The sequence below is a fragment of the Armigeres subalbatus genome, chromosome 1 (assembly GCF_024139115.2).
Source record: "Armigeres subalbatus isolate Guangzhou_Male chromosome 1, GZ_Asu_2, whole genome shotgun sequence".
NCBI lineage: Eukaryota > Metazoa > Arthropoda > Insecta > Diptera > Culicidae > Armigeres > Armigeres subalbatus.
Genome location: NC_085139.1, coordinates 158904019 through 159048197, shown reverse-complemented (window position 1 = coordinate 159048197; position 144179 = coordinate 158904019). Strand labels below are relative to the sequence as shown.

The 144179-nt window shown below is 41.7% G+C and overlaps 5 protein-coding genes and 2 long non-coding RNA genes across 9 annotated transcripts in view; 3 read left to right on the top strand and 4 right to left on the bottom strand.

The window, feature by feature from the left end:
• The first annotated feature begins 27669 nt into the window (after window positions 1-27669).
• On the top strand, window positions 27670-94472 carry LOC134205417 (inhibin beta chain-like). Its single transcript, XM_062680646.1, has 4 exons — window positions 27670-27764; window positions 27830-28002; window positions 59238-59760; window positions 93801-94472. The coding sequence occupies exon 4, from the start codon at window positions 93822-93824 to the stop codon at window positions 94458-94460; it is 639 nt and encodes a 212-aa protein (XP_062536630.1). The 5' UTR covers window positions 27670-27764; window positions 27830-28002; window positions 59238-59760; window positions 93801-93821; the 3' UTR covers window positions 94461-94472.
• LOC134205416 (32 kDa beta-galactoside-binding lectin lec-3-like) lies at window positions 28008-44978 on the bottom strand. The gene is made up of 5 exons (XM_062680645.1): window positions 44637-44978; window positions 44030-44205; window positions 43717-43965; window positions 28427-28586; window positions 28008-28361 (listed from the first exon to the last, which is right to left on the bottom strand). Exons 1-5 carry the CDS (start codon window positions 44726-44728, stop codon window positions 28073-28075), a joined length of 966 nt encoding a protein of 321 aa, XP_062536629.1. The 5' UTR covers window positions 44729-44978; the 3' UTR covers window positions 28008-28072.
• LOC134205415 (tRNA-dihydrouridine(20) synthase [NAD(P)+]-like) lies at window positions 94466-96415 on the bottom strand. Its single transcript, XM_062680644.1, has 5 exons — window positions 96115-96415; window positions 95625-96047; window positions 95228-95564; window positions 94960-95168; window positions 94466-94873 (listed from the first exon to the last, which is right to left on the bottom strand). The coding sequence occupies exons 1-5, from the start codon at window positions 96275-96277 to the stop codon at window positions 94623-94625; spliced, it is 1383 nt and encodes a 460-aa protein (XP_062536628.1). The 5' UTR covers window positions 96278-96415; the 3' UTR covers window positions 94466-94622.
• A 14662-nt stretch (window positions 96416-111077) lies between these two features.
• Window positions 111078-111664, bottom strand: LOC134207897 (uncharacterized). Its single transcript, XR_009978443.1, has 2 exons — window positions 111393-111664; window positions 111078-111335 (listed from the first exon to the last, which is right to left on the bottom strand). It is a non-coding gene; the product is annotated as an uncharacterized LOC134207897 (long non-coding RNA).
• A 4573-nt stretch (window positions 111665-116237) lies between these two features.
• On the top strand, window positions 116238-127553 carry LOC134207895 (uncharacterized). Of its 2 annotated transcripts, none has more exons than XR_009978442.1 (4): window positions 116238-116406; window positions 116484-116793; window positions 117468-117623; window positions 127210-127553. It is a non-coding gene; the product is annotated as an uncharacterized LOC134207895 (long non-coding RNA). The 2 variants fall into 2 exon arrangements; XR_009978441.1 differs by having other exon boundaries at window positions 116239-116406; window positions 116501-116793.
• Window positions 127554-133115: 5562 nt separating this feature from the next.
• Window positions 133116-136570, top strand: LOC134207887 (run domain Beclin-1-interacting and cysteine-rich domain-containing protein). Of its 2 annotated transcripts, XM_062683906.1 has the most exons (8): window positions 133116-133262; window positions 133357-133614; window positions 133826-134460; window positions 134521-135498; window positions 135565-135732; window positions 135791-135988; window positions 136054-136207; window positions 136290-136570. In XM_062683906.1, exons 2-8 carry the CDS (start codon window positions 133372-133374, stop codon window positions 136464-136466), a joined length of 2553 nt encoding a protein of 850 aa, XP_062539890.1. In that variant the 5' UTR covers window positions 133116-133262; window positions 133357-133371; the 3' UTR covers window positions 136467-136570. The 2 variants fall into 2 exon arrangements, with proteins under 2 accessions (XP_062539890.1, XP_062539879.1); XM_062683895.1 differs by lacking the exon at window positions 133116-133262 and having other exon boundaries at window positions 133322-133614.
• Window positions 136571-140789: 4219 nt separating this feature from the next.
• LOC134206670 (uncharacterized) overlaps window positions 140790-144179 on the bottom strand; it is a 3664-nt gene continuing 274 nt past the window's right edge. The window contains exon 2 of the mRNA XM_062682397.1: window positions 140790-143903. Coding sequence (XP_062538381.1) covers window positions 140790-143903 — 3114 coding nt within the window. The remainder of the gene's footprint in view (window positions 143904-144179) is intronic.

The window sequence follows — 144179 nt, the reverse complement described above, 5'->3', positions numbered from 1 at the left end:
GTTTGTTTTTGGAGCGATCATATAGCCTTTACCGTATACTTAGTATACGAGAAAGGCAAAAAGGTATTTGGCCATAACTTCCGATTCCATAGTCCGATCTGGCCAATTTCCAATAGGAAACAATGGGACAGGATCCTGCGTCGGATGCAATTCGTTGCGAGCAAATCGGTTGAGGATAAGTGCCTGAAAAATGAGTGACATTTTTTACGCGATTTTTACGTATAAATTTGTATTTTGGCCATAACTTCCGATCCCATAGTCCGACCTGGCCAATTTCCAATAGGAAACAATGGGAAAGGATTCTGCGTCGAATGCAATTTGTTGCGAGCAAATCGGTTGAGGATAAGTGCCCGAAAAATGAGTGACATTTTTTACGCGATTTTTATGTATAAATTTGTATTTTGGCCATAACTTCCGATCCCATAGTCCGACCTGGCCAATTTCCAATAGGAAACAATGGGAAAGTATTCTGCGTCGAATGCAATTTGTTGCGAGCAAATAGGTTGAGGATAAGTGCCCGAAAAATGAGTGACATTTTCTACGCGATTTTCACGTATAAATTTGTATTTTGGCCATAACTTCCGATCCCATAGTCCGACCTGGCCAATTTCCAATAGGAAACAATGGGAAAGGATTCTGCGTCGAATGCAATTTGTTGCAAGCAAATCGGTTGAGGATAAGTGCCTGAAAAATGAGTGACATTTTTTGCGTCGTTTTGTGCGCACACACACACACACACATACACACACACACACACACACACACACACACACACACACACACACACACACACACACACACACACACACACACACACACACACACACACACACACACACACACACATCACCTCAATTCGTCGAACTGAGTCGATTGGTATATAACACTATGGGTCTCCGGACCTTCTATAAAAAGTTTGTTTTTGGAGCGATCATATAGCCTTTACCGTATACTTAGTATACGAGAAAGGCAAAAATACCGGCACCAAGTCTCGAACATGCGATCTTTGGATTTACAGGCGGATATTCTACTACATACTGCACATCTTGAACTGATTCGGATTTTTGTCCAACATAAACTACACAATTTATATCTTTACAACTGCTTGATACTTCAACAAGCCGTTTGGACTGAAGTGGTTTCGATTGTATTACGATTCACATAGGCATTCATTCGCACTCATATAGGATATTGCAAGGAGTATAAGTCATTACGAGTTTTTATTCACACAATTACGATTGATTTTCACTACGGTAAAAATTATCGTATACGATGCATTCAATACAACATCCTTTGACAATAATCTGACAAAGTTTGATATACAATACGATTCAGATTTTTGATGGACGCAAATGCGACTTTATTTGCTGTTTGTTATACGATATGTGGTTTACTGGGTACCAAGACACGTTATACTGATCTTTGTGTTTTCAATACATACACTGAAGGCCATCCAAAATGTTCTTGAGCTCAGGTCGTCATATCTGTAATCGAGTAGAAGAGCAAATCTTGTTTCAAATCAAGTTCAGGTCATCCTTCCCAGTTCAAAGTAATCAAATGCCTCATTTGAAATTTCTCTGCGAGCTCCGTAATGACATTCTAGAATGGGTGAAATTATGTGAAGTTCGGTTAGTAAGACCTACGCGACAACGGCCTTCAAAATGTTTTCGGCAGCTATCAAAACCCTTCCCAACAGATCCATGGATACCTGCCAAGAAACGTTATACCGATCTTTCTGCATTTCAATACATAGGTCGTCAGATCTACAATCAAGTAGAAGCGCAATGCTGGTTTCAAATCAAGCTCAGGCCATCCTGCTCAGTTCAAAGAAATCAAATGACTTTTTGCAAATTTTTCTGCGTGCCCCATAATGACATTCTAGAACGCGCGAAATGTTCTGAAGTTCAGCTCGTAAGACCTACGCAACAACGGCCTCCAAAATGTTTTCGGCAGCTATCAAAACCTTTCTCAACACATCCTTGGAGAAACGTTATGCCGATCTTTCTGCATTTCAATACACTGAAGGCCATCCAAAACGTTCTTGTGTTCAGGTCGTCAGATCTGCAATCAAGTAGAACCGCAATTCTTGTTTCAAATCAAGCTCAGGTCATCCTGCCCAGTTCAAAGAAATCAAATGACTTATTGGATTTTTTTCTGCGTGCTCCATAACGACCTGAACTCAAAAACGTTTTGGGTGGCCTTCAGTGTATTGAAATGCAGAAAGATCGGTAGAACGTTTCTTGGCAGGTATCCATTAGACTGGCCATGGAAACAAAAGGTTGTCGAATTCCACGGGCACCCCGCAGGATTGTGTCTTTTGGTGAGAAAATCAATCTCTCAAAATTTCAGCTGAATCGCTTGTTGCATAAGCTGGCGCATTTGGTTTGAAGTTTGTATGGGGATTTCAGTCAAAATATATAGGAAAATACACCTCAGTCACTCATTTGGTCTGGAAATTTGTTCTGATTGCTCGATCGAGCTCAGAATTACAAAATGGGGCAGTTGATATGCTACAAAACAATTTCACAGAACATTGCACGATGATTAAATGAACTTTTATATAGTTTTCGATTGATGCGATTCGATCAATAAGTCCAAAATTACACAATCCAGCTCCTAATAAATCAGTTCTACTAATCCCCTTTGAGAAAAGCTTGGGGTCTTGATTTTTGGTCAACGCTTTACTGAGAACGAGCTCTTTGAAGGAGGTGACGTCGTCCCGGCCTTTTAAGGGTTAATAAAAATTAAAAATTAAATGATTTGTTTTTCATGATCAATCATCTTGCCAGAAATTTTTGATCAAAAGTTGTCAAAAGATTCAACTAGGGTCATTTTTATTTTCAGTCAAGCTTCCATGAATCGATGATTTATGACTGAATATCGACTCATGGAAGCAATTTATGCCATATTTAAAAATATTTTCTGGGTTAATGTGACGGTCCTTTAAAAATAGTGTCATCTTGTTTTTTTTTTATGAATTGACTATAATTACAGATTTTTTGACCTTGAGGAGCTTTGTTGGTGACACACTAGAGTGGGGGGTCATGGTCATTTTTTTTCAAATCAATGGTTTTTCGAAACTATTCTGGGTCCCAAACAACTGTGCTGAGTTTGGGCCTAATTGATTGCTTCCTCGCTTTCCGCATTGCGTTTGATTTTTTTTTGTTGGGCATTCTGTGTTACTGAACCGCTACTGTGCCGAGATCTACATTGTGCTGTACAGAATCTATTTTGATTTTCCATTACTCATTATTGTTGTCGGTGCCAGTCCATCTCGTCATGAGTCCATTGTGTCCGTTTGTCCATGTCGTGCATCCAATAATCGTTGCATTGTTCAGTTGCCATTTATCCGGGTAACGTTGGAGGAATGCCTCCGAGAAGAACAAGTTGTCAGTCGTCATCAGGCAGCCGACGGTAAGGCGCATACCCCAAACGCCACCGCATGGGTTGCGGATCCGACGACTGAAGAGGTTTTGGTGGAGGGGCTGGGAATCGAACCCATGACCATCCGCTTGTAAGGCGAACGTGTAACCAACTACGCTACGGGACCCCCCTACGTTAGAAGTTTGTATGGAGATTAGTATGGGAAAACGTATATTTTCGCATTTTTACTTCTAGAGGTTTCAGTTCATCGTAAACCAAGGGGCACATTCCCGATCAATAATGCATAACAAAATTATAACAAGGGGAGTTATTTATTTCAGAAAAAATATTGTAACAAAATGTGTTATAAATTTTGCTAATTAGTTGTTAAAATAACAAAATTATATCAAAAATTCCTCTAGTCATAACACAATTAAAACAGAGGTTGATACCTCCATATCAACATTATAACAAACGTTGATATCATTTTTCTGTACAAAAATCTACTTTCAAGATAATTGCCTACATCACGGATAAAAATCTGGTACGCCCGAATAAAAAATACAATAGAATAACAATACAATTTATTGTAACACTACTATTAATAACATAAAATTGACTATAGATTCTTTTGTAAATGAAACCCTAGAAATACATTAGAATGCATTGTTATGAACCATTTACTCAAATGTAAATGAACTTTTCGCAATAGAATGTACGGGTTGTTAAGTATCGTAACTATACAAAATTTGAGATTTTTCCATACATTTTTTTTCGTCACACAATAGAGTGTATGGTTAATATATTGTTGAAATATGCGACCAAAACTGTTCAAAATACAATGGATTGTATTGTATTTGTATTGTAAAACAATACGATTTTTGATTTCTCAGTTATGACAGCTTTACTGTTTAACAATGCAATTTAAAGGAGAAAAATGCATATTTGGCAACATGAGGCAAATATTGTTATATAGTTTATATGCAATTTGAAGAAACGTTTCAAAAGTTATCAATGTATCAATCTTATGTACGGAAACGTTTCAAAAAATTGCAAGTATTGTTACATTAGAAAAATATGTTGATGTATTGCATCCTTAGTGTTGATACAATCTGTGCAACCATCAAGAAACAATATATCCTATTGTATACCGTACATGATATGGTAATTCAATTGTTTACACTATTGTACCAATGGTACAGTTTTATCCGGGCGCTACCACGACGGATTTCCATCCATAATGTAGGCAATTAACTATGTCCCAGCTATGTATTAATATCGGGCGGGTTCAAGTTATACTGAAGGTGATTACCTCCGATTTTGTTTCCAATATCTACAAAAAAATGTAGGCAATTATTTTGTGGAAATATTCATAACTAATGTTGTTATAATTTTGATATGAAATAAAACTGGCCGAAGACACATTTTTAGCGAATTATCTAATTATAACACACGTTGTTTTAAATAACAACCATTGATAGAATTAAGATATAATTTTGTTATGCATTCCTGATCGGGTTGCGTCAAAGTGTAACCCAAAGGAAGCCGAAAAACTCTGCTGAAGAAGGTACGTTGCTAGAAGAAGATTGGCTGTTCAAACCATGTGCGAAAAATCGTTTATTCTGCCAGCCCTTCCGAACTGCGTGGACCAGTATTTTAACTGAGTATTATTTCAAAATTATTGATCATATAGAGCAGCGGTTCTCAACCTGGGGTACATGTACCCCTGGGGGTACCTTCGTTGGCCCTAGGGGGTACCTCCGACAAAAATGCGTAATGGCGGACGTATTACTATTCCAATCAATTTTTATTTCAAAAATTCAAATTGTACATAATATGCAATGCGATCAATAAATCCAAATTGAATTCTGCCTTCCACAACCAGCACAATGCATAAAGGGCAGTGGTGGAAATCTGTGAACCTTGCTCACAAAACGAGAAGTAGGCAATGCAAAATACTCGCGAACAATTGTTTTGCCTTTTTCTTGCCTACCTACTACTCGCAGAGAAAACAAAAAAACGAACCACAAAAAATGTTCGTGAAGCTTCGCGAGTCATTCGGGTTGAATTGCAAAATGTCATAAAACAACCTAGGAACATGTTTATCACGGATGTTCAAGCAAGAACACCTTTGTTTATTGTTATTCTGTTTATCTCAAGTGAAAGTTATCCATTGTATTCGAAGTAACCACAAATACTCGCGACCGTGATTTTTACTCCCGAACAAAATATTGCCCTGCTTTTTTACTTTGCTCTGCCCGTACTCGCGAACAAAGCAAGCACCAGAAAAATGCTGGCAGTAGGTTCGCGCGAGTGTGGCATTTTTTGATAGGGCCAATTACAATCTTTTCTTACTTGTGAAGCGAGTATTTCCACCACTGATAAAGGGCTGCGGAACAAAAGATCGAACGAGCAAAACGTCGAATGAACAAAATGATTTTTTTTTTCACTAATGCTCGGTTGCTTCGTTGCAAGAGGATTAGAAGCATCCTTCTACGCATCTCAGAAGCCTTCTTCCAAGCAGCTTGAAGGCTTTCTTACAAAAGGCTCGGAAGCCTCCTGGGCACTTCAAAAGTCTCCTTTCAAGTGATTAGGTTGCCTCCTTTCAAGAGGCTGGCAAGCCTTCTTTTAAGAGGCTCGGAAGCCTCTTTTTAAGAGGCATGGAAACCTCCTTTCAAGAGGCTCGAAATCCTTTTTCAAGAGGCTCAGAAGCTCCTTTCAAGTGGCTGAAAAGCCTCTTTCCAAGAAGCTAGAAAGCCTATTTCAAGAGGATTGGAAGCCTCCTTTCAAGAGGCTCAAAAATTCCTTTTAAGCCTCCTTTAAAGAGGCTCGGAAGCCTCCCTCTCAAGAAGCTCAAAAGACTTCTTTTCTAGAGGCTCAAAAGCCTCCTTTTCCGGAAGCTTCTTTCAAGAGGCTCGGAAGCCTCCTTTCAATATATTTTCAAGAGACGCGGAAGCCTCCTTTCAAGAGGCTCAGAAGCCTACTTTCAAGAGGCTAGGAAGTCTTCTTTCAAGAGGCTCCAAAACCTCCTTCCAGGCTCAGAAGCCTTTTTCCAAGAGGCTCGGAAGGCTCCTTTCAAGAGGCTCGGAGGCCTCATTTCAAAAGGCTCAAAAGCATCCTTTCAAGAGGCTCAAAAGCCTCCTTCTAAGAGGCTCGGAAGCGTCCTTGCAAGAGGCTTGGAAGACTCCTTTCAAGAGGCTCGGAAGCCTTTTTCAAGGGGTTCGGAAGCCTTACAAGAGGCTCGAAACCTCCTTTCAAGAGGCTCAGGCCTCATTTCAAGAGGTTCAAAATCCCTTCAACAGACTCAAAAGCATCCTTTCAAGAGGCTCAAATGCCTCCCTCTAAGAGGTTCTAAAGTGTCCTTTCAAGAGGCTCGGAAGCCTCCTTCAAGAGGCTCGGAAGCCTTACAAGAGGCTTGGAAGCCTCCTTTCAAGAGGCTCAAACTCCTCCTTTTCTAGAGGCCCAGAATCCTCCTTTCAAGAGACTCGGAAGCCTCCTTTCAATTTCCTTTCAAGAGGCTCAGAAGCCTCCTTTTAAGAGGCTCAGAAGTCTTCTTTCAAGAGGCTCAAAAGCCTCCTTCCAAGAGGCTCCTATAAAGATGCTCGGAAAACTCCTTTTAACATCCTTTCAAGAGGCTGGAAAGCCTTCTTCCAAGAGGCTCGAAAGCTTTTTTCCAAAAGGCTCGGAAGCCTCCTTTCAAAAGGCTCGAAAGTCTTCTTTCAAGAGGCTCGGAAGCCTCTTTTCAAGAGGTTTGGAAGTCTCCTTTCAAGATCCTTTCAAGAGGCTCATAAACCTCCTTCCAGGCTCAGAAGCCTCCTTTCAATAGGCTCAAAAGCCTCCTTCCAAGAGGTTCGTAAGCGTCCTTTCAAAAGGCTCAGAAGCCTCCTCCTTTCAAGAGGCTCGGAAGGCTCCTTTCGAGAGGCTCGGAAGTTCCTATTCAAGAGGCTCAGAATCCTTCTTTCAAGAGGCTTAGAAGTCTACTTTCAAGTGGTTCGGAAGCCTTTTTTCAAGAGGCTTGGAAGCGTCGTTTTAAGCTGCAGAGGAAGCCTCCTTTTTAGTGGCTCAAAAACCGCCTTCAAGAGGCTCGGAGGCCTCTCTACAACAGGCTCAGAAGCCTCTAATGAAGAAAGCTTCCCTTCAAAGGGCTCGGTATTATTCTTTCAAAAGGATTGGAAATCTAATTTCGAAAGGGGGTACCTCAATTAATGCAAAAGTTCCAAGGGGTACCTCTCAAGAAAAAGGTTGAGAACCGCTGATATAGAGCATTGGAGCTAATGAGAGTTATTCGGAATCATTTCACATAGTAAAAATTCCAACAAGAAGGAAGTTTGGGTTTGACAACCATAGGTTGTCCGGTAGTGCTGGCAGAAACATTGATTTCTTGCATATGGTTTGAACAATCAATTTTCAAAGCTTAAGGTGATTATTAGGGGTGGTGGAAATTCGCGATTTCGCGGAAGCCGCGAAATCCGCGAAATTTGATGTTAGCCGCGAAATTTAAACATTTTCGCGAAATCAACCTTTCCCGTCAATAATTTTATTCCAATCTATTGCCTCAGTCGATTTCTTGACCTAGTCAATACCAACTCGACAAACAACGCATTTTTTGAAGTCCCGATTTTTTTTAAGTGCAAAGTCCGAAATTGATCGAATGTTGAGCTAAAATTAAATTGAAAAACAATTTTGTTTTTATTTCAAATTTTAAAAATAATTAGAGACGTAAAAATATGGATTCTTTAGGAAAGTTTATCCTAAACAAGAGAAATTATCGATTGCACCAATAAAATTGTATGACGGGAAAAAATCAATTTGACCGAAGCGTCTAATAAGATGAAGCAATACTACACCCAGGTTTTTTTTACACGGTTTGGTTTTAGTCGTTTAAGACCTTCAGCGTCAATGAAACAATGAGTTAACCCCACGAAAAAAATCACAAAAAATCAAAGAAAATTCAAGGGGTATTAAAAAAGCTTTGAAAATTCAGGTTAACCGAGAAATTAATGAACTCCAACCGTGTAAAAAAAAACCTGGGTGTACTCGATACCTACCACGCGATTCTGCCAACCGGGTTTAAAGTTTTTACGATCGGTCCGATTACTGGTTTCGCAGCTAGCGAAGTTTTTGTCTGTTGATGACCTGTTCGATGGAATTTTACAATGTGCAATCAACAAGGGTATGATACAGGATGAACTATCGGCCTACGAACATGCCGTTACGGAAATACAGGAAAATGCCGATCCACTCACGTTTTGGTTTGCAAACCGTGACCGCTTTCCTCAGCTCTTATAGCGGTGAAATATCTGTCTATTCCTGGAAACTCGATAGATGTTGAACGTAGTGTCAGCCAGTACAATTTAATCAACTTCCCAGCGACAAAAGTTGACGGAAAAAAAATTGGCCAACCAAGTGCTTTTGACCAGTAATGCAAAGAAATAATAAAAAAAAAATGAAATTAATAAACGTAACAATTTAAATAAATATGGAATCTACATTGTCTTTTTTTATTTTTTGGACCGAAATATAATTTACCGCGAAATTGCCGCGAATTTTCGAATTTTCTGAATTGGCTGCCCGCGAAATTTTGAAAATTTTGCCGCGAATTTCCACCATTCCTTAGTGATTATACAATCAAGCCATGTGGTGCATTTCAAATTCACCACACGGTTTTCTACTGCTATTATCAAATCTAGCGTATTAATGTATCTATTCAAATCTAGCGTAATAATGTTCGTACAATGCTGAAATTAAAGTCGATTGTTCAGCATAAGTAAGCAAACGATCTACGGATGCTTCATCCCCATGGGCGTTGAGGTTCTCTGAATTCGTGCTCTTGAAAAATCACTAGAAAAAGCACGTGGTTTCTAAGATGGCCGATTTGTGGCTTTGTTGTATAACCACCTTAATAACATTTCTTGTAGACCTTTCGGCTACGTACCTTCTTTGGTAAAGTCTTTCAGCATCTTTTAGGCTATATTGCTTACGTATTGGGTCACGTGATTGACGATAAATTGAAGCCGCCAGGGAAAATGTAAAATATACGTTTTCTCATACTAATTTCCATAAAAATTTAAAACGCGATGCGGAAAGCGAGGACGCAACCAATCGAGCCCATATTTTGCAGAGTTGATTGGGGTCCCAAAACGATTCAGAAAAGCCCTGATCTCACTGATCCAATTATGAGTTTTGGGTTTTTCCATACAACTGCGCCCCACTCTGACCCGTAATGCTGGGTAGACACCTTTACGTGGTGTGTTACGGGGTAAGATCTACCACGGTTACATTGCCAGCTACAGGCAAATCCTGACCCAACGAATACCTTCCTCATTATCCAACTCCGTAGTACTTATGAGGGTGTCGCTAAGTCGGTGGCCTCTCGTTAAGTAAGTACTACATCAACACTTCCTTCCTCTCCCTAGTTACGGTGAAGATGGGCGTGGCCAGGAGTAGTAATCCTCATGCTTTTGTTATTTTTGTTTAAGACTGGAATCAAGTACCACTCCCCTTCTTGATTTCTGATAGCATTCTAGATAAGGATCTCAAAAGAAAAACATGAGTATCACTAGTGTCCAATCTACGAATTACACCGTAACAATGCTAATGCTAATGCTAATGCTAATGCTAATGCATACAACTGCGCCCCACTCTACTACACACGTTCCTGAGAATGGGCTACGCCATTCAGGATACGATAATACGAAGACTATGACAAGTTTCATGAACTTAGCTATTTTACGAATGATCTGAAGACGAAACGAAACCTGAAGACATACAATGGCCAATCCATGAGATTTGGTTATGGTCATTTTTTACTAAAAGTAAGAAAATAAAAAGTTTAAGGAGAATCGTGTTCTTCATCATCTTCTTCTATGGTTCTATGGCGTGTTCTTCTAAAGTGGGTTTTATGAATTGATCACTTTTACATGTGATACCGGAGGGCTTTTGGTTGCTACTCACATCCGTGAGAATAAGTCTAGACCAACATTTGAAAAGGGCGTAACAGCCAAAATTTATTCCTTCTGATTCTTCGTCCACAATCATCACAATGGGTCACCACAATCATTTGTTACTCATCGTTCGAAAATGGACAACTTTTTTTTAAAAAAACGCGCTTTTCTATGATAAGTTTCATGAATTGTTGAAAATTCGCAGGGTCCGCTAGTTTTATACTAAAATGAGTTACATCACTGTTGTGCGTGAAAAAAGGCATATACTTCGGGATTTTATTTGCTATGCAAAAAGGGTAATTGGAATTCTTTCAAAATTGTATTTCATATTAATTATGAAAGTATGAAAAACTTGATTGAGCAAATCGAAAACGAAATGGCGACTTTGCAGTATGTATTTGTCTGCTGATGCGTTTTTCTACTGGCCCGGAATATAATTTGAAAAAATCTTTACCGATCGACTCCAAAATTTAACAATAATTGATTACAAATCGGTTTCCTTAGCGACGTACGTAGCAATGCTTGAAGGATATCATTAGCCTCCACTTGCGGCGCACTAGCCTTCTAGCCAAATCTTCCATACTGGATCCGGGGAAATTGGATGCCAATAGAATCGCATTAAGAATCTTACAGCAACATTTGAACAGGGCATAGCAGCCAAAACATGCTGTATTTGGTCTCATTGGTAGGTGCAATTGATTGATAGGTATTGATAGTCTGGCATTTCACTAAGGCTTCTTACATTATGCAAAGCAAAAAATAAGTACGTAATATTTTTTTAAAAAATGCATCAATTATTAACCTTTTACCAATATAATTCAACACACTTCTACTTCTACCTCCTGTAATAGTACTATAGTGTTACAACGGTTATCATTCCTCGTACAGGTGATACTTTGCAAAACTCACGTGCATGCAAGCTCATCGTAATATTGTCCCACTCATAGCATACCTGGTACGGAAAATACCCATCGCATTAAAACAAGGGGTCCTCCATAAATTGCACATAGGAGTATAGGATAGGATTTCAAGGAGTGTGACGATCCATTGACTACTTTCAGATGCCTCACAAAAAAACGACACGGAGGGGAAGGAAATGAGTACGGCCGATTTTTACGTGACGATCCTAATGGAGCTTGCCGAAACAAATAAAACATCTTGCAAACGTACAGCATTCCTCCGAGACCGTCCTGCGGGGAACTGAACCAAAATACGCCCCCGATTAGGTCATCAAGGATGAAGGTGAACAAATGGAGGCACGATTTCTTCTTTGTCGTTTTATATAGTTCATTAAATTATAGCTTATGAAAACTCAACATATGTGGCAACGAAGATTATTTTCTCCGATACACCTGCACGCGAAAAGGACGAAAACATAAGATGATGGAACGACTAAATAAGCGATCTTAGCTGATGATTGAGCATTACGTTTTTTTTTTTGGTCAAACGTTGATGTCGAGGAAAAAGTTTTGGTACTTAGACAGGGGTTAACAATTTAACATAATACGCCCATGGAAATAATTATAGCACTATAGCTGGTTTTACATACAAAATGGTCATGTTTGAGGATCAATATTTCGGTTTCTAGCCTATTTAGGATTTATATAGGATCAATATTTCGGTTTCTAGCGATTTGACCTGAGGCTAGGATGCAAAATATGTCCTTAATCTAATCACTAGAAATCGATATATTGATCTTTAAACATAACCATTTTGTATGTAAAACCAGCGATGGCGTTATAATTATTTCCGGGCTGTAGAAAAATATCTGTAAAGACATCAATGTTTCCACAAATATCAAACAGTTCAGATAAATAATATACAATATCCACAGGCTTATAACGCGTGTTGTACACGCGAGTATACTATAACAAACTAGTGGTCAAATTTCAAATTCGCACAACGGTAAATAAGAGAGAGATTAAAATAGGATTGAAAGAGATGGAGCGCAAAGAACGATAATAAGGTATGTTATAATTCTCAATTCCTCATCCGGCCATCCGGGATTACATCCGGCTGGAATGTTGCTTATAACTCAACACGAATCCTCCTTTGGGTTTTCTTAGTGATAACACGATAAGAAACTTAGCTGTGATTTTCAATTAACTACCAAACTTGCTTCGTATTCTGCTTGATCTCTTGTATGTTCATTGTTCACGCCTAACAACCCTAACAACCGGTAAAGTTTCATCCACTCATATTCTACAGCTTTTGCTAATCTGACATCTTCTGGAGACCACACCTTTGTGCCGAACAAAATCCAAGAAGAAGAGCGCCCAATCCTCTTGCCAAGTCCACAGTCTCCAACGCTCTGAAAAGCAACGCTATCTTGAGCCTGATTTGGGTAGTCGAGACGCCTTAGTACTGGAAGCCATACCTCAATCAAAACCTTCGTGTCGACTTCGGCGCCCAATGAAGCACCCACGGATGAAGAAGCAATGTATAGTGCCTAGGCGGCATCCAGCGGACGAAAATAACGTGAAGAGCATGTACAGATTTTCCGGTTGTCAAGACCAGCAACCAGATCATCAATTTGTCCATTTCGGAAAGCTAACGGCTGATAATAATGTTAATCGTGAAATACGAAGGCGCATCATCTGTGGAAGTCGGGCCTACTACAGGCTCCCGTAGAAACTGCGGTCAAAAAAGATTCACCATCGCAACAAATGTGTCATGTACTAGACGCTGATAAGACCGGTAGTCCTCTATGGACACGAAACATGGACAATGCTCGAGGAGAACTTGCAAGCACTCGGAGTATTCGAGAGACGGGTGCTTAGGACCATCTTTGGCGGTGTGCAAGAAGACGGTATGTGGCGGCGAAGAATGAACTACTAGCCCGCCCAGCTCTACGGCGAAGTATCCAGTATCCAGAAGGTATCCCAGTATCCAGAAGGTAGCTAAGGCCGGAAGGATACGATGGGCATAGAGTGTTGCAAGAATGCCGGACAGCAACCCTGCAAAGATGGTATTCGCTTTCGATCCGGCAGGTACGAGATGGCGTGGAGCGCGCGAGCGAGGTGGGCTGAACAGGTGCAGAACGATTTGGCGAGTGCGGGGCGCGTTCGAGGATGGAGAGATGCGGCCTCGAACCGTGTATTGTGGAGTCAAATTGTTGATTCAGTGTTATCTGTTTAGATGTAAGCCAAATAAATGAAATATTCTACCGCAACCAAATCGGTCCGGACGATAAGTCCAACCCAGCCTAGTAGAATACTCTTTCAGCTGAGCATCGCTAGCTGACCCTATATTAGGGCATAGATGTCGCTCTAGCTTGGCCCCTCTACGACTCTATCGATAGCTTCCTCGGAGGAAGGTACAAGTGGGTTTTAAGGTAGGGGCCAACATCCGGCATCTGGGACATCCCTTCCTCTGGGACATGTGCTAAAGTTCAACGAGGACATCCCAGTCGTTGGAGTTCGATCCCGTGGTAATATGCCAATAAGCTTACTTAAGGTGATTATACAATCAAGCCATGTGGTGAATTTCTAATTCACCACACGATTTTCTACTCCTATTATCAAAAGTTCAAATCCAGCGTAATAGTTCTCGTACAATGCTGAAATTAAAGTCGATTGTTTATCATGAGTAAGCAAACGATCTACGGATGTTTCATTCCCATGGGCATTGTGGTTCTCTTAATTCGTGCTCTTGAAAAATCACTAGAAAAAGCACGTGGTTTCCAAGATGGCCGATTTGTGGCTTTGTTGTATAACCACCTTAAATCTACCTACCTTGCAGCCCGCTACCAGGCATCGGAAATAAGGTGATTAGTATTATCTACGACTCCATCTCTCTCTCTCTTCCTCTTGGGATAAATAAATGCGAGGAAGGGTCCTTTGACCGAATGCCACTAGGCCGAAATTTGTTTGGTCGAATATACCATTAGGCTGAATGGGTCATTTGGCCGAAAGGGACATTTGGCCGAAAGGGTCATTTAGCCGAAATGATCGTTTGGCCGAAAGGTCATTTGGCCGAAGGGTCGTTTGGCCGAAAGGGTCATTTGGCCGAAAGGGCCATTTGGCCGAAAGGTTCGTTTGACCGAAAAGTTTGTTTGACCAAAATGGTCATTTGGCCGAAAGGGTCATTAGGCCGAAAGAATCATCAGGTCAAAAGGGTCATTTGACCGAATAAGTCATTTGAAAAGTGAGAAATTAGTAGTAAGAAGAAAGACGTTTAAATTTTCATTTCGAATTTCTCACTTCTCACTGTTAAAAAATGAGGAGTGCGAAGTGAGTAGTGAGACGTCTCACTATTTACTTTGCACTTTTCACTTTTTACAGTGAGAATTGATAAATAAGGAGTGAGTCACTTCTCACTCCTCATTTCTCACTGTGAAAAAGAGGAGCGCGAAGTGAGTAGTGAGACGTAAGATGTCTCACTCCTCACTCTTGATTTTTCTCTTCTCACTATGAAAAGTGAGAAGCGTGAAGTGAGTAGAGAGACGTCTCACTGCTCTTTTCGCGCTGCTCACTTTTGACAGCAAAAAGTTAGAAATGAGGAGTGAGAAGTGAGACGTCTCACTTCTCACTACTCATTTCTTACTTCTCACTGTAAAAAGTTAGTAGTGCGAAGTGGGTAGTAAGACGGCTCTTTACTCACTTTGCACTACTTACCTTTACAGCGAGATGTAAGAAATGAGTGAGACGTCTTACTTCTCATTCCTCACTTCTCACTGTGAAAAGTGAGTAGTGCGAAGTGGGTAGTGAGACATTTCACTACTCATATTGCGCTTCTCACTTTTGACAGTGAGAAGCGAAAAATGAAGAGTGAGAAGTGAGACGTCTATCTTCTCATTCCTAATTTTGCACTTTTCAAATGTCATATTCAGCCAAATGACCCTTTCGGGCAAATGACCAAATGACCTTTGCGGGGCCCTCCTTAGCCGTGCGGTAAGACGCGCGGCTATAAAGCAACATCATGCTGAGGGTGGCTGGGTTCGATTCCCGGTGCCGGTCTAGACAATTTTCGGATTGGAAATTATCTCGACTTCCCTGGGCATAAAAGTATCATCGTGTTAGCCTCATGATATACGAATGCAAGAATGGTAACTTGGCTTAGAAACCTCGCAGTTAATAACTGTGGAAGTGCTTAATGAACACTAAGCTGCGAAGCGGCTCTGTCCCAGTGTGGGGATGTAATGCCAAGAAGAAGAAGAAGAAGAAGAACCCTTTCGGGCAAATAACCCTTTCGGTCTAATTACCCTTTCGGGCAAATGACCGTTTCGGCCAAACGACCCTAATGACCAAACGACCCTTTCGATCAAGTGACCCTTTCGGCCAAATGTTCCTTCCGGCCAAATGACCCGTTCGGCCAAATGACGCTTTCGGCCAAATGACCCTTTCGCCTAAATGACCCTTTCGGCCAAATGACAATTTCGGCTAGACGGGTTTCCAACCAAGGTCCAATCTCTGTGGTGTCGATTTATTGGAACCTTTTGAGTCAGCTGACCTGATGTCGGTGAATGATGGCTTCCGAATACGCACAGGTCGTCTAGGATGCAGCTAAGGCGCCTCTTTCACAAACCAGCAGCCGGCCTGGACGTAAAACTCTCCGTTGGTGGTCGGACGTGACGCGTCAGCAAGGATCTCCGATTCGCAAGGAGTATGCCCGTCAGTCATCCAAGAAAGATAACGTTGCAAATATAAAAAAAAACATCACGAGTGCCATTTCATCATGCAAGAAAACACCAGAAAGCAATGGACTTTTTCGACTCCTTCAACTTAGCCCATCCCGCCGTCGAACTGTGAAGGAATGTAAACGCTCTCAGTGGAAGCCTTTAACCTTTACGTTCACGTTGAAGACCGCTCAAGGAGTATTTTGCCCACTTGTGTCGGTAAGCGTCTATCCAGCCGAACTCCAGAAGCTCATTATCGCCAGATCCCCTTCACTCGAGAACTTCCAAGTCCCGCCGGACTCGACTAGCTCCCCGTTCAACCAACTTTTTTCTTCCGCCGATCTGTTATGCGGGAAATCCTCTGGCCCAGATGGAATAGCGTACCCGATGGTGAACAACCATCCTTTCCCTCTGTATGCCTCGACATACCGCCCGATCTGACTGATCTTGCTAACCTCCTGCTTTTCCAAGTTTGTTGAAAGGCTAGTTGACCGTCGCCTATGCGGGAAACACGAAATCGACGAAGAATTCGGCTTCCAACAGCTTGGCTTGGTACGGGACCTGGACAAATTTCGCCGGTCTAAAAGACGTCCTTCAGAACGTCTTTGAAGATGGTGAACACCCCGACACCGCTAGTACAGTATCAACTCAGCGAATGGAAAAACTCGGCCAACATACTGGCTTTAGCTCGGAATTTCCTCAAGGAGCGATCATTCCAAGTCTTCATCGTAAATCGGTCCTCCGAAATCTAACAGGACTCAGGAAGAAAATGACGTACCCCAAGGGTCCTGGTAGTCACCTTATTTTTGGTCGCCTGCTTCTTACCACACAACGATTACGTCTTCTTTGACGGCGACAGCATTCTATTGGTCGTCGTCGGAGACACACCTGGACTCATAGTATGGAACGAGGAGCAGGCACTTCTTTATAGCAAATATAAATCACTCCATCGCAAGAGGCTTCTAGAGAGGAGACTATACGGAGGATCTTCGTAGATCGGTTTGCTGAGTTGCTAAACACGGAATTCAGAAACCATGAGTATCGCCACATCGACGGTTTCATTTCGAGGCAAAGCGTCATGTAGGAGTCACTGGTAGTGGTGTTGAATTATCTGTCCAAGCAATTCAGAAACCACGGCCCTGTTTATCACCGTCACTAAACTCTCCGTCAAACCGATCCTAGGGCATCCCAGGGCATTGTGGAGTGCCAGGTAAAGCTATAATATGGCTGGTGTCTGTTATCGAGGCCGGTTGACTCCAAAGCCAAGATTAAGAGAATCATTAGTCAAGATTTTGACAACCGGTGGGTGGCTTCCAAGCTATGGAAGGTTGAGGAATCAACAGTCTCCACGAACGATATTTCCAGCCACGGGGATCAACAGATCATCTCCCGTCTTCGGACCGGTCACAACCGATTTTCACATAACCTCGATGGTAGTCCATTCCTAACGTTTTGTAAAACATGTGGGGTGTTGAATTCCATCGAACATCTGATTTGCCGGTGTATGAAGTTTAACGTTTCCCGATCCAGCTACGGAATCTCCTCGTTTATCCGAATCGTGACTAATGCTTTTGTCAGCCTATCAGCTCTCGTCTGTTTTCTCAAAGACCGGTATATCAGAAAATTTAGTCGTTATCTTGGGTCTCCCGCGCATTCCAACCCGGGTGTTATTCTCATCCTGGGAATTGTGTTTTTCATGGGTTTTAGGACCCACCCCTCTCAGATTGAACAGAAATTAACTACAGTCCCTCATCCACATAAATTGTTTGATTTGATTCACACTTTCGCAAAGGCGAACTCTAGATTCCCATTTTCGGACGAATATATCTTCTGATATCACTGCACAGGAGGCAATCGAACATTTTCCCCCAATAGTGCGTTACACCCATCCAGGAATTTATTTGGAAGAAAAAAAATGGTTTTCGAAACATGATACTTCGTCCAGCGTCTTGTGTTTATTCGACCTGCTTTATTGCGGAATAATGTATTATCTGATTTTGATGTGCAAAGTTTAAATCCTCTTCAATTGAAATCTTTTATCATATTGCACTAAACCTTGAATTTGGAAGATCCCATTGTTGGACCTGAGTGTTGCTCTGTTTCAAGCCCTCTCCTTTTCGCCAAACGACAAGTGAAAAAAATCCTGCATCAAATTCACGGAAATAAAGAAAAAAGGAGACACCTGGCTATTTGTACCAACCATTTGATCTCGATTTGAGAATGCCTGTTCCAAAACATGGACGTGTTTTAGCTCCACCGCAAGGATTTATGAGTGGGTTTTTACTATGTAGCTTTATGTGTATAGTAATTTGCGTGCTGCCTCGTGTTCGTTGTACTATTTCTGCTGCTTCCTCGCACAAAAACCGTGAGCCAGACATGCATGATTTCCAGGCATTCAAGACGTACCACCGTACAATTGTGTGGGTGTGAAAATACAAAACACAGACCGCCGCGCCGAACAGCTAGATGGTGAGCGGAAGCCCTGAAATGTGATAGTCCACAGTCAGGGTCGTCCTTTACGACGTTTTCCTTTTCGACTTTCCACGGTCTTTCGCGCGCTCTTGCCACGAATACTCTACCACCCATCCACCCCATCGAGAAGCAACACACACATATGCAATGCTGAGTAGACCGTCCACCCGTCAACCGTTCCCTGAGATGATCATCCAATATGTAGGTCTCCAGCACCTGCAAAACTATTCCACATCATGGCCTTAGATTTCAATCACATAAATTGATTATGGCACATCTTGCCTACTACTCATGTGAAACGGATAAGAGAGAGGAAACGATAAATCCCATGCCACAAAAAAATAAAAGGCAAAGACGACGGTCTTGCCAAAGTCATCCGGAACTCCAAGGTCCGAAGCTAGACACACCTACACAGTCACATCTGTGCATGATTTCTATATGAAGTAATATATTTCACTAAATTTTCCAAAGGCCAAATCTTGTCTTGATACGAAACACAAATTTTCCAACCCCATTTTTCAATATTTAAATCACAATCACCACCTCAGGTCAATCATCTACTCTCCATGTACTCAGGATGCCATGAAAAATTCATCTACAAGGCCACTTGAACAACGGCTAATTTATCAGGCTTCCCTCCTAAGAACCTCCTTCCAATCGCATTGAGCTGGGTAGCAAACTACCTCACTTGGAAACAGATCTGACTTACTTTTGCTTGGCTGCTGTAGTACTTTCCGATAAATCGATCTAACCACTTCACTTCACTCTAATTCCCAAATCCACTGGATTTGATCAAAAATCTTAGCTTAAATTTTGTGTAAAATTGCACAATTTTATTGAGAATACACACACGCAAAAATGATATGTGGAGTTGATATGTTAATCATGCAACGGCTCAAACGAAACTGAAGTGAAAAAGTTCTCCAGCCTGGTAGCAAGAACCAGCTCAGCTGCTCCGTAGCTGTTGGCTATGTCGGCGAAGCTTTTCGGCACTCATTCCCGGCTCACTCGCCGGACCGAGGAACCGTGCGGGTCTGTCTACGGTTCCCTACACACGTATCTAATGTCAACAGCGCCCAAAGCGACGTCCTGATGGCTCTCTGCTCTCATGCGAAGGAGGAAAACAAGCGCTCATCCGGCCGGGCGGGAAGCATCGTGGAGCTGAATCCCATAAATCGAAGCATAATAAATGGGAATAGAAACAATTATTATCACTTCTATGTGCTGATAACTTAATGAAAATTTGCTGAACTTCAACATTTTAATCATCTTCTATGCTATCATCGACGAAGTAATTTTAATCCTAAAACATAGAAAAATGTATGATTGTCAGCAAAGAAGGACTATAAGTGTGAATCATCTGTTCCTGGGCAACAGTGCCAACGAATGGAATTTAAAGGACGATACTGTAAAGTTCCAGCTCTTCAACTGGCACTCAATTTCATTTCGATGTATTAGTGCCAAGAGCCACACCGGCAACACACCCCCGGTGCTGTCGATTTCCACGGCCGCGGTCGTGGGTGAGAGAGAAAGTTTTCCCTTCAGTGAGAGTGATTTCCAGTTGGCAGTCGTAAATTAGCTGTCCGTCGTTTTGTTATTATTCTCTGTGTATTCTTCTCGCCAGCTTTTACTACCAAGTGGGTTGCCGTTACTCGAACGGGAGAACCTCACACCATCTCGCTACACGAACACCGCCACATAGAAAGTTGGGCGACAATGTACACAAATGCACGAAGGCTGGTTTAGTCGCCGCATCAGCTGAGCAGAAGATTTTCCCGGGGTGGAGGAGGATGGTGTTTCGTTGCTGCCCGCAGAAGTTCATGTTACGTGAATGTTATGTAAGCGGTGGTGGAGACAGACGAACTGCTCTCGGTAAACCGCGAGGAGTTCTTTTCCGGTGAAAATATTTTTGTTTCACTCACCACCTAACTGGGCACCGAATTAGGTGGTTGACACGTGCTGTGCTGGAGATTGATGTTGATTCGATCAGCTAAATTATATTTGATTCGTGATTCTTGGGTGACGAGTTGAGCGAAAAAAATAATACGGTGGCATTAATTTAAAAACAATTAATTTTATATAGCTAAATTAATTTGTGTAAGATGATGCGGACGCACATAAACTAAGCGTCCATTAACAACAGGCACAACAAACCAAATGATCGAAAAAAAATGATAATAAATTTTATTATCAATAGGTACTCATGTTAAAATCGTATGAATTGTGGCAAGGTCAGCCATCATCACCGCCAAACGTGAAAACATGAGTACAAAAGAATAAAAAATACAACCCCCGTTCTATATAATTATTACCTGTGGATGGACAGACAGAAGGCTATTATTATTATAACGTAATAATATCTCACTACATCCCACGACATACCAACCGGCATTGTGATATTTATCGATGACAATAATATTTCTAATAGAATGCTAATAACCTATTCAGAATACGCCATTTATTATATGATAAAATAGAAATTGATGCTAATGCGCAAACAATCAATTTTATTTCTCCATTTTAACACGTAATAAAGTTTGTAATCTGAATATGCTGAATATGTTGTAATGAATGAAGCAATCGCAGTGGTTAATTCCTTTTATCGCGGCGTTGGCATGTGGAAACACATAACTAAAAACCCAGAATAATCCACCTAGCGGTGATGGTGCCTTTCTCGTGCATTATAAAACAAGAAAACACATAAGAATTACAAGAAAAGCACATAAGAGAGGTCAAAATTGCACTTAAGGGAGATAGATTCAACTATTTTCAACAATTCACATTTATTTGTGTTCATTTGAATGTTTTTGATTATGTATGTTTTTAATTAACTCCGGAACGCAATGGCCGATTTGGCCAATTTTCAATAGCAAAAAATTAGCCAAGATTCTGCGTCGAATGAAACTTGTTGCAAGCAAGATAAGGGTAAGTACAAAAAAGAGTGTCTCACATTTTTTGTATACCAAGTCAATTCTTCAACTAGTGGTAGTAGTGTAGGCGACAACCCGTTCACAAGAGATGGGTTGTTCAGGTCTCCGCCTAGGAGGCCAGATGCAATAGTCGGCAGCTCAGTGCGCAGCGCCAGCGTGGGTCACTTAACCATCTCCCAGGCTCCGCCGGTAGAGGTTATAGACGGCCCATGGCTTGTGGGGGCGATGAACCGCAAACGCGATGGGCTTTCGGCCTTCGAGGTGGCGACGGAACAGCTGGACGCCATCATCGACATTGCGTCATCAAAGCATAATATCAATAAGGAACTCAAGAAGAGCTTGCTGAAACTTCGAAAGGCGATTTTGGACGCCAAGCTGGAAACGGCGGTCGGGACGGCCAAGTGCGAACCCGTGAAATCTGTGGAGTCGAGGTCTACCCAGACTGAGGCCCAAGAATTCGCGGATTTGGGCAAGGTCGAATCGACCGAGGGCGTGCCAGCGAAGACGGTGGTGCCAAAGTCTACCCAGACTGAGGCTCAAGTATTCGCGGGCACGTCGGGGGTGACTGCTCCAACGGAGCAGACTCAAAAACGGGGGAGACAGTCTCCAGGGGATGAGCTCCCTGGGGGCCGCTCCAAAACGCGGAGGGTTACTACCTCGAACAAGGGTAGTGGGGCTGGGAAGCTGAACCCCGACCAGGTACCTCCAAAACCGGGGGAGGAAGAACCTGGAAAGGTCCGTCCACCCAGGAAAGACGGTGGTAAGGGGTTACGGCAGGCTGAGAGCTCTCAGCCGCCCCAGACCAGGGAAATAGAGGGGGATGACGCCTCCGAAAACGTTAAGGGCCGAAAAGAAGGCCCTGGTGAATGAGGGTAGCAAAAAATCTAGGGTAGGCACCAATCGCCCCAGGGGCGATGCTCTAGTCATCACGGCGGACGAGGCTAAGTACTCGGACGTCTTGAAGGCGATGAGGAGTGACGTCAAGCTCGGTGAACTCGGCGCCGACGTACGTCGAATAAGAAGTACCCGGATGGGCGAGATAATCCTCGAGCTAAAGCGGGGCGTCTCGCAAAAGGGCGCCGCCTACAAGAAGTTGGCGGAGGAAGTCCTAGGCGATCAAGGTGAGGGCACTCACGACGGAGGTGAATCTATGGGTTAAAGACCTGGACGAGATCACCGAAGTCGAAGAGCTCGTCACGGCACTGCGGCGACAGTGTGAAGTGGAGACGCCCACCGCAGCCGTTCGGCTACGGAAAGGTCCGGCAGGAACACAGGTAGCATTGGTTCGGCTATCTGCAGCGGACGCCTCCAAGGTAGTCAAGTTAGGGAGCGTCAAGGTGGGGTGGTCGGTATGCCCTGTGGGCATATATGAGCAACCCGAAGTTTGCTTCAAGTGTCTGGAACCGGGGCACAAGCAATGGGACTGCAAAGGCCCTGGCAGAAGCAAGCTCTGTCGACGCTGCGGACTGGAGGGACATAAGGCACAATGCTGCACGAACCCTCCCAACTGTTTGATCTGTTTCTGCAAAGCTGCGAACAGCAAGCACCCCATGGGGGGTTCGAAGTGCCCGGCGTTTAAGCGTGCTGCAAAATCACAGTGCAGGTAACGCAGCTAAACCTGAACCACTGTGATGCAGCCCAGCAACTGCTGTGTCAGACAGTTGCCGAATGGGGGACGGATATCGCCATCATAACAGATCCTTACCGGATACCCGCCAGGAACGGTAATTGGGTCACCGATGGGTCTAAAATGGCGGCGATATGGACAACGGGGAAATACCCAGTCCAAGAGTTGGTGTCTTCGACACACGAGGGCTTCGTCATTGCCAAAATCAACAGGGTCTTCTTCTGCAGCTGCTATGCGCCTTCTCGATGGCCTCGCCCGAGTGTCCGGTGTGCGCAGGTTTAGAGGAAACTGCGGAACACGTGTTGTTCGTGTGCCCGCGTTTTCGCACAATGCGTGACCACATGCTTGCCACATGTGGTCTGGACACTACCCCGGATATGGAGGCCCATATACAGATGTGCTCGACTTGCGGTTAGCGGCAGTGTATTGCTACTGGCATTGTGAAAGTTTATACTACCATTAGAATGTCAAAAGATGTGTAAAAATGCTTAGTTTGACTCCATACTATTTTACGTAGTTTTCGTCGAGCGGTCGTGTCTTGTACACAACCCTTGAATTTATTTAACCAGCCCGTCTACAATAATGCGATCAATTTTGTGAAGAAGTCAAGACGGAAATCTTCATAACTTTTAGCTGCGTGACTATCTTGTGGTCAAGCGGCACGAAGAAACCGAATAAGTGCAACGTTGTTCAATGTTATGACGAAGACTATGTTTTTTTTTCGCTTTTGAATATTGTCAGCACTGGTATTTTATTCATATTAAACATGTAATTTTCTGGGTGTACTTGACTCTTACGGCGTGTGTATGAAAAAAATTAGCATTGCCAAATCATTCACTGCGTAAAAATATAGAACAACGAACAATAGACGAACAACTTTTTTTTCTGAAACGGAAATTTTTAGTTGAAAACCCATTGATTATTTATCGCGTTCCCTGTAGAATGAGATTTCTGGATTTTTTTTATTCCAGAACCATTGTAGTTTTGTGACCATAATTTGAAGTGACCGTTTTGCTTCACTTTCTTTCATTTATCTAAGGGAAATAATCAAAACGAACAATGATCATAGTAGTGTAATTTTAAATGGCTTTACTAAATGGCGCGCTAATATTTGTCAAAACCACATAGAAGAAATGTGTTCCTTACTTAAACAACCAAAAATATCTCTATAGAACCACCCCATATAGGACCCGAATAGCGCACATGTTGCAATTTAGTTGTCGAAACGTGTATGTGATCAATTTTAGTCACATTTGAGTTGCTGCATTCATATTCGTTTCAAGTGTGATATCTGGGGAATGCCGTGAAAATATCTAACCTAAAATTTCCTAGACCGAGTATAGGGTAAAGTGCTCAATAGTGGACCCCCAACCAATAGTGGACCCTCCAGACATTTTTTCATTATTCCAGCACAATGGAAACATTTTGCTATGAAATTCCATCGGGAGAACCTACGTTACAGTTCTATGATTTGATTACATGCATTGGAAATGCTATGGAAAGTAAAAATAGATGATTTTTTACAATTCTATAAAAAATAAACACGAGAGTGTCCATTATAGGAATATGCTTCCCTCTGCACGACTGGTATCAAGAATGATGATGTCGCGTGCACCCCAAATTGACCTCACTGCGATAGGGCCTATTCGCCAGCACACAGAGGGACTTGCCGACGCGGTGCCTACGCCTGCCCCAGCCTTGACGAGGACCGCTTTCCGTCCTCGGGCTCGGAACCCGCCCGGTTGACCGACGCTGCGAAAGCGACGATACCATGTTGTTCTTAGCGCAGCCACTTGTTCGATAAAAGGATCGAGTTCGACCACAGGGCACCAGTATGACCCATGAAGCCGACTCCGAACCCTTGGACCACCTTTTACTTGCGCCTGAACTAGCCATTCCTCGAGTCCACGTGCCACCTTCTGTGTAGCTCCGAGACGATGTGGTCGATAGCTGATAAAACGGCGTTCCAGCCAACTTCATCTTCACACATCCTCCGGACTAGGTTGTCCGGGGTAGTGTCCAGACGCATTGGTCACGCATTGTGCGAAAACGCGGGCACACGAACAACACGTGTTCCGCCGTTTTCTCTAAACCTGCACACACTCGGGTAATGCCGAGTGTCCGAACCGGTGTAGATACTGTCTGAAGCAACCATGGCCTGTAAGGACCTGGGTCAGGTGGATAGTGATTTCCCCATGGCGCCTCTTGACCCACGTACCTATCTCCGGTATCAACCTATGTGTCCATCTACCCTTAGTGGAACTGTCCCACGCACGCTGCCATTTGACCATTGAGGCCAACCTGACAGTCCTACGGATGCCTCTCGTGCCGCGCATTTCGAAGCACTCTATGTCTTCACCGATAACGATGTCAATAGGCATCATACCGGTGATGACGCAAAGTGCATCGTGCGACACGGTACGGTACGCGCTCGCAACTCTTAGGCACATGATCCTATACGTACTTTCTAACTTCGTTCTGTAGCAGTTAATACGTAGGGCCGTGCCCCAAGCTGGCACCCCATACCTCAGTATTGACAGAGCAACGCTAGCCAGAAGCTTGCGCTTGCTGGCATAAACCGCAGAGCTATTGAACATCATTCGGGACAATGCCACTATAGCTGTGGAGGCACGCTTGCAGGCGTAATTGACGTGGCTACCAAAGCTGAGCTTATCGTCGATCATTTCCCCCAAGAGTTTGATGGAGCGTTCAGAGGTGACCGTGCAGTTGCCTGCCCTTATCACCGCTTGTTGCTCTGACTTTCGGTTGTTAACAACAACCACCTCAGTCTTGTGGTGAGCCAGTTCTAACTTCCTGGAACTCATCCACTCCTCCACAATTGCGATAGAGTGGGCTGCAGTCCACTCCACCTCTTCGATCGATTCGCCGTAGACCTCCAGCGTAATGTCGTCAGCGAAGCCGACGATTACCACGCCCACCGGGAACTTCAACCTCAAGACACCGTCGTACATGACGTTCCATAACACCGGACCCAGTATGATGGAACCTTGTGGAACCCCTGAGGTTATGTCAACACACTTCCGACCCGCCTCCGTGTCGTATACCAGTACTCGATTCTGGAAGTAGTTTCCGACAATCTTGTACTGGTACTCGGGAATTCCAAGACGCCGGAGCGCATCTGCAATAGCTGCCCAACTGGCACTATCAGTGGCGTAGCCAGAAAATTTGGCCGGGGGGGGGGTTTCTGAACATTATTTTCTTCGGGGTTATACCCTAAACCACCCCCGTGGCTACGCCACTGGGCACTATTGAAAGCATTCCTCACGTCGAGAGTCACTACTGCACAATAGCGAACTCCCCTCCTCTTATGCTGGATAGCTATCTCCGCGGATTTGGTAACCGACAAGATAGCGTCTACGGTCGACTTACCCTTTCGGAAGCCAAGCTGGTTACTCGATAGACCGTCTGCACCTTCCGTGCGTATCAACAACCTGTTGAGGATGACCTTCTCGAGCACCTTCCCCGCCGTATCAAGCAGGCATATTGGTCTATATGCCGACGGATCCCCGGTGGTTTTCCTGCCTTTGGCAATAGGACCAAGCTCTGCCTTTTCCATGCTTCAGGGAAGACTCCCTCGTCCAGGCATCTCTGCATGACAGATCTGAACATCTCGGGAGCTTCAGCAATGTCCGCTTTGATAGGTTCGGAATACCATCCGGTCCTGGCGCCTTACCTACACTAAGGGACTGTGCAATCCCCGCAAGTTCCGCCACAGTTACTCCATATACAGATGTGCTCGACTTGCGGTTAGCGGCAGTACATTTCATGTATTAAAAATTATACTTAGTTTAAGACAACAACGTGACACAAATAATGCTACTCCACTTGTTTAATTGACTGATGGCATTTCACATTTGAATGCACTGAGCTGCTTTACGTAGTTTATGCCACAGTGTCTTGGTTTTTGGTCTAAAGTCAGGCAATAATTCAAAACGCCTAGCGAAATCCACATGTGCAACAACATTCGCTTGCCGGAGCACCGAGAGGTGCTTTCAATTAAATTATTAATTATTCATTAATCATATCGATAATTAATATTATGTAAATATTTAATCCCGATCGTTAATCGTTATTCATACTCCAAACGTTTTATTCGTTAATCGTAATCGTTAATCATTGTCAAAAATAAATATAACCATTAATCATAATCTCTAATCTTAGAGTTGCCAGTTGATTAATTTAATCATAACAAATTTACTCATTCATTGGAAGCTTTATTCATTAACGCTCCGGTTTTACCCTATGCCAAGTAACTTTTGTTCTAGCATTTTTCTCAAAGGTGATTCCCTCCCCTCCTATTGAAATCTTTGGAAAAAAGTCGTGGGCTTGACTTGAAAAACAAATCTCGCATTTTGTATCATATGGGCATTTCTACAATGATCGATGTCTCTTCGTCAATGTTACTTTTAAAACAGTTGAATTATTAACGAAGAAATAAATCGATGAAGAGAAAAAGATTTGAAATTTTTATTTTATTTCTCTTTGAAATATTGAAATTAACATAAATTCGTGATAATTTGAACGATAATTGATCCCGAATTGCTAGAAGGAATAAGCTTTATCTGATAATTCTAAAATTACTGAACATATATGAAGCTTTTACATTTTTCAGCAATTTGAATGCGAGATAAACGAGTTTAGGGCAACAAAATATAGTGCTCTTATACTAATAGACATTATCTACGACATCTTGAAGTCAGACCTATGTCTGGGGTTTTTTCCCTTCGAACTGCTGTGCACAAGAAGTTTCTTCCCAATTCAATCGGAATAACTAAACTGGCTCCTAGTAGGTATGCATCTTCGTCTCGCACAGAGCAGCATGCATGAAATCACAGATTTTATTTCCCTTTTCCAGACATTGTGGCGCCGAGTTACGCATGAAGCACAATCAAAATCAATATGCGGCTACAGTTGCCAAAAGAATAATTCGAGGCACCCGCAGTTCTTTCTAGGCCTTCGAAGAGCACACACGCAGCATCCAGAAGAAATGGATTTCGAAGAAATTACTATACACTCACACACCAATTGGTAAGTAGCTTAATTAAGAAATCATATCCATATAGTTCGAGTAATTATGTCATTTGCAATCGTCAATCAATTAGAAAATTTCCACTTCCGGGTGGGAATAGCTTTCGAATCCCTCACAATCCGGTACTCCCATATTCAAGTGGTCCACATTGGTTACTTCAAGTTGCATACCGTTGATGCACTGCACTTTGAACCCATTCAGGATGTCCAATTGATTAGCGTTCCGATAAGCGTACGCCTCGAAGTAACTGCCATTGACCGCAAACTTGAACTCACCATCCGCCATGGCGATTGCCAACTTGAATTGCTGATCCATCACGAATGGGAAACCTCCGCTGGTCTCCTCTTCACGGCGGAACCTAAAAGGTTTCAAGGAATTTGATGATTATTAGTGAAAAAAATTAAACACTGTCATAAAATCTACTCAAGTGTTTCGGTGTGCGAGTTTCGAACAACCGTGTAGAGGGGATCGAAACGTGGATTAAAATGCAGTGCCTGGCGTTTGGTGCCGTTTTCAGTGAAACGAATGATGAAACGACCACGAGGGTTGCCAAATGGTATGGCAGTGATAATGATTACATGTCCTGTGAATAGATTGAACATAATTAAATAAGAAATGTTAGATAGGGAAATATGGACCTTTATTTCAAGATTTACATGTTTACTCATATATACAACATTTTTTATTCCTGTAAGGTACACCGGGGCAAGTTGAAACGGGTTTTTCAAAGTTGAAATTCGAAGTGCTGTAAAAAAAATCACCCTTTGATATATTTTGAATCCGTTTGCGGTGTTTGCTTGTTCGGGCCAAAGATTATACATAAAAAATAAGCAACCTTAACAAACTACATATTTTATAAATATTTTGTATATTTCAATTATTTTTTTGCGGGGCAAGTTGAAACACTGCGTTATATTCACACATAAGCTAATTTTGCCGTATTAACCTTTTGTCTGTGCTCTGGGTTAAATACAATTTTATTAGTTTTCAACCGATTCTCCTAATTTTTGATAGTTTGGTAAAACTCGCCGAAAACCTACGTTGTCTGTGCTCTGGGGTCAAATTGACCCCAAATTGAAATTGCTATAACTTTTTTATTGTTTGACCAATTTTGGATTTTTGGGCACTTTCGGAAGATAATTTAAGGTTGGCTATAGGTCGGCGGATACATTTCGTAAAAAAGGGTACAAAAACAGTGAATTTTTTTTGCTTATTTTACTTATATCTGAAAATCCTACCCATTTTGAACTGCACCTTTAAAAAAGGTTATGCAGGAAGGCGTGTGCTTTGACATGAGTCATTGATTAGTTTAGAGCTTGGCCGCTAGGTGGTGGTATACTCGAATTCATTATATTAGACTACTTAAGTAATCCCGATATATGTAATTTTTTCTCATTGTAAATATCCTTATCGCACAAATTTGAAATTTGTTAAGATGCCGTCTTTGACATAGGGAGTTTGTGGTGGGAATGGACTGTCGTGTGTCGGAAAAAATAATTAGGAAATTTACAAATAGGCGGCGCTAGTGTACTTGCAATATTCTTGCATGTTTAAAATATTGCTTTAGCTTGCGATCCCTCATACCTACACCAAAGTTGTATTCGGCATACCTACACCCAAGTTGTATTCAGGATGTCCAGGACTATAAAGCGATGCTCAATATAATGAGCACTTCTTCCAAGATGCGGCGCTAGTGAGCTGTTATATTTGAGTATATTGTTCCATGCGATATCTGATGTATTTTGGTTTGTAGCATTTTTGACAAATATGAATGTTGTGGTAAAGTCCATCAAAAGTTTTCTTTGTATTCAACCTGCTCCAGCGATGCTGCAAATAATAGAATGCGTTCACAGAATATGTTTTAGGTCATCCAAGAAAACCCTGGAATTAAGGCCTTTGGGTCTACATGCGTAACCCAAGATCAGCCAATTTGCCACCTATTTGTAAAATTCCCAATTATTATTTCCGTCACAAGACAATCCATTCCCACTAGACGACCTTTGCTCAAAACGCAATTTTAACAAATTTTAAATTTGTGCGATAAGAATATTTACAATGAGGATAATTTTATATATCAAAATATCTTGAGTAGTCTAAAATAATGAATTCAAATATACCACCACCCAGTGGCCAAGTTCTAAACTAATCAAAGCACACACCTTCCTGCATAAACTTTTTGAAAAGTTGCAGTTCAAAATGGTTAGGATTTTCAGAGCCTAAAAATTCACTTTTTTGTAACCTTTTTCACGAAAACCCCTCCCCGCGATGTACCCGCCCACCTATACACAATCTTTGGTTACAACTTGAAAAATGATTAAATTATCTTTCGAAACAGACAAAAAACCAAAATTGGTCAAACAATAAAAAAGTTATAGCAATTTCAATTTGAGGTCAATTTGACCCCAGAGCACAGACAACGAAAGTTTTTTTGAGCACAGACAGAAGGTTAATAACAAAATGTATGTACTCAGTGAGACTCAAGAAACACGAGGTTGAAAAGGTGACTATAATACTGCCAGGATTCGCAAGTGTTCCATGTAAGACACAACATCCCCTTCGTCATAGGGTGCGACGCAAATGCACATCACACCGTATGGGGAAGTACCAATATAAACACCAGAGGTGAGTACCTGTTACAGTTTCTCTCTTCCAAGAACATTGACATTTGTAATGTTGGTGACAAGCCCACGTTTGAAAACTCCATTCGTCAGGAAGTTTTGGACTTGACTCTATGTAGTCGGTCTATCTCTGATAAAATAAAAACTGGCATGTTTCTGAAGAAATATCAATGTCAGACCATAAACACATCATCTTCGAATGGGAAGGGGGTCTAACGATGGAAAAAACGTTTAAAGATCCTAAGAAAACTGATTGGGAATCCTACTCAGCTATCCTACGATCCGAAGAGTACATCATAGAAAGTCACATCAAGTCCATAACACAATTGGAAAATGCGTCCAAATCCATTAAAAACAAAATCCTTAACGCCTACCAAGAGAGCTGTCCAACGAAATCAACTAGTTCGAGTAAAGACGTTCCATGGTGGAATAGAACTCTTGAGAAGCTTAGGAAAACTGCGCGTAGGGAGTTCAACCGTGCTAAGCGAACCGGCGATTGGAGCCTATACAGAAAGGCCCTGACGAACTACAACAAAGAAATAAGGTCAGCCAAACGGAAATCGTGGATTCTAATGTGTGAAAGCATAGAGAATACACCCGTAGTGGCCAGACTCCAAAAAACTCTTTCAAAAGACCACTCCAATGGTGTGGGTAGCCTCCGAAAGACGGATGGTTCGCTCACTGTAGAGCCTAGCGATACACTGAGCGAATTGTTAAAGATCCACTTCCCTGATTCAATCCCTGAGTCGAGCATCGGCGACCAAGGCACTGGAATTGCTGTCTCAGATCCACAAGAGATCCAATCATGGGTTTCTGGATCTAAAAAGATGCAATAAAGGTTGCAAAGGAAGCTTTCACTCGGGCCAGGGGTTGAGAGGGCTGTGAGATCTTTCGAGCCATTTAAGTCTCCTGGCATGGATGGAATATTCCCAGCGTTGATCCAAAAGAGGAGAAATCACTGGTTCCACCCTTGGTTGAGATTTTTAAGGCGAGTCTGATTTTGGGGCACATACCTAACGATTGGCGTCAAATCCGGGCTGTCTTCATTCCGAAGGCAGGCAAGAGAGATAAAACCAACCCCAAAGCATTCAGGCCGATAAGTTTATCCTCTGTAATGCTCAAAATTATGGAAAAGGTACTATGCGAGTATATAAATCACAAATTTATGAAAGCAATGCCTTTGTCAAAAACCAATTCGCTTATCAAAGTGGAAAATCTACGATCTCGGCACTACATACGGTAGTTCAAAAAATCGAAAAACACTTAATGCAAAAGAAATTGCTCTTGTAGCATTTCTTGATATTGAGGGCGCATTCGATAACGCTTCTTATTCGTCTATAGGGTCAGCAATGTTGAGGAGAAAATTCGACCCATGCATTGTTACCTGGGTACATGCTATGCTAGCTAATCGGAAAATCTCCTCTGAGCTTAGCGGTTCATACATCACTGTTAAAGCAACAAGGGGTGTCCGCAAGGCGGAGTGCTTTCTCCTTTGTTGTGGTCACTGGTGGTGGATGAGCTTCTAGACAGCTTAGAGAGAAGAGGCTTCGAAGTGGTTGGATATGCTGATGACGTTGTCATTATTGTACGAGGAAAATTCGAAAGTGTTATCGTGGAAAGAATGCAATCTGCCCTAAATCACACTTTTTCCTGGTGTCAAAAGTATCAACTAGGCATAAATCCTACAAAAACTTCCATTATCCCTTTCACCAAACGGAGAAAGGTACAACTGAAACCCCTTTTCTTGAATCAAAAACAATTAGTTTATTCAAGTGAAGTAAAATATCTAGGTGTCATACTCGACGCAAAGCTTAATTGGAACTCTCATCTCCAATCAGTTGTGCAGAAAGGTCTCAATACACTTTGGGTTTGTTCAAAAACCCTTGGTAAAAGATGGGGCCTAAAACCAAGTATGATTATGTGGATATATAAAACCATTGTCCGTCCCAGGACAACTTACGCTTCCCTTGTCTGGTGGCCTAAAACTAATGAGGCTGCTGCAAGGGCTAAGCTCAACAAAATCCAACGCACCGCTTGCATAGCCATCACTGGTGCAGTTCGTAGTACACCCACTTTGGCCCTAGACGCAATGCTTCACCTGCCCCGGTTAGATCAATTCATAAAGCTGGAAGCGGAAAAAGTGCTCTAAGGTTAAAGAGAACAAAACACTGCTGTCGGGAGACCTTACGGGTCACCTCAGCATATTAAATGAATTTGCCATAAATCCCGCAATAGGAATTTGTAGTGACTGGATGGAAACGGTAGTCAATTATGACTTACCTTACGATGTGTTCATTCCTTCCCGCCAGGAGTGGGAAGGAGGTGGACCCAGCGTTCCAACAGGCTCTATAAATTTCAGATGGTTCGAAAATGAATAATCTGACAGGATCCGGAATCTATGGCCCTACAACAAAAATTTCTGTCCACTTAGGACAGTGGCCCACAGTATTTCAGGCGGAAATATATGCAATATTAGAATGCGTGTTATTATGCCTGAGGAGAAAGTATAGATTTGCAAAAATATGTATTTTCTCTGACAGCCAAGCGGCACTTAAGTCGCTTAATAACTACACTTGTAACTCAAAGCTAGTGTGGGAATGCATTCTGGCTTTGAAAAACTTATCCATACGCAATCGGATCCCAGGACATACGGGTCTAGAGGGAAACGAGATTGCTGATGAGCTAGCCAGGAATGGATCTAATGAAAGGTTCATTGGCCCTGAGCCCTTCTGCGGGATCTCAGACTGCTCTGTAAAAATGGAACTGAACAAATATATGGTCAGTCAAATCACATCAAACTGGAATGCACTTCCCCATACGAGCCAATCCAAAAGGCTCGTAACGATTAACCCCAAGAAAACCCAACAACTATTAGGTCTCAACAAAAGGGATCTCAACATCTACACCGGTCTAATAACTGGACACTGCCCCTGCAGATACCATCTACAAAAGATCGGAGCAATCCAAACCTCAAATTGCCGCTTCTGTGACGAGGAGAGACAAAACATCAGAACACATCCTCTGCTATTGCAGTGCACTCACCCAACGTAGGTTCAAAGTTCTCAGCAAGCCCTTTTTAGGGCCTGCTGACATATGGATCTTATCCCCCAAGGACGTGGTTGGCTTCATAAAGCTAGTCTCGCCAGAATGGGGGAGTCACATACTGTAACTCAGGATCTCTATTCATCAATAATAGATGGTCTTGAGTTCAGTCGATACCAAGGTATCTCAGTGACAAACATGTTACTGAGATAACTTGCGTATTTCACAGCAAAAGGGTATATCACAATAGTCCTAAAATCTGGACGCAGTGATCTTCACCCGACAAACGAGGAGGATGTAAGATTTGACGATTTTGATTTTCTTTCAGAAATTAGCTTAAAATTGTCTCCTGTTTAAGAAAAACTAATAAAATAGTATGTTTTAATTTTCTGAGAGTCAATGCTCAAACTGCTCACTCTGCTCCGTAGATTGAGAATCTCAAAACTGCAGTTTGAACATGACCCCTTTTCATTCATTGTAGGAGAGTTGCATTCATGCCAGATAGGCCGGTATTTTTCTAAATTTATTTTCAGAAGTTTGCATGTTTTTATAAATTTGTGTTTTTCGAATGTATGTATTTACGGACCATGTTGAATTCTGAAAAAAAAAACGTTTTAAATCTTTGTTTTAACTTGTCCCGCACCACGCTTTTCTATTTGCCTCGAAGAGTTGAACATGCGGAGCAATATCAAAGAACCAAAATATAAAAACTAAAACGGGTCTTTCATCTATTTTTCATAATCATTATGCTTATTCAATATTGAATGATTACCTACCGTGAAAATTTGATGAAAAAACTCTTCCAAACATTGTTTTGAGACCTGTTTCATTGGCAGGTCAAATAGTTGGTTTGAATTTTGCAAAAGGCGAAAAATAAACAATGGCAGGGATTGTTTTTGAAAGCTGCAATCTTCCGGGAATAGCAGTCAGAAGGTGCGTTTAGGGGAGTAGTTTGTTGAAAAAAATAATCAGAGCATTCGGTCATTTCCTATCTAAAATACAGCTTCCGTTTCAACTTACCCAACATTTCAACTGTACCTGTACCCGGTGTACCTTATATCTTTTCAAATAACATGCATAGGGACTATTCTACAGGCTTTATAGTCGTAGCTCACTTTTAGTCAATACTACTGTTTTTGTGATGGCAGGCGCAAGAGCTTTTTTAGTCTCAGTTGATGACCCTATAACCAGAGACCGGCGGAGTGAAAAACTGTCGAAATGGCTACGTATGAAAATGCATGAAACCGTGAAAATAATACTGGCATCACATGAACTTTTTGCTGGCTTCTTATGGATGCAAAATTACGGGCTTGGTGGTCATATGTCTACCGCTTCTGCCTCATACGCAGGAGGTCGTGGGTTCAATCCCATGGCCGTTCCATTCTCCTACTTTGCATCTTTTCACATGTTTCTCATGTTCTAGCAATCGCTAGAACTGGAAATGGGGTTTCATACCATTTCTATCTTCTATCCCCCTATAACTACAACTTGATTAGTTCTAGCAGGTAACTGTTAGAATTCGAAATGAGCGAAAAAGTTCGTTTCGGCATCGAATTAGAATACTACACCACCTTTTCATTACTATCACATTGGCAACCCGTTAACCAAAACGAACCTCTGCCATAAAACCTAACCCCCAGATTCCAATAAAATTCCCCAGGAACTCGTGGCGAGTGCAGAGGTGTTCTCGGCTTGCGGTGGGCGAGTGACTGCATCATCTATTCCTTCCCATCCCCGATGACCGCGAGGACGTGGCCAGCGCCGTTATAGACTTTCCAAAATACTAGATCACATTGAGGTTAGAGTGCAAATCCCATGTTTCCATCCATTGGTTCCCTGTGCAATTGCGATTGTTCTGGTCGATCACGGAGTAGCAACTACGAAATACACGGTCATCATTAGAGATGGGCGCTCCGCTCAGGAGCTGTTCCAAAGATTCGCTTCCTTACATTGAGCTGATGAGCCATGGATCTTTTTTAAAGAAGCCCAGCTCAGCAGCTCACTTTAAATTGATGAAATCATTGTCAAACACGCGCCTAGAGAAACTCCTTCAAGCGTACGCATTCGAGTACGCGCGCTGTTGTATTTTGTACAGCACAAACGAAAATACCACGCTCGCGGTGCACAACACAAGCGAGCTTGTATGACCATTCCAATCCAGTACCGCGCACGTGCTGATCGTTTATTATTTGCACCTCAAGCACCATCAAGCCAAGCGACAGCAACAGCTAGCCAAGCAACAGAAATCATTTCTATGCCGCAGAGAGGAAATACACAAGCAAAAATAATCTAGCTTGCCATCTATTTCTTAACCCATACCCACATACTCGGCGCTACGAACGGACGCACAAAAGATACCTAGTACGAACCAGAGACGTTGTTTATAGATAGAGACCCGCAAACAGTGAAGCTGAAAGTACCAAACGAACCGTCAAACGCGGTACCAAACGAGCAAAGTAAACAAACATTACCAATCGGTACTAAATGCAAGATAGGTATTGTAACCAACATTATAGAAATTATATAAAAGTTTGAAAACTTCAGTATATGAAGATGTTCTCAGAGTTCTCTTAGCAAATTTATATATGGTATTTAATCATATTTATTGTTGAATATAAAGAAATGGTGCTAAAGAAGAGAAAATATGTAGCTGGAGCAAACAAAATAACTGCTCACACTGAGAGTCACTTCAAGTTCTCACAAATTTTTATGTTGCCTATCGCACAGATTTTTTTTGTCTGCTGGCCGTGAAGCCAGAATTGCTTTCATTCTCTCCGCGTGTCTCTATATAATACCATCGTCTCTGGTACGAACTAGAAATACTAGAATAAGAGATCGGCGAAGACGCCATCTTGTTTCCAATCGAACCGTCAAAAGCGGTTCCATTTCGACTTGTTTACTTTTTGCATCCATAAGAAGCAAGCAAAAAGTTCAAGTGCTGCCAGTATCATTGTCACGATTTCATGCATTTTCATACGTTGCCATTTCGACAGTTTTTCACTCCGCCGGTCTCTGGTTATAGGGTTGCTAGTACGAACGAACCATACCAAGCAAAAGATCCGAAGATCCGAACAACAACTACTCTCAGTTCCGCTCATGTCGTCGTCCAGCTCGAAATTGCTGTAGCATGGAAGCGAGAGCTGCGCCACCAGCTCAGATCCGTGCGACACGGATCTCGATCCGGATCAGCGCGACCGATTCTAGCGAGCAAACCGTGTGGTTCAAACGAACCGAACTGGGAGCTGTGTCTTGCACGGAGCGGATCTTTTACTTGCGACGGGTTTTCCCGCCCGCATACTGCTACATGTGCACTCGGTTTGTTTGTTTTACTCTCTTGTTTTTAGTTCTCTCGCATTTCGGGAACCAATATAGATGAATGGGCTTGCTTGAATGAAAATGTCAACTACGCATGGTTAGAAGGGTTAGAAGCGCGCGCAAACAAGGCATTGATTTACTGCACCCAGTATGAAGAGGAAACTTATGACACGTGATATGGTTCATATACATATCAGAGATTAGCGACTGAATTATTCAAATTAACGATTTGAGAAACGTTATCAACAAAATGTAACTTAGAATTATTAATAGAAAATAATGTTGAGTTAGTTTTTGTATAGAAATAAATGTGATGGTTCTAAATGAACTCCTGGACTTCAAAACTAGATGGTCAGAAAAAGCGTAATAAATGTTATTAAAGCTATGTCCATTTAGAATCCGGAATCATTTATTGTATTGCAGCGGCACGGAAAGTGACCGCTGCAAGAATTCTTTTACACCGGTTTGTCTACCTAGGCGCCCACTTGCTGTGGTATAAATTTCACGAAGTTTCGTGCAGCGTATCAAAAATTATTCCAGATGGAAGCCGAAAGGAGAGAAAAAAGTCTGCACACCCACGTTGATAATCCTGTCATCGACGATGGAACCTACGTCAAAATGGATTTCGGACAGCTTCCTAGCCAAAAATTCTACATGGTGACGGCACGAGGAATAGTTCCTGCGAAATTTAAGTTTGCTTTTTGGACAAACTTGCAAAAAAACGGATGATTTTGGCAAGGGATATGCAACTGTGGGGCAAAGACCTAAGTGTTTGTGACGAATAAGACGATGGACTCGAAGCTGTACAAGGAGGAATGTCTCAAAAACCGCGGTCGACCTTCCATAACGCCCATAAAGGTCCCGTGAAGTTTTGGCCAGATTTGGCGAGTTGCCACTACAGCCGGGAAGTCATCCAGTGGTACCGTGATAATAACGAAGATTTCATCGATAAAAACATAAATCCACGCAACTGCCCACAGCTCCGGCCCATCGAGACATTTTTGGCAGTAATGAAGCGGAAGGTTAAGAAAAGTGGAAAAAGTAGAAAAACAGCGGGACGCGACTCAGATGACCAAAATGTGGAACAAATGTGCCAAGGAAGTTGACTCCGGAGGTGTGCAACTTTTGATGAGAGGAATAAAGAAGAACGTGTGAATTTTCATTAGAAACAAGAAGAAATTATTTGTATCATTAATTTTTCCTTAAAGTACAGTGAATTACCCTTGTTTTGATGTATTAACCTTATTTGTACGTCAATCCGTTACCGAGATACAGATGATTTTATTATTCCGGATTCTAAATGGACATAGCTTTAGTTTAAAATTGTCGGTTTTTCAATAAAAATTATTACCTCACTGTAGCTTAACATTTAAAAAATTTCAAAGTGAGGTAAATAGATGAATGATGAATGAATGAATAAATTAAAGAATGACATAAATTTCTCAAATTTTTGAACAATAATTGAAATAATAATATTAACAATTATGTTTTAATATATGTAGCATTAAAGAACTGAAGAGCTGATCCAAGGAGCTGACTCTTTTCAATGAGCTGAACGGATCAGATCCGCTCACTGCAATGAGCTGTTTTGCCCATCTCTAGTCATCATGCTCATGCTCAAGCTCATTGCTCATGCTCATGCTTCTTATGGATGCAAAATGTAAACAAGTCGAATTGGAACCGCTTTTGACGGTTCGATTGGAAACAAAATGGCGTCTACGCCGGTCTCTTATTGCAGTATTTACTAGCAACCCTATAACCAGAGACCGGCGGAGTGAAAAACTGTCGAAATGGCAACGTATGAAAATGCATGAAATCGTGACAATGATACTGGCAGCACTTGAACTTTTTGCTTGCTTCTTATGGATGCAAAAAGTAAACAAGTCGAAATGGAACCGCTTTTGACGGTTCGATTGGAAACAAGATGGCGTCTTCGCCGATCTCTTATTCTAGTATTTCTAAGTATTTACACAAAGTTTTTTTTCTCCAAATGATCATATGTCAACCGATTCTAAGATTTTGACCTCGACGTTTTTATGCACGATAATTATTGATCACTATAACTCGTCGTGGCAAACTACGACAGCATGTTTGAAACGTGTTTTTAAATGCAGGTAAATATCCCAACAAACATTGGAGGTGGGTAAAGCGTTTATATGACCAAAAATAGTCTTCTTCGGGTAAAAAACTAGCTTATTCAGCTAAAATTGCTTGTTGGGATGGTTGCTTCAAGGATATAGCTTTCTCAGTTTCTGGGTTGATTGGAACGTTTAAATTTTGAATTGCCCGACGTTTCGGCATGATGTAATCTGCCTTTTTCAAGGTAAAATTACAAAAAAGAACATTGCACATGTAGTTCACTTATCCCTTAACAATATTATTGAACAAACCTACTGTAAAAATTTCGCTAAATCCCAACTTATTTTGGAGAATAAAAGCAACACTAGTTTTACCTGAAGTTCAAATATAGATAGTAGAATCTATAGATGAGCGAAATCATGGTTGGGTTCGTTTTTTTGACCGTGTACCAGGCGCTTATGGCATCACACCCTTTAACATTTTTATTGAAATCGTGACGTCATGCTCGTTTGGAGACACATTTGACAGTTCGTTTGGAAAAGGGGATTTATCTTCGCTCATCTATATATTCCACTATCTATAAGTTCAAAGTATAGCTTGTTTAAATTTGAGAAAAAATACATATCTAAGACTGAAATCAGGAGTGATTCAGTTTCATTCCAAATTTTCCAAATTTTCAATTAAATGAAATCATCACGTTGGCGCCAAGAAAGGCGCCGTAATTGCAAAGTGGATTGATTCGTAGATAAAATGACGCATTCATACTCCAAAACAATTGGAAAATATTTGAATCTCGTGATTCAATCGTGGTTCAAATTATAGACACTATAGGTTCCATAGACGAGCTGAGGAGGCGAGTGTAGCCAAACGAACTGTCAGTTAGTGTAGCCAAACGAGCATGACGTCACGATTGCAATCCAAGCAACGGAGCGTGTGACGTCAAATTCACGTGGTACACTGTGAAAAAGTGGAAAAACACACTTAATCGAAATGACCCAACCGTTCCTCCGCTCGTCTATGGAACCTATAGTGTCTATAGTTCAAATCTGCAGAAAATAGAACGGAGCGTTATACCAGTTTTATTTTTTTGACATTTGACTGGTATAAAAAATGAATCTAGAACTAGGGTGACCATATGGTATCCTAAAGGAGGACATGTCCTCCTTTTTCATTAAAAACCCGATGTCCTCCTTTTGCGCTAAAATGTCCTCCTTTTTGGAAATTTTGAAAAAAAAAACAGTTGCATGAATAACTATTGCTGAAAAAATCTAGTTTAACAAACAATAATACAACAGAAGTCCATTCTGCAACAAGACATTGAACACGTTTGCGTTTCTGTTTTTTATTCTGAAATATTTTCCTTTAAGTTTTGGCATAAAATAATGTAATAATGGTGTAGTGGGTTTGACTGATGTTGGTGTATCGTCAGGATAAATCTAAAACATTCGTTTTGATTATCCAAGACTGCAAAGCCGTGAGTTTCAGTAATATAGGAGTAAAAAATATCAGAAGCATCGGAATTGTGAGAAATGGGTTAAGGAAAAAATGCAAATGATTCACAAAATTTTCTACTAGTAAACACCCATCAAATTGCCTTTTAAATGCATTGAACGGTATGCTTCTTGAATATATGAGGCAAAGAGCAGCCACCTTACCCTGCCTAGAATGGAATACAAATACTTAAGACTAATCTGAACAGTTTTGAGTTTCTTTAGTCTATATCTTAGAATTTTAGAAGTTTAAGTTTAGAATTTGTTCAATCGAGAACTTTGTGGTCATACAGTTAACGGTATCATTCTAATTCACAAATCGTAATTTTCAATAGCATTCAAGAAAAAAATCGCTGGACAACTAAGTATCTTGTACTTGGTCCTTATAGAACCTAATGTTCGGTCAGTTGTCTATTTTTGCAATAAACTATTCAGAATTGTAAACAATGATACTTGTTAGAGTTTTGTGGAATATCGCTAAAAATGCCAGCAATTACTGAATGTATGCTCTATTTTTATTAACAACATCCTCAACCAACTCTGGAGCTAAAACACGCCTCTCGAACCTAGTCCTCCGACATCGACTGCCATGTGCTTGTTAGGGCTGACGTTAGGGTCTTCACACAAGGGTGCGATGGTTTGTAGGCTCGTGCTTCAACATATACTCCAATGGTATAATCCAACGGATTAAGATCCGGACCGCTAGAGGGCCACAAATCTTTCGACCAAAATTTCATGTTGTTCTTGAGCCATTGTTGGGTCGATTGGACGTGTGACATGGCGCTCCATCATGCTGTACGACAACGTTATGATCATCGGAGAATTTGGCCTTCACCAATATAATTCGGTCTTAATTTTAACCCAACATAAATGAAAACAAGCGGCCAAGCCAAACATCATGACATCAGCCGGATTGGTTTGGAATTTAAGCTTAATGTGCTCCAGAACATACACAATTTTCTTCGTTGAAATGAACCAATCCGTGCGGCCGTTGGCGTCAGCATCGATGCTGAAAAGCTATTCGCGTCGGAGAACAGGATCACGAGTCACTCGTAGTTCCTATGCCCGGTCCGTAATCAAGTGGCGTTTAACTCAACCTCTGAAAGGTACATGCAAGTCTTTTTTGATGGTTCTCGCATGGATTTCTCAGAAATGTTAGCTTCCTTGGCAAGTTTTTTTATTGCATACAGGTTGCGAGCAATCTTTCCACGAGCCGATTTGATCACGTTTGGCATACGTGCAAAGCATGGACGTCGACTTCCCGGCTTCCGCTGCTTAGCCCCATCCTGCAGAGACGTTGTCAGGCGATAACCTGTAGCCAAAAGACATCCTACCACCATAGCAAACTCATTCGGCGTCTTCTGGGCGAGCAACAAACTAGTAGCCACTTCTTTTGCGTACATTTTTAGGAATTTGCAATAAAACAATTTAATCATTTTCGCATTATTTTCTGCCGCACTCTGTAAATGTCAACAGTCTCGTTAAATCTTCTGTTTGGCGTTGTGGTTTCGTGGAAGAAAGAAAATGCGTTCAAAAACCAATATATCAAACGAGGCCGTAAAAATAAGGTCTGATGAAATTTTCAACCATTTTTCCGTAAGCTTTAATTCTTAATACATTCATCATAACATTGGTTTAAACTACAGCGGCAAATAAGACAACCTTCACAAACATGTTTCGGGGGTTAATAGTAAAATTATTGGTTCGCATCGTTATATGAAGAGTTATTTATCACATGGCATGTATGCAGGTAAAATGAACACTTGAATCAAACTTACACAAATTCATGATAAAAGTTGTGCATTTATAAAGCGGAAGTTCAAGAAACAAACCATATTGAATAACCAAGATAAAACTTTGAATATGTAAATTTAATTTCAAAATAACTGATATTCCAATACTTTTTTCTTCTTTTTATTAGTTTTATAATTCAGAGCTTTTCAAAAGATATACCAGATTTTTCAAAAGGTTCTCGTAATCTTAATTGGTTATATTTACGGTGCTGGAGTTACAAAAATGAAAATTAAATGTTTCAAACGGGTTTTAGAAGCAATATTCATTTTACCACCAGGCAGTGTTTATTTTACCCGCACTATTTTTGTACACACGATATTTTGATGTTTTTTTTATTTCGAAGAAAAACTATATAAAACAATGTTTATTAGCGAAAAAAATGTTCAGTACAATAAGAATATGAGGTAAATTGTTGGACTAAGAGGTAATACTAGCAAATTATCCTTGTTTTATGATTGAATTCAACGCAAGTCCTTAACGTGTTCATTTTACCACCTGTTCCCCTAATAACTTTGCATGGTCGAATTTTTGAGGTCAACAATGTTCTAGAAACTTATTCAGCACAGGGTCCTCCTTAGCCGTGCGGTAAGACGCGTGGCTACAAAGCAAGACTGGCTGGGTTCGATTCCCGGTGCCGGTCTAGGCAATTTTCGGATTGGAAATTGTCTCGACTTCCCTGGGCATAAAAGTATCATCATGTTAGCCTCATGATATACGAATGCAAAAATGGTAACCTGGCTTAGAAACCTCGCAGTTAATAACTGTGGAAGTGCTTAATGAACACTAAGCTGCGAGGCGGCTCTGTCCCAGTGTGGGGATGTAATGCCAATAAGAAGAAGAAGAAGAAGAATAAGTTTCAAGAACATTGTTGACCTCAAAAATTCGACCATGCAAAGTTATTAATTGAAAACCAGTTTTTATAGGGTTCAATGACCTATTATCTAGAATTGAGTCATATATAGTCAAAGTTTTTCTGTACATTATTTCTTACAGCTTTCCCAAAGACGCCATTTTGTTTTGGAAAAAATAAAATTTCAATCTCACTTTCAGGTGAATTAATCAAAAAAAAAGTTTTATATAATTTCCATGCAAATACTTATAGTTGCAGACAGTAGTTATAGTGAAAATATACGCGTTTGATAAGGAGGGTGCGGGCCCGTATTTGTTACTTTTTATTACACGTTACGTAATTTGTAAACAGACCCTAACTATGAAAATGATTCAATATATTGACCACTATGATAATTGAAGACATGTTTTTGAAATACGAGGTGGAATGTAGCCAGTTTTGGTACTCTTCAAACCTTGTTCTTGAACTGATCGTCAGACCTTCAGATCTAGCTGGATTCTGAAATTTCATACCTAAGACACTCACCTGGTAAAAACGGCTTTGGCACATCATTGCTGAACGAGTTGAATACTTCGTCGAATTGAATTGCCGGAAAAGGTGTCGGAAAGGCTTGGCGGTGGTCCACTTGCACTATTTGTTGAACATCCTTGTCCACTTTGATGGTACGAAGCTCCGACAGTGCTGCCCGGAACCCGTATGTACAGTACGAATGTCCATTGATGGCAATATGGAACCGATCATCCCCAATCAAGATGTACAGTTTGAAGATTTCCCCTATCAATCAATGAATGTTTAATGAATGGAAAGCCTGTGGAGATTTAATAAAGCGAATGCAAACCTGGGCTGATTGGGTTAGGTGCGGTCAATTCGCTCAAGTTATCTTCGCGTTCTTCACCACCCCAGCTGCCACCGAGCTTGGAGTTCCTCACGATTATGTCGTCGTGAAACCGGATCGAAATATGCAAAATGTTGTCCGCATCATCCGATTTCCCCGACAGGAAGTTGATGTTTACTCTTTAAAACGAGTTTTAATTATTTTAACCAATGATGTCACAGGGATAGTTCCAATCATTTGTCAACCGCTTGATTAAACTTAGATTGTTGTTCAAATGAATCGGAGCTACAGCGCTAGCTACACTTGTGCTTATTCTACATCTTGCATGAGATGAAGACTTTCGAATGAAGTCTCCTATTTGAATTACATGGTCATCTCCCGTAAGCATTGTTGAAATCAGATATTTTCGAGTTTTTCGGGGCGTAGAGTAAGCCCTACTATTATATACTAAATAACAGAAATATATTTTCATATCTTCATTGACCTCACGATGTAAATTTTATACCACCACACAACACATTGTAATATTCAGCTTTTGGAATGAGACAAACTTTCACTAAATGATTGCAACCATCCCTGCTAAGTCACAATTAATATCTATCAACTATACCTCTCCGCATCATCAATGGGCCTTGCTCCAATGACGAATATCTGCCCCGCCTCTACGGTAGACGACAAGTTACCAGCAAATTGAGTCAACATTTTCAGAAATTATTTGCACAAATGTTACCACCTTGTGTGACGCCGCTATTACAACTGGCTGAAAATTTGTCAGTTAATTTGAAATCCACGACGGTCAATTATTTCAACTCATGGGCTAAAATGATTAGATAAACGATAATCAATAGAATCCAAGCAGCTAGAATTTAATGAAACAAAACAAAAATCGGATATCACCGCCGTGTGATGCACCGATTTCGGTAAACGGTGCAAAAGTATGGGTTTATGGAGCGTGCAGGTGATTCACAATGCACCGTATCAGTATCACGCAACATGATAAGAGCCCATCACCATGACACAGACGGCTCAGAAATAAATTTATCGCACTGATAAGACGGTGTCGGCTAGTTTCGAGTCTGAAATGTAGATTGCTGCAGCATATTCGCATGCCTCACGAAGAAAATAGAAAAAAAAAACACCAAAATGCCTATTAGTTATTTATTTGGTGATAGCACTCACTACATGACATTTTATCAATTCACGAGGATGTAGCCGAATTATGAGTTTCAAGAATCTACAGCTTTAACGATTTTTATGCAATGAATTGATTATTCATTCACAACCAGTGTTGCCACATATAAAGATTTATCTTATTTATAAAGATTTTTTAATATTTTTTGATAAAGATATCTTTATATAAAGATTAAAGATTTTTTGAAGAAATAGGATTGTTTAAGGTTTTTGAGCATTTTGAATTTAGTGTTCTGTTTTTTTCTTCTCATTTTTGGCCGATACTTTAATCCGATATCATGACCGATAAGGCAGTTTTCACTCAGTAAAATCCGTCAGCTACCAGATGGCTATCGCTTGACTCAGTAGTCAAACGGAATGTTGATCGTATTTCAAAGCTTATCATGTACTTTACGTTCTATTCGAACTGTGACAATTATTGAACTGCCCAGCGCCACCGTCGTCACCTCTACGATCCCATCCCTGGTAGAAGTCATGAACAGAATAAAAAACATGATATAGACTTGATTGATATAAGAGATAAAAGAACAGGCAACAATATCAAAAATTTGCACCGAAATATCATTTAAATATCAAGATATGCTATGGATAAGAACAAACTAATGGCACATGATACTGATCTCGTATTATAAATAGCATAAATTGATCTCCTCATGATATTTTCATGCAAAATATTGATATTGTCGTTTGATCTTTTATCTCTTATATCAATCATGTTCATATCTCATTTTACTATCTTATCAACATTTGATATTATTCAGCTATTTTCTTCTACTCGGGATGACCTACTGCTTGTTAATAAAGTCAATCGTATTTTCCAATCGGAAAGCCCTGAGTATACGAACATGTACAGTGAAATTAAATCGCATTATCTGATTATCCTTTCCAACATCTAGAAAGATGAATTTCTTTAAAATATCATAGACAAATGGCTTACAAAACTTTGAACAACATCTTCACGAGAAAATGAAGACCTACGTTGGGCTAGCGGCAGATAATCTGGCAGGACCTCTTGATTAACCGCTGAAGGTAACTTTCTATTCTCTCGCATGTAATTTCTATGTGGAGCTGGTGAAGCAAACAATCAAACTCTTGAATGATCCCGTTCTTAAGACAGCTTGACTCATCGATCCAAAGAATTTGGAGAACATTACCAGTCTCAGTTCGATCCTGAAGAAGATTCCAAACTTTGCAGAGCTCAGGGGTGCAAATCTTTACAAAACTAATCAGATCGAAGAGCAAGCCGATACGACGAAAAGTTGCGAGACATCGCTGGGCGGTAAACGGCGAGAAGGAAAGCTGGTATTTCCATTATTAAGAAAGTTCATCAACATTTCTATCTCATCCCTCATTCGGCAGCAGCTGTCAAAAGGCTGTTTTGGCCGAATAACTTTATTAAAACTTTGGTTAGTAACCGACTGAATATATATACGGTATACCAGCACGATTAATGCTATTTTGCGTTAAAAAATGTTATGTTAAAAAGAAAGGAGTTGCCAAGATGGCTTTAACGTTGCAATTCAATTCAAAATGCAAAAAGTCAAAATATTCACACTACAAACCTGAAAGGTTTATAACTTTTGATCACCTTGATTTGCAATAAATGGGATGGTACAAAAATACCTCGAAACTCGTTTCAAAATATACTCTCATTACAAATATCTACCTGCTTCTAAAAAACCCAACAGATTTAAAAACATTTGTATATTTTTAAAAAAGTGAATATTTCAGCTTTTAAGCCCTCCCAGGGTCGTTTTATGCGAAATTGTTGACAGTTCAGTATACATGCAAACTCAGCATAAACGCAACATAATTTTTTGATGAACTTAAAGGATTTAGGGTGAAGTGCCCAATAATGGACCCCTAACCAATAGTGGACCCTCCAGCCATTTTTGCATTATTATAGCACAATGTAAACATTTTGCTATGAAATTCCATCGGGAGAACCTACCTTACACTCCTATGATTTGACTACATGCATTAGATATGCTATGGAAAGTAAAATTAAATGATTTTTAACAATTCTCTAAAAAATAAACACGAGAGTGTCCATTATAGGAATATTTGAGGGGGTCTATAATCGGAAAGAAGAACGTCTCGAAACGGAACATAAAAATCAAATGAAGTGTCGACTATAGGGAAGCAATTTCCTATTATGGACCCCCAGGGGGTCTACTATAGGGCGAATTCAGTCAGACTTTAAAATGTTAATTTCAACGAATAACGTCGAGTATTTGAGTGTTTTATGTATGTATCGTAAAGAGGAGATGCAGAGCTTGATATTAGATATCACGCAAAATTAATATTTTAAAAATTTCCACTCCTTATGCCAGGAAGAGCAAAATTTCGCTACTAGGGGGTCCACTATTGGGCATTTTACCCTATTCAAGTTTAAGCCTGAAGCACAAAAGCAAGTTCGCCAATCAACTCGTCGAATTTGACAGTTTATCCACGGGAAAATGTCAGATTTGACGGGCGAAATGACGAACGATGGCATGCGCTTCAGCCTTAAGTACATAAAGATTTTTTTTCAAGATTTTTAGCTCACAAATAAAGGTGAAAAAGATTTTTACGCCTGAAAATGAAGGTGAGGTTCGAAAAATAAGTGGCAACACTGTTCACAACTGCATACATTATTCACACAATAACACAATAACCTAGCAGTGATGGTGGCTTTCTCGTACATTATTAAAATAGTATTTTGATCATGACTTTTGAATCCATAGTCCGATCCGGGCAATTTTAATTAGGAAACAATGGGACTGGATCGCCAATCGAATGCAACCTATTGCGAGGAGTTTTTTCTCTTTCTAGATATTTCTAGCGCTTACGAGAAGTTACCCGGATTGTTTAAGGATAAGTGCCAAACACATGAGCTGTACTTTTTGGGCACATACACGCACATACACCACTTCAATTCGTCGAGCTAATTCGATTAGTACACCCAACCAGCGGATGGCAGATTTTAACAGTTCCAAGTTCCAGTTGGAATGTAGAGCCATTGAAGAAGAAGAAGAAGAAGGAGAAGGAGGAAGAGGAGGAGGGATCATTATGAATGACTTCTGAGCACCTGGGAAGGATTCTGTAAGCATTTTGGACAAGAAATAACGGGTACCGTTTACGCATTTTGCCTTTTCAATGCATTAACTGTTACATATTTGTGAAATGAATTAAGCAAATTAGATTTATTTTTCAATTTTGTCACATGCCCTTTTTTATCACCCCAAAATTATTCAGAGGGTGATAAAATCGGAATATTACTGTACCATCGGTCAGATACCAGTCAATACCAGTCCGGGCGCTCCTCCAGAAATTCTTCCGAGTGTTTCTCCAAGATTTTTTTTCACAAGTTCCTCAGAGGAAATTCTCCATAAGGCCGATACAAATATTCAATTTATTTTATGTCACCCCCCTTCAACTTTCTAAAAATATTGAGGGGACGAATTTTTTTTTTTTTAGATTTTTTTTTCTTTCTTAATTTTGAACATTATACATCACTGTTTTTATCTTGGTACGAAGTATATCATTTATAAACCATAAATTTGTTACCAAGACTATTTTAATTGAAAATACGAGCATATATCTCTATCGGCATAAATATTCTATATCCCAGCGGTTCTCAACCTTTTTCTTCAGAGGTACCCCTTCGTGTTTTTGTATTTATTGAAGTACCCCCTATTTTAATAAGCGTAATTCATAAGATTATCTTGAAAGAGTTCTTTCGAACCTATTGAAAAGAGATTTTTGAGCATCTTAAAATGACATTTCTGAACTTTTTGAAAGTAGGCTTCCCAGCTTCTTGGAACCCCAACTCTCTTAAAAAGGGGGTCTCCGAGCCTCTGGGCTTCCGACCCTTTTGAAAGAGGCTTTCGAGCCACTATGGTTTGGCTAAAAGAGTTCTAAGCCCATCGAACGGAGCCTTCTGAGCTTTTTGAAAGTGGGCTTCCGAGCCTCAAGAAAGGGGTCTTTCGAGCCTCTAGAAATGTGGGTTTGGGCAACTTGAAATGATGTTTCTGAGCCTTTTGAAAGTATGCTTCTAAGCTTATCGAAGGAAGAATTCCGAGTCCCTCCAATAGATGTTTCCGAGCCACTTGAAATAGGGCTTCCGACTCTTTTGAAAAGAGGCTTCCGAACCACTCGAAAGGGAGCTGGCTGAAAGAAGAAATCCGAGCCCCTCGAAAGGAGGTTTCCGAACCTCTTAAAATGGTGCTTCCGAGCCGCTTGAAAAGGGTCTTAGGAGCCTCTTGAAACGAGGCATTGATCATGTAGAAATGATGTTCCTACGCAGTTTGAAAGTAGGATTCCAAGCTTCTTGAAAGAATTCCGAGCTACTCGAAAGAAAGTTTCCTAGCCATTCGAATGGGAGCTTCCAAGCCTCCTGAAACTGGACTTCCGACCCTTTTGAAAATTGGCTTTTGAGCCACTTGTGGTGGTTGGCTGAAATAACTCCGAGCCTCTCGAAAGGAGGTTTCCAAGCCATTTAAAGGGAGGCTTTCGAGCCTCTTGAAATGACGTTGCTGTTTCTTTTGAAAGTATGCTTCCAAGCTTATCGAAGGAAGAATTCTGAGCCCTCGACAGAAAGTTTCCGAGCCACTTGAAAAGGGGCATCCAAATCTACTAAACGGGGCTTCCGACCCTTTCGAAAAGAGGCTTCCAAAACACTTGAAAGGGGGCTGGGTGAATGAAGATTTCCGAGCCCCTCGAAAGGAAGTTTCCAAATCTCTTAAAAGGGGACTTGAAAGTAAGCTTTCGAACCACTTTGGAAAAAAGTTTTTATGCCTTCAAATTCAATATTTTAGTTATGAAGTATAATATTCTTAACATATTTCATAATTTTGTTTCGTTAAAGAAGATTGCTTTTGAAGCTTTTTTTATCTTTTGTCCCACATACAGCGATCTTTTGTCCCATATACGCCCTTTATACACTGTGATGGCTATGGTGAACATGCTTCGATATATTTTGATTTACTGATTGCTATGTATCCCTAGCAGCACACAAATTCTTTATAGGTTACTGCAACTCATATGTGACCGGATTCAGTCACAATAAAGTTGCTGCGACCATTTTCGTCTGACTTGTGCTGCTCGGGATATTATGTACAATAAGTCTTGGAATATAAATTTATACAATTATTAAAACTTCACCAATACATTTTTTATTGGAACTGTAGTATGTCCGCCATTACGCATTTTCGTCCAAGGTACCCCCAGGGATCAGTGAAGGTACCCTCGGGGGTACATGTACCCCAGGTTGAGAACCGCTGCTATATCCTATCAGATCCCGAATATTAAGGGGACTCTTGCTTACAGATTCCGTCTAAGCTCCCTTGTTATCGGTGTTTGATGGTTAGCTCGTTGTACTAATATAGCGTTCCGTGTCGTCTAGATGTTTTACGAAAATAAACTGCCAAAGCAGCTCAAGGTATGGTACACAGTCAATCGCACCCACCAAGATCTTTCGATTATGCTGAGAAGTAACAGGGAAGATGAAATCCTTGCCTCACATCAGCGACTATCCGAATGGGGTTGGACAAAGCTCCGACCCTATCTGAAAATCCCTTGCACCCCTGGGTGTCACATAGATTTTCGTGAATCAGACAACAGAAATCCCTTCCGTAGTCGATGAATTGCAAATGAAGGGACACTTGGTGCAAAATATTGCGTAATAGTTGCTACAACATTCGCACATACAGCATAGGGTCGGCCCTGAAAACCTCCGCCAACAGCCGATCGACCTTGGGAACCCCTTTAGATTACATGGCTGCTTTGTGAAGAACACTGGCTGAGACTTGAAGAAACTATTCGAAGTGCTCGAGCCAACATTTCAGCTGTCCAAGTCAGTGAGTAATTGATAATCGCCGGTTGCTGCAATTGCAACCATCCTTTCTGTCCTGTCCTGTCTGCAGCAGAGCCCGCTTCCTACTTACAGAGACACATACTGTTGACGAGACTCGTACTTTACGTACCCTGTTGCTCCTCAATCTTCCGTCGGGTTACAGCTCTGTAATTTGTTCTTTTCGCTGAGTGCACAGCACACCCAAGTTATTGTCGCCGGTTGCTATAAAAGCATTCTTCGTCGCCCACTTCTATTCTACGTTACCACCTTCCAGAATATCCACTACCCGAGCTCCAAGTTCTTCAACGAACGATCTCTTCGCAGCTGGATCTTCTAGTCGGTCAACTGATCAGTTGGATCGTTGTCTCGACCACTTAGAACAACTTCTTTAAGTTTTGACGACTTATCCTAATTCGGCTGTAGGGAAAGGTTGAGAATTCCAAATCGTTGGATGTGAACAACTTCAACTGTGCGGTAGCCGGGCAAACAGTGGAGAAGGTCGAAAACCAAAACCAGCCAACAACGGGCGGCGGACCAAGATCAGCAACGAACATGGTAATGCACCAAACCCTGAATACGCAACTCTAACGTGAAATCTGTGATGTTATACGCCAGTAAGACTTGGTGTGTATTAGCAGAGATCACATAGATTTCCGAATATTCATCAACCGATGTCAACGTCCTTCGAAATCCAAAATCAACAGCTGGACAGGAATCCGGCAGGACATCGTAGCAGAGGCAAACCTAGGATCTCCTGGCGACGAAGTCGATAGGAATAAGACTTGGGCCGAAGTCAAGGATGGAGATCTTTTACGTTGGCCCTATGTACCCCTAAAGGTACTCAGAACTAAGGACGTTCCGATACTTCCGATATATCGGAATATCGATATTTTTGTTTTGATATCCGATATTTTTGTATCGATATTTTGCTTTCCATATATCGGTCATATCGATATTTTTGCTTTCGATATCGATATATTGAATAAGAACAAATGGCATTATATTTTGTGTAAGAAAATACTTCAAAATGGATAGCGTGGGGTGTGCGCTAACAAATGGTTCTGCATTGACACGCCGTTGGGCATTAACTGTCATGCCACTGGTCCTTGAATTTTACGGGAATTCAATTATACATTTGACGTGATAAATTTAATTACTATGTCTGAAACTTGATTATGCATATGTACAACATGTGATAGATTTAGTTCGGAAAAGGTATTGGAGGGTAACCGCCCCTTCGGTGGGGTTTGATCCCACGACCCCAGTTCGCATGACAGGTGCTTTACCTACTAAGCTACGAAGAACCTCCGTCGTCCACCGCAGCTTAGCGGGTACTGATGAAACCAAATTCCCAGCACCAGGTACCAGCCGATCTCTCGCAATACATTTTCAGAACTAACTCTCTCAAATGTATTTTTGTACACATGTCAACCAAGTAGGATGAGTATTTAGTATTGTCCGGCTCCTACACACTTGCTTCATCAGCAACGGCGCTCAATGAAGTAGGGTTGTGTGAGGTTGTGCCAGTTTGGTCGTCAGATCCCGACCCGACCACACAAGCGAAGAGAGATCGCCACTCGAGATCAGTACATTCAAAGTTAATTGCCTATACGCCGGGTATTAAGCCACCCGGAGTGGAAATTAATTACTATGTCTGAAACTTGATTATGCATATGTACAACATGTGATAGATTTAGTTCGGAGAAGGTATTGGAGGGTAACCGCCCCTTCGGTGGGGTTTGATCCCACGACCCCAGATCGCATGACATATAGGGAATTAACTTTGAATGTACTGATCTCGAGTGGCTTATAAGTTTAGGTAATTATCGATTAGAAAATCCAAAGAATCATAGAAGAATCTCAAAATTAAAATAAAGTCGTCTGTAAATAACAGGACCAGTACCTGTCAAAAGTCGTGCGTGACGTCACTGTGCGATGGAGTATAAAGATTTATTTAGATTATTTTAGAACTTGTTTGGAAGAATGTGTTATTTTTCATAAAACTGTAACTCTCAATATGCAAGGTTGTTTTCAATGTATCGTACCTTTGCTTGGGAGTAAGGTGAACGAAAATCTGCAACCAGACACCAGAGAAGACATCTGCTTTTTCGGTTTTTGTTTTTAATTTTTTAAATAATTAGAGGCTTCAAAAAATATGGGTTCTTTGTGAAAGTTGACCTTAAATAAGCCAAAGAATCGATTGAGCGAATAAATTTTTTTGACGGAAAGGTCAATTGCTTTTGGACTTTTTTTTGTTTCCTTGTTATATTTTTTTTATTCCCTCGGGGAGGGGTAGTGCTCGTACCTTCCGAGAGCTGTCGGTCATACAATAAATTTAATATTTGTATCGGTCTGAGTTCCTCAAAGGAATTCCTCCGGTAGATATACAAAGGAAATTCTCCGAACGTTCTTCGAAGGAATTCCTCCAAAAGCTCCTCAAAGTAATTCCTCCGGAAGTTCCTTAAAGCAATTCATTCGAAAGTTATTTAAAAGAATTCCTCCGGAAGCTCCTCAAAGGAGTTGATCTGAAAGTTACTCAAAGCAATTCCTACGGAATTTCCTCAAAGGAATTTCTCCGGATATTCCTCATAGGACTTTCTCTGGAAGTTCCTCAAAGGAATTCCTCCTGAAGTTCCTCAAAGGAAATGAAATTATCTGGAAGTTCATCAAAGGGTTTTCTTCGGAATTTCCTTAAAGGAATTCTTCCGGAAGTTCCTCAAGAAATGAAATAGTATTCCTCCGGAAGTTAAACAAAGGAAATCATCTGAAAGTTCTTCGAAGAAACCCAACAAACATTGAACCAAAAGTAGCCTTCTTCAGCTAAAAAACTAACTTATTCAGCTTAAATTGTTTAATGGGAATTCCTCCATAGGTTCCTCAAAGTAATTCCTCCGAAAGTTATTCAAAAGAATTCCTCCGGAAGTTACTCAAAGCAATTCCTCCGGATTTTCGTCAAAGGAATTTCTCCGGATATTCTTCATAGGACTTTCTCCGGAAGTTCCTCGAAGCATTTTCTCCGGAATTTCCTCAAAGGAAATCTTTCGATAATTCCTCTGATGATCCTCCGGTAGTTCAGATTATCAGACAGATGTAAAAACTAAATCTGAAATCAAAACCTGCCCAAAAAACTTCTTTCATTACGTGAATGAGGGATTTCGCGTCAACTCGTATATGGGGCTAGCAGCAACCTCTCACATTTTAATGAGAGACTTTGTTACAAAAGCCACTTTGCATATGTACTTAGTTTTTCCTAAATTGACCTAGACTATTTTTTGTGAGTAGCCATCGGAAAATTAAGTACAGTGCGTGTGTTATTCGTTAATATCGTTAATATCTTTTTTATATTCGGCGGATAATGCGCTTGTATTTCGTTTTGCTCCGGTCGAGACAAGTGCGATCTTCTATAGCTTGCAGTAGCCATCGGGAAAGTAAGTACAGTAAGTGTGTTACTCGGCGTGGGCGGAAGAAAAAATATCCATTTGATATTCGGTGGATCATCATCGCTTGGATTGCGCTTTGCTCCGGTCAAGTAAGGGCAAGTAAGTACAGAATACTGCACGTTGGCTCGATACAACGATGCCTACCAACTAACTGATAATCCTTCCTGTGGTTTTTGTGGAGACGCAGAGGTAAACGCGGTCTTCAAATAGCAAAAACCACCGACTAATATTTCTTCCTCTTCCCAAGATGCTAGGTCATTAGGCCGAAGGTCATTAGGCAGAAGGCCATTAGGCTGAATGGTCATTAGGCCGAATGGTCATTTAGCCGAATGAGAACTGGGGAGTGAGAAGTGAGTAGGGCGATGTGAGGATGAAGTATAACGGAAGAAGAAAAAAGCAAAAAGAAAGAAGAAGGAAGAAGGGACAAGGAAGAAGTAAGAAGGAAGGAAGTAGGAAGAATGCAGAATGAAAAAGGAAGAAGGAAGAAGGAAGAAGAAAGAAAGAAAGGAAGAATAAGAACGAAGGAAGGCGGGAGAAAGAAGAATGAAGATAAAGAAAGAAGAAGAAAGAAGGTAGAAGGAAGAAGGAAAAAGGAAGATAGAATAAGAAAGAAGGAAGAAGGAGGAGAAAAGAAAGAAGAAAGAAGAATTAAGAAGGAAGAAAGAAGAAGGAACAAGGAAGAAGGAAGGTGGAAGAAGGAAGGTGGAAGAAGGAAGGTGGAAGAAGGAAGAAGGAAGAAGGAAGAAGGAAGAAGGAAGAAGGAAGAATGAAGAAGGAAGCAGAAAGGAAGAAGAAGGAAGGAAGAAAAAAGAAGGAAGAATTGAGAAGAAAGAAGGAAGAAAGAAGAAGGAAGAAGGAAGAAGAAAGAAGGAAGAAGACAGATAGCATAAGGAAGATGCAAGAAAGGATAATGAAGAAAGAACTTCTCATTTTCACCTTTTGCTTTTTTTTTTGCTAATTCGGCCTAATGGCCGTTCGGCCTGATGACCATTCGGCCTAATGACCTTCGGCCAAATGGCCTTCGGCCTAATGGCCTGACACCCTTTCCAACTGACTACAAGGAAGTGGCCGGCGCCGTTATTGATCATTTGAATATTAGAGTCACTGAAACTTGCACACTGAGAATGCTTGAACAGTCCCAGTCAATCATTCAGTTGATTCTTTGTGCAATTCTACTGATTCTGGTCAATCACGGTGGAGCAACCATAGATATGTGTAGTCAGTCAAAGCTAAGCTAATTGACCTAGACTATTTTTTCAAAAAGGCAAAAGTTTATTATCTGTTTTTTACCTTTTTTACCATTTATCATCTTGCAAAACTTGTTGTATGGATGACTATCGCAAAATCAGTCAAGTTTTTTAATAAAAATATAAGAAGACACTAATCCCGTGTCGAAACGTGGAACGAATAAAAACTCGTTTTAATCATATGAGACTGCGTAACCGTTAATTAATGATCTATGAAATAAATTGGAAAAATTCTAAATTGAGTCATACACTGGAAAAATCGATTTTTAAAATTAAAAGTCGATTTGCAAAAAACACCCCTTTTGATTTGGACGAAATTTTGTCTCAATATAGGTAAATATGTTTCCTACCAACCGTCCATACATCGCAAGCTGAACACTTTTAAAGGAAAAAAGTGTTTCCAATATCAACTTTTTCTTGTTCGAATTGATTTTTTTTCAGTGTGTTTTCATCCGAAATTAAACCAGTAATCATTTCAGAACACATTAAACTTAATTTGTAATAGGATTTTACTTATATTAGTAACTGAACATAGTATTTAAAAAAATCCTCCAAAATCCTCCAGAAATTCCTCCGGAAGTTACTCCAGGAATTCCTCCGAAAGTTCCTCCAAGAATTCCTCCGGAAGTTCCACCAGGAATTCCTCTGGAAGTACCTCCAGGAATTCCTCCGGAAGATCCTCCCGGGATTCCATCGGAAATTCCTCCCGAAATTCCTCCGAAAGTGCCTCAAGCAATTCCTCCGGAAGTTCCTCCCGGGATTCCTCCGTGAGTTCTTCCCGGAATTCCTCCGTGAGTTCCTCCCGGAATTCCTCCGGAAGTTCCTTCAAGCATTCCTCCTGAAGTTCCTCCAGCAAATCCTCTGGAAGTTTCGCCAGGAAATCCTTTGGAAGCTCCTCCAGGAATTCCCCCATGAAATCATCCAGAAATTCTTCCAATTTTTTTTCGGAAGTTCTTCCACAAATTCTTCCGAGAGTTCGTCCAGAAATTCATCTGGCTGTACCTCCTGAATTTCCTCCGGGTGTTTCTCAAAGAAATTCGTCGAGAAGTTTCTCGAAGGAATTCTTCCAGAAGTTCTTCGAAGGAATTCTTCCGGAAGTTCCTAAAAGTATCTTCTTCGGAAGGTCTACAAAGGAATTCCTGGGGAAGTTCTACAAAGATATTCGTCCGCATTTCCTCAAAGGAATTCCTCAAGAAGTACCTCCCGGCATTCCTCAAATGAATTCCTCCGAAACTACCTAAAAGGTATTTCTCCGGAATTTCTTCCAGGAATTTCTCCGGAAGTTCCTCCAGAAGTTCCTTCAGGAAATTATCCTCAGTTTCTTAAGAAAATTCTCCAAGAATTCATTCGGAAATTCCTGGAGGATTTTTTTCTCCGGAAACTCCACAGGAGATTTATCCGGAAGTACCTCCAGAAATTTTTAAGGAAACTTCTCCAGATATCCTTCAAGAATTTCTTCGGATGATCCTTCAGTAGTTACTCCCAAATTTCCTCCTACCCCCCAAAAAAAACTAGAAATTAAAAACAAAATATTAATAGTTCCAAAAAATCAAGCTTCTTAATGCAAAATTTCCATTACGGCAGGAAAGTTTCCTGAAACCAAAAGTTATTAGCATTATTTTTATTTTTGTTCGACGTAGTTCACATTGTTAGCTAGAAATCTTCTTCATGCTGTAGTTGTGAGTAGGTCGCCATACAATGATCTCAATTCATAGATTTCTAGGAAATGAGAATAAATACTGCATGATTGTTCAATTTTCATACGACTGCACGCAGATTATTGTTTAATGGCACCAACCGTGAAGCAAATCGTCGGCGGCGAAGCACAGGTCTAACATCTTACATCAGACAATTCTTCTAAGTCTTTTCCACATAGACATAGACAATTGTTTGAGGTTTTTCAAACGAATTTTCAAAATAACGCGGTTTTCTAAACGCGTTTTTTGTTAGTTTTATCAATCCTGAAACTGAATATCTATTTTTAGTTACTTAGGTTGAGGATTTACATAGAGGGGCTGCGGTAATATAATCATTGATCACCCTAAGCCCAAGCAAACGCGTCATTTTCACATGGAAAATGTTGTAATATTGGGGACGTGAATCTTAAACGTAAGCACTACGATGGCTTGAAGTCAATTTAGTGGAAAACAATCAGGTTTTTATGATTTTATGACGATAAAAATTAGGATGAAAAATCCCAGTTTAAAATTATGTTGATGAAATGGACATAGTGTGTGAGTAAAACGGGCCTTTTAAAAAATTAAGCTTAAAATAACGAATTTAATTGAAGAATTGTATGCATAGGCTAAAGATCTATAAAATGTGCATATCGAAATAAATAATTGGTTGGGTAATAATTGATATATTGGTATCCTACAATGATTTTACTAAAAAAAACCCAAATTTATCCCCAAGTGGCGATTATGCCTTTCTCGATTCGATATGTTGGATTCGAATTAGTGTTGTAAATGCTGTGCTAATTGCCTACATCTTGGCGGTTAAAATATTTGATGCAACTCTATCACGCTGCTTATAAATTACTCAATAATTGAGTAATTTTTAAGCAATTATTATGAGAGTAATGGATTGTGTCATGGCTAAATTGATTAATGACTTAAAGTGTGCATGTAAACAGCGTATTTGTTAAAAGAAAAATAGAAATATTATTCAAATCGAATGAGTTATTAGCAAACAAAACAATAGTGTCCAACTAGGAAAGTTTCTCCGTCGAATGAAACTAGTTGCACTCGAATCAGTCAAGTCCTTCTATATGAAACGTGTAAAACAAAAAAAAACCCCCGGGGCCACACACACACACACACACACACACACACACACACACACACACAGTCAGACATGTGCTCAGTTTTTCGAGCTGAGTCGATTGGTATATAACACTATGGGTCTCCGAGCCTTCTATCAAAATTTGGCTTTTGGAGTGAAATTATAGCCTTCTGGTACAACTTTGTTGTACGAGAAAGGCAAAAAGCATGTTACCTCAACAAAAAATCGCTAAAAATACCATTTTCAGACAAAACTCGGATATTCGAATTTTTTAATGAATTTTCGGCGGTTTCGGAGGTGAACAATACAAACTTTTCAAAATTTCGGTAAATTTTGAGATAATTCATCAATCTAACCTCTACACAATCTCTGAATAGACTAGGTTTGAGATCCTCGAGGATCATGCGTATTAGTTTTGTCGATTTCTGTTTTAAAAGCTTAAATACTGCACATCAAAAATTACATCAGCATGGCATTTCAGCCATAGTTTACATTAAATCAAAATAAACAGATTGTTTTCCTTATTTGAATGTAATAAAGCATGTCGTACTCATAATTTAAAACAAGCAATCCACATGATAGAGTGACAAATTTGAAACGCTTCAGCACAAATGGGATCCCTGCCCGTTTAACCCACCCTGTCCGTTTACCCCCCCTCCCTCCGCTTCCTTATCATAGCATATTGTTTAACTGCATTTCTCTTATTCTTTCAGAACTGTCAACTGACCCAGAAGAACCGAGTGACAACCGATGGACCAGGATTCCTCTCTGCGCTTACTTCTTATCGACCACAACTAAAAGCATAAGCATAACCACCAACTTCTTTTCCATAAAACTATTATTTATCATTTTAAATCTATCACCAAACATGAAACGTAGCCAAAATGAATGAAGCCAATAATAAAACAATTCGAGAGCAAAACCTTGCCAGCTTATTACCGAATGTTTCAACTCGATACTAATGTTTTGTATTTTGTCTACCAACTGAAATGACTGCACTGGCCCACGAATGTAGGTGAAGCAGCCCCGGGACATCAGTTTTTCGTTTTCCCGTCGCTGAACTCCTTACCATCGACAACGCACGGCATACGCATCTACAACGCCACACTTTGGATACGGTTGGAGCTGAAGGTGAAACACGTGGACAACTATTACGCCTCGTATGGCAACAAGAATCTCATCCTGTGGGTGTTCCGGTTGATAAGTGGGTCCAAGAATGTGCTTAACGACGAAGAGGTATGTTTGAGTGTTATTGACGGTTGAACTTTTTGTATTCTCTAGAGAAATTATTTGAATTTAAAATCGGGGAAAATGTAAAATTTTTATATCATTTTAAAAAAATATAGGAAAAGCACAAATTCATATTTCAAACACTTAAGCTTTGGAAGATAATATATAAACTTCACACATTTTTTTTTCAAAATTATTCTCATATTTGAATGTTTTATTATGTAAATGCGACGGCACACATAATATGCATTTTTTGACGAATATATAAAATGTTAAGTAATACATCGGCATACAAAATCGTATTTAGTTTATTAGACTGAGACCGCTTGAACACTTCTTTGTTGGCGAAACCCAAGCTTACTCCAACTTTGATAGCTTGATGTCTTTGAGACAGCGAATTAATGTTTCAGATGTTCCTTGAACTGTTTAAAATAATAGTATAATATGTGTTACGTAAGACTGCGACGGCTGTTGTTATAAAAGTGGTCTATGGTCAGTTTGGCCACTCTTGTGACGCCCGGAATGCCCCCAGGGAACCTGTAAAGGGGACAATTTCGATTTTGCTCTGAAACATGTCGTGCGACGGCTCTTCCTTCACAATGTTTCATGATTGGACGATAATTGGTATCACCCCTTGCAGCAGCTTCCGTGATACCACCCCTTGCAGCAGCACTAACCTATCCATCATCTCCTAGTCGAAAAACTCCATAAATGCTTTTTTAGGTGAACTTATTTTACTTAAACTTAGACTACTTTGGGGCCCTCCTTAGCCGTGCGGTAAGATGCGCGGCTACAAAGCAAGGCCATGCTGAGGGTGGCTGGGTTCGAATCCCGATGCCGGTCTAGGCAGTTTTCGGATTGGAAATTGTCTCGACTTCCCTGGGCATAAAAGTATCATCGTGTTAGCCTCATGATATACAAATGCAAAAATGGTAACTTGGCTTAGAAACCTCGCAGTTAATAACTGTGGAAGTGCTTAATGAACACTAAGCTGCGAGGCGGCTCTGTCCCAGTGTGGGGATGTAATGCCAATAAGAAGAAGAAGAAGAAGACTACTTTAATAAGAACAGCGAGTATATTCATGAAAAATTGTGAAGAAAGAGCCGTTGCACGACATGTTGCGGAGCAAAATCGAAATTGTCCCCTTTACAGGTTCCCTGGGGACATTTGGAAGCTTCCTGGGGATGTCCGTATGGAAGACTAACTTTCGGAAAAATCGCTATGAGACTCGTTATTAGTGTGGCAATATTGTTTTATACTGTTTGATGTGCGTTCCATGGAGAAAAATTGAGTAACTGGCGAAATACCCCAAACACCAGTTTGCTGGTACCCCAAGGGAATCTGGAATAATTCCGGAACTATCCAGAAATTCCGAAAAACTCAATGCGCAGCCAAAACTAGAATAAAAATTGGACCTTGTGTCAAAATTTCATCAAGATTGGACAAATAGAAAAGTTATGATTTTTTTCAAAATCAAAAATCGCTTTCTCAAAGAGCTTGGCCTTTTGGGTGTTAATGAACATATGACTTCTATTATCAGCAAGGCAAATCGACAATTGGGATTTATTTCCAGAGTTTGTCATTTTTTTCGGAATCCTTACTGTCTGCGTTCTTGGTATTGTTCCTCAAGGGCGTAGCCAGAGGGGGGCACAGGGGGGCCGTCGCCCCGCCCTAAATTGTGGAAAGATTGAACGGGTACTGAAATGAATTCCCTCAAACATGTGCACTTTACGATCCAATCATATACAGAAATAGGTGTTTGAAATTCAAAAGATTCCCAAAACTTATTAGGGCATCCAGGATCCATAATATATGAAAGTTCAAAACAACTCGAAACATTTCGGGCTCAAAAATTCTCCTTGAAATCCTTTTAGAAGCTCCCCTGGGAACTTCTGAATTCCTCCGGAAAGTTATCCACAAATTCCTCCGAAAATCGTTCGAAAATCCTTCTCATGTAATTGTAATTCCTCCTTATCTAGAAACCCCTAACTAATTTTTTTAGGGGAATTCACGAGGAAATTCCTTGAAGATTTCTTTTCTTCTCTCCAAGATTCACTTCTAGATATTTCTTCGGCTATTCTCTCTTCAGGAAGAATCCGGCATTTCCTTCAGGAATGCATTCGAGAGTTCCGTCAAGAATACATACGGAATTTCTTCCCAAAATTCTACCAGAAGTTTCTTCAAAAAATTATGACGGAAATCCTCCGATTTAGCTCCATAATTTCACTTGTAAATCTATAAGAAATTCCTTCGGAAAATCATCTAGGAACTTCTCCGGGCATTCCTCTCGGAACTTTTCCTTTAATTCCTCCGGGATTACTTCCAGGAAATTTTCCGGGAATACCTCCAAACATTCAATAGCGAAATCATCTATCATTCCATTCTGGAATTCTTTTCGCAATTACTTCAGAATATCCTTCAAGAAATCCTCTAGAAATATCTTCATGAATTTCTCCTGGAATTCGTCCAAGTATTTCCCCATAAATTCTCACAGGTATTTTTTCGGGAGTTTCTTCAGGTACTTCTCCAGGAATTCCTTCAGGAATTTCTCCGGGAGATTTTCCGCGGAAGTGTACTAGAATTCCTTCCGGACTTCACTCGGAATTTACTCGGATATCTGCCAAGAGTTCTTCCAGAAATTTCTTCGGAACAATCCGCAGGGATTTTCTTCAGCAATTCATCAGGGAATACTTTCAGGATTTCATCTGGGAATTTCTGCATTAATTCCTCCTGGTATTTTTCTGGGAATTCCTTCAGATATTTTTTCGGAAATTCCTTTAGGAACTTCTCTAAGAATTATTTCAGGACTTCCATGTGGGAATTCCTCCGGAAGTGTTTGTGGGAGTTCCTCCGGGCGTTCTTCCAGGAGTTTTTCCAAGAAATTCTCCGGTAATACCTCCAGGAGCTTCACAGGGCATTCCTGGACGATATTTGGCAAGAATTTCACGGGAAATGGGATTTCGGAAGTTCCTTCAGAAATATTTTTTCTCTTCCTCTAGGGTATTCCACCGGATGTTCCTCTGAAGTTCCACCAGTAGTTCCTTCGGGAATTCAATCAGGCTTTCTTCCAGGAATTCATTTAGCATTTCTTTAAGCATTTATCTACAAATTCCTCCAGAAGTTCCTCGGAGAATTTCTCTGGGAGTTCTTACGGGAATTCCTCCGGAAATTTCTTCCTGGGATTCTTACGGAAGTTCCTTTGGGAGTTCATCCTACAATTCTTACGAAAGTTCCTCCAGGATTTACACCGGAAATTCTTCCTGTAGTTCTTCAATAAATTCCTCCAGAAGTTCCACCGGCAGTTCCTCCGATAATTCCTCTGTTAATTTCTCCGGAAATTCTCATAGAAAATCCCCCCGGGAGTTCCTCCGGAAATTACTCTGGAAGTTCCTCCTGGAGTTCCTTTTCAGAGAAACACCCGGAGAAACTGCCGGTGAAACTCCCGGAGGGATTCTCGTAGAAACTGCTGGTGGATCTCCCGGAGGAATTCCCGAAGGAACTGCCGGAGGAGCTCCCGTAAGAACTCCCGGAGGAATCTCAGGAGGAACTCCTAGAAGAATTCCTAGAGGACCTCCCGGACGAGCTCCCAGAGAAACTATCGGAAGAACTTCGGGAGGAATTTCCAGCCTAAATGATTTCCTGAAAAAATCCTGAATAATTTCCTGGAATAGCTTCTGGTGGAACTCCCGGATGAATTTCCGGAGAAACTCCCGGATGAATTGCTGGTGGAATTCCTGGAGGAACTGTCGAAGGAATTTTCTGGAAGAATTTCTGAAGAAACTCCCGGGAAAATTTTCAAAGGAACCCCGGGGAAACTGCCAGAAGCATTCTCGGAAACAAGAGAATTCATCTTATAGACAAATCCCGTCTAGCTGAAACCTTTGTTGGGGTTTTTAGCTGGACCATCATCATCATCAGAGGACCTCCCGAAGAATTCCCTGAGGAGCCGATAGAACTACCGGAATAATTCTCGAAGGAAATCCTACAAAAATTCTTGGTGGAAATGCCGCTGGAACTCCTGGAAGAATTCCAGGAGGAATTTTCGGAGAAACTACTGCAGGATCTCCCAGTGGAAATCTTGAAGTTTCCACCGGAATTCTTTCAGGATTTCATTGCGAATTAATCTAGGAATTCCTCCGAAAAATCCAATGTTGATTTCTGTATAAATTTCCGGTGGAATTCCTGGAGAAATTCTTTGAAATTTTCACAAGAAATTGTTCGAAACAATTCACAGAAAATTTTATGGAATTTACAATTTACTGGCAATTCTGCGGAATTTCCACGGAATATTCTTATTCTTAAAAACTATGGGAAACAGCACGAAATTATTAGAATCAGCGCCGTAGCGTGTGGTTGGCCGGGTTGGCCCCCGCCAAGGGCGCCTGGCCTTAGGGGGGCGCCAAAATCCAGAATTCCGCAATAGGAAATGATTAAAAATTATTCAAAAATTCACTGGTTCAAAGTGATACAAATTTATCCTTTTATTACGATTCTCTAGGGGACTACATAATATAATCAATCATTTGACGTATTTCCGGAAGGCTCTGTTCCGTCAATAACTGATACAAGTTGTTTCCGAATGGTATCACTTTGTGTATGGTGTTGGAATGCAGGGAAATAATTTGTCAAGTTAGTGTCTAATCGTAATTTTAAAACAGACAAAGTGGGTGGCAAATTAATACGGTTATCAAAATTATGTGCTCCAGAGTCTTCGATGAAGAAAGGAATAAAGTGATCAGTCGAGGTACGAGATACTAAGAACCTACAGCCAATCGCATCTTTGAAGTTTATTCCATTCCTCGTGAAACTCGGAATTCGATGATAAGTTGTAAATCAGCCCAAATAGTCAGTGCGATAGTTTGACGTTCGGGAAGTGGGAATCCAGCTACGTGAGTGTGTGGTGATTGCGCCTTTTCGACGCCTCTCACCAACTGTAGGTGTTATTAACACGAGAACGCCATCTTGCAAATCGGCGTCCTGTTGCTGGTAGTTTTCCGCGTGCCTAAGTGCACCTCCGGAGCGAGGAATTACGCATGGCTGGCCAACGTTTGGTTATTGGTTTCTGGGGTTGATTACTGTTGGCCCTAGTTCTGCGAGACGACTTCCGATGACCAAAGCTATCCGGTCGGCAGACGACTTCCAGTGAGCGGTGCGTAGTGAAGAAGCCGATCGTCCCCGACCTTGGCAAGACATGCCAAGTGAGAATCACCGAGGTTGCTAACATTCTGCCCAGAGGTGCCGGGACTCATATTTCTGAAGGTACGTTCTCGCCCGGACCGACGGGCGGTACCACGCCATGAACGCCATTTTGTCATACGGAGTCCTGATAACGACAGCTATTGTTCGTCCCAGATTTCCCCTGGAACGTGCCAACTAACGTCGTGTTATCGGCTTCCGTCAACGGATGAAAATTTCGGAATTTACCTCGGCCATAAGATCGTCGAGAAGCAACACCTCGTGGACGCCGCCGGGTCATTCGACGACCATCTGACCAACGACCATCAAGCTACACGTCGCGCCAGTACCTAACGCCATCTGCGATAGTGCCACTGCTAACTGACCAAGCCATTGCCACTATATCTCATTGCCGCCAATACCGCTGAATAAGCCAAAAAGGTAAAGTGTTAAGAATAAAGTCATTGGGACCTGGGAGAAAGGAGGCATTTTGTGCCCACCCCGGAAGCTGCCGTTGGTCAGACCAGCAGCTTGGGGTCTAGGCTAGTCCCTTACTGGGAACTCCCGGGGTCATAATATCAGAACGTTGGCATGCTCCCCTAATTTGGGAATGTCTTTTTCATTATTTACTTGATGGACAAGAAAGTGGAAGGAACAGGAAAGCAAATGGAAAGGAACATGAAACAAGCTTCTGGGGAAGAAGCCCCAGATAAGGACTTCAATAAGCCAAAGGCGAAGCGTAAATCAAATACATATAGTTTTTGTTCGCGACTTAAAAATTCAAAACGTTATCTGATAATAGATGTACGGAAGTACTTTGTGTGAATTTGAGATAAATTCGCTCATTTTATGCCGACAATTACGCGATCGCATTTGATCCAGTGTAATCTTTATAAACTGGTAATGCTTTTATCGGGAAAGAGTATTCGAAATGATGGTGTGCTGAATATGAGAATATGTATCGAGGGATTTCAGTAACGATGGCTAAATCAGATTAGTGAGAGGGGGGGAGATCAGTAACCGACTTTCTTTAAAGTAGAAATTTATTGGTTCATCCAAAACAAACAGTACCACCAAACTACCGTCAGACCCACTCCAAAAACTCATATAGGGAGTGAGTGCTAGTAGTGGACCTCGTGCGTATAATAAAATGGGGGACCATAATACAAGCAAATAATATAAGCAAACTCGACGTTGCGTATTATGGACCCGGGGTGGCCATAATACGCATGCTAGCTACATAATTTTAAAATGCTTTCTTTATTGGTAAAAATGAATGTTTTGGCTAATTTTATGTACGAAACACGATGCTGGTACCTGTTGCTTGTCATCTGGTGCAGCAGAACTACAATTTGTTAAGAGACTCGCTCTAGCGGAGCGACTGAAGTAAATTTTAGTCGTTAAGGGGTCCATTACTAGCACTCACTCCCTACCTTGATCTGAATAGGGCCCGTTGGTTATTCTGGCCATTAATCAACCCACTCCGGAATTGTTTTGTTCTTGATACGACTTGGACCAATCGCTATTCTCACAATCAACCAATTCACTCCAAAGTTGAAGTTCATTGAATGATCAGTAGTTTTTGCAAACCAAGCCACTTCGAAATTGAATTTTTCGTCATAGAAAGGGCTAATGGTCATCCACTTCATAAAAGGATTCTTCTTTATGTGACTTTGTTTGATAGCAATCAAAATCGAATAGCAAGCGAAAATTGAGAGCTATTTTATTTTCCTAATTAAATCCTTTTTATTTTGTCGTGAATCCACACACTACTGGATCTTTTTTTTTTTTACTTGCATTAGTTTATTAAGTCTTTCAGAAAATCGTTAAACATCAGCGGATTTCTAGAAATGTTCTGGTCTTTTAATAACCCTTACTTTCTACCTATTCGAACATATGCAGGTTATAGAGGTTTTAGGAATTCATAAAGCAAAAATTCATTACACCCTCCTCGCAAAAAAAATTAAATCTCCCTGCTCATAGCAGGTTTTTTTTGAACATCTGAATAAGGGGCGCCTAATAAGGTTTCGCCAAGGGCGCTGGGAGTCCACGCTACGGCTCTGATTAGAATTATTGCAGGGAATTCTGCAGAACTTATAAGTTTGAAGAAGTTTGTGAAGATTTTCTTGGAGTAAATAATGGTGGAATTTTCGGATCAATTCCCGGCAAAATTTATGGTGGAATTCCTGAAGACACAGCCGAAGAAGTTGCTGGAGGTATTTCTAAAGAATCCCTGATAGAATTTCGTACAGAATGCCAGGAGCAATTGTCGAAGGAATTCCTGGAGAAAGCTTGCATATTGATTTTTCTGCCGATTTTATAATAAATATTATTTCAGAGATGATTTGTTTAGAAATTCAGATGTATGGTTCTAGTTTTCTTAAACTTATAGAAGAATGCAGGATTTTTATAAGAATTGTTATAGCCGATTTTATATTCTTTCTGAATTACTATAAATCAATCAATACTATAATACTATAAATACTGAATACTATAAATCACGTATTTTTAAATCCATTATTGTTTTAATCATTATTGTTTCTATTTGGTTTGGATTTGGTTTCATGTGTTAATATTCATATGTTTTTATAAAACTATACTATAAAACTACGGTTTAGAAGACCAAAAAAGTTGCCCCCCCCCCTCTCGAAAACCTGGCTACGCCCATGTTGTTCCTTAGTCCGTTCTATTCTTGAATTTTCGTCTGTTGTTTGGTCCCCGTTTTATACTACCTGGATTTATCGCATTGAATCCGTACAACGCCGTTTCATTCACCGAGCTTTGTCCCATCTACCATGGAACAACCCTATGAGCCTTCCACCATTAGGCTGACCATACGTACCGTATTTAACGGGACAGTCCCGTTTTTTAGACCTTTTTGTGCTGTCCCGTCGTAATCTAAAAAATCCTCAATTTGTCCCGTTTTTTCATTGATTCTTCTAAAATATCATTCAAAAAAATTCATTATTTCAGGCAGGAATCTAAAATCAAATACATGAAAATTGTTTTTTTTTTGTTTCTTTTAGAGAGATTTGCAGCCCTCGACTGGCTCATCTCTCAACAAAGAAAGGGGACGGAACCCATCAACAAAGTGTGGGATGTTATATTATTTAGTGTTACTTTTAAAAGAATGCTATCTATGCCGTTTTGCATTTTCCATTGATCGACTTTTCTTAAGGTTTTTAATGCTTAATAACCAGGGAATCAATTTTTCTGAAATGCGCTTGCGAAACAAGCAACAAAAGAGAACCAATGACAAAGCTTTGTTTTTGTCTGAGATAATAATGACAAAGATCCGAAAAATTTTGTCAGCAACAAAAAAGAAGACAATCTTGTTGCAAACTTTTCATCCCGTTATTTTGCATTATTTCTAGAGCAAATTTCGGTTTCATGCTATTATAATTTCTGCTTTTATGGAAATATTCGAGAAACCAACAATGATTACAATATTAGCATCGTATTCTCGGAAATATCAGAGCATGCAAGGAAAATGATTCTTGTCATATTGTTTTCGGGTTCTGATAAAGGTTTGTCGCTAGGTGCGTTTGTCAGGAACAAACTCTGTTGACGACAAAGGGTATATTGTTAGGCGTTGCTCGAATATTGATTCCCTGTTAATAACAACATTTCTCCGGAACACTTTTTCATACAGTTTCATTTCAATGATTTTTATTATTCTGCTTATTCCAGAGGCATTCAAATTTAGCCAATTTCATCAGTGGATTGAAGGAAATTAGTAACTTGGTAAGCAAGTATTTCCTGGAATTCAGGTCACGCCTAAACGTAAATTAAATGAAACGCAGGGACAGACATTCCAATTTTCAGATAAAGTTCATTTCCGATTATTCTTTTTGAATCTTCTGAAGTAGGAAATTCATTTTTTTAAATCTGCTTTACCGTGGGGCATCGAAATCCGTACACTTAAGCAGCTTAGTATGTGAAAAAGGGACTAGAAAATAGAAATACTAAAAACATGATAAAATAATAAAAAATTTCAACTACTCCTGAATCGAAATCCGTCCACCGTGGACGGGTTTCGAATCAAAGAATCAAAATCCGTACAGATATTTTTTAACAAAATAATTAATTTGAAACAGACTGATTGACTAAACTACCTCTGTAAATAGTTCAATACGCACCTTGAGAAGGGATTCCTTTCGATTTGAATTCCGCTTATCTTATGTAATGATTCGCAATTAGCAGTTAAACACAGTTACTTTTGGTGCAATTACACTCTACCCGCAAAAAATATGCGTTGCGTTGCGTTGCGTTGTAACCAAGGGGTGTCTCACTGCTATTGACCACAGCGAATTTCAATCGAAATAAAGTCGATTTCAAACGAATGCCATATGATTCTGTTTGATCAATTTTGCAACGCACCTTCTACGTTTTGACAGAACTGTTTCTTTCCACTGAACTGTATTTTTTAATCAAAGCAATCGTGAATTTCGAGCGTTGTCAACGACATCATTTAAGTTTTTCTTTCAAAACAAACAACATTTTGCATGATTTCTGGGTTTTTGTTTTTTAAGTCATTAATATAATTTTTTTCGTGTTTTAGGACCGATATTATTCTGGAACATGAATGCAGCTTAATGGTAACTGCAGATGTATAAGCCTGTCTGAATTTGTTTGGATTTATGAAGAAAGTAAACATAAACGCTTGGATTTCTCTTTTTTGTTTCGTCTACTTAATCATCCAAATGAAAAAAGATCTATATGTACCGTCCGCTGGATTCCATCTTCTGTTTAGAAAATTTTACATTGTTTAACACAAGAAAAGATTCAAACTAGAGTTTTTTTGCGGTTCAATTTAGTCAATTACCTGACGCTATGAAATAAAGTGGAGGAAACGACCACTGTTCAAGACTCTGAAACTCTCGATCACTTTTAGTTAGGCGATCCCTTAACTTTGTTTTCTTTAATGGCTACATCCCATCTAGAACTTGGTCAGCTTTTCAATGTCTTCTAAAAGCGCTTCCAAGTTATCAAATAAAAGCTTTTCTTTGCCTGCCATTGCATGAAATTGTATGGTGTGCTGGCTACATTATGCCTTGAGAGTGGAGATTGTGTCCCACCCGGAAATATTCTAGACCGGGCCGAGAAACCATTGCAATTCCACATGTTTTCTCGCAAGGAACTGGAACTGGAGACTCAGTCTATGACAGGTGGCAGGAATGCAATAACAGGCGATGTATGTTGGATCATTATTGTTATGTTATGTCACAGAAAGTCAAGAGCTGATTGATAAAGGGAAAATGTTCCAAGCAGCACGAAGCATTATCCGGTTCCAACAAATGCAGTCAATAAATGTTCCTTAAAAAGAAAGGGATGGACGGGAATAATAATAAGCTTGTGAAAAGGCTAACTAGCCTCAGGCAGATTCAGATGTTGTTCAAAATGTTTGCGCTTACAAGATATACATTCTGATATTTGAATGGTAATGTACTCAATCACTATCACCGTTCAATTTGACAGATGACGTAAAGCAATTCGTTGTGTTGCTAAAATCAACAAAATGAGCTTTCAACTAATTTCGATTGCATCGAAATAAAGTCGCTTTGGTTGCTTGGTTAATTTTTGGCAAATAAATTCAATTTATTCTATGTGAGACACCCCTTGGTTGTAACGGAGTATTTCGTAAATTGCATACTGATAGTTGTCATGTATATTCTTTACCTTTCTTACCCCAATTGCTTATGGATTTCCATTTGGGATTCAATGGAAATCCAATTGGGGGTCCAAAATGATAAAACATGAAAGCTATCATTGCCGGCCACGCCCATCTTCTCCGTTACTAGGAAAGGGAAGGAAATGATGATATGACATCTACTTAACGAGAGGCCAGCGACTCACCGACGCCCTCATAGATGTCAAGGAATTGGATGGTGGGTAGGGTATGTGGTTTAGGAGTATCATTATAAGCAAATGATATAAAATTTGTGGAAATACGTTGGGAGTGACTTTGCTAAGAAATTTATATCACTCCATTATCCTTGCCGATGATTTTCCTCGGATGGGGCGAAGGTATTAGCCTTGCCCTGGCTAATAGCCTAGGTTTAAGCGCCTTTGCTCGCTCTCTGAAACGAAAAAAGAGCAAAAAGAAATTAAATTCCCCTTCCCCCCTGATATGATAATGATTTTGATCAACAAATGGATTCTAAGTGGATGAATAAATGAGTAAACGGCTGCAAACAAGCCTCTATCATTGACACAGGTTTGCATCGCTACAGAAAATATGCTGCTTTTATAATCCATGGTTCCCTTATGAGGTTAACTAATACAGTTTTTATTCCATGGTGGCTGTCAATCATTTAGCTACGCACTATGGCTCCTGTTCAATGCAATATACCTATAAGCGTTGTGCAATATAATACATCTAGCGTCACCAGAAAAATCCAGAATTTTGGCTTGACCAATTAAATGAACCTTTCAAATATTAACTAGATGCTGTTTCAGTTCCCGAAACACTGTGCTTTGAAGTTTATCCATATAAATAACATATCCATAAATATCCCTCGTTTGTTTCGTACATTATTTCCATGGAACAAACAGTATTCGTTCGAACATATTTTTTTTTTAGTTTATAATTATGAATGGAAAAAGGAACGAACTTACCAAAGTAGTTAATTACACATACTACCAGTACCGTATAGGATCTTCCGCACCGTTTAATAGTTCTTGGTCGGCAGTCCGTCCTTCTTGTCGAGGCAAACGTACAATCATCCGGTTCCCTCATACGGCGAATGTTGTCTCATAGGGTATACGCTTTGGAGGTTTCCAGCATATGGCCGGTCTGAGCGACGACGATGTTGATCTCGATGGAGGTTAGCGTGGATAATTCGGTTGCTGGGCGAACACTTTCTTGGGTAGCACTACCCAAGTAACCATTAGCACTATATTACGCCAAACCACCATATAGGGCCACTATACGGCTAATTAAAAACTTATAAGCATTAAAGTAGCACTATATGGCCGATTTGGCGGAATATAGTGCTTATTGGTTACTTGGGTAGTCAACAAATTATTGCGCGTCGATCTCCATTTTTGTGGTTTTAAGTCAGACAAGACAATTATCAGACAACAAACTTTACGCAATAATGAATAATCCAGTGATTTTTTATCCACAACACTGAAGCTCGTTTATTCGGATTCATCAAGTGCACCTTATTCACATAATTGCGAGGACCGCATCGTTTGGACCATTGGAAAACTTTTTTCACTATATTATAAAGCTTATGCATGTTCCTATACGTCCGAATCGTCGATTGAGGAATTGCATTTATTCTTGAGATGATACTTATTAAAATAAAATCACTTATTTCAGTTTTCATAAAAATAACAAAACATGACCGGAAAATTTTACAGGTGTGCTCGCGGCCACAGATTGCTTCGATCTCCTGGCCGATCCACTCTACCCGCAAAAAATATGGCGGCAGAAACTCCGCGTTTGGTGGGTGGAAATATGTTTTTGATTTTTGTTGTTTTAGTTTCAAAGCCTACTTTCCATTTCAATGCCCTAAAAGCTTACTGTCAAGTATCTGAACAGGTTAAGGTAAATAATTTCTAAATTAATTAATTTAACCCCCTTTATTTTATTGATATCTCATGAGGTGGATGGATTTCGGTGCTGTAGAAATTCGGTCCCACACAGTACCACATATTTTTCAATCATTTGATTCTTTTCGAAAAATTAAGTCATTCTGAATAATTCTGAAATGCATGAAACAAATATTTAAAAATCAACTGAACAAAATCAAGTTTAAGGTAGATACAAACCGAGGGAAAATTCGGTCCGAATAAAGGCTAGATTTAAGATCCTCGCATACTTTAAGGCTACACATCAGAGACTTGTCTGCAATTTTCGCTCCCATGTCCGACATGTAAACCAGACTATAAATTGGCCAGATTTTTTTACTTTTTGAGACGAAATTGCATGAGTCTCACTTTAGTTTTGAACACATGGGAACAAGAAATTCTACATTTTTTTAAATATTGAGAGATTTGTAATTTTTGTTTTGAAAAGTGAAATATTTGTAGTTTATTATTTTTCCACAACCGAAATAGAATGTTATAGTGGTGAATGATACACTCTGCAATATTTCTATCTTCTTATACGGAAAATGCAAAAAAGCTCATAAATTTTAAAATTTTAATTGCTTTTCAATTTTATCACAAGGTTTTTTAACATGTCCCGTTTGTCAAGCGCGTTTATCCCGTTTTTTTCACCGAAATGATCTGGTCAGCCTATCCACCATATGAGAATCGCTATCTCTTACTAAATCTCGAAACTTTATTATATCATCGACAAAAAACAGATGCAACGTTCGCTGCAAAAATTATACTTGATGAAATAGACTCACCCAATATCCTGAATTGTACGGATTTTCGTGTTTCTCCTTCTCCACAATTTTCGTTCGGTGTCATTTTTAAATTTACCTCACAGAAGAACGAATTACGGGTTAAATGATCCTATACGCAGAATCTGTGATAGATTTAACAGTTATTCAATGTTCTTCAACCTAGCAGATACTAGCTCGATGTTTAGAAATAGGATTAGGAATATTTATTTCATTTTCATTTATTTAGTTAACATCTAAACAGATAACACTGAATCAACAATTTGACGCCACAATGCACGGTTCGAGGCCGCATCTCTCCATCCTCGGATACGCCCCACGCTCGCCAAGTCGTTTTGCACCTGGTCTGCCCTTCTCGCTCGCTGCGCTCCACGCCGTCTCGTACCTGCCGGATCGAAAGCGAACACCATCTTTGCAGGGTTGCTGTCTGGCATTCTTGCAACATGTCCTGCCCATCGTACCCTTCTGGCTTTAGCTACCTTCTGGATACTGGGTTCGCCGTAGAGTTGGGCGAGCTCATGGTTCATTCTTCGCCGCCACACACCGTCTTCTTGCACACCGCCAAAGATGGTCCTAAGCACCCGTCTCTCGAATACTCCGAGTGCTTGCAAGTCCTCCTCGAGCATTGTCCATGTTTCATGTCCGTAGAGGACAACCGGTCTTATAAGCGTCTTGTACATGACACATTTGGTGCGGTGGCGAATCTTTTTCGACCGCAGTTTCTTCTGGAGCCCGTAGTAGGCCCGACTTCTACAGATGATGCGCCTTCGTATTTCACGACTAACGTTGTTGTCAACCGTTAGCAAGGATCCGAGGTAGACGAATTCCTCGACCACCTCGAAAGTATCCCCGTCTATCGTAACACTGCTTCCCAGGTGGGCCCTGTCGCGCTCGGTTCCGCCCACAAGCATGTACTTTGTCTTTGACGCGTTCACCACAAGTCCAACTTTTGTTGCTTCACGTTTCAGGCGGGTGTACAGTTCTGCCACCTTTGCAAATGTTCGGCGAAGCAAATAAATTGACTGGATCTGTTGAAAATCGTACCCGGCTGTTACACCCGGCTCTCCGCATGACACCTTCTAGCGCTATGTTGAACAACAGGCACGAAAGTCCATCACCTTGCCTTAGTCCCCGGCGCGATTCGAACGAACTGGAGTGTTTGCCCGAAATCTTCACACAGTTTTGCACACCATCCACCGTTGCTTTGATCAGTCTGGTAAGCTTCCCAGGGAAGCTGTTATCGTCCATAATTTTCCATAGCTCTACGCGGTCTATACTGTCGTATGCCGCCTTGAAATCAACGAACAGATGGTGCGGGCAGCAGGGACTATGTCAAAGGGCTTGACGATCCCTCCCCAGGCCATCTGCGAGTTGTGGCGCCTGCCTAGGATGTGGTGGGGTTTGACAGTGGGCCCTGTTAAACCTCTATAAAAAGCTGCATGTATCCGCAAGTAGGCTCCGCCAAAGCGACCGTGTGCCGCTGAAAGCGCACAAGCCCAAGTCCTGGTGTTAGGTGGGACGCTAAACAGCCCTGACACGACGGCCCTCCGACGAGACAGGAGGTTTGCGCAGGCCCAATAAGCCGCCTTTAAAAACAACTATTACGAACGACATAGAAGATAATACGACTCGATACAATCGGCAACGACCTAGGCGACGAATAAAGGATCACGATTGGAAGCTTGGATAATTCGGAGACGCATAGTGGCTGGAAATCGTATACGTACTTTGGACTCCGCAAGACGCTCCGATCGAATAGAGTTCGCCGCCGTACCAAACTGACTATCTACAAAACGCTTATAAGACCGGTAGTTCTCTACGGACACGAGACCTGGACGATTCTCGTGGAGGACCAACGCGCACTGGGAATTTTCGAAAGGAAAGTGTTGCGTACCATCTATGGTGGAGTGCAGATGGCGGACGGTACGTGGAGGAGGCGAATGAACCACGAGTTGCATCAGCTGTTGAGAGAACCATCCATCGTTCACACCGCGAAAATCGGAAGACTGCGGTGGGCCGGGCACGTAGCCAGAATGTCGGACAGCAATCCGGTGAAAATGGTTCTCGACAACGATCCGACGGGAACAAGAAGGCGAGGTGCACAGCGGGCAAGGTGGATCGATCAGGTGGAGGACGACTTGCGGACCCTCCGCAGACTGCGTGGTTGGCGAAGTGCAGCCATGGACCGAGCTGAATGGAGAAGTCTTTTATGTGCAGCACAGGCCACTCCGGCCTTAGTCTGATGATAAATAAATAAATGGTGCGTTGGGACCTGGTATTCACGGCATTTTTGAAGGATTTGCCGTACAGTAAAGATCTGGTCCGTTGTCGAGCGGCCGTCAACGAAGCCGGCTTGATAACTTCCCACGAACTCGTTCACTAATGGTGACAGACGACGGAAGATGATCTGGGATATCACTTTGTAGGCGGCATTAAGGATGGTGATCGCTCGATAGTTCTCACACTCCAGTTTGTCGCCTTGCTTGTAGAGGGGGCATATAACCCCTTCCTTCCACTCCTCCGGTAGCTGTTCGGTTTCCCAGATTCTGACTATCAGTTTGTGCAGGCAAGTGGCCAGCTTTTCCGGGCCCATCTTGATGAGCTCAGCTCCGATACCATCCTTACCAGCTGCTTTATTGGTCTTTAGCTGTTGAATGGCATCCTTAACTTCCCTAAAGGCTGGTTGGCTTCCATCGTCCGCTGAACTGACGTAGTCATCTACTCCGCTGCCTTGACTTTTACTGCCTGTACTCTCCGCGCCATTCAGATGTTCCTCGTAGTGCTGCTTCCACCTTTCGATCACCACACGTTCGTCCGTCAAGATGCTTCCATCCTTATCCCGGCACATTTCGGCTCGCGGCACGAAGCCTTTGCGGAATGCGTTGAGCTTCTGATAGAACTTGCGTGTATCTTGAGAACGGCACAGCTGTTCTATCTCCTCGCACTCCGCTTCTTCCAGCCGTCGTTTCTTCTCCTGAAAAAGGCGGGTCTGCGGGAATATTTAGTATACGTTCAATTAAACTTAAGTGTTCGTTGAATGTTAATTGTTGTATTGTTTACCTAAAAGATGCAGGTTTTTTTAATGGCCATATGCCGGTTTTTACTGCCATTTTGAACAAATAATAAGAAGCAACAATAAAGAATAAATTAATCAAAATTAATCAAAATACACACAACATCGACTTCAAGGGTGGTAACCTCACCACTCGTCGATCACAAGCTATGATAGTAACCTAACGGTCCGTATCATAATCTCACGTTGGAGACGAGCACCCAAACAACAACCACCGGCATGAACCGCAATGACCTCTATATCTACATACGGAGGTCCCCGCAGCCCACCCGCGACATGTTGGTTGTCAGGATGAGCAAAGTGTTCACTACATCCAGGGCCGGATTTATGGGGGGCAGGGGGTTGTGGCCCCGGGACCCCACAAATCTTATGTACCAAAACCAACCTTTTTTGTACATATTGGGGCCCCCACAAGCTGTCGGCCCCGGGACCCCCTTCCAGCTAAATCCGGTCCTGACTGCATCACAGATGCCCTTACTGCATTCGTTGGTTTTGTCCAAGACGCCACCACCGCTGCAGTTTCGACATAATCTGTTGAGATGCTGTGTTCACCGCATTCCATATAACTTCCTCCTGGCACATCCTCTCGACGAGGTTGTCCAGGGTTGTATCCATACCGCTAACAAGCAACATGGCATTGCGTTCTACCTCGAATCGCGGGCATGCGAACATCACATGCTCTGCCGACTCTACCTCACCTACACATTCTGGACACTCCGCAGAATCTGCGAAGCCAAACATGTGTAGGAATTTTTTAAAGCAACCATGTTCAGACAACACCTGTATTACGTGGAAGTTGACCTGACTATGTTTTCTATCGACCCAGTTGGACACATCCGGAATCAGTCTGTGGGTGCAACGACCTTTGACTGTGGTGTCCCATGCTCTTTGCCATTTGAGCAGCGAGGCTGATCTTTTGACACGTCGCACTTGCACCGAGCCCCTTTCGTTGTAGCACTCCACATCTTCCTCTAGGAGTCATCCCAGCTATAACGCACACCGCCTCATATGATAAGGTGCGATATGCGCTCGCTACACGTATTCACATCTGCCGGTGTACTCTGATCAGTTTCTTTACATTGTACTCGGCCTTTAGTGCTACGGCCCATGCCATACGATACGCCATAGCGGATGATAGACAATGCTACACTTGCTATCAACCTACGCACCGCCGATCTGGACATCATTCGTGATAAAGATTTTATCGCCAATGAAGCCCCCTGACATGCATAATCGACGTGGCTCGTGAAATTGAGCTTATCGTCGATTATCACGCCCAGATGCTTAAGACCCTTCACGGAGTTAACTGTGCAGGTACCTACTCTTATCATCGCTTGCTGCAACCCATGGCGGTTATGTACCACCACGACTTCCGTCTTGTGATGTGCAAGGGACAAGCCTTCACTTCGACTTCGTCGAGAGTGTCTCCTGTTACCTCTAGCATTACGTCATCTGCGAAGCCTTCTATTTTCACACCGGCCGGGAAACTTAAGCGTAATACTCCGTCGTATATAATATTCCACAGAACCGGTCCGAGGATCGATCCCTGTGGAACACGTGCAGACACTACGATCGACTTTTGACCAGCATCCGTGTCGTATATCAGCACCCTATTCTGAAAATAACTTTTCAGTATCCTGCACAGGTAATCCGGAACTCTCAATCGGTGCAGGGAGTCAGAAATAGCTGCCCAGCTAGCATTGTTATTATTATTATTATTTATTCAGACTAAGGCCGAAGTGGCCTGTGTGGTATATAAGAGTCTTCTCCATTCGGCTCGGTCCATGGCTACACGTCGCCAACCACGCAGTCTACGAAGGGTCAGCAAGTCATCTTCCACTTGATCGATCCATCTTGCCCGCTGCGCACCTCGCCTTCTTGTGCCCGTCGGATCGTTGTCGAGAACCATTTTCACCGGTCCGACATTCTGGCTACGTGCCCGGCCCACCGCAGTTGTCCGATTTTCGCGGTGTGAACGATGGATGGTTCTCCCAACAGCTGATGCAACTCGTTATTCATTCGTCTCCTCCACGTACCGTCCGCCATCTGCACCCCACCATAGATGGTACGCAGCACTTTCCTTTCGAAAACTCCCAGTGCGCGTTGGTCCTCCACGAGCATCGTCCAGGTCTCGTAGAGGACTACCGGTCTAATGAGCGTTTTATAGATTGTCAGTTTGGTACGGCGGCGAACTCTATTAGATCGGAGCGTCTTGCGGAGTCCAAAGTATGTACGATTTCCAGCCACTATGCGTCTCCGAATTTCTCTGCTGGTATCATTTTCGGCAGTCACCAGTGAGCCCAAGTACACAAATTCTTCTACCACCTCGATTTTGTCACCGCCGATGCCAACTCGCGGTGGGTGGCTCACATTGTCCTCTCTTGAACCTCTTCCTATCATGTACTTCGTCTTCGACGTGTTGATGACTAGTCCGATCCACTTGGCTTCCCTCTTCAGTCTGATGTAGGCTTCCTCCATCTTCTCAAAGTTACGTGCCATAATATCTATGTCGTCGGCGAAGCCAAATAGCTGGACGGACTTATTGAAAATTGTACCACTCGTGTTGATCCCTGCTCTTCGCATTACCCCTTCCAAAGCGATGTTGAATAGCAGACACGAAAGACCATCACCTTGCCGTAACCCTCTACGGGTTTCGAAGGGACTCGAGAATGCCCCTGAAACTCGAACTACGCACATCACCCGATCCATCGTCGCTTTGATCAACCGTGTCAATTTATCCGGAAATCCGTGTTCGTGCATTAGCTGCCATAGCTGGTTCCGATCGATTGTATCATATGCGGCTTTGAAGTCGATGAATAGATGATGTGTGGGCACGTTATATTCGCGGCATTTCTGCAGTACTTGGCGAATGGCGAACACTTGGTCCGTGGTAGAGCGTTCGCCCATAAAACCCGCCTGGTACTGCCCCACGAACTCCCTTGCATTTGGTGCTAGTCGACGACATAAAATTTGGGAGAGTACCTTGGGGGCCATCCACAAAGTACGTCACGCTCCTAGGGGGGAGGCGGGTTTCAAGCAGCGTGACGACTCATACAAAAATTTTAGAGGTTTATTACAAAAAGTGTGACAAAAGGGAGAGGGGGGATGAAAATCGCCAAATTTTTCGTGACGTACTTTATGGATCTTCCCTTGTGGGCGGTGTTCAGCAATGCGATTGCGCGGTAGTTGCTACAATCCAGCTTATCGCCCTTTTTGTAGATGGGATACACGACACCTTCCATCCACTCCTGCGGCAAAACTTCCTCCACCCAAATCTTGGTAGCAGCGCTCTAGCCAGTGCCTCACCACCGTGTTTAAATAGCTCTCCTGGTAGTTGGTCTACCCCAGGGGCTTTGTTGTTCTTCAGCCGGCCAATCTCCTCCTGGATTTCCTGGAGATCCGGAGCCGGTAGAATTATGTCCTGCGCGCGTTCCCCCAGGTCCATCACCATACCGCCATCTTCGTCTGCCACATCGCCATTCAGGTGCTCTTCGTAGTGCTGTCGCCACCTTTGGATCACCTCACGCTCGTTTGTAAGAAGGTTCCCGTTTATGTCCTTACACATATCGGGCTGTGGCACGTGGCCCTTACATGAACGGTTTAACTTCTCATAGAACTTTCGTGTGGTATTAGCGCGGTACAGTTGCTCCGTCTCTTCACGGTCTTGATCTTCCTGCTGGCGTTTTTTCCTCCGGAAAATCGAGTTTTGTCTGTTCCGCGCCTGTTTGTATCGTGCCTCGTTCGCCCTCGTGCGGCGTTGCAGCAATTTCGCCCATGCTGCATTCTTCTCTTCTACTAACTGCTCACATTCGCAGTCATACCAGTCGTTTTTCTGATCCGCGGACACCGTGCCAAGTGCAGCGGTTGCGGTGCTACCAATGGCGGATCGAATATCTCTCCAGCCATCTTCAAGAGACGCTGCGCCTAGCTGCTCTTCCGTTGGGAGTGCCACTTCCAGCTGCTGCGCGTATTCTTGGGCTAGTCTACCGTCTTGTAGCCGCCCAATGTTAAGCCGCGGCGCCCGACTTCGACGCGTGTTATACACCGTCGAGAGTTTTGAGCGCAGGCATACTGCAACGAGGTAGTGGTAGGATTCAATATTCGCAAGTGCGGACGTAAGTGCGGACGTTCGTGATGTCAGAGAAGAATTTACCGTCGATTAGAACGTGGTCGATTTGGTTTTCCATTTCTTGGTTAGGTGATCTCCATGTGGCCTTGTGGATATTTTTTGCGGGCAAAGAAGGTGCTTCGGACTACCATTCCGCGGGAGGCTGCGATGTTTATGCATCGTTGGCCGTTGTCATTCGATACGGTGTGCAGACTATCCGGTCCGATGACCGGTCTATACATTTCCTCCCTTCCTACCTGTGCGTTCATGTCACCGATGACGATTTTGAAGTCCCGTAGTGGGCATCCATCGTATGTCTGCTCCAGCTGTGCGTAGAACGCTTCTTTCTCGTCGTCGGGTCTCCCTTCGTGTGGGCAGTGCACGTTGATGATGCTATAGTTGAAGAAACGGCCTTTAATCCTCAGCTTACACATTCTTGCGTTGATTGGCTGCCACCCAATCACGCGTTGGCGCATCTTACCCAGCACTATGAAGCCGGTTCCCAGCACGTTGGTGGTGCCACAGCTTTGGTAGAAGGTAGCCGCTCGATGCCCGCTTTTCCACACTTTCTGTCCTGTCCAGCAGATTTCCTGCAGCGCTACGACATCGAAGTTGCGGGGATGTAATTTATCGTAGATTATCCTGTCGCAACCTGCGAAGCCTAGCGACTTGCAGTTTCATGTTCCAAGCTTCCAATCGTGATCCTTAATTCGTCGTCTAGGTCGTTGCCGATTGTATCGAGTCGTATTATCTTCTATGTCGTTCGTAAAAGTTGTTTTTAAAGGCGGCTTATTTACTCCTAACTTGTCTAATTTGGCGATAGCGATGCAGTGGTTTAACTTATCAAAAGCAGCTGACAGATCTGTGTAGATGACATCTGTTTGAGCTCTTTTCGTCATGCTGTTCGTGATGAAAGATGTAAGGCACAATAAATTAGTACTAGTGGAGCGACCGGCTATGAATCCATGCTGAGTTTCAGACAGATACTGCTTGCTGTGGGAAAGCAGAGGATCCATCTCAACGAGTTCGAACAGTTTTGATATTGCACTCAACAAAGTTATTCCTCGATAATTGTCCACGTCACGTTTGTTCCCTTTCTTGTGCACAGGAAACATTTGTGCAATCTAGGGGAATTGTGGGTAAAACCGATACTGCGGGTAAAACCGACACCACTTCAAATCTCTGATTCCAAGTGGTTATCGGACAGAACTTCGACACACTTTGAATAAACGTTTAATTTAATGTATTTCTAGTCATTTTGTAACTGGCGGAGACATGTAAAAGTCATAATAAGCAGACAATTAGCATTGATCACCATTGAGGAGGTTGAGATGTAAAATTTTGGCATCGGTGTGTAGGCTTTTTCGACAATAATTTGTTGATTATCAGTATTTAATCAATCTCTGATCCATAATTGAACATCATTTTGTGTATGTTGTGGAAAAAAAGTTAACTTTTCTAATTATAAACATCCACATGTATCTCATCATTATTATGTTATCAGTTGGGGTAAATTCGACACCCGCCATCAAATCACGAAATACCTCTGTTTTATTAGATTCATCATTCGCATAATATAAGTCAAGTATTGGAAAACGAAGCGCCGGGGAATATAACTTTATCATAGACTGGTTACATACCTCATCATCATTGGGCGTGACAATAGGTCTAGGGGGTACTATTGAGTCATCAAGGAAAACCTGCAGGTCGGATAACAATAGCGCTCAAAGAAGAGCCGTATTTTAAGTTTCTTTTGCTCTCAGCTATATTCAATCCGTTCTCTAGTGTTGTTCTTTCGTGATCCCTTTTTACTCCTGTAAGCATGTAGCTTGTCACCTAGACACAAAAAACAAACATGGTTTCACAGAATGTTTTGCACTTTCTTCATGAAAAGTGCTTGATTTTCTTAAAATTAAAAACGAAATTAGTCTCGTTAAAAATTACTTTTTTATTTGAGAGTTTTTTTTTCTTCGGTTCCCGACGATAAATAAAAGTTCTCCCATTCAACCTGAAAATTATTAAACTGTCATTAAGCTGTCATACACAAAATGATAAACTAGATGGGTAAAAAGAGGAAAGAAAATATCATGCTATTTATTTCATCTATCTATTCCTTTTCCTCTTAGGGCCGATTTCTTCACCTCCGCTTAGGCCTTAAACCAGGTTTAAACGTATGGGTAAGCACCGCTTAAGAGTTAAGCGAAGGTGAAGAAATTGGCCCTTAGTGCAACAACGACAGTAAAAAAAAACAGCAGCGATTGAAGTCAGCCGCCACTGCCACTGGCAGAAGTTTTTTTTTTCACTAATTTGTGCAATGGTGTTGATCACACGGAATCAAGAGGTAAGCCGCATTTTTACTTATTTGAAACGATGCAGTTCCGGGTACCTTCTTATAGAAAAACTGTATCCAATTCCGGTGCGTCAATATTTTGAATGGAGTTAGGCAATATGACGATTCTCATATAAGATTTGCTATTATTTCTTACAGATTTGGTTCATGACGGGAGGACTATGGCGCGTTTGAAAATCTGTGGCTGGGGTCGCTGGATATACCGGGCCGGTAGTTTTGGAAGCTGCAAATCGTAACATGACGATTATTACGAATGAGGACATCCTTTTGCATAAGCGCCTATAAACCTGCTCATTTTAATAAATATTAGGTTTAAAATAAATTCAATATGGAATAATATTTTTAAAATGATTAAATTTAATTTATAAAGAAAATCATGAATGGAGACTTTTTTGGGGAAATTAAAACTTCGTTTCAGATTGAAAATATTAAACTTTTTTTTCTACAGTGTGACTATTTTGATTTGACAATGTTGTTTTGAATGTTTTGTACTTTTATTTTCAGAGCCGCATGCCACTTTTGGAATATGGGTGTAGAAAAGTTTTCGTACTTTTGTTTTAAAGAAACTGAACTCTCTACGAAAAAGAACCAACGCAACTTTTTATTTTAACCAACGGTTTTTTTAATTTCATGAATGATTTTTCTTTCTGTGTACGGAACTAGTCATTTTCATTTCTTGTCATAACTGCACCATACGCATTTATTTTAAATCATCATTATACACAATTTTTTAAAATAAGTGAAATTTAAATGTAGGTCAATATTTACAGTAGTTAGTAAATATGTTACTAAAATTCTCATACTCTATATATTTTTCACCCGACCCACTGAATAAACTAAATAAAATATGATATGTGGTGATGATTTTATATATATAAAAAAATTCAGCCATCGTTTATGAGTGACCCCTAAACATGAATTTCATACACACTGAAAACCAAAACTACCCAAAAGTGGGTTGTTTGCACTCAAAACCGTGGTTTGGGCCAATAACCCAAATTTGAGTAAAATGACTTTTCTGGCACTAGGTAGTTTGCCTTTAATCCCATGTAAACAATTTACCCAAAGCTGAGTTTAATTTATCCAAAGCGGACATTGATCAACCCAAAATAGAGAATATTGAATTTACTCAAATTTGGGTTATTGGGCTGAGCAACCTCGGTGAGGTGTTTGCATCTTGCTCTAGTTTTGATAGCAATCATGGGAAAGAAAGGGAAAACTACCCAAATTTGGGTAATTTTTTTCTGCGATATTCTCAATAGTGCGTATATTGAACTCAAAGTTTGGGTTGATTTATCTGTCCGTGCACAAATATTAAAATGACATTTTCAATTATGTTGCAACATCATTTAGAATTGTTCTGATGATCGATTCCATAACGATTTGATGTGTCGGTTTTACCCTCATGTGGTGTCGATCTTACCCGCACCCCAGCTGGTTGGGCTGAAAGATGGACTGTTCGTGTTTTCATCATAAATCAAATTCTTTTAAAAAAATATTGTCCTGAGAACTCATGGACTGATGCATGAAGAGCCAAAGTATGCTTGTATGAAATTTCTAGACCGGAAAATTGCTTCATAGATTGGGGAACTGTAAAGTTGCTTAGGGTGTCGGTTTTACCCACTTTTCCCCTACCAACATGAAGGAAAGATGCCACTGGATAAGGAAAGCCGAAACAGGAGGAACAACGGATACTGCAAACTGGAAATGTGTCTTTTCAGGAAATTCAATGGAATACCATCAGGACCAGGTTTGATCGATGACTTTAGTTTTGATGCAGCAGAAGAGACCATTTCTTCGCTGATGTCGATAACACCTAGTACATGGCCATATAGGGGAACATTGTCTGCTGCGTGATGTACTTCGTTGTCGGTAAGCTGTTCATTGGTAAAAACGTCAGCAAACTTTAGCGAAAACAGTCTGCAGATCTCCTGCAGTGATGATACAGTTTCGCCCTGAAATGTCATAGAGGAAGGTAGGCCAGATTCCCCGCGTTGCTTGTTGACATGATTCCAAAACAGTTTAGGAAGCGTTTTGAGATTGGTTTGGATCTTACTTTGATATCGGGAATAGCATACACGACTGACCCGTTTATAGGCGTTGTTGAGTCTGACGTAGTGATCCTTTATGCAACGTACACACCAGTCAAGCAGTTTGACGAACATTGACTCCGCCCCCAAGAAAACGCTTCGGTTGCTGCTTAGTTTGAACGTGTGTGAAGTTGTTCGAACAACCATTTGACAGTTGGCGGCTCGGTTGGAAAAAATTAAAACGGTTTGATTTTGGTTTGAGTTGACGGGGGTGGAGTCAAGGTTCGCCGAACATGTTTGAGCATTTGTAGTGAAGTTGCACAAACCCCCATATATTTTTTGATGGTTGGTACTCAAGTTGGCACTTCGGTCGTTCGTGTGTGATATTGTTGGTCCAATAAATTGATTGTTCGTGTCGCTGTTGGTAAAACTTGATGGATGTTTGAATAAACGAGAGGTGGAGTCAATGTTGGTCAAACTGCTTGACCGTGTGTACGTTCCATTAAGGAAAACGTGCGGTATTTAGTGTATTTCCTTAAGGCGGCTCTCTTGGCAGTTTTAAGTTCTCTTAATTTCCGAGTGTACCAGGACGGAAGAGAGCTATTCTTGTGTACTTTTTTGGGAACATGTCGGTCAATAACGTATGCCAAGATATGCGAGAAAGTCGACGCAGTATTTTCGACATTATCGGCAAGTATAGCGTTCCAAGGCATACCAGATAGTACGTCGACAATGATTTGATGATCGGCCTTCTGAAAGTTGTATGATACGGAAGCGGGAAATACATTGAACTCGTTGGACAGGCTCACCGGAATTCGGACAACTAAAGGAGGGTGATGAGGGACGAGCTTAACCATGGGAGCTGGAGCTGCGGCGATGAACGGGGCGACATCTTGCTTGCTCACAAAACATAAGTACAAGCAACGTTGATTCTCATTCGCTACATGATTGATTTGAGATAGCATCGCCGTGCTGTAGTCATCGAGAAGATGCAAAGCACCCGAGTGAAATACTGACCGATGTCCATCGGGATAGAGGAAACGATTGTGAGACGGTCTCCACGAAACACCGGAAAGATTAAAGTCGCCAATGACAAGAAGCTCATCCGCCGCTGCCATACCCTCGACTACGGTGAAGACAGAACGGCAGTGGGTATCTAAGTAGTCAACGTCACGTGTTCTATCTGGAGGTATGTACACGGCACAAAGGAAAATGGCGCTCTTGTTCAATTGGATGGATATCCAGTCTTGCTCCAAACATTGCCACGTGGAATTTCCAATTAGCCTTGCCTTCAAACCACGCCGTGCAGCAATGATGACACCGCCACCAGTAGATTTCCTACTATTTTCAGGATTTCGGTCACACCTATACGCTTCGTATTTGTGGTGATAGCGATTAAGTTAAAAAAAATAATAAAATAAATTAAAGTCGAACAAGTATTTAAATGTACTGAAAAAGCTAAAAAAGAAGTACAAGGCACTTATTATAAATCTTTGCATATCACAAATTCTTTAACATGTGATGTAAGCAAGCTTTGAAAGCTCAGTGCATATTGCTGGCAATTCGCCAAAAAGTAGGCAATTATATTGCACCTAATGAACGTGAATGCATTCATGGTAAAATATGGCAACAAGGTATGAATGGCACGAATGGAGTGTTAACCCATCACTACCGGACCATGTCTCATATGTCTATAGATATAAGTAAAATGGTAGAAACAATTTGAATTTTTGGCCGATGTGTTTAGGTGCATCAACGGTGAGCCCTGCACCTGGGCGGAGATTACCGTAGCGTAGTGCCCATTCCTGGACCAGGACCTACAGGAGTAGGTCCGAGCAGCGGTGGACCTATAGGAATAGGTCCGTGTTCCCGGTGGCAGTAGTAGGCAGCGGGTAAGCGGGTGGCACCGCCCCCTGCTGGTCGAAATGCCGCCGGAGGAAGCAGTTCCCGATGACAATCAAGTCAGAGAGCGGGTAGAACTGCTCTCTACTTAGATTGTCGTTCGGTGGTAGCGGCAATCGCTCCGATTAGGAGCGGTGGTCGGATCGGTCACGACACCCCCAACAACGTGCTGGGCGGATTTGAATATACTTCTTTTTTAGCTTTTTCAGTACATTTAAATACTTGTTCGACTTTAATTTATTTTATTATTTTTTTTTAACTTAATCGCTATCACCACAGTATTCAGTACCAAACACTTGACTCGAGAGTGTGCGATCATCAAGCCAAGTTTCGATCAGGACAATAACATCGTAGTACTGAGCTGATGTTGCTAGACGATAGCTGTCTACCTCTGAGTTGATACCGCCTACGTTTTGGTAGTAAATCAAGAGATCATCGGTGTCGCGATCGATCGACCTGGTTGATGATACTACCGGAGAACTGCTGGAAGTTAGATCCGAATCAGGCAGCGAATGTTCATTGTTGTATAGGTGCTTGCCTGGAGTAACGTGCTGGGAGATTTCCAATCCACATCTAAACTCAGGGCCAGAACGACTTGGATGAACGCTGGCAGCAGATGGCGCGACTGAGATAGAGGAACTGGAAGAATCTCCCGAGAAGCTTATTGCGGTGCATCCTGGACACTCTGCAGAGGCGACTGGCCAGCAAGCGACGATGGGCGAATAGGAGGGCGTGGAGATATGCGAGATACATTGTTCACTAGAATACAGTGCAGCTTTAGGAACAGACCCATTTGAATGTTGTTCATACTTGCCGAACACAGGAGTTCGGAAGACCCCATTTCTAGCCCCAAACGCAGGACCAGGACGACTGATGAACGCTGGCGGAAACGGCTCGACTGCGTTGGGGGGATCCGGGGCTTCCTCAATACTAGCGGCAAGCGTGCGTCCTAGTGATGATACAGAAGAGGTCACATAGTCCGTCCGGGGACTAAGCATTCGGATCAAAAACTTCTGATACTTCTTTGTTCCCGACCTTAAGCCATTCCATGAAGTTAGCAGTGCCTGAGCATCAGGTTGCTAAAGGGAGATTTCAGTGTACACCGAAGTGTATTGGAACGCATAGCTTTGGAGTCAGAACAAGACTGTTTGTTTGTTTGTTTGTTTATTTATTAATACGTAACTTAAGACGTCTTGTCTTTTCAAATGTTACAATGAATTTCATTTAAAGAGAAAGTGCTACAATTCAACATAATTTCTTTGTAGGTTGGGTACACAATTCAAAAATAGCTTGATTTTTTAACAAATTTAACTTACAAAAACTTACTGATTAAAGTACTCAATACATCTCTTTCTAAAAACTGCCTCCGATCTTATTAGCGTTAAGTCGTTGGGTAGAGAATTCCAAAAAGTAACACCTCTAACGAAAAAGCTATTACCGTACTTTGTAGTATGATGTCTTAAAATAGCAAATTTTTTGAATCTAGTACTTCGCAAGATATTAAGTTTGGAATGTAAATAGCCAGGTTTTTTTGTAATAGATAGCCGAAAAAGTAATTGACAACAGCGTAATTTACTAAAATTTTCAAATGAACAGCCTAATAATAGATTTTGAAGATGCGTAACATGAGAAAAACGAGACAATTTGAAAACGTACCTTACACAAGCGTTAAGTGTAACTTTAAGACGATTCAAAGTAACCGATGAAACCTGCATAATTAGAAAATCGCATGCTATGAAATGGGGTAGAATGAGAGATTTAAATAGCTTTAGTTTTGTGTCAACAGGCAAGAAGACAGTTGTCTGTCGAAGTGTTCGTAATTTACAGTAGATTTTTCCACATTGTTGTGATACATATTTGTCCCATTTCAAATTGGATTGTATTAGAAAGCCTAAACTGCTTGCAGAATCAACATAATTAATTATTTCATTATGCAACATTAATGTTGGTCGATTGGTATCATTTCCGTTTGAAACATACATAGCACATGTTTTATCAACATTTAGTGTTAAACTATTTATTAATCCCCAATTATACACTCTTTGCAAATCATTGTTGACTTTATTGGAAACATCAGAATCTGAAATGTCACACTCAAAATATAACTGTACGCGGTCTGCGAAAATCTGAATTCTGCAGTGCTTAAGAACGCTCGGTAAGTCGTTTATGTACAAGGAAAATAAAATTGGACCCAATATAGACCCTTGAGGAACGCCAGATGATATTGGTAATAAATTAGAATATTCACCGTTATTGAATACAGATTGTACCCGATCTTGTAAATATGATTTTATGAGAAAAATTGATTCTCTCGAAAACCCGAAATCATTTCGCAACTTTCTGCAAAGTACATTATGTGAAATTCTGTCAAATGCCTTCGAAAAGTCGAGCAATAGCAAAACAGCTGAATTACCTCTGTCTAGAATCAATCCGATATCATCCAAAAATTTTAACATTACAGTTTTTGTGCTGTGATTGCGGATTGAAATGGAGTTAAAAGATTATTCTCATTAATGTAGTACCAAATTTGTTTTTTAAGAATTTTTTCAAATACTTTTGACAAGCATGGCAATATGCTTATGGGACGCAGGTTATTAAGTGAGTTTTCTCTACATTTTTTCTTAACTGGAATTATTTTAGCTATTTTCCACGATTTGGGAAATTTACCTGAATTTATTATGCAATTGAAGATGTGTGTAACCTGTGTTATAATAGATGGTAAAATGAGCTTCAACAATTTCAAAGGCACTTCATCCACACCAATAGCATTAGATGTAACTTCAAAAAAAGCATTGATTATTTCATTTTCAACCACAGTTTGAAAATTAAAGGAACTCCATTGTTGTTGGATTTGTGGATTGAAAATAGAAGCGGAATTAGTATAATTATTCATGAAATGTTCATTGATTTCATTAGACGAGGCATCGATAATTGGTCTTTCCACTTGTTTTTGAACTCCTGCAATTTTAAGTCGTTTCCAGAGATCTTTAGAGGGTAGCTCGGGATTGAAATATTCGGAATAGTAGTTTTCTTTTGCAATGCGTATAAGAAAATTGACTCTATTTCTCAATCTTTTATATAACCTTTTATGGTCATCATTTTTTGTACGTTTCCATAGCTTGAATGTAAAATCTCGATCTATTATAGCCTTTGCGATACTACTGTTGAACCAAGGATTAGATTTACGCTTGGAAACAGATGTTTTCAACGGAATAAAAGTGTTATGTAAGTTAACTATCACAGAGTTAAAAAAGTTTACTAAGTTATCGGGATCATTAATTCTATAGAAACTAGGCCAATCAATCGTTCGAAGGGCTCCATTCAATTGATTTATATTGAATTGATTATAATTGCGGTATTGATATACATCGCAAGCTTGTTTTTTTGAAAATTTTAGTGACACGAATATAATGTCATGATTGGAGAAAACGGGTGCTTCAATCTGATTAAAAAGAAGAACACTTGATTGTTCATTGGTTAGAAACAAATCAAGCTGCGAATGTCCATTATTATGGAAATACGTTGGTTCATTTCCAATACACCCGATTCTTTTTTTACACGGGGGATGCGTTCCGTGTAAAAAAAGTTTTCAGTTCAAAATTTGAAAATCCGTGTAAAAAAAGTTTTATGATTTCTCGACGAATTATGCAAAATAGAGCAACTTTGCAAAAATTTTGTATGAGATTTTTTTTACACGGCCGTGTAAAAAAAATCCGTGTAAAAACAGAATCGGGTGTACTACCGAAACCGTGTGTCTGCAGCGTGTGTAAAAATCTATTTGTTTTGGCCAAATCAATGTTCAAGAGATTAGTATTGAAATCCCCTAATAAGTAAATAAAGCTATATGCAGTTCCATATTCACAAAGTATTGAATCTATCAGGCTAGAGCAGTCTAATTCTGGTGGATTGTAAAAAGCACCTATTAGAAATTTGAAACCGTTAGTAATAATTTCTAAAATGACAAACTCAGTGTTAATTATACCAGGATCATTTTCAGAAATGTTAAGAACATTGAATTTGAATTCTTTTTTGATAAACACAACAATGCCGCCTCCCAATCGACCAACTCTATCGTTTCTAACTATTCGATACCCATCAATGGAAATAACGTCATCAGATACTTTTTCGTTCAACCAAGTTTCGCTCACGCTCATGACATCCACGTTCGATAAAGATAGAATTTCTTTCAACTCATCTAGCTTTGTTAGCTTCCTAGCACAAATGCTCTGGCTATTTACACATGCCATAGAAATTTTTTCGGGTAATAGAGCAGACTTCATGACTACACCAGGCAAACACCAGTTCATTGAGGTATCACGGTTGGAATTATTAGCCATTATCTAGTTCTGGATGATCAAGGACAGTTTGTAGAAAGAAAATCTTGAGCACTATCATTTTACATATAAATATTAATTCGATCAGCATAACTATATGAATGACGCGAAAAAGATTGAAGTCATAGAGAAATAGAGATCAAACATTTGAGCAATTAGGTAGCAAATACAGCAGCAGCATTTTATCTCCAGACAACAGCATACCCAACAACAGCATTTTCCAATCCAGCAGCAGCATTTTGCAATCCATCAGCAGCAATTTCCAACTCCAGAAACAGCAAACACCATCAAGAAGCAATGTTAACGCCATCAGTCTCCAGAACAACTTTGATTTGTAGCTTTTAGGAGGGGATACACGGGATCAAATGATAAGATTGGAGGGAAATGAGTATTCTAGGAATAGGTATTTATGATGTTTTTAACTTTTAGGATGGAAACACGGAAAACTATGGATGGGATTGGAAGGACTAAAAGAGTAGCTTTTATGGAAAGGGTATTTTGCATTTCATCAGGTGGTCCAGCATATCACTCGAGTTCACTGCCATCCAGTGTTGAGTCGACGTTGTTTTCACATAGACGATGCCTTGCCGAGTAGATACACTATAAAGATGACGATCTCTCTTCAGTTTGAGCGCCTCCCATCGTATTTTTCTGTCGTTTGGTCCAAGGTCCTCATTGACATAGATTCGATTTTTCGACGAAAACCCGATATCCATCAGCGACAGAGTACATGTTCGTAGATAACGGGAGAAGAAGGTGTTCCTTTGTGAACTCAGAGCAAAACTCAGGAGAATAGCAGATGTTTCTTTGTTAGCAATGTTTCTTCTCGATAATCGTTTGATAGTTACTATCGGCGAACGGGGATTCGTGTAATCAAGAGTATCACACCAAGCATGGTAGTATTTCATCAAACATTCTCCCTTTACGTAGGGGACTCCGGTAATTAAGAGATTATTCTGTCGTTTCAGTCTCTCCAAAGAGCTAGAGATTTGACTCTCGATATTACGAATAGTTGCTCTACACTCATCTATAATTCGATTGTTTTCGTTCTTCAGCTTATACAAATCAGTAACCAGATTCGAATGAAACGATCGGATTTTCAGTCCCAGGCTATTCCTCATATGAGCGATGTCATCTCGTGTGCTCCGTTGTTGCTCACATATCTGCGTGCGTAGTACTTCTCCCAAATCGGCTATCCCCATAGCTTGTGAAGGTCGGATCTCGCGTAATGCCATCTCACAAGCAATCACTTAGATATAGTGTTTTTCACGAAAAAATGGCGTTATTATTGGCACTACGTGGTTCTATGGATTGTTGAAAGCCGATTTTTTGGCTTGATCGCACAAGCAACTCATGGGAAATATATATGTCTGTTACACTATGGCTTTAGCTAGATACTGCACTGTTCAGTGGTATTTCAATCCATCGATCTCGCGGGATATAACGTAATTCGCGCCACCACAAGTAATTCACGTGCACTTCATCTTTGTGAGATGTTCAACAATGATCTGGTACTGGAACCGAAGTTCCTTATATTTGGGTTTTCAATCGATTATTACAATGTAAGTACATATGCCTAAAAGAGATAGATAGATATACACCTGGGGCGGCGGTGACAATATTTCGGCAATAACTTATTTGGTAGAAGATGAGCCTTAGCGCGTCGTCCAAACGGACGACCACCAGCGAGTAAATGTGCAATCAGCAAAACATGTGGCGCACTGCGTACTCGAGTGCCTCGATGCAAACTTATTACGCATGTTGCACCGAGGCCATCGTTCGTACCCATGCGGACCTGACCTATTCTGTTATGATTCTGTTGTGACATACTATTCTGTGTGTTTTTATTGCTAACGCTGATTGATGGAGGAAAGATGTTTTGGGTCGATGCGTGTATAGCACAAAGGCACCAACGGGAGTAACGGGAACCAACGGATTGATGGTCAATGTAGCACACGATAAATCCTGGTTTTCTATTGTCTCTATGGGGCTGATACTACCGAGAGTGCTGGAATACGGAGATTGTTCAGGCAGAGAAGTGTTACCTTCATGTGTATACTTGCCTGCAAAGGGAGTGCAGAAGACCCCTTCACCGAGCTCAAACACAGGACCGGAACGGCTGAAGATCGATGGCAGGAATGGCTCGACTGTGATGAGTCGACTAGGGGCTTACTCAGTACTGATGGCAAGCTCCTCTTTCTTCCTCCAGGTCGTATCATCGGTGATCCATCGATTTCTCCAAGTGTGCAGTTCGCCCAAATTATTCTCGCTGGTGGCGATAAAGAATGCTTGATGGCGGTTAATTGGCCTTCCACGCTGCCACCTTCCGGAATATCTGCAGCACGAGTCTCCAGTTCTTCCTCAAACGACATTTTCACCGTTGCATCTTCCAGTCGGCATGTGCTAAATCGTCAAACAACTCTCCCCTGCCGACGAGTCCGCGCAATGCGCAGGCGTATTTCGCTGATGACAAGATGATGATGAGACGCGATTTGGGCAATACGTTTATTCCGTATATCAAGAAGGATCCTTTTTCATTTCCGGCTGACGCTGGTGGGCGATTTGATTTGGGGAGATACGCATACACATGCATTACGTGAACACTAATGAAGGGAGGGATTAACATATATTATAATAACATGCTTAAACCACACAAATATAAAAACATATTTGTTTATTCTTTCATACCTACTTTATTTGAACGTTCTCCTCAGGAATTCACCAAACACACAGCCATGGTGGCCAAACACACAATTTCGGTGGAAAAACTCGGATGGCAGGAGATAGACGTGACGAATGCTGTTCGAGCCTGGCATTCCGAGAAGACCAACGACAGCTTGCGGCTTTATGTGGATTGTTCGGGCTGTGGAAATAAAATAACCATCCATCTGTTCGACGACAACCAGAACAAGATAAAAGAACCATTCTTGAAGGCACAGAAAATAAACCCGAAAAAGAAGCCGGAAAATTTCATCGACTATAATCGCCCTTACCTGTATGTAAGCCTAGCGACGAACCACGTGAAGCGTTTGCGCAGACGAGCGCTCGACTGCACCGGAGCTCCGAACGAGCAGTGCTGCAAGCAGAAGTTCTACGTCGATTTCAAGGCTCTGAAGTGGGACGACTGGATCATTCGACCTCACGGATACTTTGCCAACTACTGCAAGGGGAGTTGTTTATTGCCGGACAAGTTTTCGGCCGAGTATCAGTATGTTGTGGACGAATATCGTAGACAGGGCCAACTCACCGGAATCCACCAATGTTGCGCACCGACCAAGTACTCCCCAATGTCTCTGATTTTCTACGGACCAGACTCGCGAGTCATCAAGCAGGACCTTTCGAAGATGATTGTAGAAGAATGTGGTTGTCCATAATAAAGTTCAGTTCACAGTTTGAATGTCGTAATTGTTTAAGCTTTTTCCTAGTTAAACATCTATGTATGCTACATATTTACACTTATGTAAAATAAACTTAACAGAAATATCAATTAAATAAAATTTCAATTTAGCATCTCAAAATCAAATCTAAAAATGGTTTTATCCTATCATAGATCCATTTTCTATCAGATTTTCTTTACTAACGATGCCCAAGTGCAGCAGACTGGTCATAGCGGCCGATTGTTCTGCATATTTTTTACTCTTCTCCCAGAAAGAGCTACTGTATTTGGCATCTCCCACCTGAACTATTGCTCTGAACAACTTGTCCTTGTGTATCATCTCGTACTTCGGCAGCTTCAAGTTGTTTCGCACTGTGTAGAGGTACAGCTTACTTTTCGGTAGCTCTTTGTCTGAAAAATTATATTATTAGTGATTCATATTTCCTAAGAAAACCTAAAATCTTTGTTTTAATACTACCGTTGTAAATAGTACTAACCTTCGGTATAATTTACCCGGATAAAACTGATGTTGTGTTGAATAACACCCTCGTCTACCCCATTATCCAGTTTAACTTTCTTCGATGGACAATTTTCGTCCTGCTCATCTTCCTCCCTCCGAGGACAAGCTTGCCTCCGTCCCTGTATACCAGCATTGTGGTATTCCAGCTGCTTTGCTCTACAATACTGTCCAAGATCGAACACATCACTGGAATGGGATTTTTATATAATGCCAGACTAATGTTTTCAATGATTTGTTTATCTTACCAAATCTGTTCCAAAGTTTGGCTATCTAAGAATTTTCTTCCTTTTTCTGATTCTTGCAAATCCCTCAAAATCATCTGAACGCAATACTTTGTATTTGAAGGCGGGTTATCATACTCTACCGCTAACCGGAGGTACCGATCGATAATTTCCTCTATGGGCAAAGGTCCCTCGCTGCGGAAGATGGAACAGTTCCATTGTGCAGCCCTGGCAACCATGACACTGGAAGCCCCACACGCATCCCGAAATTTAAGGATATCAGATCGCTTGGCCATTTCCTGCGATCCCCCATTAGCAATAACCGGAATTTTGGCTATCTTTGCTACTTCACGAATTACCTCTATGGATTTATGTGAATTATTAAAAATACTGAAATGACGCTAACAAAATGTTGTCTTACCTGGATGCACCGGATGCCGAGGACGTTCAATTTTCGTCCTACCATGCACGGCAATTGCCGCTATACCAGTCGACTCCAGTTCCTGCACTGTCTGGATGGTCTTTTCCAACTCTGGCATGATTCTGATTTTACAAGTGACCGGAATGTGCAGATTATCGACCAAAGTTTTGAGGATGCCCTTGGCCCGGTCCAGATCATACAGCAGGGCCACTCCCATTCCACCCTTGATGGAAAAGTCTTTTGGACAGCCCATATTAATATCCAGAGCTGCTATGTCCCCTTGCAGTTTTATGCCGACTTGTAAGGCCCTGGCTGCATTGGCAGTCCCAAGTTGAAGCACCACTTTGCCGCGTTCCTTTTCGCAAGTCCGAAAGATGACGGTTCCGTCTGTTTTATCCACATAGTCAATCGTCTTGAGGACGTCTGTCAAGATTGAATAAATTCCACATCAGATGACCATGACAATTTGAAAATCCACAATCGAACCTACCGTTAACTCGCCGTTCCGACTTGAGCAGCTTCCAGTCGATGATTTCCTCGGTGTAAACAATATCCGCGCCGAACGACAAGGCCAGCAGCCGCATTGGCAGCGTTCCCACTCGAACCATTGGCGCTAAAATCACTTTGTTTTCGTAGTTCAACGTCCGCTCCATAATCCGGTTTAATCAGGCCAAAACTATAGATTTTCACCAAAATATTTAAAAAAATAATTCCAGCAAAGGAGAACGCACGCACGGCACACGTTTTACTTTCACGGAACGATCAGATCAAAACAAATAATGTGAAAGAAAAGACTGAAAGGTAGTAAGGCAGAGTTGTGGGTATTTTCGTTTTGAATGATTTTCAGCCAACTATTTTGTCATCTCAGTGATTATTGATTACTTTTTTTTTTTTTTTTTTTTTTTTTTTTTTTTTTTTTTTTTTTTTTTTTTTTTTTTTTTTTTTTTTTTTTTTTTTTTTTTTTTTTTTTTTTTTATGTGTAATTCCTCTATGATAGACTCTGGGCAAAGGCGCCGAAGGCACTCAAGTACTCATTGATGTAAACAGTTATTGAGCAGAGTCTATCATATATAGAGTTACGCAAAGAGTGAAGCCAAATCTACCTATTGAACTGTCAAATCGTCTACCTATCGAGCAAAGTAAACACATGCTTGTTGGTAAGGCGGAAGTATTGTTATCGCCTAATGATTTTTATGGCGAATAAAAACGCATGAATTGAAATGTATTAGATTTGTTCTAGAAACAGCTTCAAAAAACTTCAATACACCCCCAATAAAGTAGCAACAAGAAACTCACGTGTTTGCACTCTGTGGGTGACTTGGTTATCGAATTAAAAAGCTTTAGCAGTGAACACTCCCGTGAAGTCACTTTAAGGGTTGAACAAAAATGAAAGTTGCAAACATAATAACAAGAAGATCATTCAGAATAAGTGTAAGAAGATGCTCTTTGCGCAACTCTATATAATATACTCTGTTATTGAGAACCACCGCATATGGTTGCCAGATAAATATTTTCTTCAATTTATAAAAACCATAAAAACTCACTCATCAAAAAGTTACTGATAATATAAAGCATTCCCCGCATAGTTGTAAACCATTAAATTATTGTCTCCTATATAATTCAAAATTAATTGTGTTGATCATTGTATCGTATCGCTATGCTCTTCGATTGCTTCTGTACTCGGCTGTTTATTTATGTGCTTTTATCGTTATAATTGCTAATAAACGACTACTACTGCTGTTAAAAATCATTGTTCTTTCAAGAAAAAAGTTTATCGTTGTTCCTAATGTGCGAATAATTCTAGATTGCTTTGAGAATAGGTCGTATGTGCAAAAGAGAGGCTCTCTTGATTTTCATTCTCTTTCGATTATTATAGAACTATACTAAAGTTCACTTCGGATTTCTTAGCAGATATCTAAAGACAATAGCTTAGTCTATCGTGCTGAAGTGAAAATGTACACTAATAAAAATCCACACATTTTTATTGGCAAAAATCTAAAGAAATTTCCAAATAAATTTTATGTGTGCGTTAATAACCACCCGCTATGGGAAAATCCACATAAAGGTTATTAGTTAATAAGAGTTATGTGTGTTTCCACATATACGCTATGCGAATTCACATAGCCGTTATGTGGGAAATGCTATAGTCAAAATTTATGTGTGCCACACATAATGGATATGATTGGATTTTTGTCAGTGTAGCAAAATATGCAAAATTAGCTTATCTATTAGCGAAAGAGAGTGCAAGCAAAGAGAGACTCTCTTTTGCACATACGACCTAATCTCAAAGCAATCTAGAATTAAATGCTGAATTATTTTTGGTGATCGGAAAACTCAAGAACAGAAATTGTTTTAAGTTTGGTTTTATTCGAGGATTTTATTCGCTTCCGCGCGGTCAGAGTATGTACAGCTAACTGAAAAACTGGTGAGTGACGCAGTCCTCTGTAGTCTAACAATGTTTGGCCCTATGGCAATGCATGGTATGATTGTGTGTGTGTTACAGAAAGTGGGTATGATTATGTTAGGGATGTTTAAGTAAACAATTATTATTACACGCTTTCTTCTTTGAAAATTAGTAGTGCCATTGTCCATAACGATTCGGTGGTATAATCGTACGTCCACTACGAGTGGAGCGTGAGCTACTAGCTGGAGGGTCAAGCAAAGCACACTCGGGCTCTGCAGCAAATGATTGAGAGCGATTGTCTTCATCATGATCACCGTGGCCTTCAACTTCTAACTGTTGATCAGTAGGTTCGGATTTGATGCTACTTGCATTTATAGGATGACTGCCAACCCTTGGTGTACTTACACGTGGTACAGGTGGACTGACAATCCTTGGTGGACTAATTTCGGTAGCCGTTGCATTATTAGGCATCAAAGCCTGGCGACGGGCGTCATCAGGTAGACTAACAACCCTGGGTGGACTTAGATTGGAGAAGTATTTCATAGCAAGATCTTCGAGTAAAACTTCACTTGGATCGGCCTCGTTGTTGATGGTACGTCTCATAAATTTCCGGTTCCGTCGATAATGATTACCAAAGGAATCACGAATGACATAAGAACGCCCATTCACGTCCCGAACTACCAACCCGTAGTGCCACTCTCGCACGTTCTTCCTAAAAAGAACTCTCTCACCAGGTTTAAGTATAGGTAACTGCTTGGCATGACGATCGTAGTAACCTTTCTGGATAGCACGCTTACGCCGTATTCTCTACTGCACATCACTTTCCTCTAGGGCATTTCTTTTCAATAGAGTTTCCTCAATAGGCAAACGAATCTTCACAAGTCTTCCGAAAAATAACTGGCTGGGAGATAACTGCATACTTGCAATCGGTGTTGTGTTGTACTCCAAAAGACGATACTGAAAGTGATCAAGATCACCCGTTTCGTAACACCGCTTCAAGATGTTTTTGGCGATTGCAACTCCTTTCTCCGCAAGTCCGTTGCTTTGGGGATATCGAGGGCTGGAAAACTCGAACGTAATGTTATTAGAATTGGCGTATCTTTCACACTCATTGGAGTTAAACGGTACATTATCGCTGCGAATCACTGTTGGGTAACCGTAACAATTGAAAAATCGGTCGAAGAGCTTACAAACACTGCGTGTTGTTTTATCTCCCAAACGATCAGAGCAGATGAATCCGGAATACGCATCAATTAGAACTAACCAGTCATGACCGCCATATTCGTAGATGTCTGTCGAAACTCTTTGGAACGGATATTCCGGTGGTAAATCCTGCACAAGTGACTCCTTTTGATTATTCCTTCGAAACTTCTCACAAACTGTGCAATTGGCGGTTATTTCCTTTATGTCATTAGTCATTCCAGGCCGGAAAAACTGTATCCTTGCTCGAGATAACGTTTTTTCCGCTCCTAAGTGCGGTGCGTGTAACCATTTGCATATGGTTGTTTGAAGTCCAGTCGGCACCACCAATCGATGATCCTTGAAAAGAAGCCCATTTTCAAAGTGGAGCTCTTCGCGATACTTGTAAAACAATTGACTGAAGTCGTCCAGTTTATGATATGACGGCCATCCATTCTCAACATAGTTGACGATACGCAGAAACCGTTCATCTTGGCAATCGGCCACCAACAAACTTTTTCCAGGAGTATACACTAGAGACAGTCCAGGATACTTCAGCAAAATCAAGAACATACGTTGAAGTCGAGGTGTAACGTCATCAATATTCCTTTTGATTAAAGTTTCAAGCGGCTTGTGATCCGATTGAACTACAAACTCTCGACCGTAAATAAAGTAATGAAATCTTTGACACGCAAATACCACCGCCAGCAGTTCTTTTTCTATTTGGGCCCATCGCTGTTCGCTCTTGGTTAAAGTTCTTGATGCGTAAGCTACGGGACCATGGTCCTGAAGCAAGACGCATCCCAAACCGTCCTTGGAACTATCGGTCTATATAATGCAGGATTTTTCTGGATCAAAAATTGTCAAACTTGGTGCACACGAAATTGTTTTCAGAAGATCATTCATTTCGCTTTCGTGAACCTCACCCCAATCCCAAACAGCATCATTATGGGTCAACCTTCGGAGATTTTCTGTTCGTTGCGAAAGGTTTGGAATAAATTTAGCCAAATACTTGCATAGACCAAGAAATCGTGTGACATTATTTTCCCGAGCACGCTGCATAACCTGCGACAAAATGTAATCATAGTCCGTCTCATCCGCCCCAGTAATTGCCAAATCGTCAAAGTATATTTCTACACCCGGAATATCCCCGAAAATCTGAACCATTCGACGCTGAAACATCTCAGGAGCATTGTTTAGCCCAAACGGAACTCGCGTCTAGCGATACCGTCCAAATGGAGTCATGAATGTTGTCAGGTCAGAACTTTCTCTGTCTAATTCCATCTGCCAAAAACCACTAATCAAGCACCGTAAAAACACGCTTGTCCGAAAGACGACTGAACAAGTCTTGTTGTGTTGGGATCAGATAATGTTCACGTTTAATGCATCAACGGTTTTGGATCAAGGCAAATTCGCAACGCACCATTAGATTTTTCAACCACCTGCATATTACTGACCCAATCGGTAGGGTAATCAACACTCGCAATAATACCCTGTTCCTCCATTCGTTTAAGCTCCGCCCTTACTCTGTCATGCAATGCCAATGGAATGCGCTTTCTGTAACACAGTGTGGGGACGGAATTTTCTTTTAGTACTTTTAGTACACACTTGCCGGGAAACTTTCCAAGCCCCTCAAAGACATCACGGTACGCATCAACAAACTCAGCTTTAGTATTGGGAATCTGAGTAGAGTTCTGCACCACACTCAATCGACTGATTAGCCCAAAGTCAACGCAAGACTGCAATCCCAAAAGTGGTTCAAACCGAGAATCGACTACCAAAAACTCAGCCCTATGAAGACTGCCCTTGGCAACATCGGAGCAAAGCAAATTAACTACTCCATGAATTTTAACTTTATTTGAACTATAATCCAAAACATTGGTATTGCTCACATTTTGCATTGGTATGCCAATCTTCTTCACTACATCAATCGGGATACAATTAACGTCGGCGCCGGTGTCTAGTTTGAATAATACTCCCACACTTCCTACATGGTAAAGCTTTCGGCACGCCCTTGAACTTTTGCTCCCTTCGCAAGTTGAGTTTATTCTATACAAAACAATATCATCATTATAACATCTCACACATGCATTGCCAACCTGATCTGTTATCAAACACTCACCTGCGTCACTCCAATTTACCGCGAGCACTGATTTTTGTTTATTCTGTTGTCTCATCTTCAACGGCTGCTTTGTTGCGTTGTCCTCCTTCTGTTGTTCACCCGATTCCAGTCGACGACGGCAGCACTTGCTGAAATGGCCTGCACCACCACATGTAGAACATTTCTCACCAACTGCCGGGCAGTTGCGACGGTGAGCTTGGTTGAACGGCTTTCCACAATTGTAGCACTGTTTAAGATTGACGACAGATACCTCCCTTCCTCCTTCATCCAACTGCTTCTCGATTGACTTTACCTCTAGCGGTCTCACTTTGCGATCCAGAATCAGCTTATTCTCCGACGCAGCTTCAAACCAGAGCATTAGTGATTAATCATAGATTTAATCATGATTAATGAATAATGGGCTATTTAATCATTATTCATTAATCATAATCATACAACAAATTTGATTCAATCATTAATCACTAATCGTTAATCATAGAGCTTTACATTTAATCATTAATCACTAATCATATTCATGATTGTTTTGAGTTTATTCATTAATCATCAGTTTTAATCATTGCATACATCGCTTTTATTCATTAATCTTCAATCATAATCATTTAATTTTCATACCTTTCAATAAACCAATTTGGTAAAAATGTTCCTTGATAATTGATCAATATGCAAACCATTCAATTTGATTATTCATAATCATTAATCATTAATCATACCGATCTTTAATCATTAATCATACACATATTGTGTCAGCATTTAATCACCTTCGGTAATCGTTAATCATACTCCAAACGGTTTATTCATTAATCGTAATCGTTCATCATCGTCAAAAAATAATTCAATCGTTAATCATAATCATTAATCATTGTCAAAAATGATTAAATCATTAATCATATTCTTTAATCATAGAGTTGCATTATTTAATCATAACAAATTTAATCATTCATTGGAATCGTTATTCATTAACGCTCTGCTTCAAACACCTTACAGGTCTCAATGATTTTTGCCAGCGGGTCATCTCGTCCATCGAGGAGTTTTAACTGCAGCTTTTTGTCTTGTACGCCAATAATTATCCGATCTCGCAGCATGCGATCGGAGTAGGATGTTTGACACTGTTGGCACTTGAACTCACAATATTGTATTTATGTGCGGAGTTCCGTTTCAAACTCGGTAAATGTTTGCCTCTCTTTCTGTGCGATGGTGTTGAATTTGAATGCATCCATCACGATGTTTTTCCGTGGAAGGCAATAATCGTCGAATGCAGCGATCACCTTTGCAAGAGTGTGCGAGTGCTCATTCACTGTTACATTTTCAACGGCATCATCAAACGCAGAATCTTCTTCTTCGTTGCCACCAACACCAAACAAACTATCAGCACTTGCGCTGTCGGGGTAGAGCGTGTTGAAAATTTCGACGCCGCGAGGCCCGATCAGCCACAGAAAAATGGCGATTTTGTTCTCCTCACTCTCCGCTATCTTACCGTTGGCACGCAAATAGATTCCGAATGCTTGCTTCCAACGAGGCCATTATTTGGCTAGGTTGGCACAATAGAGAGGCTGTGGCAGTCGAAGGTCGAATCCGGATGCCATCTTCGGAAATTTTCTCACAAATCCGTTTCTTTAAAATTTCGTTTGCACTAAATCGCGATAAGCTTATCACGTACACACACGCCTGAGTCCGCGAACTTCTGACACCATGTTTTAAGTTTGGTTTTATTCAAGGATTTTATTCGCGTCCGCGCGGTCAGAGTATGTACAGCTAACTGAAAAACTGGTGAGTGGCGCAGTCCTCTCTAGCTTAACAATGTTTGGCCCTATGGCAAATGCATGGTATGATTGTGTGTGTGTTACAGAAAGTGGGTATGATTATGTTAGGGATGTTTAAGTAAACAATTATTATTACAGAAATCTCATTGAAACAAAGGTTTAGCGTTTCTCTATCATCGCCTATAACCATAGATATAATTATCAAGATGTTGGAGTCAGAGCAAATTAGTACTCATTTTATGGTTCCATGTACTAAGAGGTCGGTACCCAGTTAAACAAAGCAACGCTTCAACATAAATCATTGTTCTAATTTTGTACTGTTGTCAAGGTTATCGACTTGGTTGTTTATTTAGGGCCTGTCTCATTTGGAGAATTAAACTGAAATTAAACTTAAAAGTGACATTTCAATAATTATCGAATAACCCTGCTCGCAGAGCATGATTACTTTTGACAGATATCGAATCATTTTGCATCGATGTCTTATTGGAATTGCTGAGTAGCACCAGCCACTTTTATGACCGGGTTATTTGCTTAATTTTCGAACTGTCACTTTTAAGTTTAATTCTCCAAATGAGACAGACCCTTACTGTTTTCCTATGGTTGGCGGAGGTTCAAGAAAAACGATTTTTTTAATTTTCTGTAACTTTAATATCTTTATTTGCTTTTCAGATCAACGCCAAAAATTCTGGGTTCCTTGCTAATGCATACCGACTATTTTTTGGATTGATGGATTGCATGAATCGATGATTAGATGAGCCTTCGATCGATATTTGATGGAAATCAAAAAAGTGTTCCCGGAGAAATATGGATTTTGACTCCGGGGAAATTTAATAGATTTTTTTCTGAAAGCTCAGAAGTTCATTGTCCTTCCAAAACTTCCTCGATATCAGTATCAGCCGTCAGATAAACCACCTTAGGACAATCGACTAGGAAATTTCTCTCCATTAGCGTAATATACAGCTACACATTTGTTTTCCCGGCAAATGGCACCACTATGCAGACTTTTTTACTTCCCACGCCATTTATAACGATCACATTTCTTTTTATTTGATTGTCCGATGAAAACAAGCCCAATCTATTTTTTATCAACTTGCAACTGCCGCATGAGAGTAATCAAAGCTCTTTAACGAAAGTATGCGTCAATAAACTTAAAGGCGATGGTCAGATATTACTCTGCTAGGTAGCAAATATCCACTCACGCACCTGATCATCAACTCCTCCATCTTACCGCTCCAGATCACGATCTTATACCGATCAGATCATACCGATCTGCCAACGCCACGTAACTTCAATGATGGTCAGTTCCTCTGCTTCTTAGCTTCGAACGTCGAAGTTCCTGGTCAAAAAATCTTGATGGTGGATTTGGTCAACATTTTTGCCACCCTCTTCAAATCCTCGAACGAACGTTCATCGTTTCATGAAATGTTGATGGAGACTGTCCATTATATTTTTAGAAAATCAGTACCGTTATAACTCATATTCCGAACACTCGCTTCTAAATTGCATTTTAAATTTATTGCGTTATTCTTTCCATATGATATTGAATTTGTTTGTAATCTTGGTCCTCCGTACCTAAACCTTTAATTTTAGGGCGCTAATACGCAAATGTTCAGAATATGAGTAAAGTAGGAAATTTGAGTTAAAACGGTACTATGGCTCTGTCTCATTTGGAGAATTAAACTGAAATTAAACTTAAAAGTGACATTTCAATAATTATCGAATAACCCTGCTCGCAGAGCATGATTACTTTTGACAGATATCGAATCATTTTGCATCGATGTCTTATTGGAATTGCTGGGTAGCACCAGCCATTCTTATAACCGGGTTATTTGTTAATTTTCGAACTGTCACTTTTAAGTTTAATTCTCCAAATAAGACAGACCCTATGTGTGAGACTATACCTTTTAAGATTAGGCATAAATTTATTTTTGGCATTTACAACTTTAAAAAACGAGATGTAAAATAACATTTATGTCCAGCTTTTCGCATAGGTTAATGACGGTTTGTGTGGTTCAAAATTATATCCATCCGTTTTCCACCTGTTCCTTCGTGACATGAGCTAATTACAGTTTAGGGCAACCTTACACATCGGGAAAATTTTCGCCGGATTTTGGATCCGTGCTTGTATAGAAAACCTCACACCTCGGGAAATTGGTCCGTGGATTTTTTTACCATGTATTTTTACATAAGCGTTTTTTTTTGAAAATTTGGGCACGGAAAATCAAAATCCCGGCCCCATTTAAAATGCACTGGGACTAAAATCCGGCGGTAAATTTTCCCGAGGTGTGAGGCTACCTTCAACTGGAAATCAGCATGCTCGCTGCTGGTTAAGAAGGAATGAAACAAGTTTTTCCAAGTCCAAATATCCCGAAACAGACGGCATATATTGTGCAGGCTTTGTTGTCTTTTTCCCAATTGTACCGCATTGTCCCAACGGTTCTGGCCGGAATTCTCATCAATAAAGATCTCGGATGCGAAAACCGTTAATTTACCGCGCATTGTCTGGCTGCCGTAGAGACTTGGATACGGCTGTTGCATCTGGTAGGCGCCAGTGAGAGGTATATTATAGCAGAAAACCAAGCGCGATGACAAACGCTTGTGAGATATCTTCAGACAACCGGAAAAGTATGATAAAATGCCCAAAAATTAAAATATTTAATTAATAGTAACGGAAAAAGCAATATGTACCTGTTTGAAGTTTGCATTCATGTACTTCTACCGGTGTAATGTTATACAATGTAATCACTAGCCCCGCAATAGTAAACTTAATCCCACGTATTTCTGGCCAGTCTTTTTCAGAAATAACCGCAGCTGTGGAACGGCTTACTTGCATGCCTGCTGTAGGTTTTTTAAGAAGAGCATGTTTGATTAAATTGCAAGGATTTATTTTTTTAATTGTAACAATTACTTACCAAACGCTTCCATTTTCGAAGTTTGTTTTTGTTTGAAGAAAAAATTTTGGAAAATGTTGCTATGACAGCCGTGCTAAAACTTGTTCTAAAGGGGTACCAATAGATTACATACTGAAGCGACGATTTCATTGCTGGGTACCGAAGATCGTTCATAGCATGCGAAACAGGAACCACAAAAATTCGCCAGTTTCATATTGATTGATAACCTTTCGTATCGACTTTTGCCGCCGTGCTGCTTCTGTGTGCCAGAATGGAACAAAAATGCCAAAATTGTAAAAACGGACACGAATAGGAACATGAAACGTTTTAACCCTAACCCAGCAGGGTAAATTGGCACAACTTGGCAATGAGGCACGTCGCATGAAGCTTGAGATCCTGGGACTGAGTGAAGTTCGTTGGCCAAACTTTAGAGAACACAGAACGCCGTCGGGACAATTTCTGCTATACTTTAGTTTACGAGGTGAACACGCTCCCCGGCATCGCGGTGTTGACTTCCTACTGCGCTCAGGCACACTCTATGCTTATGAAGTGGGAGCCTATAAGTGAAAGGATAATCGTTGCCAGATTTAGAACACGGGTCCGAAACCTTACTATAATCCAATGTTATGCGCCAACCGATGCTGCCGATCTGCACGACAAAGAGAACTTGTACAGTCAACTCAATGCCGTCGTAGATAGTGTTTGTGCAAGGGTAGTGTCCATATCTGTAGATGTAAACTATATGAACATGTATGCGTATATCATCCGTATACTACAGTAAACTGCTCAGTTATATCACTGACCACTGCCATGGCAGGATGGCTGTAAATCGGCGTTCTTTTATTCAAACCACAACAATCACAACGTAGAATCAAGGGTCCACCCGTGCGCGATCAGATAGAATTCCGAAGGATGATATTAAGATCTGTTTGGGCGACTTCAATGCGAAGATCGGATCCGACAACTCGAACCATGAGCGCATTATGGGACGCCATGGTCTCGGAGAAATGAGCGAAAACGGAGAGCTGTTCGCAGAATTTTGTGGTAATAACGACATGGTGATCGAGGGATCGCTCTTCCCTCATCGACCGGTTCACAAGGTCACGTGGGTCTCCCGTGACGGCTTTACAGAAAATCAAATCGACCACATCTGTATCAGCCGAAAATGGAAACGGATCCTTCTTGATGTACGGAATAAACGTAGTGCCGATACCGCGTCTGATCATTACCTCCTCATCGGCGAAATACGCCTGCGAATCGTGCGGATTCCTTGGCAGGAGAAAAGAGTTGGACGACGATTCAACACACGCCGACTGGAAGATGCCACCGTAAAACGGTCCTTCGTTGAAGAACTGGAGACGCGTGCTGCAGATATTCGGGAAGGTGGCAGCGTGGAAGACCAATGGACCGCCATCAAGAATGCCTTCATCGCCACCAGCGAGAACAATCTGGGCGAACTGCGCACCAGAGGAGCCACCCAAGTAGCACCTGCAACTTTATCGTATTAGAAAAATAAAAATAAAAGTTTTATATAAATTGTAATTGAGTTTTCTCTGTAACACAGTGTTTTTGAACAGTTATACTTCGGTTCTGACTGTCTAATGTTTCATAAGTTACAATTCATGGCTGTCATATTTATAATATTTGTTTATAACCAGTTTAAAACCATAACTAAGTTTGTTACATATAAGCTCCTTGGATACTTGAATACAATATTAGAAATGACACACACAAATGGCTATCAATAGTGTGAGCTATCAATATTTTAAAATCATCCATGATTATAAACGATTCACATTCACCTCTGTTCTTGTTGGGCTTTGACTACTACTTTGCAAAGTCTTAGCCCGTCAACGATACGCGGCTCTTGAGAAGGAAGTAAAACGCTCATGTCGACGGGACAAGCGAGCGTGAGCAGACTCTCTGGTCGACGAAAGAGAGAGAGCCGCCGCAACCGGGGACATTCGCCTTTTCTACGATATCTCACGACGCCTAAAAGGGGCGAAGATGAATGCAACGATGCCTGTGAAAGACGCGAATGATCAATTACCAAACCGTTCCACTGGATGCAAGGTATCTTAGTGAAGGTGCCCAAAAAGAGTGACCTGACTGAATGCGATAACTGGCGAGGCATTATGTTGCTGTGTCTTCTTCTTGTTGGCATTACATCCCCACACTGAGACAGAGCCGCCTCGCAGCTTAGTGTTCATTAAGCACTTCCACAGTTATTAACTGCGAGGTTTCTAAGCCAAGTTTACCATTTTAGCATTCGTATATCATGAGGTCAGCAACTGTTTGAACGGGCGTTTTTTGAGATCTCATAGCATTAACGGCCGAACGAAATCGCATGTTTTCCATTAATTCGCGACAGTCGTCGCACATCCATATAATGTTCCGATGTAAGCACACGTCGGCGTCCACATCGGCAAGCCCAACACAACTGACATGGAACAGGCACATACCTTCACAGAAGCCCTCACAAACAACGGTTCTTCCAGTGCTGCAATCGTTTTTGTGTAAAGGGCCGACTTGAAAGATCTTCACCCTGAGCGTTGCCCGGCTATCGCTTTAACCTGTTGGCAGGTTAGATTTCGGTCGACTTCTTTTATTTCTTTACTGAGGCTTCGCCACCATGAGCCTCCGGGTCTGCCTCTGCTGCGATGTCCCGCTGGGTTCCAGTCTAATGCTTGTTTACAGATTTCGTTTCCGCCCCTATGTAAAGTGTGGCCGACCCAGCCCCACTTCCGATTCCGAATTTCTGTTGCTATCGGCCTCTGGTGACAACGACGATGAAGCTCGTTGTTTGAGATCCAGTTGTGAGGCCACCAGGCCCGAATTATATACACCAGGCTTCTGTTAATGAACACCTGCAGCCGTTGCGTGTTCTCCACTGAGACACACAATGTTTCGACAGCGTATAACAGCACAGAATTCACGTTAGAGTTGAAAATTCGTATTTTAGTGCGTTCACTTATCTGCCTGTCTTTCCAGTCGTTTGTTTTGTTTAAAGTCGTTTGGTGCTCCATGGTTATAGGCTGTCATAACAGCCCGCGGTTTGGTTCACGGTCAATCGCATCTACTAGAATCTCGTCGATTACGATGAGGAACAGTAACGGTGATAGAATACATCCTTGCCTCACACCAGCTACGACCCGGATAGGGTCGAACACTATCCCATTGTGCAGCACTCTACACGAAAAGGCCTCGTAATGTGCCTCGATGAGGCCGATGATTTTTTCAGGAACACCCTTGCGTCTCAGGGCGCCCCACATATTCTCGTGATTGAGACGATCGAAAGCTTTTTCGTAGTCAATGAATATCAAGTAAAGGGACTCTTGGAATTCGTTGACCAACTCCAGAATGATGCGGAGCGCGACAATATGGTCCACAAAGGATCTTCCAGCACGGAATCCGGCCTGCTGCCGCCGGAGAGTCGCATCGATCTTCTCCTGAATCCGGGCTAGGATAATTTTGCATAGAACTTTGAGAACGGTACACACCAACATGGGGGCCCTCCTTAGCCGTGCGGCTACAAAGCAAGACCATGCGTTCGATTCCCGGTGCTGGTCTAGGCAATTTTCAGATTGGAAATTGTCTCGACTTCTCTGGGCATAAAAGTATCATCGTGCTAGCCGAGGGGCAATCAACTGTATAAATCAGTTGAATTGTAAATACTTGCATCTAAAAATACATTAAAAAATACATTAAAAATACAAAAATTCAAATTAATACTTCAATTCGAAATAATACATCAATACGCCGAAAATTCGTCAATACATCCTAAAGTACAATTTTAATACTTGATTAATACGCCAGCTCACCAAAAATACGTCAATACCTGTCAGTACCAATCAGTTTATTTTGACAGCGATGGCATTATTGTTTTGAAATTGAAAATCGAAATCCACTTAATGAAACTGGAAGCAGTTCGACGAGCACTGCGTGGGCGAAAAAGGAATGGTGAAAATATGTTCCTACATATCATTCAGAAAGTCTCCGTGCATTGATCTTTATCAAGTTATGGCAAAATAAGCGAAAATAAGCACCCGGTTTTGGCTGTGGAATAATTGATAATTTCGATTATATACTGCCTAGATTTCCAACGGAAATCGTTTCAGATAAGTTGCCGAATGATACGAACGTAGCCAAAACGTTTTAGATAGTTTCACGTTTCACTCATGTTGAGTATTAATCTCGATGTTACCGTAGCATTTTTCTTTTCTATGGTAATATAAAAGTTCTAGTGGGAATGGACTTGGCCAGGTTTTCACCCAAATAACCATGAAGCAATATATATGCTTTTGAATAAATAAAGCCCTTAAAGTTGACTTGAAAGGCACTTTTATGACCGAAATAATAGTTCATTACTTTGACATGTTGAGCATCAGTAATACGAGCAGATAAATGAATATATCTTTTTTTTTTTATTTGCTAATTATCTAATACATGCATTCATCTCTTAGACTAGGTGTTCCGTGTTTTCTTAACACTATCATCCTTATTTGCTATGTTACGCTTTTAGTTATTATTAATACATTTCAATTGCCTCTGGCAGTTAGAATTTTTTCCTCTGGTTGAATTGAACCATGTAGGAATTACAATGTTTTCAACTTAAACTAAACTTAACCTATTTTATACTAAGGGTACAAGGAGTTAATCGTTGCAATAGAAGATTGCAACGATTTTTGTCTAAAATTGGAAATTATTTTGTTTGCCATTTGTTGCAATGTCTCAATATTAGAAATTCTATGAAGTTCATTGGTACTACACAGAAAGAAAAACCATTAATCAAATTAAAAAAACCATTGGTTAAAATAAAAAGTTTCGTTGGTTCTTTTTCGTAGAGAGTTGTATATGTTTAGAATAAAAGTCCACAAACTTTAAAAAAAAAAGTTTATAGCCACCCGACATCCACCCCTGAAATAAAAGTTTATGCACTTTTGTAATGAATTGTAGAACTGTCAAACCTAAAAGATGTCACTGTAAAAGTAAGAATGGATTATTTATGTATTTTTACAGGAAATTCCTCACAAATTCTTCCCAAGTTTCTCCATCCCCCCTTTTTTGTTTTTCCGAAAATTAACATTTCGCATGAAGTATGTTTTTAGAGAATATTTATTTATTGCAATTATAACAACACAGTTCACAGACATGATTGGGTTTTCGGTTTTGACCACTCAACACATTGTCAATGCTTCCATTGGTTGGCTCCTTCAGGATTCAGGACACTAAATTCTCTGGAACCTCTCGTATGGCAAAATATGCGTCGGGTGTTACTCAATGATCCAAATAAGATTGTGAAGGTACTTTGGCCGCAAGACTGCTTCTTGTCTCACAAGGTTCCTGCTGCGATTTCTGTAAAACATGAGATTTATAATTGTAATTTATTCAGGTAACCATTGCTGAACTTACCGCAATGATAATCGGATGAATCTTCGAAATATGTTCTGCTTCTGGCCATCTTTTACTGAATTGAACGAAAACGAAACCATTACCGAATCTTTCCATGGCTGATAAAAACGAAATTACTATTGAATTAAACTAAAAAATGAAATTCTTCGCTAACTAGTAATGAAATTTTTCCGATACGTGCTGACACCAACAGAATTTTATTATTATGTTTTCCGTCTGTCACACTGTACTGAAATGAAATCCCACAATGGTTAGTTTAAATCTCAATAATGTCCAAAATTAATGCGAATGGAAGATATTATCAAGTATATTATTTTATTAAGTTTCATAAATTAATTTCAATGTATTAAACCACGTATTAAATCAATTGAATTAATTTGCAAATGAAGTTTACATAGTTTAGACAATGTATGAAAAGGGACAAAATACTTAGAGCTGAAGTATCTGATTTATTTACTTTTAGAGCTATAATAATCAAATTTAGTCTTTAATTATTTGTATTCAGAAATGTTTGCTGTTGAATAAATATTTCAAAAGCAATCAACTTTTCATAAATTAATAAAATTATTATTCTTCAATAAATTTGACCTATCGAAATGCTAGTGTTCTTGCAAAACGGTCTCTTTTCCCTGTTTTGTTCAATAAGTTTCGTCGAGTTTCCCTAATTTCGACTCTTCTACAGTTCTCAATGTGAAAGGAACAACTTTTAAATTTACAGTAAGGAGACACACAAAACACTTTTAAATCAAACTAATAACTTTTGTTTTAGATAAAATCACTTTTATACTCAACAAAATGTAGCACTTTTCATTTCAAGAGTGCTTTATATTTAATAAAACTATTTTTGTTTTTTGTGTGTATACCACGGAGGCAACTTCAGAATCATTTTCAAAATTTTATTTTGAATCCTCTGGAGTGCCTTCTTTCTGGTATTGCAGCAACTAGCCCATATTGGCACAGCATACAACATGGCAGGTCTAAAAATTTGTTTGTAAATCAAAAGTTTGTTCTTAAGACAAAGTTTTGATTTTCTGTTTATAAGTGGATATAGGCACTTAATATATTTGTTACATTTGGCTTGAAGGACTTCAATGTGATTTTAGAAAGTTAATTTTTGATCTAGCAGAAGTCCTAAATATTTAGCTTCGCTAGACCAATTAATTGGAACCCTATTCATAGTGACAATATGTCTGCTAGAAGGTTTCAAATAAGAAGCTCTCGGCTTATGTGGGAAAATTATAAGCTGAGTTTTGGAAGCATTCGGGGAAATTTTCCATTTTTGCAAGTAAAGTGGAGAAAATATCCAAACTTTTTTGCAATCTACTACAAATGACACGAAGGCTTCGCCCTTTGGCTGAAAGGCCCGTGTCATCTGCAAACAAAGATTTTGACACCTGGTGGTAAATCAGGTAAGTCAGAAGTAAAAATGTTATACAATATGGGCCCCAGAATGCTGCCTTGGGGGACACCAGCCCTTACAGGTAATCTATCAGATTTAGTATTCTGATAGTTTACCTGCAGTGAGCGATCTGATAAATAATTTTGGATCAGTTTAATGATGTACAGAGGAAAATTAAAATTCATCAATTTTACAATCAAACCTTCATGCCAAACACTGTCAAATGCTTTCTCTATATCAAGAAGAGCAACTCCAGTCGAATATCCTTCAGATTTGTTGAGCCGAATTAAGTTCGTAACTCTTAATAACTGATGAGTGGTTGAATGCCCATGGCGAAAACCAAATTGCTCATCAGCAAAAATAGAATTGTCATTAATATGAACCATCATTCTATTTAAAATAATCTTTTCAAACAGTTTGCTTATTGAAGAAAGCAAACTGATTGAGCGATAACTAGAAGCCTCAGCTGGATTTTTGTCCGGCTTCAAAATTGGAACAACTTTGGCGTTTTTCCATTTATCTGGAAAGAATGCCAATTGAAAACATTTGTTAAATAAATCAACCAAAAAGGATAAAGAGCTCTCAGGAAGTTTTTGATAAGTATGTAGAAAGAATGTAGAAAATACCCCGGGGCTTTCATATTTTTAAATTTTCTAGTAATAGATCCCACTGCATCCAAATTGGGTCCCTACGAAGGGACAAAACCATTCACTTGATGGAGAATGTCTTCTCCGTGTAACCTGATCCTCAATTCGACTAGTGAGACCTAGACTAAAATTATGGGCACTCTCGAACTGCTGAGCAAGTTTTGAGCCTTTTCGCCATTTGTTAATAAAATTGTATTTCCCTCTTTAAGCGCTGGAATTGGTTTTTGAGGTTTTTTAAGAATTTTTGTTAATTTCCAAAAGGGTTTCGAACTGGGATCCAACTTCGAGACATTATTCTCAAAGTTGGTATTTCTCAGAATAGCGAAACGTTTTTTAATTTCATGTTGCAAATCTCGCCAAATAACTTTCAACGCGGGATCGCGAGTTCTTTGGTATTGCCTTCTTCTCACATTTTTAAGACGGATCAGTAGCTGAAGATCGTCGTCAATAATAATGGAGTTGAATTTAACTTCACATTTCGGAATTGCAATGCCTCTGGCTTCGACAATTAAATTTGTCAAAGATACGAGAGCATTATCAATATCACTTTTGGTATCGAGAGGAATATCAACATCAAAATTCCTATCGATATACGTTTTCTATAAATCCCAATCAGCTCTATGATAATTAAAAGTAGAGCTGATTGGATTATAAATGGCTTCTTGTGAGATTTCAAATGTCACAGGAAGGTGATCAGAGTCAAAGTCAGCATGAGTTACCAATTGGCCACACAGCTGACTTGAATCCGTTAAAACTAAATCAATTGTAGAAGGATTTCGACTGGAAGAAAAACAAGTTGGTCCATTGGGATATTGAATAGTATAATATCCCGCAGAACAATCTTCAAATAAGATTTTACCATTGGAATTGCTTTGAGCATTATTCCATGAACGGTGTTTGGCATTGAAGTCACCAATTACGAAGAATTTTGATTTGTTGCGAGTCAGAATTTGAAGATCAGCTTTCAACAAATTCTTTTGCTGCCCATTGCATTGAAAAGGCAAGTAGGCTGCAATGAAGGAAAATTGTCCAAAATTTGTTTCAACAGAAACTCCCAAGGTTTCAAAAACTTTGGTTTCAAACGAAGAAAATAATTTATGTTTGATACGTCTATTAATGACAATGGCGACCCCACAACAGGCGCTGTCAAGACGATCATTTCTGTAGATAAAATAGTTTGGATCTCTTTTAATGGAGAGTCCTGGTTTTAAATACGTTTCAGTTATAATGGCAATATGCACATTATGAACTGAAAGGAAGTTGAATAATTCATAATGAATGTATCTTCACCGAGATCTTCACATAGATAAAAGCGATCTAATGTAATCTGCATGCTGATTTGTGATTGATTGTGCGATAATATAATGCTTGGGATTACTTGGGCAATTTAGTATTCTATTATATAGCATTTCCTTAGCTATTAATTGAAAGTTTTTCTATGCCTAATAGATACGGTATGCCCAGGGAGTCGGGAATGTTTCGCATCCGAAAACGTCCTAGACTGGACCGAAATTGCACTCGCCATCTCCGAATTAGTAATCCTACGTCTTTGTTCGCAAGAAGACCAAAAAATGATCTTCACGCTTTTGTTTTGAAAACAATTTGATAATTTGACAGATATAAACATGAAATGAAAACATACACAGCAAAAAAAAATGTAATGTCCATCAACGTAATTTGAGCAATGTACCAAAAATTCGATGTAAACACGAAATTCGAATGTATAATGACATCCATTTGGATGTAATCCTACGTCTCCTTCAAATTACACAGGTTCAAAACTATCAGTTACCATTTACGTTGCAAGTGCGTGATATTCGCATGTCAATTCGATGAATATTACACTCAATCATATGCAACCCATTAATTCAAAAGTTGCTGTGCGAAATTACACAACTTTGTATGTGATATCACAATTAGAGGCCTTAATAAGAGAAACGCGGATAGAAAATGTAGCTCTGCCAACACTGCAGCCAATCTTCTTCATTAGAGGCCTTAATAAGAGAAACGCGGATAGAAAATGTAGCTCTGCCAACACTGCAGCCAATCTTCTTCATCAAAGAACAACACATGAAAAGGAAGAAATGATTTATCCAGGTGAAATTTTACATATCGCTATTTAATGTGTTCATATCACATGATAATAGAATCCAACAAACAAAACAATTGCATTTCATAATCTATCATTGATTTGCATATATTATTGATAACAAATTAAAAATGCATTTAAAATTGGTTCATTCGTAAATGGTGTTAAATCGAATTTAGCCGTTTTCAGTATTTGAGCCGATGTTTTGGCTGCTTGACAGGTCTCTTGCTCGATTGGCTGCTGTTTTTTGACGGTTCGATTGGCGGCTCATGTCAATCCGCGTTTCTCTTATCAAGGCCTCTATTCTTCATCAAAGAACAACACATGAAAAGGAAGAAATGATTTATCCAGGTGAAATTTTACATATCGCTATTTAATGTGTTCATATCACATGATAATAGAATCCAACAAACAAAACAATTGCATTTCATAATCTATCATTGATTTGCATATATTATTGATAACAAATTAAAAATACATTTAAAATTGGTTCATTTGTAAATGGTGTTAAATCGAATTTAGCCGTTTTCAGTATTTGAGCCGATGTTTTGGCTGCTTGACAGGTCTCTTGCTCGATTGGCTGCTGTTTTTTGACGGTTCGATTGGCGGCTCATGTCAATCCGCGTTTCTCTTATCAAGGCCTCTAATCACAATCATTTACTACGCAATATTGCATATTGGCAACACTGACCTTTCTCTTTTCGGCATCGATTGTCATCAGTGCGCCATTTTTGTTTTTGGTGCTTGCTGCGGCTTGATTTTTATTAAAAACAGGATAGGTATCCGTGTGAATAAATTATTCTAAATAAAATAAATACCTGGGACATGATTAGTAGTGAAAAGTCCCTTGTGTACATGGACAAACGGCACTCCGCTAGTGTAAGTATTACAAACATCCGGCCTGCAATATCCTGCGAAATGTATACGAAATATATCCTACGTCGGAATTCCATTAGACAATTTCTAATTTCAGCGCAAACACGGCATTCCGGAACATCGATGGATGGAATGCCGCCCAGCCAGGAGTGCAACGAAATAAAATGATCAATACTCGCAATGAGCAGCTTCATCGTTTGGAATTCCCGATCTGATATTCCGATTTACAAAAAGCTCATCGGATAAGAAACCGGATGTCGATCCGGCTTCTGACTAAGCGATTGGAATAAATTTGCCGAGGAATCGTATAGGGATAGAAAAAAAAGGATAGTCGAAACGGAATAAAAACAACGAGCGGCAGAAAGGAATGCTAAATGTAACGAAAAGTTGGTGAGTACTTATGGAAGCTGGTTTGGACACAATTTGTATGGTTGTAATATTATGAATCCAGTTGATAACCGGAATTGGGAGATAGCGAAGTTGGATTTTTCTCACAATCCGTACGTTAAACCTAACTTCGAAAGTGGTGCGTTGAATAGCGCTTCGCGATATGAAAATAGTGCACCATTTCCGAAGTAAGGTTTAACGTACGGATTGTGAGAAAAATCCAACTTCGCTATCCTCCAATTCCGGTTATCAACTGGATTGAGAACACTAGGTAATTTCTTGATTTCGACATAGGGTCCATCCTCAAAGTACGTCACGCTCTTGGGAGGGAGGGGGTGGAGTGTGACGATTCATATGCAAATTCTACAGGTTGAATACCAAAAGTGTGACGAGGGGGCAGGGGATCCAAAATCGCCCATTTTTGCGTGACGTTTTTTATGGTTCTTCCCTAATCTGGTTTGTGGGTATTAAATAATCGTATTTCAAGCTTTCAATTGAAAATCCTAGGTGATTTTCAATAAATTTTTAAAGCGATTATCGACAGAAAACTTAAAAGCATTTCTTCAGTAATCTTAATCATCTGTGTGATATCTACTTTTAGTGAGTTCTGAGCACTGTTCGAAAATATTTTTGAAATATCTATAGAATTTCCTAAAGATGGAACTCTTTTTTTCCAGACGAGAAGGCGATTCAACTCGATCAGCTAGTCCAGTCAAACTTTCAGCCATGCGAGATTCTTACGCATCAAGAACATGCCTCGCTGTCAGACGATCGATTAGTTACTATAGATGTCCAAGTATTATGAGCTGTAGATGAAGATGCCGGCTACTTTGGTGAGTGAATGATTATCTTAAGTATGTACATACTGCCGCTAACCGCAAGTCGAGCACATCTGTATATGGACGCCCATATACAGATGTGCTCGACTTGCGGTTAACGGCAGCATAATACATATAGTATTTACGTTATCGATCGGAGTATCTCCAGAGTATATTTTGAAGTGGGTATATTGGTCATATCCCTTTGATAATTCAAGTGGTATATGGATAGCCCCTGACAAATTTTGTTAAAAGGTTGTTTGCAAAATAAATCCTCTATGGATGGGGGATTCTCAATTGCACCCTTCGGTGATATTCGAGGTAGTCCTTTGGGTATTCTCAATGGAATCCTTTGAAGATTCGGAAATACTGTATTCTAGTTGGAATCTTTCAATGATTCTCAATGGAGTCCTTTGGGGGATTCTCAACGGAATTCTTTAATGATGTTCAATAGTCATTCGCCAATTTTAAAGCAGTCGCTCGGAGTCAAGGACTGCATTGAGATTTTATTCTATCGCCTTCTACGATCCTCAATGTAATGTGATAAAGATTCTCAAGGGAGTCATTCAGTAATATTCAATGAAGTATTTCTGTGACTCCTAAAAAATCGTTTGGCTATTGTTAATAAAATCCTTCGAATTCCGGTTCGGAAAATGTTGGCTCAAATGAAATCCTTCGGTAATACTCAATGGAGTTCTTTGCTGATTCTCAATGGAAACCTTATGGGATATTTAATGGAATTCTTCGGTGATTCACTAAGAAATCTTGTGGGGATTCACAATGACATCCTTCGCAGATTTCAATGGAGATCATCGGTAATATTCTCAAAGGAATCCTCCGGAAATCTGCATCCCCTTGAAGATACTAGCATAGAAAAAAGAATGAAATTTATTTTTCAGTTTGCTCTCATTTCATCAAATATCAACTGATTTTAACAAAACATGCATGGTTGGATCGAAAATGTAATGTAGTTTCAGGAAATGGTAAGAACATAAATTTTCCGGATGGTTCCGGGTTCAGGTCAAAACTTTGTAGGGTACCTAGAGTATCACAGAAGGTATTTTTTAAAAATTAAATCGTTTTGTTGTTATTCTTGAAGAATCTATGAATTTTGCATCTACATGCAAGCCTATTTTATATTTGAGATGTTTAGGACCAAGCTGTTGTTTCCGGGCACATGGCTGTTTGATATAGTTTTCGGTATAGGCATAGGGACCTAAAGTGGACACTTCCAAAAATGAACATATTGGCGCCGTTCAAATGCATAAACTCCTTGCATTCACTCACAAAAGTAAATAAAACTCATACCTTATACTTCCATGTGTATTCGGCCACTTTCAAGTGGCCAACCTGGAGCAGATTTCGCTAGGGACCCAATGAGGATGAGTAATGAGATGGAGCATATCAATGCATTTCGATAGCTCAAAAATCGTGATTTTTCACTCAGATGTGATTACAGCACATGACGTACCATATACTTACAAGTGTGTCTCGTCACCTTCAAGTGGCCAACCTAGAACTGGTTCCGGTGGGAACTCAATGGGGACAGTAACGAGATTGAGCGTATGTATACCATTCGATAGTCGCATACCTCCAAATGTGTTTGGTCACCTTCAGGTGGCCAACCTGTAGCAGGTTCTGAAAGGGACCCAAAGAGGGCAATTTCGCAATAACATTTTAGTGCCATTCGACAGCTCAAAATTCGTGTCTTTTTTCTTTGAAGCGAATGAATCTCATGCCGCATATACTTCGGTCATCTGGTAAAACTTTACGCCGATTGAAATTTTATCGGCGATCGCGAGATAGATAATGGAAGCGGATTCGCGATTTTTGCGATCAGCAATGTGGGTCCGCGTGAACATATTTGATGCAAAAAAGTTCTCCGAGTTTGATATGTAAAAAGTTTTCCGGAACATATTCAAAAAAATCTCCAATAGTTCTTCCTGAAATTCCTCTGGAAGTACTTCCAGAAATTTCTACGGAAGTCCCTCCAAATATTCTTTTGGAAGTTCCTCTAGGAAATCCTTTGAAAGTCCCTTCAAAAATTTCTCCGGAAGTTCCTCTAGATTCTCCAGAAAATTCGCCAAAAATTTCTCCAGAACTTCCACCTCCAGATCCTTCAGAAAATACTCCAGAAACCTTCAGGAATGTGTCCGGAAGATCCTCTGGAAATTCCCTCGGAAGTCAAATCAAGAATTTCTCTGGAAGTTCCCTTAGGAATTCATCTAGAAGTTTGTTTGGGCATTCCTCTGGAAGTTCCTTCAGAAATTCCTCCGGAAGTTCCTTCAAAAATTCCTCTAGAAATTCCTCCGGAAGTTCCTCTATGAATTCCTTCGGAAGTTCCTCTAGGAATTCCTCCGGAAATTCCTCTAGGAATTCCTCCGGAAGTTCCTCTAGGAATTCCTTCGGAAGTTCCTCTAGGAATTCCTCCGGAAGTTCCTCTAGGAATTCCTCCGGAAGTTCCTCCAGGAATTCCTCCGGAAGTTCCTCCAGGAATTCCTCCGGAAGTTCCTCTAGGAATTCCTCCGGAAGTTCCTCCAGGAATTCCTCTGGAAGTTCCTCCAGGAATTCCTCCGGAAGTTCCCTTAGGAATTCCCCCGGAAGTTCCTCTACGAATTCCTCCGGAAAGTCCTGTAGGAATTCCTCCGGAAGTTCCTCTAGGAATTCCTCCGGAAGTTCCTCTAGGAATTCCTTCGGAAGTTCCTCTAGGAATTCCTTCGGAAGTTCCTCTAGGAATTCCTTCGGAAGTTCCTCTAGGAATTCCTTCGGAAGTTCCTCTAGGAATTCCTTCGGAAGTTCCTCTAGGAATTCCTCCGGAAGTTCCTCCAGGAATTCCTCCGGAAGTTCCTCCAGGAATTCCTCCGGAAGTTCCTCCAGGAATTCCTCCGGAAGTTCCTCCAGGAATTCCTCCGGAAGTTCCTCCAGGAATTCCTCCGGAAGTTCCTCCAGGAATTCCTCCGGAAGTTCCTCCAGGAATTCCTCCGGAAGTTCCTCCAGGAATTCCTCCGGAAGTTCCTCCAGGAATTCCTCCGGAAGTTCCTCCAGGAATTCCTCCGGAAGGTCCTCCAGGAATTCCTTCGGAAGTTCCTCTAGGAATTCCTCCGGAAGTTCCTCCAGGAATTTCTCCGGAAGTTCCTCTAGGAATTTCTCCGGAAGTTCCTCTAGGAATTCCTCCGGAAGTTCCTCTAGGAATTCCTCCGGAAGTTCCTCCAGGAATTCCTCCGGAAGTTCCTCCAGGAATTCCTCCGGAAGTTCCTCCAGGATTTCCTCCGGAAGTTCCTCCAGGAATTCCTCCGGAAGTTCCTCCAGGAATTCCTCCGGAAGTTCCTCCAGGAATTCCTCCGGAAGTTCCTCCAGGAATTCCTCCGGAAGTTCCTCCAGGAATTCCTCCGGAAGTTCCTCCAGGAATTCCTCCGGAAGTTCCTCCAGGAATTCCTCCGGAAGTTCCTCCAGGAATTCCTCCGAAGTTCCTCCAGGAATTCCTCCGGAAGTTCCTCCAGGAATTCCTCCGGAAGTTCCTCCAGGAATTCCTCCGGAAGTTCCTCCAGGAATTCCTCCGGAAGTTCCTCCAGGAATTCCTCCGGAAGTTCCTCCAGGAATTCCTCCGGAAGTTCCTCCAGGAATTCCTCCGGAAGTTCCTCCAGGAATTCCTCCGGAAGTTCCTCCAGGAATTCCTCCGGATGATCCTCCAGGAATTCCTCCGGAAGTTCCTCCAGGAATTCCTCCGGAAGTTCCTCCAGGAATTCCTCCGGAAGTTTTTCCAGGAATTCCTCCGGAAGTTCCTCCAGGAATTCCTCCGTTCCTCCAGGAATTCCTCTGGAAGTTCCTCCAGGAATTCCTCCGGAAGTTCCTCCAGGAATTCCTCCGAAGTTCCTCCAGGAATTCCTCCGGAAGTTCCTCCAGGAATTCCTCCGGAAGTTCCTCCAGGAATTCCTCCGGAAGTTCCTCCAGGAATTCCTCCGGAAGTTCCTCCAGGAATTCCTCCGGAAGTTCCTCCAGGAATTCCTCCGGAAGTTCCTCCAGGAATTACTCCGGATGATCCTCCAGGAATTCCTCCGGAAGTTCCTCCAGGAATTCCTCCGGAAGTTCCTCCAGGAATTCCTCCGGAAGTTTTTCCAGGAATTCCTCCGGAAGTTCCTCCAGGAATTCCTCCGGAAGTTCCTCCAGGAATTCCTCCGGAAGTTCCTCCGGAAGTTCCTCCGGAAGTTCCTCCAGGAATTCCTCCGGAAGTTCCTCCAGGAATTCCTCCGGAAGTTCCTCCAGGAATTCTCTCGGAAGTTCCTCCTGGAATTCCTCCGGAAGTTCCTCCAGGAATTCCTCCGGAAGTTCCTCCAGGAATTCCTCCGAAGTTCCTCCAGGAATTCCTCCGGAAGTTCCTCCAGGAATTCCTCCGGAAGTTCCTCCAGGAATTCCTCCGGAAGTTCCTCCAGGAATTCCTCCGGAAGTTCCTCCAGGAATTCCTCCGGAAGTTCCTCCAGGAATTCCTCCGGAAGTTCCTCCAGGAATTCCTCTGGAAGTTCCTCCAGGAATTCCTCCGGAAGTTCCCTTAGGAATTCCCCCGGAAGTTCCTCTACGAATTCCTCCGGAAGATCCTCCAGGAATTCCTCCGGAAGTTCCTCCAGGAATTCCTCCGGAAGTTCCTCCAGGAATTCCTCCGGAAGTTCCTCCAGGAATTCCTCCGGAAGTTCCTCCAGGAATTCCTCCGGAAGTTCCTCCAGGAATTCCTCCGGAAGTTCCTCCAGGAATTCCGCCGGAAGTTCCACCGGGAATTCCTCCGAATGTTCCTCCAGGAATTCCTCCGGAAGTTCCTCCAGGAATTCCTCCGGAAGTTCCTCTAGGAATTCCTCCGGAAGTTCCTCCAGGAATTCCTCTGGAAGTTCCTCCAGGAATTCCTCCGGAAGTTCCCTTAGGAATTCCCCCGGAAGTTCCTCTACGAATTCCTCCGGAAAGTCCTGTAGGAATTCCTCCGGAAGTTCCTCTAGGAATTCCTCCGGAAGTTCCTCTAGGAATTCCTTCGGAAGTTCCTCTAGGAATTCCTTGGGAAGTTCCTCTAGGAATTCCTTGGGAAGTTCCTCTAGGAATTCCTTGGGAAGTTCCTCTAGGAATTCCTTCGGAAGTTCCTCTAGGAATTCCTTCGGAAGTTCCTCTAGGAATTCCTCCGGAAGTTCCTCCAGGAATTCCTCCGGAAGTTCCTCCAGGAATTCCTCCGGAAGTTCCTCCAGGAATTCCTCCGGAAGTTCCTCCAGGAATTCCTCCGGAAGTTCCTCCAGGAATTCCTCCGGAAGTTCCTCCAGGAATTCCTCCGAAGTTCCTCCAGGAATTCCTCCGGAAGTTCCTCCAGGAATTCCTCCGGAAGTTCCTCCAGGAATTCCTCCGGAAGTTCCTCCAGGAATTCCTCCGGAAGTTCCTCCAGGAATTCCTCCGGAAGTTCCTCCAGGAATTCCTCCGGAAGTTCCTCCAGGAATTCCTCCGGAAGTTCCTCCAGGAATTCCTCCGGAAGGTCCTCCAGGAATTCCTTCGGAAGTTCCTCTAGGAATTCCTCCGGAAGTTCCTCCAGGAATTTCTCCGGAAGTTCCTCTAGGAATTTCTCCGGAAGTTCCTCTAGGAATTCCTCCGGAAGTTCCTCTAGGAATTCCTCCGGAAGTTCCTCCAGGAATTCCTCCGGAAGTTCCTCCAGGAATTCCTCCGGAAGTTCCTCCAGGATTTCCTCCGGAAGTTCCTCCAGGAATTCCTCCGGAAGTTCCTCCAGGAATTCCTCCGGAAGTTCCTCCAGGAATTCCTCCGGAAGTTCCTCCAGGAATTCCTCCGAAAGTTCCTCCAGGAACTCCTCCGGAAGTTCCTCCAGGAATTCCTCCGGAAGTTCCTCCAGGAATTCCTCCGGAAGTTCCTCCAGGAATTCCTCCGGAAGTTCCTCCAGGAATTCCTCCGGAAGTTCCTCCAGGAATTCCTCCAGAAGTTCCTTCGGGAATTCCTCCGGAAGTTCCTCCAGGAATTCCTCCGGAAGTTCCTCCAGGAATTCCTCCGGAAGTTCCTCCAGGAATTCCTCCGGAAGTTCCTCCAGGAATTCCTCCGGAAGTTCCTCCAGGAATTCCTCCGGAAGTTCCTCCAGGAATTCCTCCGGAAGTTCCTCCAGGAATTCCTCCGGAAGTTCCTCCAGGAATTCCTCCGGAAGTTCCTCCAGGAATTCCTCCGGATGATCCTCCAGGAATTCCTCCGGAAGTTCCTCCAGGAATTCCTCCGGAAGTTCCTCCAGGAATTCCTCCGGAAGTTTTTCCAGGAATTCCTCCGGAAGTTCCTCCAGGAATTCCTCCGGAAGTTCCTCCAGGAATTCCTCCGGAAGTTCCTCCAGGAATTCCTCCGGAAGTTCCTCCAGGAATTCCTCCGGAAGTTCCTCCAGGAATTCCTCCGGAAGTTCCTCCAGGAATTCCTCCGAAAATTCCTCCAGGAATTCCTCCGGAAGTTCCTCCAGGAATTCCTCCGGAAGTTCCTCCAGGAATTCCTCCGGAAGTTCCTCCAGGAATTCCTCCGGAAGTTCCTCCAGGAATTCCTCCGGAAGTTCCTCCAGGAATTCCTCCGGAAGTTCCTCCAGGAATTCCTCCGGAAGTTCCTCCAGGAATTCCTCCGAAGTTCCTCCAGGAATTCCTCCGGAAGTTCCTCCAGGAATTCCTCCGGAAGTTCCTCCAGGAATTCCTCCGGAAGTTCCTCCAGGAATTCCTCCGGAAGTTCCTCCAGGAATTCCTCCGGAAGTTCCTCCAGGAATTCCTCCGGAAGTTCCTCCAGGAATTCCTCCGGAAGTTCCTCCAGGAATTCCTCCGGAAGTTCCTCCAGGAATTCCTCCTGAAATTCCTCCAGGAATTCCTCCGGAAGTTCCTCCAGGAATTCCTCCGGAAGTTCCTCCAGGAATTCCTCTGGAAGTTCCTCCAGGAATTCCTCCGGAAGTTCCCTTGGGAATTCCCCAGGAAGTTCCTCTACGAATTCCTCCGGAAAGTCCTGTAGGAATTCCTCCGGAAGTTCCTCTAGGAATTCCTCCGGAAGTTCCTCTAGGAATTCCTTCGGAAGTTCCTCTAGGAATTCCTTCGGAAGTTCCTCTAGGAATTCCTTGGGAAGTTCCTCTAGGAATTCCTTCGGAAGTTCCTCTAGGAATTCCTCCGGAAGTTCCTCCGGAAGTTCCTCCAGGAATTCCTCCGGAAGTTCCTCCAGGAATTCCTCCGGAAGTTCCTCCAGGAATTCCTCCGGAAGTTCCTCCAGGAATTCCTCCGGAAGTTCCTCCAGGAATTCCTCCGGAAGTTCCTCCAGGAATTCCTCCGGAAGTTCCTCCAGGAATTCCTCCGGAAGTTCCTCCAGGAATTCCTCCGGAAGTTCCTCCAGGAATTCCTCCGGAAGTTCCTCCAGGAATTCCTCCGGAAGTTCCTCCAGGAATTCCTCCGGAAGTTCCTCCAGGAAGTCCTCCGGAAGTTCCTCCAGGAAGTCCTCCGGAAGTTCCTCCAGGAAGTCCTCCGGAAGTTCCTCTAGGAAGTCCTCCGGAAGTTCCTCCAGGAACTCCTCCGGAAGTTCCTCCAGGAATTCCTCCGGAAGTTCCTCCAGGAATACCTCCGGAACTTCTGAAGGAATTCCTTCGGAACTTCCTCCAGGAATTCCTTCGGAACTTCCTCCAGGAATTCTTCCGGAAGTGCCCTCAGGAATTCCTCCGGAAGTTCCTCCAGGAATTCCTCCAGAAGTTCCTCCAAGTATTCCGGAGAAATTCTTAGAGGACCCTCCGGAGAAATTCTTAGTGGAACTTCTGAAAAAATTCCTAGAGGAACTTCTGAAAAAAATCCTAGAGGACCTTTAGAAAAAAATCCTATAGGAACTTCCGGAGGAATTTCTAGAGGAACTTCCGGAGGAATTCCTAGAGGAACTTCCGGAGGAATTCCTAGAGGAACTTCCGGAGGAACTTCCGGAGGAATTCCTAGAGGAACTTCCGGAGGAATTCCTAGAGGAACTTCCGTAGGAATTCCTAGAGGAACTTCCGGAGGAATTCCTAGAGGAACTTCCGGAGGAATTCCTAGAGGATTTTCCGGAGGAATTCCTAGAGGAACTTCTGGAGGAATTCCTAGAGCAATTTCCGGAGGAACTCCTAGAGGAACTTCCGGAGGAATTCCTAGAGGAACTTCCGGAGGAATTTCTAAAGGAACTTCCGTAGGAAATCCTAGAGGAACTCCAGAAGGAAATCCTAGAGGAACTTCCGGAGAAACTCCTGGAGGAAATCCTAGAGGAACTTCCGGAGGAATTTCTAGAGGAACTTCCGTAGGAAATCCTAGAGGAACTCCTGAAGCAAATCCTAGAGGAACTTCCGGAGAAACTCCTGGAGGAACTTCCGGAGAAACTCCTGGAGGAAATCCTAGAGGAACTCCTGGAGGGATTCCTGTAGAAACGATACGAGGGATTCTTGGAGGAGCTTTGATGAATTCAAGGAAGAACTTCCGGAGGAATTCCTGAAGGAACTTCAGGAGGGATTCCTGGAGGAACTTCCAGAGGAGCTTACAGAAGAATTCTTGAAAGAACTTTTTGAGGAATTCCAGGAGGAACTTCTGGAGGAATTCCTAGAGGAACTTCCGGAGGAATTCCTAGAGGAACTTTCGGATGAACTCCAGGAGGAATTCCTGGAGGAGCTTTGTGGAATTCAAGGAAGGAACTTCAGGAGGGATGTCTGGGGGAACTTCCGAAGTGATACCTGGAGGAACTGTTGGATGAATTCCTGGAGGATTTTCCGGAAGAATTCCTGGAGGAACTTCCGGAGAATTTCCTGGAGGAACTTTCAGAGGAACTTCCAGAAGAATTCTTGATGGAACTTTTTGAGGAATTCCAGGAGGAACTTCCGGAGGAGTTCCTAGAGCACTTTCGGAGGAATTTCTGAAAGTACTTCCGAAAGAAGTCCTAGAGGAACATCCGGAAGAATTTCTTGTGGAACTTCTGCAGAAACTCCTAGCGAAACTTCTGGAGGAATTCGTTGCGAGACTTTCCGAGGAATTCTTAAAGGAACTTCCGAAGGGATTCCTCGAGGAACTTTCGGAAGGATGCCTAGAGGAACTTTCGGAGGAATGCTTAAAGGAACTTCCGGAAACCTTCCGTATGAAATCCCAGACGAAGGGTTACAGGATTCTACATAGAATCCCAGAAACCATCTATTTGAAATCCCAGAATAATCCGATTTGGAATCCCAGGAGCCTTTCATTTGAAATTTTAGAAGGATTTTATTTGGATTCTCAGGAGGGTTCGTTTTAAGATTCTAGGAGGATCCTATTTGGAATTCCAGATGGATTCCCTTTAATGTCTCAGGAGCCATTTAAAATCCCGAAAAGAATTTCCAGGAGCTTTCAATTTGAAATCTCAGAAGGATTAGATTTAGAACCCTAGGAAGAATCCATTTCAAATCCCAGAATGATTCCATTTAGCATTCTAGGTTTCCTTCTTCGTTTCCTGTTCGGATTTGGAATCCCAGGAGTTTTTTTTTTTCGTTATTTGCATTTGGAATTTCTGCCAAACCAGATAAAAACTATAATATAAGAACAACGTGAACGTCGTTACTGATTTCTGCTACATTGTTTATCAATTTTTCCAGCGGTTTCAAAGTTCCTCCGAATGCTGAAGCCTTCCGTGACGCTCTGTTTAACATCACTCCAGTGAAGGGAATCCGGAAGCGAACCCTGCAGAGAAATTGTCGCCCAATCTGCGGAAAGTTCTGCCGTAGACCACGGACCACAATGATAATCCAGCACCTGCCGACGATGACGAAAACGTGGATAAATCAGTTGACCGGTTCAAGGTGTATCGTCATTGCATGAGACCCGACCCCTAAAGGCGACGGGATACAGGACAGGACCTTCATGACAAATCAGCATATAGTGAGCAAAAAATTATGATATTTATTATTATTTTATTATTCATTATGATGTATTAAATATACAAATCCTTTGCATTGGCACGGCAAATGCTGGGTAAAGCGTACCATTGGTACTTCGCGTACCTGAAGGAATAAAATAGACCCCATCTCGCGGTCCTTAGCCTCTTACCCAGCAACTCCTATCCCTACCTCCTCGCGGTGCTGGCCGGGATACGAGCAACCTTAGGGAAGATCGGGTAACCAACCCCGGTGGGAACTATGGTCGTATGCTGACAGGGAAGGGGGGTTTGCTCCTCTCCGGAGGTGCAAATCTTATTGAGCGTCTGTTCTCCATGTCAGGATCGGCTCACAACAGCGTCTGTTCTCCATGTTAGGGGCGGCTGATCATCGTCCGAGTGCCAGCGAGGGACTCTAAGTGAAACTGTGCACCATGGTCCACCGGAAATAAGGAGGAATGGTCCTCCGGAAATTTAGGGGGTTTGATGTCAGGCCCTGCAAGCCAGCCTTTAAAAAATCTTAAGCAACGAACAATCAACAAGAGAGTACGGACCGGAACCATCGGCGAAGACCACTGCGACGAAAAGGGACTAGCGATTGGAAACTCGGTTCGTGGAACTGCAAATCTCTCAACTTCATCCGGAGCACACGCATACTCGCCGATGTGCTCAAGGACCGTGGATTCGGCATCGTAGCGCTGCAGGAGGTTTGTTGGAAGGGATCAATGGTGCGAACGTTTAGAGGTAATCATACCATCTACCAGAGCTGCGGCAACACACACGAGCTGGGAACAGCTTTCATAGTGATGGGCGATATGCAAAGGCGCGTGATCGGGTGGTGGCCGATCAATGAAAGAATGTGCAAGTTGAGGATCAAAGGCCGGTTCTTCAACTTCAGCATAATCAACGTCCATAGCCCACACTCCGGAAGCACTGATGATGATAAGGACGCATTCTACGCGCAGCTGGAACGTGAGTACGACAGCTGCCCAAGCCACGACGTCAAAATCATCATAGGAGACTTGAACGCTCAGGTTGGTCAAGAGGAGGAGTTTAGACCGACTATTGGAAAGTTCAGCGCTCACCGGCTGACGAACGAAAACGGCCTACGACTAATTGATTTCGCTGCCTCCAAGAATATGGCCATTCGCAGCACCTACTTCCAACACAGCCTCCCGTATCGGTACACCTGGAGATCACCACTGCAGACAGAATCACAAATCGACCACGTTCTGATTGATGGACGGCACTTCTCCGACATTATCGACGTCAGGACATATCGTGGCGCTAACATCGACTCTGACCACTATCTGGTAATGGTTAAACTGCGCCCAAAACTATCCGTCATCAACAATGTTCGGTACCGACGACCGCCGCGGTACGACCTAGAGCGACTGAAGCAACCTGATGTCGCCACTGCATACGCGCAGCATCTCGAGGCAGCGTTGCCGGAAGAGGGTGAGCTCGATGGGGCCCCTCTTGAGGACTGCTGGAATACAGTCAAAGCAGCCATCAACGACGCAGCGGAGAACAACGTCGGGTATATGGGTCGAAGTCGACGGAACGATTGGTTCGACGAAGAGTGCAGACAGATTCTGGAGGAGAAGGACGCAGCGCGGGCGGTCGCGCTGCAGCAAGGTACCCGGCAGAACGTGGAACGTTATAGACGGAAGCGGAAACAGCAGACCCGCCTTTTTCAGGAGAAGAAACGCCGCCTGGAAGAAGCGGAGTGCGAGGAGATGGAACAGCTGTGCCGTTCTCAAGATACACGCAAGTTCTATCAGAAGCTCAACGCATCCCGCAAAGGCTTCGTGCCGCGAGCCGAAATGTGCCGGGATAAGGATGGGAGCATCTTGACGGACGAACGTGTGGTGATCGAAAGGTGGAAGCAGCACTACGAGGAACATCTGAATGGCGCTGAGAGTACAGGCAGTGAAAGTCAAGGCAGCGGAGGAGATGACTACGTCAGTTCAGCGGACGATGGAAGCCAACCAGCCCCCACCTTGAGGGACGTTAAGGATGCCATTCAACAGCTAAAGACCAATAAAGCAGCTGGTAAGGATGGTATCGGAGCTGAGCTCATCAAGATGGGCCCGGAAAAGCTGGCCACTTGCCTGCACAAACTGATAGTCAGAATCTGGGAAACCGAACAGCTACCGGAGGAGTGGAAGGAAGGGTTATATGCCCCATCTACAAGAAAGGCGACAAACTGGAGTGTGAGAACTTTCGAGCGATCACCATCCTTAATGCCGCCTACAAAGTGATATCCCAGATCATCTTCCGTCGTCTGTCACCATTAGTGAACGAGTTCGTGGGAAGTTATCAAGCCGGCTTCGTTGACGGCCGCTCGACAACGGACCAGATCTTTACTGTACGGCAAATCCTTCAAAAATGCCGTGAATACCAGGTCCCAACGCACCATCTGTTCGTTGATTTCAAGGCGGCATACGACAGTATAGACCGCGTAGAGCTATGGAAAATTATGGACGAAAACAGCTTCCCTGCGAAGCTTACCAGACTGATCAAAGCAACGATGGATGGTGTGCAAAATCTGTGTGAAGATTTCGGGCGAACACTCCAGTTCGTTCGAATCGCGCCGGGGACTAAGACAAGGTGATGGACTTTCGTGCCTGTTGTTCAACATTGCGCTAGAAGGTGTCATGCGGAGAGCCGGGTGTAACAGCCGGGGTACGATTTTCAATAGATCCAGTCAATTTATTTGCTTCGCGGATGACATGGACATTGTCGGCCGAACATTTGCAAAGGTGGCAGAACTGTACACCCGCCTGAAACGTGAAGCAACAAAAGTTGGACTGGTGGTGAATGCGTCAAAGACAAAGTACATGCTTGTGGGCGGAACCGAGCGCGACAGGGCCCGCCTGGGGAAGCAGTGTTACGATAGACGGGGATACCTTCGAGGTGGTCGAGGAATTCGTCTACCTCGGATCCTTGCTAACGGCTGACAACAACGTTAGCCGTGAAATACGAAGGCGCATCATCAGTGGAAGTCGGGCCTACTACGGGCTCCAGAAGAAACTGCGGTCGAAAAAGATTCGCCACCGCACCAAATGTGTCATGTACAAGACGCTTATAAGACCGGTTGTCCTCTACGGACATGAAACATGGACAATGCTCGAGGAGGACTTGCAAGCACTCGGAGTATTCGAGAGACGGGTGCTTAGGACCATCTTTGGCGGTGTGCAAGAAGACGGTGTGTGGCGGCGAAGAATGAACCACGAGCTCGCCCAACTCTACGGCGAACCCAGTATCCAGAAGGTAGCTAAAGCCGGAAGGGTACGATGGGCAGGACATGTTGCAAGAATGCCGGACAGCAACCCTGCAAAGATGGTGTTCGCTTCCGATCCGGCAGGTACGAGACGGCGTGGAGCGCAGCGAGCGAGATGGGCAGACCAGGTGCAGAACGACTTGGCGAGTGTGGGGCGTATCCGAGGATGGAGAGATGCAGCCTCGAACCGTGTATTGTGGCGTCAAATTGTTGATTCAGTGTTATCTGTTTAGATGTTAACTAAATAAATGAAATGAATACAAATCCTTTTAAAAAACTAGGCTAAAAACTTATTGAACTATGAAAACAAGAAACAACTCAATCAAACAAATGTAATGTAAATCGCACTATTTTACGTCGCTTTATTTCACATCGCCTCCATTACGTCGAAAAATTTTTACATCGAGAAATAATCACATCGCTTCTATTTATTACACAGCAGTCTGTCGAGTACATCGCGCAGTGTAATATTCACAAAGCGATGGAATCGACGGGTTGCATTGATTTCGATGTAATATTCAACAACATTTTTTGCTGTGTACCATCAATAATACGCGAAAAATACATGTCATATAGTAAAAATACGCGGAAAATACAATTAATGATGAATTTAATACACTAAAATACAAAAATACTTAAATACGCCAAAAAATACGTAAATTCAAAATAATTCCTCAATACGCCTTTTCAATTCAGGCAGATGAATCGTAAATACGTAAGTTGACAGCGCTTCGGTTGCTAATACTAAAGACACACTGGTGGTACAAGGACCGTGGTATACCACGGTTATATACCCTAGTACATATTGTACCATGGTTTTCCACGTTGTACCAGCATGGTACAAGGCGACACACCTGTGGTATAACTTGTACCATGGTACGAATACCATCAGTGTGTCATTAGTATAAGGTGACTAAAATTGAGGTCTCCAAATTAAGTGAAACAGTCAATCAATTAATTGGAACTATTCATTCATGGGTTGGTGCTTTTTCCACGCCTGCAGAATCTACATAATCACCTGCCAATCTCGAGCCACTGTCGTCAACTAAAGTTTTACCTGAAACTCCAAGACATCTTTACGAACCTGTTAAAACTTTCAAACGTCGCAAACGATGTCACCATAGAAGAAGTGAAGCATATGATTAGTGAAGCTATTGGTGTTGACGAATTCTATGCAGTTAACTGTTTGAAGCCATCCTGGATGGATTTGTCAACAATGGAATACATTTCGTTTAAAGTGGAGATCGATAGATAGCACCGTAATAATGTTTTAAAATCATTAAAGTGGTCATTTGGAGTACGATACCTCGAATTCAAGGATTATCATTCATGTGTAACAACTTGGCGACCTGCTCGTTGACATTCTCCGTTCTGTGAACTGTACCATAGTGGTGACGAAGTTAATCGTTCAATGTTCAATCTAATTGTTATTGTAGTCTGGTTATTTTTTTTGATAATATTATTCCCGTTTATGCTGATTTGTTTATCATAACAATGTTAACTTGATAAGTCTAGTGCAGTTTTTACCTATTTAACTCCATCAACTCCATCAGTCCCTTGTATTTTATTCGTGACTTCAAGATTTACAATATTGCTTACAGTTTTTAATTATGCGAGAAGTGAATAATAACGATTCGATGAATGGTTCATTTCCATTTAGGCGTCGAATCTGGCGCAAAACAGTAGCTGCTTGAGTAGGATTTTTTGTTTAGTGTCGTGAGTTCGCGGTGAGTGACTTTTAGCTGATCTGTCAGTTTCGTTTCATGTTTTGCTCGTCTTTCTTTATTGTTGAAGCTGACTAATAATATTTCGGGACCGCTTTGCGATTTGGGCGTAACATATTTTGTAAACAAACATTGTTTCATGGATTCAGCAGAATGCAAGCGATTTTCCCCAAAACTAGTTCCCCTATCTGATAGAGGAAAGCCTACTCTGTCGAATACATACCGTGGCTTTCTCGGGAAATGACTCCTGGAGCAGGAATTTGCCTTCCAATGTTTGTTTACAATATAAGTTACGCCCAAATCGCAAAGCGGTCCCGATTTTTTTGTGATCGTTGCTACGCGAATATTTCAATAATTCTCGGGTACTTATTCAAAAGGACGTATGTGATTTTGTAAACAAAGATTCAAACGTCAATTTGTCCAATCTGATGGCACTCCCACGCAAACCAACACCACCAACAGGTAGCCGAAGGCTTCCCCTACCTGTCTGTGGTGATGGTTTGCGTGGGAGTACTATCAGATTCGTCAAATCGACGTTTGAATCTTTGTTTACAAAATCACATGCGTCCTTTTGAATAAGTACCCGAGAATTTACATTGTTTTGGAACCTATAATTTAATGTTTGCAAATATTCACTCAGTGAATTCAAAAGATATTTTAGTTACTAGATAAAGATTGTCGCTGTCGTCGCTGTCCGGAACATCTTTTGCTGGCGAGGATAGGGGAGCTAAATGTCAAAGAAGGAAAATCCATACGATTTGACAGGTATGTACCACACATGTTTCGGACAGCAGAACAAAGGGAACAGTAGCGACAATCTTTATCTAGTAACTAAAATATCTTTTGTGAATTCGCATAGTGTCGCAAAACCCGTATGGAATTCATAGTCAAACCGCCACCGGATGGACCAGCGTCGAACGAGTGCAGAGATATTCTGCTGGAGCTAATTACGGCAACCAGCGAGCTGCTGACCCACATCCGGTTCAAAGGAACGTCACCGCAGGATGCTGACGAAGGCGGTTCTGTGTTGGGATCGTACGATCCGGATCGGTTGGAGCCTCTGTACCGCAGCATCAAGCGAATATTCACGCACCAAATTACGACCTTGTCGGAGCAGGTAACGTTTTCAGACCATCCCACTCCCAAGTAAAAATGATAACAAAATAATGTTTGATTTATTTATTCAAAATGGATGGAAATAGTCCATCGAAATATAAATTATTGCATAGCAGACCCACTGGAGATATTGACTTGTAATATCTTCAATGTTATCTACTCAAGAGCCAAAACACATTCATTCAATATTGTAGAAACTTTTTTGCTTTCAGAGTGAGCCCGATGTGTGGGAAGTGATCAAGGGCCTACAATTTTCGAATCCCGCTATATCTTTGCATGTAATACGAGCGAGACCAGCTTCGATAGTCGTTAGTGACGACAAAGGCTTGTTGTGGATATTTCAGTGCGTTCAGCAGCGCTGCTTGTCGAAGAATCTGAACTGGCTCGTCACCGATAAGGAGCATATGGGCCAATGCTATGAATCAACGGCGTATTTGCGCGACGATCGTTATGCCGATGCAATGATGATTTGTTTCAACGCGCTGGAAAGGGGCCAACCGACGCTACTGTCTAGAATCGATCCCGGGTTGTATGCACAGAACGATAACACCCTCATAGGTGGAATCAAGCGATCTGAATCTCATCCCAACTTTCTGCTGAAGGATGTTATGAAAACGAAACAGGAGAAATGTGGCTTGAAACGGCGACAGACAATCCATCATTCGAATTCTCGGGCCAATCTGCGGAGGGAAAAGATAAGCAAAGGGTCTCGAAGTTTGCCAAATGTTGCCTTAAAGGATCATTATCATTCAACCAGAAAGAGGCCACCCGATTCCGCTGATGGACATAAGGAAAATGAAGTCGCGGGAGTCAGTGTGCCAAAGTTTTGCTACAGTGGAAAAGAAAGGTGGAATTGAAACAAATTAGTCTCACGAAACTATTAATATATTTTCTTATGATCTTTCAGTTTGCCAAAACCATCGTTGAATGTATTAAATTGCGATAATATTAAAATCTACACCGATTCTTCTAGTAGTAGTAACCAGCTTGAAGGGGCTACTCCATCCAAATCGTCCCTCAAGAAGATGGTAAGTCGAAGCTCCAAACCCGACTTGTTCAGTTTAGCGACACTAACGGGTAGTCCGAGAATTCTTCTGAATGAGTTCATTCCACAATGTGGTGAGAAGATATGCAAATCCAACGACAATAAGAGCGTTGGTAGCATATTGAACGAAATACCATCTCGTCCCGTCCCTGGTCAAAGTTTGACCTCATACCTGAAAACGGTTTCAATCTCTCGCACCAACACCGAACTAGATCGAGAAAATGCACATTTTAGCCTCTCAGAAGCACTAATCGCGACATTTGAGCAATTGAAGTGGAATGAAGTAGAGATGGCCACAAAACGACAAGGGCTCCGAATGCTACCATCCAACTCGAATTTCTGGTCTATTAATCCCAGTTCGCCACATTTTCATGGCAATCCCAAAGTCAACGAAGGGTGTACGAACAACATTAGCCCTTCTACTGCTTCTAAAGGAAGTAATTCAACAGCTGTCTCGTCTCTGTCCGACAGCGGAAGCAGTAGCGTAGAATCCGGGAAGTCGTATCCTGGAGAATTCTCTTCTAAATATTCATCGGGTGACGACGACATGGAAGCAGTCGAAGCCAGCGAAGAATGCGACGATGTGAAATCATACTCCGCTGAAGGTGTAGCCCTTAGCCTGCTCTCGAAGTTCAACGAGAAACAATTGCCCACAGCTTGTGAAATGCTGTGGCTGGTGTCCGAACAAGATGCCCCGCAACAGTTGCTTCCGATTCCATTGGATGGGAATATCGCCAATCCGGACGAGCAGAATGGAATGCACACCATCATACGCGGAACTCGTGAGTGGGCTCCCCCGAGACCTCAAATAATCTTCACATATTGCAGCCAGTGGCCAGAGTAAGTTGGTTTGACGCGTCATATTTCCTTTCAATCACGATAAGTTATTGTATCTGTCAATTACAGTCGTCGAGCGCAAATGATGAAACAAAACAATCGGTGCGCAGGCTGCGGTATGAAAGTCGCACAAGCATATTCCAGTCGGTTCCGATACTGCCATTATCTAGGCAAATACAATTGCTCCGGATGCCATAGGAATCAGATGGCAGCGATTCCAGCGAGAGTCATCGAACGGTAAAATTTTCATCTGAAGTACTCTAATGGCAGATTTTAAAAGACTATTTCCATTCAGGTGGGATTTCACGTTCTATCCAGTTAGTACATTCGCCTACCGCTTGCTCAATGACATAAATGCATGCCCTCTCTATCGGATGAACCATCTGAATCCAAAGCTGTACGAAAAAGTGCGGGTCCTTCAAATTGCTCAAAGCGTTCGGAGGAATTTGAAATTTGTGTTGGATTATATCTGGAATTGCCGCTTTGCTGCGGAGTAAGTATAAAGAACATGGTTTTGAATTTTTAATACTTTATAAACGGTTTTTATGTTTCTTGCAGAATGAAAGCCCTTTTCCAGAACGTTCCGGAACACATCACTTCCGACTTGGATGCTTGGTCCATGGCCGAATTCATTTCTGTTAGAAATGGTTCCTTCCAAAAGGAGAAGGCCGAATTAATAAAGCGCTGCGAGAAACACATATTCGAGTGCGAGGTAGGTGTAGAAACAAATATGAAAATATCTTCACAGCTAACTTATTTTTTTCAATGTTTTCCGTATTCTGTTCGTTGTTTAGCTTTGCATAGCGCATGGGTTCTTTTGCGAAAACTGTGATCGCAAGGAGATTCTATTTCCTTGGCAAAAACGAGTAGTCAAATGTAGCAAATGTGGCGCCTGCTATCACGACACCTGCTGGCTGTCCGACTGTGTAAAGTGCGATCGACTGCAACGCCGTATGGTAAGCAAAAAGTGATCAATAATCAATCCAATATGCATACACGAGGTGTTCAATATTATGATACCATGATTTTATTTTGGTTAGCCTTATTAAACATGACGGAATATCTACAAAGCATATGTTGAGGGTGATTAATTTCATCCGAAAACAATCCTAAAAAACACAAACCACGTGTAATCATTTGGCCAACTATTGCTTATTTAGTTTAGCCAATTGTTCAGTGTACGATGGAAATTTTATGAGTGCTTTTTCCTCGGGCCTATGGAGAGTGCCCAAAGCATGACGTGAAAATTGTTATCGGAGACGCTAATGCTCAGATCGGTAAAGAGTTCTTTTTCCATCCCATAATTGGTGAGGAGAGCCTTCACTCCACTACCAATACCAACGGCCTACGACTAGTAAATTTCGCTGCTGCCAGAGGGATGGCCATCAGTCGCAGCTTCTTTGCACGAGAATATTATAACCGTACGATCTATCCGTGCCTTATCAAAAAGCACGTGATTTACCTGTTCAATTATCCACAATCGCACACATTTTTCTATTCGCACGTTGTTCTAGCTAAACTAGGAACTAGTTTCTAACTATCTTGCTATCACTAGGAGAGAGTTTGAACTTGAATTAGTAATTTCAAAAAGGCTACCATGTCACTTTACTACCTTGGAAATCACCTCACGACGCGAACTAAATGGACTACTCCTACCTTTTCCACAATCCAGATCAAAGTGATCGAGTCATAGTCAAGAAACCTCAGATCAAATGCAAGATTGTATTAATTCTTGGCCTTCGGTTTTGACCTCACGAAGTCTCTAGATCGCATTTCCCCCTCCTAACGATCGAAGTGCAGGAAGCAATTGATCCATTCGGATTGCAGCCCATTTTGCCTGTCGATCTTTCCCGAGAATAATTAAAGGGTATTCAGAAAAATATATTAAGCTCGTTTAGTGGAATGTATTAAACCGTCTAAGACGAATTAAGACGAAATACGTATCTGCAAAGATAACGAAAATTAACTGGTGGAATTAAATGGACAGTACTTAATTCTAGAGATGGGCAAAACAGCTCATTGCAGTGAGCGGATCTGATCCGTTCAGCTCATTGAAAAGAGTCAGCTCCTTGGATCAGCTCTTCAGTTCTTTAATGCTAAATATACTAAAACATATTGTTAATATTATTATTTTAATTATTGCTAAAAAATTTGAAAAATTTATGTCATTCATTAATTTATTCTATTTATTATTATTTATTCTATCTATTTACCTCACTTTGAAATTTTTAAAATGTTAAGCTACAGTGAGGTAATAATTTCTATTAAAAAACCGACAATTTTAAACTAATAACATTTATTACGCTTTTTCTGACCGTCTAGTTTCATCACATTTATTTCTGTACAAAAACTAACTCAACATTATTTTCTTCTCATAATTCTAAGTTACATTTTGTTGATAACGTTTCTCAAATCGTTAATTTGAATAATTCAGTCCCTAGTCTCTGATATGTATATGAACCATATCACGTGTCATAAGTTTTCTCTTCATACTAGGTGCAGTAAATCAATGCCTTTTTTGCCCGCGCTTCTAACCCTTCTAACCATGCGTAGTTGACATTTTCATACAAGCGAGCCCATTCATCTATATTGGTTCCCGAAATGCGAGAGAAATAAAAACAAGACAGTAAAAAATACAGATCACGGTGCTACAAACAAACCGAGTGCACATGTAGCAGTATGCTGGCGGGAAAACCCGTCGCAAGTAAAAGATCCGCCCGTGCAAGACACAGCTCCCAATTCAGTTCGTTTGAACCACACGGTTCGCTCGCTAGAATCGGTCGCGACTGATCCGGATCGAGATCCGTGTCGCACCGATCTGAGCTGGTGGTGCAGCTCTCGCTTCCATGTCACAGCAATTTCGAGCTGGACGACGACATGAGCGGAACTGAGAGTTGTTCGGATTTTCGGATCTTTTGCTTGGTACGGTTCGTTCGCTACCGCAGTACTAAGTATCTTTTGTGTGTCCGTTCGTAGGGCCGAGTATGTGGGTATGGGTTAAGAAATAGCGGGCAAGCTAGATTATTTTTGCTTGTGTATTTCTTATTCCTCTCTGCAGCAGAAATGATTTCTGTTGCTTGGCTGGATGGTGCTTGAGGTGCAAATAATAAACGATCAGCACGTGCGCGGTACTGGGCTGGAATGCTCATACAAGCTCGCTTGTATTGTGTACCGCGAGCGTGGTATTTTTGTTTGTGCTGTACAAAATACAACAGCGCGCGTACGCTTGAGGGAGTTTCTCTAGGCGCGTGTTGCGTGTTTGACAATGATTTCATCAATTTAAAGTGAGCTGCTGAGCTGGGCTTCTTTAAAAAAGATCCATGGCTCATCAGCTCAATGTAAGGAAGCGAATCTTTGGAACAGCTCCTGAGCGGAGCGCCCATCTCTACTTAATTCATCTTAGACGGTTTAAAGGGTATTGTTGGTATTTTCCTCAGGTGGATGGTCGCCACCCGAATCGGTGACGTAGTCACACGCGCTTGCCACATGGTCTGCACGTTGGTCTAGAACATTCTTAGCGTTCTGTGAGCGCGAGAGTAATTCAAAAAGAAAAGAGCTTTTGAAACGTGGTGTATCGGACTGCTAATCTTTAATAAATTTGGGCAAATAAATTTGTAACGAGGGTACAGCCGTGCATTGAGTATGGTAGGTTCTCCAAATGGGAAAGGATGCTCCGCACTACGGCGTATGTGTATTCATTTATAGATAGTTGTTGCGGACTCGGCAAAAGAGGAGCCATGCAGGCAAGGCACCAGTTGAAGTCAGACTGTGACATAGTACGGACTGTGAGTAAACCTGAACTATACTAAAGGACTTAATGACTAAGATTAGTTAATATGTTAACACAGGTAGAGTGACTAGAAGAGCTATCACAGAACGGTTAGACATACGTAGTGGCCAGAAACTAAGAGTCACAGACTTGTAAGTAAGAAAACATTTGTAAACAAACCTAAACTAATTGAACTTAACAATATTTTAGCTTAAAAGCTATTGCCAATAAACGGAATTGCTATTGAGACCGTGACGTGTTTTCCCAACGTTTTCTGCCGCGCCAACACCAACGTTTCAAACCGCTCAGCTTTCGGGCAGAAACACTCCGTACCTTACATAGCAGCGACTGGACAAGTCGCTCTGGGCTCCCGAACAACGTCTCTAGCGTTTCCATTATTTTTGGGACCGACGAAGGTAAAAGTAAAATGCTCCGAACCGCTTCTAACGCTCTACCCTTCAATGGTGATAGCTGTCGAATATGACTATCTCTGTTCAATTTCTTCGCCTTCTCTTTGTTGGTTGTATTTGCTTTTCTTAGAATTAGTATTTCTTCGGCATATTCATCCGCTTGTGCAATCCGCCACAACGCCCTCTCCGCTCGAACAAAATCTTCTGACTTCAACTGGTGCCTTGCCTGCATGGCTCCTCTTTTGCCGAGTCCGCAACAACTATCTATAAATGAATACACATACGCCGTAGTGCGGAGCATCCTTTCCCATTTGGAGAACCTACCATACTCAATGCACGGCTGTACCCTCGTTACATGATGCACGTGAATAGTTCGTAGTTCTTCCTCGGTACAGCTTGCTGATATTTGATGTTGTGGCCACTCATTCTCCGCTTGTAGGAGGAAGTCTGGTCCTGAAAACCACCGGCTATTCGAACTTAATGTAGGTCCTTTTCCCCACTTTGTTGCCTCATCCGCCACGTTTAATTTAGTAGGTATCCAGCGCCACTCTTCAGGTTGTGATTCTTCCAGTATTTCGCCGATACGAACCGCTACATATTGCCGGTACTTCCTGGCATCGGAATTAATCCAGGAAAGCACTGTTCTGGAGTCACTCCAAAAGAATCTCTGGCTTATAGTTACCGTACGGTAGTCGGCAATGGACTTCGCTAATCGGCTCCCAATAACCGCCGCTTGTAGCTCCAACCTAGGGACTGATAGTGGCTTCAGTGGTGCCACTTTTGCTTTGGAAGCGATTAATGTACATCGTGGCTGACTGTGATCAACCACACGAAAATAGGCGACGCACGCAAATGCAGATTCACTCGCATCCACGAACACATGCAGTTGCAACGATTCCAAACTTTTTCGATCGTATCCGGGAAAAAAGCAACGAGGGATTCAAACTTGGCTAAGCATGGAAAGTTGCTTAATCCACCTTTGCCAGTTTATGAGAATTTCTGCTGGGATAGGCTCATCCCATCCAACTTGGGTTCTCCACAGGTCCTGATCATTTTACCGTGAACGAGTAAGTTCGAAATCAACCCGAGGGGATCGAAGACGCTCATGACGAACTTCAGAATGCTTCGCTTCGTCGTATTGAGCTCATTCGCTGTTGAACCTTCGCAATCGTTTGGCAGCTAACAGTGTATACGAATACGTCTTCATCCGGTAACCACGCCATACCAAGGACACGTTCAATTTGGCTTTCCTTGTCGATACTGAAGTTCTTCGTAGTGACTTCTGCACCTTCTCCTAGGCTCTGTAACACCACCTTAGAATTTGATCTCCAGTTCCTTAGTTGAAATCCTGCTTGTTCTTGAACCTTTCTTACATCCAAAGCCAACTTCGCCATCTCTTCTTCTGTATCACGGCTGTCTAGGTAGTCGTCCACGTAGTGGTTGTCTACTATCGCCGCCGCCGCTTCCGGAAGTTCTTCTTTCCACATACTCGCGTTCATGTTCTTCACGAAGTTTGCCGAACAGGGTGAGCAGGTCGACCCGAAAATGGCCACATCCATCACAAATACGTCGGGCTTCCTTGCTGGATCATTTCTGTACAGAAACCGCTGTGCCTGTTGATCCTCCTTCCTAATTCTCACTTGGTGATACATTTCGCGGATATCACCAGCGATCGCCACCTGTCGCTGCCGGAAACGGCATAGCACTGCAGGCAACGATGTTAAAAAGTCCGTGCCCTTCAACAGCATATCGTTCAGAGACACTCCTTTTGATTTGGCGGCTGCATCCCAAATAATACGCACCTTCCCAGGTTTACGTGGATTAGTTACCACGCCAAGAGGGAGATACCACGTACGATGTTGATCACTCTCTTCTAACTCCCGACGTGTGGCCTTGTGCGCGTAGCCCTTTTCTTGATATTCGATTATTTGCCTTTCCAAACTCACTCGTAATTCCGGATGGTTACGTAACTTTCGTTCGAGACAAAACAAACGACGTTCCGCCATACCATAACTAGACGGCAACTCGATCACGTCGTACCGCCACAGTAATCCACTTTCGTAGTGTCCATCGGCGCATTTAGTAGTCGTTCGTTCTAGAATACTCCTTGCTCTTCGATCCTCCTCTGCCTCAGGTCCACGTACGACGGATACTCCCAAGTTCTCCATTGCAAAATACTGTTTCACCATCTCATGTAATTCAGTTTCAACCACGCTTTTGCAGATATGCATAATCGGAGATACCGAATTCCTATTGGCTCCTTCGATGCTGCCGAAAATAGTCCACCCCAATCTAGATTTTGCTGCTACTGGTCCATTATGTTGTCCTTCGCGAATCTTTAGTGGCAACAACAGTTTGATGTTGTCCAATCCAATGAGAATCCGTGGTATTGCTTGTTCGTAACTCTTCACTGGGATTCCGGCCAAATATGGATAACGACAAGACAACTCTCCATACCGCAATGTTTGTATCGGGAGATTCAGCTGGCTCACGGTGCTTGCGCCCGTCAACGGAAATATTCTGCTGCCTTCTTCTCCTGAAATCCTTAGATTAACTAACCGAGAATCAGCTTCATGTCTGGAAACTTTTGATGTCCATGTCAAGCAAAGTGGCTGCAAATCTCCAACAAGGTTCAGCTGATCGGCCACTGATTTGTCTATAAGAGTTGACGATGAACCCTCATCCAAGAAGGCATATGTGGATATTTTAACGTTTTCACCGTACAGTATTACAGGAATTATACGAAATATCGTAGAAGAAAGAAGTTTACGGTGAATGGTAACCACAGCTTCTGCTTTTGAACCCGAGGAAGTTCGTTCTGTTGCTGGCATGGCGACTGTTTGTTGACTAGGATGCAGTGATGAATGGTGTTTCTTGGCGCAATCTCCGATTCCACATATGCGAGTGGACTTGCAAGACCATTTACCATGGGGAACTAGGCAAACCGCACAAAGCTTATGTGTTTCTACAGCTTTCAAGTGATCACCAAGACTCAGCGATTTGAATTTGTAACATTCCTTGATCCGATGTCTGTTGCTTTGGCATATGTAGCAAGGCCTCTCCAGCTTCTCCATTTTTATATTATGTTGTTCGAATTTACGTGGCTTAGAAGAAATATGAGTATTGACGAACACCTTTTCTTTTCTTGGCCTTGCATTCGATCCTGATCGTCCATCATCAAAGTCACTGAAGTGTGCTATATCACTTGCAGCGGCCGTGATAGCGCTCATGTAGTCACAGAAAATTCCCAAATCCACTACTCCAACATTCTTCTTGTATACAGCCCAGTCAAGTCGAATGTGTGGTGGGAGCTTGTCCACTAGTTCATGCAGCAGTGTTGGATTAGTTAAATGTGCCTGCTGATTGGCGGCCTTGAGATGGCCAACGAGATTCTGGACTACGATTCCAAAATTGACCAACGTTTCAAACCGCTCAGCTTTCGGGGCAGAAACACTCCGTACCTTACATAGCAGCGACTGGACAAGTCGCTCTGGGCTCCCGAACAACGTCTCTAGCGTTTCCATTATTTTTGGGACCGACGAAGGTAAAAGTAAAATGCTCAGAACCGCTTCTAACGCTCTACCCTTCAAACATTTTTGCAACCTCATCAGGTTTTCAGAATGAGAGTAACCACACATGGCAGTCGAGTTACGAAAGCTGCTCACAAAAAGAGGCCATTCATCAGGATTGCCCGTAAAGACTGGAAGATCTTTAGGCACAACCTGTCTGGCGGACAACTGCTGTTGAAATTGTCCCCACATAGCCTGCTGATTTTGCAACTGTTGCAGTTGGGTAGCATACTGTTCAGTCTGTTGGTGTCTGTGTATCGGTGCATATGGCAACGAACTCTCATGTGGGAGAAAATGCTGTGGTGGCGGGGTGTGCGACAACGTTTCACGCAGCACTGATGGTGGTCGTTCTTCTATTGGAGCCCTCGATACCAGTCCAGGTACTAGCGTGTGCGGCTGATGGTCAAACGATGTGTGCATCAACGATGAATGTTGTCTAAACTGCTGTTCGTTTAAACAATGAACTGATGGTTCCTGCGACGGCTGCGACACCGGTGGTGGCTGCGACGGAGGTGATACCATACTACGAAAATGCTGCTGCTGTATAGAGTTTGATCGGGGCTGCTCGAAATTTAATACTGCAGGCTGACTAACACTCGTTTCAAGTACAGATGGTTCACACACTGCTGGTAGAGAGACAGCAGCCTGAGTAGCCGGGGGCTTCGATTGGGGTTCAGGGAACAAGAAAGTCGGTAGAGGAGGGCGGGGAACTAGTTTCGATCCTATAGGTAGGGATTGTATTTGTGGTGAAATCACTGCCTGGGAATAAATTGGTTGTACCCCAACGGTCGCAGTAACGGAGGCCGTGATTGTACCGAACTGCGTGTGATCGGTTGACGGACCACATCATCAACAACAGATCGGATTGGCGTAGATGCTGTAATTGGTTCTCTCATACAAGCCAGCGAACACGCACCCTCAGCACCAATATTGCTT

Excerpts from the sequence above, each read along its gene's own strand:
- LOC134205415 (XM_062680644.1), bottom strand. The coding sequence starts at position 96,277 with ATGGAGCGGACGTTGAACTACGAAAACAAAGTGATTTTAGCGCCAATG. Across the intron at positions 96,048-96,114 it reads GTCGGAACGGCGAGTTAACG|ACGTCCTCAAGACGATTGAC; the intron begins GTAGGTTCGATT and ends CAATCTTGACAG. Across the intron at positions 95,169-95,227 it reads CAAACTTTGGAACAGATTTG|TGATGTGTTCGATCTTGGAC; the intron begins GTAAGATAAACA and ends ATCCCATTCCAG.
- LOC134205416 (XM_062680645.1), bottom strand. The coding sequence starts at position 44,728 with ATGTTGACTCAATTTGCTGGTAACTTGTCGTCTACCGTAGAGGCGGGG. Across the intron at positions 28,587-43,716 it reads GCCAAAGCCGTTTTTACCAG|GACATGTAATCATTATCACT; the intron begins GTGAGTGTCTTA and ends ATCTATTCACAG. Across the intron at positions 28,362-28,426 it reads TCGCACACCGAAACACTTGA|GTTCCGCCGTGAAGAGGAGA; the intron begins GTAGATTTTATG and ends GAAACCTTTTAG.
- LOC134207887 (XM_062683906.1), top strand. The coding sequence starts at position 133,372 with ATGGAATTCATAGTCAAACCGCCACCGGATGGACCAGCGTCGAACGAG. Across the intron at positions 134,461-134,520 it reads TGCTACAGTGGAAAAGAAAG|TTTGCCAAAACCATCGTTGA; the intron begins GTGGAATTGAAA and ends ATGATCTTTCAG. Across the intron at positions 135,733-135,790 it reads CCAGCGAGAGTCATCGAACG|GTGGGATTTCACGTTCTATC; the intron begins GTAAAATTTTCA and ends ATTTCCATTCAG.
- LOC134205417 (XM_062680646.1), top strand. The coding sequence starts at position 93,822 with ATGGTGGCCAAACACACAATTTCGGTGGAAAAACTCGGATGGCAGGAG.